The sequence below is a fragment of the Castor canadensis genome, chromosome 10 (genome assembly GCF_047511655.1).
Source record: "Castor canadensis chromosome 10, mCasCan1.hap1v2, whole genome shotgun sequence".
NCBI classification, from domain to species: Eukaryota; Metazoa; Chordata; class Mammalia; order Rodentia; family Castoridae; genus Castor; species Castor canadensis.
This window is the reverse complement of record NC_133395.1, coordinates 58,393,641-58,525,719: the sequence shown is the minus strand read 5'-3', so window position 1 is coordinate 58,525,719 and position 132,079 is coordinate 58,393,641. Positions and strand designations below refer to the sequence as shown.

Below are 132,079 nucleotides of genomic sequence, written 5' to 3'. Positions count from 1 at the left end.
CCATATTAACTAGGGTTAACTGTCTTTCTAGCAGTCAGAGCCTACCAGATTCTAGATGGTAATGGCCCAGCTGGTTTAAATGGGTCTCCATGGTTACATTCATGCTCTGGTTTCCATGGTTACATTCCACAGTCCCTCATGAGAGTTAGTTATATATTTGAAATTTAAAGGGATTTTGTTCTTTCTTGCCTGCCTACATAGAAATCTAGGGTTCAAAGATCTACGATGAAAGTTTCAGTGACCTCTTTGGGAAGAAAAGGAGAACATGGTAAATAATATTTGTGACAGTTGTAAGCTCTCTTGGAATGAGGGAGGGAGGACTCAATGCAGCATTGTTGCCAGTGGACTTATAACTCAATATTATGAGCCTAAGTATTTTGTTAGCTGAGAGGAGGAGGATATCATGGGCAAGGGGCAGTTGTGCTATTGTTTGGGTGTGTGGCTCCCGGGGAAAGGGGTGGGATGTCGTCCAGTTGTGGAGGGTAAATTCTTTCATATTAGATTCCTTCAGAGTGAGCTCATGTCCTTACCACCCAGTGCTGTGGTCTGCTTGCATGAATGTCTCCCACAATCCTCATTTCAGACCATCTTTCTTGGCTCACTCAGCTCAACCAGGCATCTGTTCCAAGGTACTGGCCCAGGTTGAGACTCTTAAGTTGGATCTGGCTGTTCTTGGCAAAGGGAACCATGTGGAATTCTAGTGCCTCCTTGTGGCAATTGTAACATTTCCAGTTCTGTTTCAGCTAAAAAAAAGAACTACTGATTATACTGCTAGAATTTAGGAGAAAAAAAATCTTTCTTCATTGATTTATCCATCCATCCCCATGTCCCTCCTGCCACAAACCTTATTGAGTATCTATTTTATTTCAGCCCTGGAAGTAATGCTAATATATATAAAGGATTCTGCCTTCACTCAATTCACTATTTGGGTCTAGGAAGGAGTGGGACAAAACAAGCAGACAGCTTATAATAGTCCCAGGTGCTACCAGGAGAATAACAATGGTGACACTTTCCCCCTAATCCAACCTGGTGGGTCCTGAAAAATCTAGAACAAAAGTGCACTCCAGACAAAACTCCACGGGTGGGTAGCTGACCCAAGCCATGCCTGCATCCTCCTGGCAATTATTATTATGACAGTATTTTTAGGAGGTGAGACTGTTTAATTTCAATTCACAGCTATAGCATTTATGTACTCTGGCCTAGGGACAGAGGGGAGTGCACCTCATGTGTCATGTCCCCAAGGAGGGCATGTTAGACAGATCCTTGAATCCTGAGCCCCATATCCAGGAGTCACGGTTCACTTGGAGAAGCTCAAGCCACCTGCTCCCTAGAAGGTGCTTTCTCTTCCTTCATTCCTGATTGCCCTAATTAGGACACCAAGTCCTTCCTTCTGGCCAGGTAGGCAGGTCTGTTGTTGAACCCCAGGAGAGTGCAATTCTTCTGCGACAGCTCCTTAGGTCTTTTACATCCAATTCTGGGATGCCCTTGAGGTCAGGCTCTGGAGGTGTTGACATACAGCAGACAACTGAAGGTCCAGCATGCAGCCCCCTAGGAGGGTGGGATGGGCAGTGTGTGGTGGTAGAGGTCCTGCTGGAGACTCCCCACTGTCAGCAGCTTCTCCAGGCACCCTGCCCTTCACCTGAACCTCTGGGTCCTGGAGCCACTGCCACAATGTACAATGTGGTGCACTGGCTGGACTGCGTGCACCAGGAGCTAGGCCCATTTGGGCTGTGGAGGACCACGGTGTCTTCATGGGAATTTCTATACAGAAATGGAAAGAAGGGCCAGTCTTCTTGGTGTGACGAAAGAACTAGATACAAAGCAATGGCCATGCTCTCTGCCAGGTGGAGAAGGTCAGCCTACAGGGAGTGAGACTGGTGGCACATTGCTCCCAGAGAGGAGATTTAGGACAGAGAGTTCCGAGGGCTGGTGACTGGTTCCAGTGGCTTCTGAAGGCCAGTTGTGTCGTCTTTCTTCTGGAATTCTGGCGTTCACTTCTTCCCTCCGGCTTCCTGTATGATCCAGGGTTGCTCTAGCATTCCCTCGTTCCCTCATTTTCTCATTTGAATTGACTTTCCATTTTCAGAATTTTTCTGATTTTTTTTTTTTTGTGTGGGACTGGGGTTTGAACTCAGGGACTAATGCTGCTGAAGCAAGAGCTCTATCACTTGAGCCAGACCTCCAGTCCATTTTGTTCTGGTTATTTTGGAGATGGAGGTCTTGTGAACTGTTTGCCCGGGCTGGACTCGAACCACGATCTTTCTGATCTTAGTCTCCCAAGTAGCTAGGATTATAAGTATGAGCCACCAGCACCTCACTAGTTTTTCTGATTTTTGTCAGCTATTCAAATGATAAGACGATTGAACTTTTTGTGTGTGATGTGATTTGTACTTACTCATTTGTCTTTTGACTATTTGTGCTATGTAATTTTTTCCTAAATTTAGGCCAGTTTATCGACATAGACAAATTTATTTTAGGGCTTCTAGATGTTATGTCATCCTTACAAAGTTCTTGCCCATTCTAAGATTACAAAAAAATTATCTTAAATTTATCTATGTGAAATTTTAAAAAGTCTCATTTTCCTCTGGAACTTCATTTTTTACATTTAAAAATATTTACTTTACCTTGAATTAATTTTGATCTACAGTGTGAGTCAGAGATTCAACTTATTTTCTGTCACATACCTACCCAGTATTCTCAACACCATTTATTCGAAATGCTATCTTTATATCTGTGTTTCTGAACTTTCCGTGACAGATAAGCTTTAGTTCCATCTTGACCTTGTCCTTGAAAGAAGGCTTATTGTTACTGTTCTTTTGTTCTTAAATGTGAGAATGCTTATACATGGAGGGAGAAGAGCAAGTAGTCTAGCTCAGGTGAGGAGGAGATAGGGTTGTGATCATTAATGACAGACCCAAAGAGCTAATCGGTGGGCCCCCTGAATAAGAAAGTATGTGCTCTGAATTTTTTGAGGTTTTTTTTTTTTTTCTCCCTGTGTAATGTGAGGTAGCTTCCCTTGGAGCCTAGAGACAGTAGTCCTATCTCCTGCTCTGTCAGTCCTTTCTTGGCCTCTCTTCTTTCCTAGCCAGCCTGGAATCTGTGTCAGTCCCTTCCATGCTCCCTCAATGGCATTCTGCTTCTCCTGCTACCCCAAGGTGGATTAGCGCTACAATTCACCTTGGCATGGTTGTGTCAATGAACATTTTACACCTGGGACCCTTAGCCTTGCCTTCTGGCCCTCAGTGTTTATTCCAAACTCTCAAGCCCCTAAGCCCTTACTCAGCAAACGACCTGAGATTCTCACCTGGGTAGAATATGGGTACTCCACCTGGTGTCTGTTGTTGAGATTCAGTGGGTTGGAAAAATGAAATTGTATATAAAAATTTTGGTAATGTGCTTTTTTGAGAGGAAAACGTCCACAGGTTTTTCTTCCTCAGATCCTCATGACTCCAAAAAGGTTAAAACCCTTCTATTCCCACAAATTGAGTATGCTAGGTTTGATCTCCCTTAATTTTCTGACCGTCTACCTAGAAACTTATCTATCCCAGGCATCATTCTCATTTTCTTTTTTTCTAGTTTTGGATGCTGGGTCCTCTTCCTGTTTGTTCAAGGCCAACTCCAGTCTTGTAGCTAATCTGCTTTCACTGATTTAGCCCGGCTGTCCCCTCCCCTATTCTTTCTTTTCAAACTGGTCTTTCTCACAGCAGCAACCATACTTCCCCCTCCAGCCCTTTGTACCCCTCTTTTTCTGTTTTTGTCCTCAGCTCATCTCCAGGCATCCCTGGTGCCTGTCCCCTGTGACCTCAGGCAATACCTGTGCATTTCTCGGTCCTGTGCTCACTGCATGGCACAATTACAGCCATTTCTGTGTACCTGTCTCCCCCACTAGATTGAGGTTAAAGATCATGTCTCATTTATTTTTTTATCCCCAGACCAGTGTCTTGCACATTGAGGAAGCTCAATAAATATTTGTAGACAGGAATTAATCAATTTAGTTGTTTTCTAGTTCTTCATTACATTTCTGTTTTTCATTGAGGTATAAAAACTTGTGCAGGAAACACTTTTTCAGAAACCCCATAGGTGTGTCCAAGTGTAGTACAGTTTTTTCCTTCCCCTTGATCTTCTCTTCTCTCTTCTATTACCCAATATTCTATCAGTTTTTGGCTTAGCTACATACCAAGTTGGTCTAAATGACTTGAACCATTTTCTGCATTAAAAGCGAGAATTCAAACTCATTCGCAAATGAGTATAATTTGTATTATTAACCCCTAAATTACCATTACTGCCCACTTTGGAGCTCAACTGCTTGTTAGGCAGCATAAACAAAGCCATTTGGGAATAGTTCCTTGTATAACGAAGCCTCCCATCTTTCATTGTCTTTGGAATGATAAATTTACAAGTTATCAATTTACAAATTGCAGTACTAAGGCTAGAAAAGTGCGGAGCACTTAGGAGGCCAGTAACCACGTGTCAGTTGTCCCGACACAATGAGGAGTAGCTGGGGTTGCTAATAGTAGGCCCCGTCTTGGGCTTGAAGGAGTGAGGTTGAATCTGGTTCTTACTTTGGCCCTCTCTCTAGGGCCTCCTTAGAAGGAGAAGTCATTTGACTTCTAACCAGAGACATGATTAATTGCCAAAGTCAGGCGGGCTTCCTTGCTATTGACTGGGTTGGAGCTGGCAATCCTTCATATTTTTTCATTTTCATTTTTTGTCTTTCTTATTGTTGAGGGAAAGGCTAAATAAATCACGTAGAATTGCACCGTGATTTATAAATTGCAGCTGAATGTGATGAATAATGGTGATGTCCTCATTTCTCATTTACCTTGTTTGTGGTAAATGTACTTCTTGATGTCAGAGGACTTAAGGGAAGTGAGTAATGAGGGGACAGGCAGGTATTTAGAAACAGTACCATCTTCCTGTACAGAACTTACCCTGGCCACATTGTCTCTAAAGCATGTCAGTGTGTACCTGCTCCCTCCCTGTCTCTCAAATAGATTCTCATAAATATGATGGAAGGGGGAGTCACAATGGCCAGCCACTAACGTTGGCAAACCTGAGGTGAACTGACAGGCGTGATACCTGTTCGGTAAGCAAAATTCTGGGATTTCCACTAGAACATTAGGCAAATTGTAGGTGAGATGGGATCAAAGAAAGCATCGGGTATTCTTGCCTCTGGAAGTGTGCTACTCTTGTTTTCAAAGATGGCACTTCCGCTTTCACTTAGGGAACTGCCCTGCCACATTCTTAGTCTATGTGGTTTAGACTAAGAATAACTTACCTGTTGGCCCCGTGGGTGGGGGATATGAACCAGCCTGGTGTTGTATATGATTGATGTAGGGGTGAACAAGGGGCCAAAGCTGATCCTTACAGCCAGTGAGCATCAGTTCTTGGACTTTGGTTAGAACTACTGGGAAAGAGCATCTTTATCTTTTTTTTTTTCTCCACTGGCTGGCTAATCTGGTAGGATGTCACTTTAGAGGTGCTTCTATCCATGTTTGTCATCACTTGGAAGGCCATCCAAGAAAGAAGACCACACAAAGGAAAGGAGGCTGAGGGCTAGAGACAAAGTCCTGATGACATATTTTGAACATCCAGATCCAGTTACACCTTAAGCCAGGGCTACCCTCTGGACTTTTCATTCTAGATAAGTGAATAGGACTGGAGGTGTGGCTCAAGCATTAGAGCGAAGTCCTGAGTTCAAACCCCAGTCCCACAAAAAAAAAAAAGTATTGGGGAAAATGTGCATATAGCAAGATGAGTGAATTATCTTTTTAAAAAATTAATTAATTAATTAATTAATGCTGGGGATCAAACCTGGGGCCTCACAAATGCTAGACAAATGCTTCACCACTAAGCTACAACCCCAGCCACTGATGCAGAGGTCTTAAGAAATGAGTGAAGCCGGGCACCAGTGGCTCACACCTGTAATTTAGCTGCTTAGGAGGTACAGACCAGGAGGATCAAGGTTTGAAGCCAGCCCAGGCAAACAGTTCCACAAGACCCTACCTCAAAAAAAATCCTTCACAAAAAAAAGGGGCTGGTGGAGTGGCTCAGGGTTTAGGCCCTGAGTTCAAGCCCCAGTAGCCTTCCCCCACAAAAAATGAGTGACTCATCTGCAGTGGGCCTATTATCCAGGAGGCTATAATAATAACAGCCTCTTTTTTTTGCTGAGCTTTGAACTAATTGCATAAATATATCATCTCATGTAATCCTCATAATGTTTTGTGAGGTCAATATCATTTCCCTCATGGAAAAGACAAAGAAATTACAGTTGCAATAGGTTAAGAAATTTTCTCAAGTTTATATAGCTAGTGGCAGAGTCCGGGTTTGAACCCAGGCTGCTGTGCCTAACATTTATGTTCTTAGTTTAGTTCACTCCCTTGTAGTGGCCAGGACTGTTAGATGCAAACCAGCTAAGCTACTCTGGTTAATTTAAGCAGCCCCAGAAGTTGTAGAAGCGGAGATATGTCCACTCACACTGCAGTGTGCCCATGGTGAGGCCCATGATCGCCAACACTCTACACTACTGCTGCGAGGCTCACAGACAAGACAGCTGGCACCCATGATGCTCGGGGCCAGATGCCAGAAGTGCTACTTCTGTTGCTATTGAAGACATGGGCACTTCTCCCCATGTCTTCTTCACGGCCACCAGAAGATAATTTTGGGAATGCCTACTTCTTTCCTCTTCTCCTATAGGAGTCCAACTCATGTAGGTACACATGATCGGTAGAACCCAGGCCATAGGCCTATGTTCTAACACCAAGAAGCCTGGGAGAATAATTTTTCTTCTTCTTTTTCTTCCTTTTCTTTCTCTTCCTCACCTCCTCCTCCTTTTGTTCTTTCCCCTTTGTTTCCGTCCCCCTCCTTTCCCTTTCCCTCCTCTCACTCTCTCCTCCTCCTCTCACTCTCCCCTCCTTCTCTTACAAATGTAGAAACAAGGGTTTCCAAGTTCAAAGCCAGCTTGGGCTACATAGAAAGATCACAAACAACAAAACAGTGTGTTGTGTGAATTAGGCATTACAGTATTATTCATCCACAGGTGAGCAAAAAGTACCTCCAGCCATTACCTAAGGAGACACAAATCATATTATACACACATGCAACTGCATTTCTTCTTTTGTACCCAGTTATAAAGAAGCAAGTTTCTTTTCCTCTCAGAGCTCTGACTATAATGAAGACAAAACAGTTTCATACTGTCTGTTTGGCCAACATCACCCATCCTAAGGAAACCAAATGGGAGTTCTATAAAGGACTGGGCAGTGGAGAAGGGACTTTGAAAATGAGCTTTGAAATGTTCCTTTTGAATATTCTATAATAGGTCCTTGAAATTTTTCTGGGTCTCAAAGCAAGAAAAACTTTGCTACTTTTAAACATTCTTTTATCTGTTGTCCTTCCTATGTCAGAATATGCAGAAACTGGTATTTAAAAGTAAACTCGTTTGTTTCTGGAGTTCTTTAGCTAAAATACCTTAGTTGCCAAAACACAGTTATGTAAGACTTCAAAGCTTGCTAGTAACATTAGTTAACTGCCCCCAAAGAAAATAGGCAAGGGGTAGTGTGTACCCTTTGGAGTGTATCTTCAGCATCCCATGCTCCCCATTTTCTACTCCTTGTCTTCTGAATGTTCTGCACTTTCTGGGTGCTCAGTCAGGGCTGCAAGTCAGCCAGGGGCCAGGACTTTTTTTTTTCAACTTAATTATTCCTAGAGGCTTCTCTATTTTAAAAGGTGCCTGGCAGCAGGCAAAATCTAATGATGTTTAAAGAATAAAGCCATTTAGGAATTAATTGAGTCAACAGAGGTGACAATGCACTCTTTCTAAGGCAAGTATACTTGGAACTGATAATAGCTATGAAATAACTAGGTATTTAGGCATATATAACACAGTAGAGTGGAACATATGACATGAGAAGGGATTGTTTGCAGGAACATATAAGTGTAGTGCCTCTCAAACTTGAGTTTATAAAGAACGACCTGGGATAAGTGTTAAAAAAAATGGAGATTCTCACAAATTTAAAGTACTTACAAACCTTGATATATATATATATATATATATATATATATATATATTCTTTTAAAGAGATTCTCAGACTCTTTAAGAGATTCTTCAGTAGAGGCAGGTATGGGAATCTGCATTTAATCAAGCTCCCCAGGCGAATATACTCAGATAGAGGTGGCTCAAGATTTATAAAATAAGCAACAGAATGATTATTGTATTTTTCAGCCCCTAAGGACAAAGATTCTGATATGTCTTGGAGGTCCAAAGATTAATTAATAAATTGATATCTGCTGGATTGATCTGGTGCTATTTAGTCCTTAAAAACTGTGTACAGCTCTCAATAATTAGGGCTGGGGGAATTTACAATAATTTCTGAAAAACCAGTATTCTTAATTTGCAGTTTTGGTGATAAAATGTAGGCTCAATGTCACTTCAATGTAAAAATCTTCTGATAACTGGGGACAGTTATTAGTGGAGTTTGATACAGGAAGTCTTTGGGGCAAGGCATAAGGTACGAATTTAGATGTATTTGGGAAATTCTGGGAGGCCAGTAGGGTAAACTATTGGTTGTCAGCGCCTTCTAGTCAGCTCCTCTGGGATGTTTATAACTTGGTTAAAAAGTGTTCTCACTGGGAGGCTTCTGTTGACCTTCCAGGGTTGGGCTTGATTTCCTTATATGGGTGGCTCAGTATCAATAGCAAGGCCTAATCCTGAGCCACTGTATGCTGCAAACACTGGTGCAGTTCTTAAACACCACAGGATTAATGCTTTAGGGCCTTTGCAATTGTGCTCTCTGTTCACATGGCTAGGTCATTTTCCATGCTTTAATTTTTAGCTTAAATGTCACACCTTCAGAGCCTTTTCCTATCACTCCCACCTAAACAGGATTCCTACCCTCAACTATGTATTCCAGCTTCTCACTACCTGTTTTCTTCCTAACATCTAGCACAATTTACACTTACTTGATCTTTTCTCCTCAGATCTTTCTTTGCTCTCTCTTAGAATATAAAACCATGTGTCCCAGAGTCTGCTTTCCTTACCTGTAGTGACCAGCAGAATCTCCTCTCAAGGTCCATGCCTATTTGGTTCACTGTTTTCTTGGCACCTAGTACATGCAGAAGCACTTAATACATGTTTACTGAATGAATGGACACACATACCAGTTCCTCAAGCAGTACTTACTATACGGAAATGATCTGAGAAACGAAGGACTCTCTCTTTATGGCCTGATACGTTCAGACTCCTGTTAAAAAAGTTAATGGAGGGGGTGGTAAGGGAGGGGGTGAGGGCAGGGGGAGAAATGACCCAAGCCTTGTATGCACATATGAATAATAAAACAATAATAAAAAAAAGTTAATGGAATGATTAACTTTTTTTGTGTGTGCGTGGGACCTGTTTGAACTCAGGGCTTCACACTTGCAAAGGAGGCACTCTACAGCTTGAGCCAAACTCCAATGATTAATTTTTATATTGCAGAACATCTCTTTTGATCATTCCAATATGGGAAGTGGAGAGACCAAGCAAAACAAAACCACTCGTAGTCAAACATTTCAGAAAAAACCCACCCTCTGTTATATATCCTGTGATATGAAGTTATAACTCAGTACCAGTCCCTCCTGTGCCACGATGTTCTTAAAAGCATTTCCAGTTTGTCTGTCCTGTGTTCCTAAGTAAATACGTAATGGGATAAAATTAGGTAAACAGGTAATACAGGTAATGGTACAATGAGCACCTGGCAAAGGAGTTGGGGGTGAAAGCCTCTTTTTTTCCCCTAAGATCCCACAATGATCTGGTTTGCCAGAATAAACCTGTACAGAATATTCTCTGCTTCAGAAAAGCTAATAACAGAAACCACAACTTTCCAGATATAGATGGAACTTTCTTTATACATAAAATTACACTCCAAGAATTCCTTTCTAAAGTCTTTTAATTGTAATGCTCAAAATGAAAAGCTTGAAAGGGCACAGATTTTTAATTTGTACATACCATTGCAACAATTTTTTTTTAGTGCTGGGGATTGAACGCAGGGTGCTAGGCATGCACTCTATCACTGAGCCACAGCTCCAACCCCCTTTAAACAAATTTTTAAGCTGAAAAACCCCCCAAAACAGAAAAACATCTTCTACAGTAGCATTAGTTTTGTAATTGGAGGCTTAAATCTCACAATGGCATTAAAGGAGAAGCAAAATAAAGTAATACTCTGAAATAGAAGACTTGACTAGTGATGTCACATGGGCACTATCTCTAGCCACTTCCCTCCACGTTGATTCTTCCTCTTAGGTATAACTTACTGGAGAACTTTTTCTAATAAGGGATGAGGACCTCTTATAAGTTTAATAGCTATCTCCCACAATTCTACAATTTCAGAATAATCTCAACATTATCTACCCTACATAAGAAACAAAAAGTACCATAATGCTTTTGAATAAAAAATTTAATAGCTATTAATAAATTCTGGAGTGTGTAAGGCTCAGTACCATGGGAATCTCAACCTTCCTTCTAGAAAAATCATTAATTCAAAGAATCATTAAATACCAAAGTAGTAAGTTAAATTGTCAAGTGGTGCTCCATCTAAACAAAATTAAAAACTCTTAGGAAGACTGTGACTTTTTTAAGAGCAGGGTCTAATTTCCTGTGTTTTGCCTAATATAAAGCCTTATTATGGGTATAGTCACCATCTCTTACTCTTCTCTCCTTCTTCTTTCCCCACCTGTTAAATCCAATAACCCTACCATTTACTTACCAGAATGTAGTTCCTGTTTGAAGCATCTAAATTACCTGAGATGACAACTTAGGGAGTTGGACAAAATCATATAAATTTCAGATCTGGTGAACTGAAATGTTACCTTAAATGGTAAAGAATGGCAAAGTTTCTGCTCCACTTTATGAATTTAGTGTTGATCTTTTCTTCTTCCTCATTTTTATATTTCAAAAGGTGGGGGCACAGTCTTAAAAAAAGCTTGCCAAGAAATGTAGGAAATTAAAAAGTTCTTAATAGAAAATGTCAACATATGGACAGCAGACTTGATTCAAGTAGGCCTTCTGCAGCTTTGCAGGGGGAGGGAATGAAATGAAGAACACCTTTCCATTTTGTGCACAGAAAATGCACATTGTCAATGTTGTACTAGGATTCTTCCCTTCATGGGGCTGAAAACCTCTGCAAGTGACCATTCTGTTAAAATTGTCCTCAGGGTGGCAGAAAAGAGCATTAGCTCCTGGGTGCCAGTGAGATAGTAACTCCTGCAAGTCTCAGGCAGAAAAGAGAGGCTTCTTCCTCTATTCAAGGTCACAGACTTGTTAAAGATCAAGGGATAAACAGTAAACAGATAATACAGAATCATTCTGATTCCTTTCAGAGATTGTAGACTGAACTCAGGGCTTCTGGCTTGTTAGGCAAGTGCTCTACCACTTGAGTCAAGTCCCCCTTCCCTTTTGCTTTTAGTTTTGGTGGCACTGGGGTTTGAACTCAGGGCCTCATCCTTGCTAGGCAAGGTGCTTTACTACTTGAGCCACCCTCCCAGCCCTTTTTTGTGTTGGGTATTTTTGAGCTACTCTTGTGAACTATTTGCCCGGGTTGGCCTCAAACTTCAATCCTGATCTCTGTCTCCCAAGTAGTTAGGATTATATTTGTGAACCAGCAGCGCCAGCCTGGCTAGTTTGTTTTTGAGGTAGGGCTTCAGGCGAACTTTTCCAAGCCTGGACTCTAACCTCCATACTCCTGTCTCTATTTCCCAAGTAGCCGGGATTATAGGCACGCACCATCACATCCTGACCTTGGAATGGATACTCTTGCATAAAGTTTTCTGTTCATAAACTATTACCCACAAAACGTGACATCTTTAGTTAAATGGTAACTCTGTCCAATTTTGTTCAGACAAGAAACTTTTTCAATTTACTTAGGAGAGTAATTCATGTTTTTAATAGCAACTCCCCTTTAGTAGGCTATTGCTAAATAGCTATTATAAAAATAATGTACTGCTACTACTATTAAAAGGAGAGAAATTTACACCATAATTTAAACAGTTTACAATTTTCATAAAGTTTACATAAACTGGCAATTAGGATCTTTCCATTAAACCTGTGCTTCATCAAAACTAGAACACAAAAACTAGTAGAACAAGTGAAATTAACCTGCAAGAAAACATAATTTATAGGATTTGCACTTAGGCTCTATTTAACTATTTAGAAGTTTCTGTATAATATTTTAAGAGGCAGTGCTTAAAGCATTACAACCACCCATGAGGGTGGTTGTCATTACAGACGTCCCTTTCCATTTGTGTATCCAGTGATTATTAGTTTAATTTTTTAAAAAAGTTTATCTGTGATTTTTAGAAAAGATCTGATTCCAATAAATTAGCTACAAACAGTTAAATAAATAAATGGGGAAAGTAAGATCATCCCAAAGCAGTGCTCTAGGGCTCAGTCAGTCTCCCAGATTCATACTGATAATAGTCCCTCAGATTGTCACACTAGACACCACTAGAAATGCTTATTATTAAAGTTGGAAAAATCAAAATACCTTTTCCTTACTGTGAGGTAACCCATTTCTGACTTATAAACAAACAAACCAACAACAAAAATCCTCTACACAGCAAATCAAAAGTCCCCAGTGGCAAAGCAAGTAAATTTGACAACTAACGCCCAAAACTCCATACCCTCTATTTTTAGGAAAATGTATATTCACTTGCTGCAGTTTGGAGGCAAAAACCAACCAAGTTCAAATTCGAGGACCAGATGCACTTCAGAGCAGGTTAGGTATTTTTGACAAAAAGGTCCAGACTGTGGTAGAGATTCAGTGGATAGCCCTGGCCAGATCTTTGAAGGAACATGTGAGACACCACAAAAGTAAGGGGTTAGAGTGTGTGTTGGGGAAGACTCTAAAATAATTATATGAAGAAGAGCCTATACGTTCTCAGAAGTCAAAGGCACATAAAAATGGTCTATTCTACATAAGAACCATTGATTTTGTTTTCAAATGACCTTAACGGACACACAGATCAAGGTGCATCTGTATGCTTTTTAAGATTATTCTCTAATCTTAAAACACCCATAACAAAGTATAAAGGTGGATGGACAGACAAAAGAATATTCTTCAGCTTTTCTTTGCACATTTTCATTGCACAGAGCAATTCCTCTGAGGTAATAATAAGGGAATTCAGTAAGCTGGAAAACATTTTTAACTTGTCGCCATCACAAATTCTTGTCAGTTTGAACTGTGGATGAAAGGGGTCATGAGTTCAACTACACTTACAGAGGGCCTTCCAAACCAATGAACATTTCCTAATTAGGATCTTATTTAACAAAAAGACTACCAGCAAATCTCCTTTCTTCATTCTTTAATAAAGCATGCATATTTACCTATGCTCCATTCCACAGTTGCATTGTCATTTCTCTGAAGTCGAACTTTGTTTTAGCATTTTTCACAGCAACACCCTGGTAGGTTATTATGAGGGCAAGGCTATTTTTCCAGTAAAGCACATTTTTTATTCTGTAAGGCTGACTTTTCAACAATCACAGTTTAATTACAAAAATGTAAGTTTTTAATCTACTTTACTGTAAAAGGAAATATATTTTGGCACATAATGATCACAAACAACAGAGCATTTAGAAAGGTTCAAATTGATCAGCATGAAAATGTACCTCACTGAGATATACTTACTTATAAAAACATATTGCCTTTGCCATGGGAAAACCTGGTGTTTAGTTCTCTAGATTTCTTTATTAGGGCATTTTTCTGAGCTTCATCAAATCGATTAACCTTGAGATCCTTATCACGATCAAATGGTATTCTCTCTTGAGGCTTATTTTTATCTTCAGCAGCCTTATTCTTTAATTTTTTATGATGAATGTCCATAAGAGATTCTGATCTTTTTGATTCCTGGAAAAAGTAGAAGAGCAGGAATAAAAACCTTAGCTTGTATAGATTATTGAGAAAACAAGATCATGAAACAGAATAATTAGGCAGCAACAGTGCACATTAAAAAGGGCTATTTACAAACCCCAAAAGGGTTTTCCAAACCAAGATATGGTTTCTATGAAGAAAATATATATCAGAGGCAAATTCAATTCAATTAAAATGAAGATATTTATTAACTACATGTCATGCATTAAAATATGAGTAAGAGAAAGGGAAAATAAATTCATTATGTTTAAGTACTAATAATTAAGAGTATAAACTAAGAACATGGGTGTGAAAGGAACAGCAATTACATTCTCACTTCATGGATGCACTGGTCTCTGAAGCGTAAACGGGTAGACAGAAGGGAAGACATTGATAGGTTAAAATAAACAAAAATGAAATAGAGAAATGAAGAGCAGAGAAGTAGCAAAATTCAAGGGTTGTACAGGAGATGGTGGCATGTTACAGAAGCAAAGAGAAATTTGTTCTATTTAGGTTCTTTACATTCTCTTTTTCCTTATTTCCCCCTTTCTTCTTAGCTAAGTGTTCACACTTTTGGATATATCTAGTAAGATAAGTTCTGAGGACAGGCAGAGCTTTTAATAAATAATAATAAATTAGGGATTCACTGTAGATTTCTGAGTAGATTAAGGGACAGGATATAATGTCCCAGTATTGAAGAATCAGGGAGGAGACAAAGGACTAGATAAAGGTAAAGCAGACCAACAGCCTTCAAAGTGGGGTATATGTATCTGGGGCTACATGGAGTGGATTCTGTAGGATATGAAAATGTGTGCAATTTTAAGATAATTAGCATGTGGTTCTCAACTTTTTCATGTAGCTTTTACTGACCTTTACTGCCCTCTAAAGCTTCTTGTCATGGTGCTTCTCCCTTCTTTATGGTCATAAAGAGACTATAGAATACTGTTTGGCACCTAACAGAGAAATCTGAAGTATTGGAATGAACCAAACTTCCTTTAATCAAAGATTGTTAAAGCCAGGAGGATTTTGTGTCCTTCTGTGTCATCAACATATTTCTCATGAGAATGTAGTGTCCTTTAGATATGGGTGTTTTGGCTCTTGCTGGAATATTCTGAATTTAGATATATTGAAAAGTGGGGCAATGGAAGAAAGGGGCAATGGAAGTTGTTTGCATAACAAATATATCTCTTCAAGGTCCTGACTACATTAAAGAATATACATGAGAGCAAAGAAGTGGAGAGAGCTCAGTGAATGCAAACAACAAGGCACGGTTGAGGTGGCAGCATCAATGGCAGCATCATATGTTATCCAGAGGACAACTGATGAAACTTATCTACCAACTTTAGAATTCAGAAGTTTCATAGGAATGATCACTAACACATTTATTTGAACAGAAAAAATGAAGTCAGACTTTCTCAAAGTTAAGTCTGACTTGGCTGATTAGAAAATAAGATATTACTGTCACTTAGATTATGTGGCAGACATTTCTAATAAACTGAATGCTCAATCTGGAGCTATAATGTGTTGGCAGAAAGTATAAAAGGCACTACATTAGTAAATATGTGTTTAAATTAGCACATTTCCATTTTTCCAGCCCTGCTCAATATGCTGAGTTAAACAAAGCACTTCCTTGTCATTTAATGATACTTTTAGAAACAAACTGATTTGCAAATCAAGCACTTCCCAATTATTTATTTTCAACAAAAAGGAGGTTAAAAAAATCAAATATAGTTAGAACAAAACAGGCTATCAGTAAATATAGGATGAAGAAATAGTCAGGAATTTAAGTCAAATTCAGAAAAATCTGGGCCCAATGACCATACTGAAATCCTCATACACTGCTGGTGGGAATGTAAGTTAGTACAACCACTATGGAAAACAGTTTGGAGGCTCCTCAAAAAACTAAAAATAGAACTGCCATATGATCCAGCAATACCACTCCTAGGGATATACCCTAAAGAATGTGAGTCAGGTTACAACAAAGGCACCTGCACATCCATGTTTATTGCAGCGTTATTTACAATAGCTAAGCTATGGAAACAGGAAGATGCCCCACTACTGATGAATGGATTAAGAAAACGTAGCATTTACATACAATGGAATTCTATATAGCCACAAAGAAGAATGAAATTTTGTCTTGCAGGTAAATAGATGGAACTGGAGAACATCATCTTAAGTGAAGTTAGCCAGGCTCAGAAGGCCTAAAGCTACAGGTTTCCTCTCATATGTGGAATACTGACCTAATACAAATGTGGCAATATTATGAAGACAGGTCACACTAAGGGGAGGTCACACACAAGAGAGGGTAAAAGAAGGAAACTAAGAAGGTGAATATGGTTGACGTACTCTCTATACAAGAATGAATATAGAATTTTTAAACCAGTTGAAACCACCACAGGAACAGGAGTAAGGTAAAATGAAGAAAAATAGAGGCAATGAACCAATTGGGGTTATAATACATATGTATGGAAATGTCACAACGAAACTCCCTGTGTAGCTACCTTTATTTTAAATAAGCAAAAATGTCATTTCTTTCTTTTTATTCTTTTTTTCTTTTATAAAAATGGAGAACAGAAGAGTGGAACAGATCCTGCTTGCGGGGAGGTAGGAGGTGGTGGGGAAAGGGTGTAGGAGGGTGAATACAGTGCAAATATTGTGTATACATGTACGTAAATGCACACCTATTGATACCTATTGAATGATACCTATTGAAAAGTATTCCAGGAATGGGGGGAGAGAGGAATAAAGGAGAATGGTGGAGCGGGTGAATTTAAATAAGATATATTTGATACATTGTATGAACTTTTATAAATGCCACAATGTACCCCCACCCAGCAAAATAAAAAAAAAAATGATCATCCTGAGCTTTCAACAATGTAGCTCTGCTGGGCGGTGGTGGCTCACACCTGCAATCCTAGCTACTCAGGAGGCAGAGATCAGGAGGATTGTGGTTCAAAACCAGCCTAGGAAAATAGTTTGTGAGATACTATCTTGAAAAACCTTCACAAAGATAGGACTGGTGGAGTGGCTCAAGGTAAAGGCCCTGAGTTCAAGCCCCAGTACCACAAGAAAAACAAAACAAAACAAAAAAACTATGTGGCTTAAATCTTATTTCCTAGCTGTAAAACAGCAGTATTTATACCAATAATTTTCAAATATTTGGGTGAGGAAGGTGTTAAGTGATTTTACAGTGTAAGGCACATAAGAATCAATCAATAAATGCTATGTTAAATGTACTGAGGATTTACTCTATGTAACCAACACAACATCTCTATAAATTAAATATTATTATTCCCATTATACAGATTTGGAAAGAATGAAAAAACAAATTAATGGGACCAAAGTGAAAAATAAAAAAAGAGATCCTCATGAGCTGACAGTTGAGAGATCATTAATAATTTTAGTAGATCAATATAAGGTTTAAGAAAATAAGTCAAATTGCTCAAAGAATTGAATGATATCACTGTAACAGACTATGTTCCATTCCTACTTACTTCTTTATGTAAACTTGGTTTCTTAACCCTTAGAACAATAAAAACAAACAAAACAACATAACAAACACAACTGATGCTGAAACCTTCTTCTAGCAGTAAGTAACATTCACCCAAGGACCAGGAACTAAGCAACAAAAAGTCTTTCATTAAGAGATTAAATTAAATTTATATTTAACTTTTTGTGCATAATAAAAATAAAATTACTTAACAAAATTTGCAACATACTCAATAATTATTTATCAAAATCTGCATTCACATTGTTTTGATCAACTGAAATTACAACTTAATCCAGAAGAAAAAAATGTGTTGACATTTAAACACTCAAAGGAAATTAAAAAAAAAGTGCTTTCCAATTTCAATTCCTGCACATATTTTTGTTGCAGAAATAAGATTTAACAATAGTCATAAAAGACTTTGAAGTATAAAAGTGAATTCCATTTCAGTAAGATTCTGTAGCAGAAGAGAAGCAAAATTATCAATTCAAGGAGGAAAAGGATGGAATAAAACTTCTAAGGAAGGAAGTACTCGTTCATATACATCTGTTAACAGATTATGCTAAATATGAAATTGCTACGTATAGAAAATGTCTGAGGTAAAGAGACAGTCACATGAAAGGAAAAGAAATGAGAAAATTAAAAATGAGAAGAGAACTAAAGAACAGTGTGGAAGGGGAGAGGCAGCACAAACAATGTATACACATGTAAGTAAATGTAAAAACGATAAAAGGAGAAAGAAAAAAACAAAGAACTAAAATACAGCAAAATAAGAGATCAGCTGGTGATGGTGGTCAATGTCTGTAATTACAATACTGAGAAGGCTGAGGCAGGAGGATCATGAGTTCATGGCCAGCCTGGACTACATAGCAAGATCCAGGCTGAGAAAAATAAGAGATTATATGCTTCGTTTCTTACTTACATTGTATGAGGATACTTGCTCAGCCAATCTCTTATCTCTTCCTGACAATATATATTCTTCATCCTTCTTAGTCAATGACTTCCTTGCTTCTTGTGTTTCCTGAAGAATGAACACAGAAAACACATTATTAAAGATAAAATAAAAAAAGAAGTACCATTATTTTTACTTAGGTTAAGTAACAACAGACTAAACTAAGTCAGGCTTATTGAATTCCTTCCAGTAAGAAATATTTATGTGCTTGATAAGGGATCAGTAAGTGGACCAGACCATGATTTTCCTGAAAATAAGAAAAACAAAACCAAACAAAATACCACTACCAATCAACTAACTGGAAGAAATCATCTACTTATCAAACTCAGGATAAGTTTTAACTAACAATGACAAGGTGTAGGGAAATGTGGCTTCTAAGGAAACCTATCATTATTATAAAAATATTATATTTTTATCATTAATATAAAAATATATTAGGAAAATAAATGAGGCTGGGGATGTGCCTAGCAAGCACTAAGCCCTAAATTCAAACCCAGTACCACAGAAAAATAAGCGGTGCATATGCTGGAAAAAAAGAAATAAAATTGTCTTTATTCGTAGATGATATGATGATCTACGTAGAAAATCCCTAAGAACTTACTGTAGAACTCCTGGAACTAATGAGCAAGTATAACAAAGATGCATGATGCAAGATCAATATACAAAATATATCAGCAATGAACAACTGGAATTTGAAACAAAATAAAACACAATTGTTTTTATAATAGCACACATGCAAAAATGAAGTACTTAGATAAACTTCCAATGAACTGTAATTGGAACAAATGCTATAATGATATTCTAGAGAATATACTCCCAAGGAATGAGGAAGGTTCACAGAAAAATGATAGAAAACCATTATTCTTAAGGCATATTTTTAGCTTTTTTTTTTGCTTAGGAAAAGCAAGGAGTCCCGCTTTCAATTTCTGCCTTAATAATGGACTAAATGTGCACTTAATAAAGTATATAAAAATAGGAATAGCTCATATCTCATTTTTTCATAAAAATTTTCCCAGAAAAAAGATGCTTTTATTTGTAAATACTAAGAGAAAAATAACATTTCATTAAAATGGAGAAAAAAACTTGACCCCTTTGATATTGAGGTATTAGATCTCATCAAGATTGGGAGGTGAGTACATAACAAACCTCAATCAATTAACTTAGGCAAAACATTTTCATTTCTTTCTAAAGAGTAATTGTTTCTTTTAGGCCATGTTGGCCAAGTGAATATGACAACATTAGAGATATGAGAGATGAATGTTGGGAAATCAAATATAAAAAAAAGTAAGATGAAGTAAGTACAGAAAACCTACCTACCTACTAACCTACAGTTAGTCACAAACTCCACACGGAATCAAAGACAAGGAATAGCTCTGGGTACTGTAGAGTTTGGATATAAGTCTGTGGCACTATAGGTTGTAATACAGCATTGCATAAAATTTTAAAAAATACCAGTAGTCTCTACTAAAAATACTGAACAAAACATTTCAGCACTGGAAAAAAGTGACAATTTCAAAAGAACTCAGTCATAGGGGTTAAACTCACTTAAGTTCAAACTGTAGTGCCTGGTTTCCACTTGCGCTATTTTTCTGTGATATTTTCCTCTGAGGAAGACTCCCAGCATATTGAGCTATAGGCTAGACATATTTTTACTCACCTACACTGGGAAACAGAAGGACTACATAAATAAATAAGGCTAAATAATAAAAACTCCAATATATCATTTTAAAAATCAGCTAAGATAGGCATTTCAACATTGCGGCTCACTCATACACCACAGCTTTTGTTTCTTCTGTCCTCATGTATATTGGTTCATCTCACCTTCCTACTACCATTTTCAGGTTTCCTTTAATCTTTGGGCCCAAAGAGAAATCATGACGCTGCCAGATGTACAGGCAGGGTGTTAAAACATGGAGATTTCAACGTACCGCCCACACTGCAAGAATGACACTTCTATCTCATTAACTAACTCTCCACCAAAATGAAAGCTTCTTAAAGAGCACTTTTATCTTTCTGTTACCTGCAACTCAGCATAATGCCTGGCAGAACAAGAATTCAATTCATAGTTACAGGAGGAAGATAGAAATCCTGAGAATTCTAGGTGGAACTGGGGCTTGAGCTCAGAGCTTCATGCTGGCAAAGCAGGCGATCTACTGCTTCAGTCATGCCTGCAGCCATTTTGCTCTGGTTATTTTGGAGATGGGGCCTCATGAACTGTTTGTCCAGCCTGGCCTTGACCCACAGTTCTCATCTCAGCCTCCACAGTAGCTAGGATTACAGGCATGAGCCACTGAAGCCTGGCAAGAAGATTTTTTTTAAGATATTTTAAAAGATATACTTTCATGCAGACAATATAATGTTGTATAAAACCCAGGGAATTTGGATTTAGGAAGGTTAAAAATGGAATTTGTGTTAATCGCTTACGTGCTCTGGTATGATCCCAGGAAAGGTTGCCTCATAGAGATTGGTTTCTCCCTGTATAAAATAAGTTCAAATAAGCATATGCCTCAGGGTTTTCTTAAGTTTTAAATGAGGCACTTCACTGGAAAACAATAAGCAAATGCGAAAGCATTCTTTCCTTATAACTGTCCTTCAGGAGAAAATCTATTTTTCCTTTGGAATCATAACTTCAAAAAGTAGTGCCCTTAAATAATTTTGCCTTGTATCTTTGGAGAATTGAACAAACATGACCCTAATACATGAGCAAACAAAACCTCTCACCTTAGCTTTCCTTTCCCTGTCAGCTGGAGTATCGGTCCAGATTGATCGATCTCCGGATTTGTCATCAGCTCTTCTCTTAAAAGTCCTTGGCCCAAGACCAAAATCTTTCATTTCTGGAGGAAGCTCAGTCATCCATGACTCTCTTGTAACTGGCTTAGATGAGTCCTTTAAGAGAAAAAAAAAGATAAAAAGAAAGTATATCTGTCTATCTATCATCTATCTATCCTGCACAATTGTTTCTCAATTGAGATTTTAAACTTAAAGACTTTAACAGAAAAGACAGATGTTTTTGTCAGATTCATTTGCCATATATGTTACAAGTACTTTTATCCAATTTGTTATTTTTTGGCTATCTTTTGCCATATAGAATATTTTTAGCACGCAAATTTACCAATCTTTTCCTCTATGATGTCTTGAGTATATAGCTCCTAAACGTACACACACACACACACACACACACACACACACAATTAATATATAAACATTATATGTTCACATTTATTTGTAAAACTTAAAATTTTAATCTATGGAGTTTATTTCTTAAAATATCTTTAAAACTTACATCATCTCCTTTGGTTAATTTTTCTTTCATTCTCTGGGCCCTTCTTTCAAACTCTGCTGCTACACTACAGTTGACTGGCCCCTTAGCAGGCATTGGTCCAACAGTATCCTCATCGTCACTGCTATCTGCTTCCTTTTAAAATAAGACATTACATTTAATCCAAAAGGAGAACACATGTTACAGAAAATGATCCTAAATTACTTAAATTTAACTGGAATGGATTAACCATAGACATAAAACAAAAAGGCAAACAGTGTATTGCTGACTCATCACTAAATAATGGGAGCTTTCCCCAGTGCAGAGTACAGAGATGACAAATACTCAGCATGGCATGTGGACTGTCCCACCTCTCTTCTTTTTCCCAAGTCATGGTAGACTTCCTTATTTTAACTCTGTTCCTGATGGACACAGATGTGAGCTTAGAATTCTTTTCAAGATAGTACTCTTGGTACTTATTACCAATTGGTCAGAGGTGACACATTTGAAACCAATTTTATTCCTGGTACATAAAAGGTGCTTTGGAATAAGATGCACATAAGCAGGGCAATCTTATCAGCCTTTATGAAACAGAAGTACTCTGCAATAACTCACAAAACACTGACCCAACTGAGCTAATTCAGTTCCAAAAGCACCTCATTTACCTCCCAAAATAGTGTTTAAAATTAAGTTGAGCTTGTTTTTATTAAGTCACTTTGGTGAGTCTGGGCTAGATGCTATATACTATAGGGCTTACAGGTTGTCCTTGTTCTCAGGAAAGTTTGTTAAGGTGAATAACATGCTTGTCCTTTAGCTCTGGCAGACAGTTTCCTCCTCTTATTTTTTTAAACTAGCAGGAACAGGTGTTCATTCATACTGTTTTCATTTTCCCTATTTACTACCCAATGGTAGCTTCTTATCTGTGGTATTTTTTTCCCCTAAACTCTACACCAATGCTATTTTTACAAATAATCAGACAATTATTTATTCTCTTATGCCTTACTCTTAACTACACACATACATTTAGTAAGTATGGACTTTGGCATAAAATGCCACATTGGATTCTTATGATAAAACTATGAAATGGTATCATTCCTGTTTTCTTTTTGAAGAAACCCAGGCTTAAATAAATATATTAAGAAAAGATAAATAACTTGTCTGCAGTATAAAACTAGTATCTAAGAATCAAATATTCCAAGACCAAAGGCAGCATTTTTGGACTTAAATTAAAGCAGCCCCTCTATTCTTCAATTCAATTGCTAGTAATTTGAGTGTTTATACCTTATTTTTACAACAGTAAACTTTTTGATTTCACAGACATTCTTAAACGTGTATTTGTAATTCCTTGCAGACATAAATACTTAGTGAAATAAAGTGACATATAAAAGATACAATGAACTTTTTAAACTACAAGAGACATGATGCCCATACAGTATTAGTATTTAAGATGGTGGGGTAAGCTAACAGTATTCATACTTCTATCTAATAAGAGATAGCTTTATGAAGATGTGATTTTAGCATGTCTTGGCAAGAATTTTTAGAAATAAATATTACTTATGGAGACATAAATAAATGCGGGAATGAAGAAACAAACAGAAAATTAGGTGTAATACAGAAACCACAATCTTAAGTCCAAATCCATTCTAGGTATGAAATCATTTTGGTGTCTGAATGAGTTATTTACCTTACTCAGAAATAAAACGGAGGTGATGGGGGGATTGATAACAGTGGGAGGGCAGAGGTGGTGGGAAAGGGGGTAGGAGGGTGTATATGGTACAAATACGTGTATACATGTATGTAAATGCAAAAATGATACCTGTTGAAACTATTCCAGGAGTGGGGGGGAGGGGGAATAAAGGAAGATGGGAGGGTATGAATCCAAGTATGATATATTTGGTACACTGTAAGAACTTTTGTAAATGCCATAATGTACTCTCACCCTGCAAAACAATGAATTAAAAAAAGAAATACAACAAAAATTATACACCCTTCTAGGTTATAGTTTGGACTGTAGAGTTAGACTCAGTTTAAGGCCCCATTTGCCACTGCAGGCCTTGTGACCTCATACATGTCCCTTATCGTTTCTAAGCTTTGGTTTTCATGTCCTTCAAATCAGGATGATAATAGCTCCTACCAATCACTGCTCTAGTGCAAAGAACCCTGCGTTTTGTTCATCCTCTTTGGAACTATGAAACTAGGACCTTCTCTAACCCCTGGGGGAAATTATCAATAATTCTAAACCATTCACTTTGGTCTCATTTTTATTGCCCATCTAACTAGCTTAGGCATGTATATCTGATAGGATTTTAGTCAAATAAATGTAAACAGGGGTCTACAGAAAACCTCCAGGAAAGGTTTTTCTCCTGCACAGGAGGTGAAAAGATTCATTTCCTTCCTGTGTATGGACATTGCCAACTGCTTGTGAATCTTAGGACTTTCACAGGCTTTTTGGAAAGATGAAAAGAGCCAAATAGTATAGTGCAGAAAGATGGAGCACTGGGTAATATAATTGGCTGTTAAATTAACCTGCCCTTAGTAAACTTACTTCTGGACCTCTTTTTGTATATGAAACACATTTTCCTTAATTTTAGAATACAGAATGTATACCACCAAGGAAATTACATAAACAACCCATTTGCTAAGTAAGTAGGTTAATGCAAAGTTCCATTTTAAGTTGAGTTGTGTAATCTGCAGCTCAGGGCATTCTAGCTGACAAACCACCTCCCAGGGCTGATTATATTATATTAAGTTTAGATGGTTGTGTTCATTGTAGCATCTAGCCAGTGGCAGGTGCTCAACAAATGTTAACCATTAGTATTATTGTGCATTTGATTTTTTTTTCTTTTCTTTTTGTGATACTGGGATTTGAACTCAGGGCCTCACCCTTTCTAGGCAGGCACTCTACCACTTACTTGAGCCACCCTGCCAGTCCTATTGTGTATTTTTAAATTTTGGGGTAAGTACTGTGAATGAGAGACTAGAGAAGCTCCTCTCTGATAAATAAAAACCTGAAAATCGAAAATATAAATATCTTTTGTGAAAGGTTTAAAGAGAAATTAAAACAAACAATTCAGACCCAAGAGTATCTTAAAGAGGTATAGTACCCTGCAATCCCTGCCCACTCCTAATGCTTACCTTTTAGTAAGAGAAGTTAGAGGATGTAGAATATGTGCCACCTAGGAAATTATATAAACTGCCAATTTACTACCTCAGTAGATTAGGAAAATAATCCAAGGGGCGAGTAAGGATGAGTAAGGGGGGGGAGGTAAACCTATAGCAAAGCATTAAGATGAAAATGATGAAAATCTGTGATCTTCACTCAGTTTCATTAGCTGCTAATATTTCACCACATTTATCTTTTTTTTTTTCCTACCTTCTCTATCGCCCTCCTCCCACCACCATGAGGAAGCCATCCAGCCAGGTAACACTTGCTTTTTTTCTGGACAGCACACTGCAGGACAAGGCCTTGGCCATAGCACACTTCCCTGTCCCTCTCCTAAGGACAGTAGGCTATATTTCTCTAGTGCTCTTCTTACAGACACAGCAGGATCTTGAGGCTGAGTTTTATGCAGGAGCTCAATTTAGTCTCTTCTTCCTGAGTGAGCTATAAGCTTAGGCTCTTGTTTCCAGCTCACATGCCGAGGAATTACTACTGGGTCTCTAAAACGACCGTGGTCCCCTACTGACTTGCTGTAAAAACTTGTGTTTTGGCTTTGAATTCTCCCAATGTTATTAGCACCTGTGGGTTTTCCTTTCTTGAGCTTAGCTGCAGCTCAGATGCATTCTAACTTTGTTGCTATTTTATTTCCTTCTAGTACTCCTGGTATGTAGCAGGAAGAGCTTCACCTGCATATGTCAGCTCAGTCTTCCATATGGCCAGAAGTCCTTCCTCTGGTAATTTATTCTTGCATTTAACACCCTTGTTAGAAAGGGTTCCTCGTATTTAGCCTGAATTCCTCAAAGTTACTCTGGTGAGATCAGTAGTGGAGGTAATAAGAATAATGACAATAATGACAATGGGAGCTATTTTACACACTGAATAGCCACTATTCTGATTTAATCCTTGCAACAACCCTATACAAGCAAATGTTAACAACCTGCATATTACTGATAATGAAGTAAGCTCACCTAGGTGTTAAAGCTTGGAATAGTTCTTGCCTACCTCCCTCACTTTCTTTTTTACCATTCTCTCCTCCTTTTCTCCACTCTAACCATACTGGACTTTTTTCTTTTTCTTCTTTTGGTGGTACTGAAATTTGAACTCAGGGCCTCACGTTTGTTAGGCAGGCATTCTGCAACTTGAGTCACTCCACCAGTCCTGTTTTGTGATGGGTGTTTTTGAGACAGGGACTTGTGAACTATTTGCCTGGTGTTGGCTTCATTCAAACCCTGATCCATCTGATCTCTGCCTCCTGGGTGGCTAGGATTACAGGTGTGAGCTGCCATCCTGGACTTCTTTAAAACTCACTTTCTTCCTGTCCACACTCTTATATGCATTCTTTGGAACAATGTTCCCTGCCTTTTTTGCTGAGTTTTCTCTCACTCATCAATCTTCATTCTAGGCATCTTCTTCAGATTAGTTTAGATTCCTGTCATGGTTTCATTTATAATATTCTCACCTTTTGAATAAGTTATAATGTTAGAAATTACTTAATGTACACATTTGCCATTACCTTGTAGGTTCAATGAGGACAAGGACTATGTCTAAATTTGTCACTCACTCAATGACTACTTCTGAATAGTACCAGGCGTTGGTGAGAAGACAAAAGTCTCTGTCCTCATGGAGCCACATCCTAGTGGAAAGATGTCAACAACAAACAAAAAGAAGCTGTAAAACTAATGTTATGTTTGGTGGTAATAAATAATACCATGGGGAAAATCAAAGGAGAGAGGGGCATAAAAGCAAAGGAAAGAGGGAGATTACTCCAGAGAAAAAGTATGAAGGGTAGTCAGCACACGCCTGTAATCCCAGAACCAGGAGGCTGAGGCAGTAGGATCAGGAGACTGAGGCCAGCCTGAGCTACTTAGGGAAGGTCTGTCTCAAAAAGCAAAACCAAAAACAATAATAATGCCTGGAAAGTCTTGGAGGTCAGCCATAAAGACATCTAGCAGGCCATACAGGGTAGACTTGGACAGCAGGTATAATGCTAAGAGGTAGGAATTGGCCTGATACATTTGAGGAAGAACAGTAAAGAGTCCAGAGTGGTTGCATCAAAGTAAAAGACAAAATCAGTGCTATGGATGCAGATTATACAGGGCTCTGTAAGGATTCTGGCTTTTCTAGAAGAGCAATTTGATGGTTTTGAGTGTTAGTGACATGAAGTGGGTTCGCTTCATGTGAACCTCAGTAGCTGCTGTGTTGAGAAGAGGCAGGAGAGGGACAAGGGTTAAACAAATAGGTGAAACATGAGGGTCACCTGGACCAGGATGGGTGCACGAGTGGTTAGATTCTGGATGTCTTCGGAAGGCAGGAACAATAGAATTTGTTGACAGATTTATTTTTGTGACTATATGCCTGACACATTCTCTAAAAACACTTGTTGAAAGAGTAAATATCTTTGAAGTTCATGATCTTCACTACTGCACTATATTTCCATTCAGCAACTTAAGTATAGCTAACTGAGTTCTCAGTTGAGGTGAGCAGGAGTCTCTTGACTATATGAATTCACTTATAGGAAAACACTGAGCATAATAGACTTGAGTATGTGATTTAAAGTCAGAAAAACTGGGTTTGAGCCATTGTTTTGATAGGTAAAAATTGTGTAAACTTGGGTGAGTTAGCCAGTATCTTTTGTCTTTCAAATTTTGAAGATACAGATAATATCTATTTTATGAGACTATTGAGAATGAGACCCACAGATGGGGAAAATACATTACAAATAATAAAATACAAATCTCAGCTATTGTTAAGAAGAAAAACAGCCTTCATTTTACTATAAAATCATTTGATACGTTATTTCATAAAAATCACTATCTACCAGTGCATGTGTTTTACACAGGTAACAGAGCTGGGTAGGAGAGACTTAATTTCGAGGTTAAAACCTGTTATAATCACAGTCAGAACCAAATTCTACTAAAGTAGAAACCAAAATCTACTAAAAAGCTCTTCAGTTTTCTCTCCTCTAGGTCAAATCACAATGATCCCTTAACTCTTCATCATGTTCTGTTATTTCTAACACTTTAAAGTCCCCTTCAAAGATAAGCAGCTTGAGTAGGCAATGTTTTGTTGATCTTGTTTTTTCTACCAGAACCTCAGAGTTAGAAATAGTTTTTGATTTCATCTACTTACGTTATGATCTTAAATTAGTCTGAATATAACTGAGTCTTAGGTTATATTTAAGTATAATCATTACAGGTACCCTTACAGTTCTGAGTTTGTTATATCTTTTTTAAATAAAAACTTTCCAAACCTTAGAGTTGAAATATGATGATACTTGTCCTGGGTCATCTCTGCTTTTGTCATTTTTCTGGGTAGATTTAATGAAACCAGGTGGCAATGCAGGACCTATTATAGGCCTGAAAAATAAAATGTACCTTATTATTCTCCCTGACTCTAAAAAACTGTTTTCAGAATAAAAGGTCACGAAAATAATAAAGCCAGATAATAACAAATGCTGAAAACAAGCATTTTATTTTTATTAGTATTACTTAATATTTTTCTACTAAGTGTCTTAAAAAACTAATTGTTTGCATTTTTACCTTTCTACTTGTTTGTCAACTAGCTACTAAATCAATAATTCTCAACCTTTGTGACAATGGTGAATGCTCACTTTTTTTTTGGTGGGGGCCGGTACAGGGGCTTGAACTCAGGGTCTTATGCTTACTAGGCAGGCATTCTACTGCTTGAGTCACTTCACCAGCCCTTTTCTGTACTGGGTATTTTTGACATAGGGTCTCATGAGCTGTTTGCTGGGGCTGACTTCCAACCATGATCCTCCTGATCTGCCTTCTGAGTAGCTAGGATTATAGGCATGAGCTACAGGTGCCTGTCTATGCTCACTTCTTGAAAAGAACTATACTAAGTAAAAATGATAATGTCTTTTTAAAGTCTTATGATGGATGTACTATAACTTGTGGAGTTCTTTTTCTATTTTGTGCTTGGCTTTTTTTCAGTTTGATGTTCACTGCCCACTGAAAAATGCCTTAAGAGCATCATAATCATAGTCAGAACTACTTAAGTAGAAACTGAATTATTCTAAGAAAATATCTAGCATGTGCATATGACAAATGTAAGTGATCATCCATGTGGCACAACAGCATACAAATCTGAATGCTGTGCTTACTAATGGTGATACAATAATGACATGCAAGTGTAGAAGAATGAACATAGCTCATCAAGACCCACAGACAGAGGAAAAGGTGTCACACTAACCACATTTCAGCCAGTGGGCCTGTCTCCTTGAAACAACCCTGGTCAGGGACACTCCATTTTGGGTAAAATTAATATCCAAAGTTAACACAAGCAGGAGTGACTGAGCTGGGTTAAGCCCATGCTCTTTTGAGCTACCCTACTGCTCCATTCTGAAGAGATTGTCATCAGTACAAAAGAGAATTGTCTGAATTCTGAACCTTACTATATGTAGGGAAATATAAAAGAGAAAGTATGTTTTCCATCTCTCTCATACTTCATACTTTTCCATTTCTTCATCCTTGCTTTTGAAGAAATTTCTTTTTTCTTTTTTTTTTTTTTTGGTGGTACTGGGGTTTGAACTCAGGGCCTCAGCCCTTGAGCCACTTCACCAGTGCCTCAACCCTTGCTTCTGTACCAGTGTTTTCCCCACAGCTGTCACTGGGCCAGTGTCACCTACCCAGGTGGCACTGAAGTTCTAAGCTGAATTTTCCAGGTGGTATTGCCAATTACAGCCTCAAAAATAGGTTTCCTGGCAGGAAGAATCAAAAAAGTCTGGGAGCTTATCCTCAACACTTAATAACCTCTTGTTTTCCCTCTTTGAGCATAACAATTTTGTATATGAAAGACAGGGAATTGGCCCTTTTTTGGCTCATTAGTATAAGGATTGGATGTTTATGCCACTGTGTGATATGTGCCTCTCTCAAACATTGTTATGATATGGGCACATTACTTGTCTGATGTGGAAAAAAAAAAAGTTTGGCATTGTCAGAAAGATCCAGTTTGCTATTATTTATAAGGTATAAGGAAGCACAGCCTGAGTTTTTTTCTGAGTACAATTTTTAGCAGTTACAAATGCAATTAGAGTTCAATTTTCTGACCTCAGGGGTTTTATGGAGATAAAATTTGTGGCACATAAAGCCTTAAAATATAGTAAATATAATATAACCACGGAATGCTATGCCTGTATAAGAGGTTTTTGGCTACAATGTATGTTACTAGCTATTTATTTCACACATAGGTTTTATTATTGCCAAAATGTGATTCTCAAGAAAGGAACTACTATAGATCTTCGGCAGTTGAGTACCTCTTATGCAAAATGTCTGGGACCAAAAGTGTTTCAAATTTCAGATTTTGGAATACTTACAATACACATAATGAGAAATTTTGAGGAGGGGACCCATGTCTAAACATAAGATTCACTTATGTTGCATATGCCCCTTATAAGACAGCTTTTTTGTAAAAAATACTTTTATACAATATTTTAAGTAATTTTGTGCATGGAACAAAGTTTGTGTGCACTGAGCCAGCAGACTTGTGGTACCATGCTGGCACTCAAAATTTTTGGATTTTGGAGCATTTTGCATTTCAGATTTCCAGGTTTGAGATGCTCCATCTGTAATGTGTTTTCTTAAAAGGAATGTTAATATTCCAGTGGTGAGCAGACCTTTTATGAAATGCCAGATCGTAAATTATAGGCTTTCAGGTTAGTTCAAGAAGAATTAATTTAGAAGGTAACACACATGTACAGGAAATCAATGCAAGTCAACTCCCTGTATAGCTATCCTTATCTCAACTAGCAAAAACCCTTGTTCCTTCCTATTATTGCTCATACTCTCTCTTCAACAAAATTAGAGATAAGGGCAAAATAGTTTCTGCCTGGTAGCAAGGGGGTAGGGGGGGAGAGGGAGGGGACAGGGGAGTAAGGGAGGTAGTAGGAGGAAGGGGGGAGAAATGACTCAAACATTGTATGCACTATATGAATAAAAGAAAAAATTAAAAATTAAAAATTAAAAAAAAATAAATAAATTAGAGGCTTTCAGAGCCACATTTGTGTCTCTGTGGCATATTTGTCTTTATTTTTCTAACTGCTCTTTAAAAATGTAAAAACTGGGCTGGAAGCGTGGCTCAGTGGTACAGCACCTGCTTAGCAAGCACAAAACCCTGAGTACTGAAAAAAAATTAAAAAATTAATTAATTAATTAATTAAAATGTAAACCTCATCCTTTGGGGACCATACAAAATAACTGCAGTAGACTGTCTACCCCTGCTATATCTAAAAGGACCAGAGTTACATAGAAATTAGGAGTTGCCAAATGTGATTATAAACTCTGAATATAAAACAAACAAGTATCTTTTCTACTTATTCTTGCATATTGATACAGTGCTATAAACTATAAACAATGTAGTAGGTAATTTTATATTGGATATTAAAAATTTTTACAGTGCTGAGAGGAAGACAGACTGTATACTTACTCTGGGCCAGGCACCACAGAAGACACACACACAACCTGCATATACACATACATACATGTGGATACATACATACATACATACGTACATGTGTGTGTGCGCGCGCGCACGCACGCATGCATAAAATTCAACCACAACAAGTCTGGGAAGTACATAGCATTATCCTAGTTTACAGATGACAAATCTGAGGTTCAGAGAAAGTTAGTCAAATTGTCTAATATGACATTGTAAGGATTTGTTTCCTCTCTCGATAAAAACAAAGAAAACACTGAATTAGAAGTCAGAACATCAGCATTCAAGCCACAGGTATACCACTTATTATTGTGCCACCTTATCATTTTAAAAAGGGAGAGAGGGTACTAATGTACCCAGCCTACCACAAAACACTTTTGTGAGTATCAAATAAGAGATGTGGAAGTTTTCTATAGTCTATAAAAGTGTATAGACTTTTATAGTTTATTGCAGAAAACTCTTTCATGAATTAATAAGACACTGGCTGAAACATTATGCATTGTCACCTGGGAGGAGAATCATCTGGCTTTTTAAATCCAGGAGGAAGGGCTGGTCCAAAAAATCCATCATCATCGTCATCCTGGCTTTTCCTCTGTTTTCTAAAAACACAGTAGTGTATCTTTATACATATATGCTCAATAATTTTCACAGAGAAATACTAATATTTAAAGGAAGCACTAACTTTAACTAGTTGTACAAACACTGAGACAATAAATTAACCTAGCCAAATTTTTAAAAATGGACATTACTATAGTTATTAATTAATCTTTTTCTGGAATTCATTGTTCTAAATAGAGCTTGGGGTTTTTTTTTTTGAGCAGTAAAATATCACCATTTTATATTTTATTTAGTATTGAACATACCACTAAATGAAATAGAATAGTCTTCTTAGATGTTTCTCAGTAAAATATGTAAGTTTAGTTTTTACTCTCACTTATGGAAGGGGTATAAGTTGTTCTTTCTGCCCCATAACTTTAAAATACAGTGGAAAAACCTCGCTACTCAATAATAAACAAAATTTCGACTTCTTATTTATATGATCCCTGGTGGGTAACTAGATTAGAAGGAAATCATTCATTTATCTAAACTAAACATGCACTGCATTTAAACTTTTAAAAAGAAATTCTTTGGTTTATTTAGAATATTTAGTTACCTCAATAATACCATAAGGAAAAAACTCCTATATAAGAATTCCATTGTGCTATAGATGTAGTTAGTGATAGAGCACTTCTCCAGCACACGCACACACACACACACACACACACACACACACACACACACACACAAGAATTTTATTGAAATTCTAATGTCTCTACAGTTCTACAGTCATCTACTACTAGAATAAACTCCTTTGTAAAGGTATAGTTCATGATGAAATGCCACATGAAATAACTTTTTCCTGTGCTGTAGAAATCCTTCACTAGCTATGTGCTCTAGCCAACTTGCACAAGTCTGAAGATTGGTTTATCGTATAATTTAAATGACTTACATTGCAGTTGGTCCACTGTCATCTTCAGATTCTTGATTTCCTTCTTCGGACAAAGAACTACTGTCCTCATCACTGTCTGATGAATATGAGCTACTGCTTTTATAATTAGGGGGCAGAGCTGGTCCTGCAGCTAAAGAAGATTTGTTGCATGTATCATTTCACTGAGCCCTCCTTGCTGATAGTTTTCACTTTCTTTTCTGAAATTCACAGCACTGCCTGTCTATCCCTTATCATAGACTTCCACCTCACACACTGCTGTTTTATATACAGTTTTCTTTTCCAACTCCAGGAAGCCAGATGTCTTGTCTTATACATCTCTTTAATGAGATTCACAGGATCTTTGTTAATATCCAAACTTAAATCTTAACAGTAACATAATTTCTCTGATAATATAAAGTTTCTGAATTGGTTAGTGCATCAGGCAAAACAGCTTCCTTTTTTCTTGTATATAGCATATGGTACACAATATTTACGTATAGTCAAAAAACAAACTTGCCACTCCATACTATATCAAAAATCAAAATAATTCATTCTGGTTTCTAAGAATCACCACTTTAAAAATGTTATCTTTACCACCATCATCATATTTCTCAGGGTGTCTTTTTTTTTTGAGCTGATTTTTCAAGCAAATCCAAGTTTTACTGCTTGTTGGTAGTGATACTGAGAAGAGAATGAGGATGCATTGTGACAGGGAGTGGGGAAGGGTCTTCTGAGCCCACTCACTTTTCTCAGATACTACTAATCAGTTGGCCTGGAGGAGGCCTGAAAAATGTGATTTTCAAAAAACTGTCCCAGGATATCATTCATTCAATATTAGTAATAACAGAAACTTCAAAAACAATAAGTAAGTGGCAATATGTCTTGAATTCTTACGTGCTATGTACTGTTTTAAGAGATTTACATTCATTAACTTATTAAATCCTGACAACAATTCTGTTAAGGCAGTATCATATGTATTTTTCTCTTCAGATGAGGAAACCAGGCACAGAGAGGTTAAGTAAGTTGTCCAATTTCACACTAAATAGTGGATCTAGAATGGGAACCCACAAGTTGATCTTGCCATGCAGCCCAGGCTGGCCTTGAACTGTGATCCTCCTGCCTCAGCCTCACAAATCTGGGATTACAGGCATGTAGCACCTCCCAGCTTGAGTAAATACTTCTAGAGAAACAAACATAAAAAGAAAGATCAGCCAGGCACTGGTGACTCATGCCTATAATCCTAGCTACTTGTGAGGCAGAGATCAGGAGGATCACAGTTCAAAGCCATCCTGGGCAAATAGTTTGAGACCCTATCTCAAAAAAAACTCAACACAAAATAGGGTTGGCAGAATGGCTCAAGTTATGGAGCACCTGCCTAGCAAGCATGAGGGAGGACCTGAGTTCAAACCATAGTACTGCCAAAAAAAAGAAAAGGAAAGAAAGAAGATCAATCGCTATAGCTAAAGTACAGCTACAAAAACAGGAAGAATATTTGGGAGAGTAAATTCAAAGACAGTGGTAAAGGAAGGCCTCTCTGAAAAGGCATTTGGATAGACTTAAAGATGAGATGGACAGTGGCCACGCAACAATCCAAAAGCAGAATGTTTTAGACAGAGGAAGAGCAGTGCAGAAGTCCTAGGGAGAGAACAAGCTTGGTGTGCTTGAGGGACAGCAAGGCCAGTATGACCAAAGCAAAGTAAGCAAAATGGAAAGATGAAGGTGGCTAGCATAAAGGGGCCAGACTGTATACTGTGAAGTCAGGTTCTTTGGCTTTGAATTCCAGCTCAGCCACTTCCTAGCTCTGTGACTTGGACAAGTTACCTAACCTTCCTATACTATACTCTTGCTTATAAAATGAAGTCAATAATAGTTTCAACCTCCCAGGACAGTGGAAAAGATCCTCTCAGCTAATACATGTAAAGCTCTTGTGTAGTGTCTGCCACATAGTAAATGTCAATAGAGGCTAGTTTAGGATATGAAACTTGAATCTTAATTATACAAGAAAGCCATTGGGAAGTTTCATATCAGGAGAGACATGACCTGAATTGCCAAAAAACAAAACAAAATACACACACACACATACACACACACACACAGACAAACCAACTTATAATACAAAAGTGGCACATTGTTATTTTGAATTTCAACAAAAAATTTGTAGATACATGTTTTTTTGGGATTTTGGGACCTTGTGCTTGTTAAGCAGGCATTTAACCACTTGAGCCATGCCCCCAGCCCTTTTTTGCTTTAGTTTTCAAACAACTAAATGTTTATACCTGGGCTGACCTGGACTGTGATCCTCCTATTTACCCTTCCCAGGTAGCTGAGATATTGGCACACACCACCACACCCAGCTTTTTATTGATTTAGAGGAGGTCTCACAAACTTTTTGCTCAGACTGGCCTCATGGAACCACAATCCTCCCAATCTCTACCTCCCAAGTAGCTAGGATTACAGCTATGCACCACTGTTCCTGGCTGATACTTGCTTTCTCTGTTATACAAGAGCATAACAAGAGTCATTTGAGTTTTGCCTAAAATATTTACTATCTGGTCCTTTACAGTAGAAGTAAAGTAGATCCTTTGACATGATTAAATCATGGAAATATAAGGAAGGAGCAATCCTCGCCTTAGCAGGTGGCAAGTAGAGATGCTAGAGAATGATTCCTAGAAAAAATGATGGTTGGGCTGGAGCCTAAAAAACAAGACAGCTGGGCAAAAGGAGTAGGGATTAAAGAAGAGTAATCCAGGCAGAAAGAGGAGTAGTTAGTGGAGGATAAAAAGTAGAATTTTCTTAAAAGATGGGAAAGATTTGAATATTTTGGTTAAATGCTAAGGGCATGGAGTCCTGATGATAAGGGAAGGGTTCAGAGTAAAGTGGAAGGAATAGCTTTGGAAGGACATGGTAAACCTCTTCCATTGTTACCAAAGAGACAACAGAAAGACATTTGGGAAAATTTTAGTTACAGTAACAGAAAACTGGGAAGTTCACTTATGACGGCATCTAATTTTTCAATAAAATAGAGGTAAGAGACATAAAGTTTAACCAAGAAAAAGTTTTAAAAGCCATGAGTGGTAATGGAGGAAGAGAGCTGAATGGTGAAACCTATGGGGATTACTGGGCAGTTAGAACGTAGTTAGGGAACAGATTATAATTTTTAGTATTGTAAGGTTTCTTTTAGCAGCATTTGGCAGCCAAGGCAGAGGTTCACAGAGATAATCGTTTGCAGTAATCTAGGACTATTTTTTTCTGGATGGGTTTATCACAATAGTCAACGAAAGAGGGCAGTTGAAAACAATGAATGGGCCCTACAGTCTAAGTGGAGGAGGAACAGAAGTAATAAAAAGGAGAACAAAAAAAGATAAAAGAGCATAGAAGGTTTGATGAGATTAAAAAACAAAAATAAAAGACAAATGAAACTGAGTGAATATGATGGGCATATAAGGGGTTCTTGCTGAGAATGAGATTGAATTTGGAGGTAGAACAGGGTCCAGTGTATGACTACATGTGTACCTGCTTTAGTGGAGGTGAAAGTCACTAAGATGAGGTACTAGAGTTAGTTATCAAAATAGCCAAGGCTCCACTTAGCTTTCCAAAGCAGCATCTAGGGTGTGTGTGGGTTGGTCTTAAAACATTTGTGCCCCATGCTGGGCACCAGTGGCTCACACCTGTAATTCTAGCTACTCAGGATGCAGAGATCAGAAGGATTGTAGTTCAAAGCCAGCCTGGGCAAATAGCTTAAGAGATCCTATCTTGAAAAAAACCTTCACAAAAGAGGGCTGGTGGAGTGGCTCAAGGTGTAGGTCCAAACCCCAGCACTGCAAAAAATAATAATAATAATGTGATCTCAGAAATTTCCCAGCAATTTCTAGAGTATGTATTTGAGTCTCAGACCTATGGGCTCCCTTCCTCCTTTGAACTGGTCACTCTTGTTAGTGATTTCTTTCTGGGTAGCTGAGTGTGAGGAACAAACAGTGATACCAGACCGGTATGTGGGTATGGAATCTCCACATGAAGGAAATTCTGAGGTGTGCCGTGTAGATGAACCTTGAGGATGTCATGCTAAGTGAAATAAGATAGTTACACCTGCCCCCGCCCCCATACTACTGCTTGATTTCATTTGGGGTAGTCAACGTCATAGAAAAGGAAAGTAGAATGATAATTGCCAGGGACTGGGGAGGGGAGGAGAAGGGAGAGTTTCTGTTTAATAAATACAGGTTTCAGTTTTGCAAGATGAAAAGCATTCAGGAGATGACAGAGGTTAATATGATAGATCTTATGTATATTTTACCAGAATAAGAAAGGAAAACTAGTCAGGCACTGGTGTGTCTGAAGTCTGTAATTCTAGCTAGTTGGGAGGCCGAGATAAGGAGGACTGCAGTTTGAGGACAGCCTGGGGAAACAGTTCATGAGACCCCCATTTCCAAATTAAGCAGAGGAAAAAGGACTGGAGGTTCGGCTCGAGCCATAGAATGCCTGCTTTCTAAGCATGAAGCCCTGAATTAAAACCCCAGTCCCACCAAAAAAGAAAGAAAAGAAAAGAAGGGAAAACTATATGCATGCATATACGGTCAACAGATTTACAAGGAAGATGACATTATAGTATGGTATAGTGGAGAAGGAATGGTTTGTTGAATAAATGGTGTCAGGCTAATTGGATACACTTATGGGGAAAAAAATCCCTATCTCACACCGTACACGAACATCAATTGCAGATGGAATGTGGAAGCAAGCATGTAACCTGAAACAATAATGCTTTATAATATAGTACAGTTTCATAACCCTGGTGTATGTAAAGATTCCTTAAATAGAATACAAAAATTCTACTATAAAAGAAAATAAGAATCAGAATACATTAAAATTAAAAGTTGTTGTTCATCAAAGCACACTTATGAGATTGAAAAGGCAACTACAGAATTAGGATATTTGCAATACATACAACTGAAAAATAACTTGTATCTAGACTAAATAAAGAACTCTACAAATCAATAAGAAAGTTCATTGGAAAAATGAGCCACAGACTTGAAAATAACCAAAAAACATGAAAAGCTGGTTAATTTCATTTCTCATTAGGAAAATACAAATTAAAACTACCAAGATATACTGCTTCAGAACCCTAGATTACCTGCGTTCAAGCCCCAGTACTATTATAAAAAAACCAAAACAAAACAAAAGCCCCCGTCAGATTAAAAATGCAGGAAAAAACTGGCTGGACAAGGTGGCTCATACCTGCAATCCCTGCTACCTGGGAGGAGATTGGAAGGATTGTGGTTTGAGGCCAGCCGGGGAAAAAAGTTAGTGAGACTCCATGTCAAACAACAAGCTGAGCATGGTGGCATATACCTGTAATCCCAGCTATGAGGGAGGCATAGGTAAGAGGATCATGGCCCAAGGCCAGCCCCAGGCAAAAATGTGAGACCCCACCTGAAAAATAACTAAAGCAAAAAAGGGCCAGGGCATGGCTTAAATGGTAGAGTGTCTACCTAGCACCGGCAAGGCCCTGACACACTGAATGCAAAATCCAGTACTGCTAAAAACAAATAAACAAACAACAACAACAAACCAACTATAAGGCTTGTAGGTCTATTAGGGAGATGTGGAACAACTAGAATTCTCTTGCACGCTGAGAAACTTTCATAAATTGAAAGTTTATGGGGGATCTACAATAAAACATGTACAATAATACATAGCAACACTTTTTGTAACAGTCAAAAATTGGAAACTTTTCAAATGTTCATAGCTGTATAAAATGGGTAAATAAGTTGCAGAACATTCACTCAATGGGATTTACTCACACTTTTCTTAAATTTTAGTTGAATGGACACTTCCTAGCTAAAATAAGAACAAGACTTATTTTTAATGTCTGTATCAGAAATGAGACCTGGAAGGAAACCTCAAGTATTAACTTGGCCTCTGGGCAGTCAAAGAAGGAAAATTAGATTCAGAAATGGTTGGGATATTCTTTGGTGTCAGTCTACAAATTAGAATTAACATTAAAGACAATAGATACATACAAAGGCATCTTGAAAAGCATTTGCTTGGTACATAGGAAATGCCCATATATGTTAAGATAGAGAAGCATAGTGAAATGTGGAGACTGATACACTGACAAATTATTCAGATACAGTGTATTAAATAAATGTAACTAAACGGGGAAACCCTGAGAGTAAAGAGGAAGGCATGACAATCTTTGGGAGACTTCAAGAAGATGACACTGAGATGACATTTAAGTTGAACCTCAAAGGATGGGTAGGAGTTTGTCAGGTACGTCTATGATCTGGGAATCTGCCTGGGCCTCGATATCACCATTTGTAACGTAGGGACTGTTGCTGGGAGGATGAAATGATCGAATGTGTACTGATGAATTAACCCAGCGTCCAGCTCGTATTTTAGCCTGTAATTTAGCGCCGAAACGATTATCAGGTCAAACTTCGGTTTCTGAGGAGCCTCCTTCCCACTGCTAGGACTGGGAAGGGGAGTTAGCTCGGGTCGGACTGCACTCACTCCCTACTCCTCCGCCCTTGAAGGCCCCAGACTTTTCCTCCAGGAACAGGGCCGAGCGGGCCTGGCTGGCAGGGCACAAGCCGCCGCTTACCGGGGCTCGGGTCCCGCTCCTCGTCGTCCGCTGTCCCGTGGGCCTTGAAGCCAGGCGGCAGCGCCGGCCCGATCAGGTCCCTCGCCATCCGCGGTGGCGACACCGGTCTCTCAAGCAAAACTATCCGCGCACGTCAAATCTATCCAAAAGGCAACCCGCCCTGCGCCGCGAATGCCGGAAGTTTTTCCGGCGCCTACTAATGACGTTACAGTCTGTGATTGGATGAGCCGTGTAATTCGCAGTAGCGGAAGTGACGGTTAAAGTCTCTTCCACACTCTCATGCTTTGCCAGGCTGCTTCGAGAGTGGCATGGCAGATCCGGCTGATGATTTCGTGGTTCCTACCGGGTGGCTCCCAGCCCCCGAACTAACTCCCGCGTTGGGGCCCCTAAGCGGCACCGCCCTACCGCGGGACAACTGGGCGCTCTGGGCAATGCCGCCGCCACCGCCACCTGCTTTGTCTTTGCCTCTCGCGGCTGGGTCAAAGCCTTCAGAGGTACAGCCACCCATGCAGGCCCAGTCTCTCTCCGGGGCGCCGCCCCCCTTCGATGCCCAGATTCTTCCTGGAGCGCAGCCCCCCTTCGATGCCCAATCCCCCCTTGATTCTCATCCTCAACTCAGCGGCCAGGCTTCTTGGAATTTACAGCCCTCGACATCTTGGTACTGGAGACAGTCTCCTGATTGTTTCCCTCCGCATCAGAAGTCCCACAACCCTCCAGGTAAGCCTCTGTTCCTCACGGTACCCTTTGACCTTTCTTTTCCTCATTTCTGCCTTTCCTTTCTGCATTTCTCCCTGCATTATTGGAGTCTGGTAGTTAATGCCTCAAAATATGTCGTTGTGGAGTGTTTCCCCAGCCTGTTCATTCAGCTTAGCTGTTATTTATTGAATTTCAACTATGCGTCAGGAGGTGTGAACAAAACACAAAAATCCTTATCTTTATAGGAGTTAATGTCTTCCTAATATGGGAAGACAGACAGTAAGCAAAATAAAACTGTGTATTAAGGGTTAATGAGTGCCAGATGTGGTGCTTCATGCCTGTAATCCCAGCACTCTGCAGACCGAGGCAGGAGGATCATGAGTACCAGGCTAGCCTGATCTACATAGCAAGACCCTGTGTTAAGAAACCCAAAAGAAAACAAGACAAAAAAAAAGAAGAAAGAATGAGTACTGCGTCTAGAGATAAAATAATGAAGAAGAATGCAGTTTTAAATGTCATCATCACTCATAAGGTGACATTTGAGTAAAGACCAGGGAGGTGAGAGATCAGAGCCATGCATACACCTGGATGAGAAGGGATAGAGGCAGAAGGAAGGGCAAGTGCAAAAACTTTGATGTAGAAACTATACATCAGAATGGAAGCCAGTGTGGCTAGAGAAATACTGATCCTGGGGTATAGTTGTAGAAGACTGGGGAAGAGAGCAGCCTTGGTAGTAAAGGGAAGTGACATGATTTGATTTATATTTTAGGAGGATTACTGTGGCTCCTGGTGGAAATTGAATGAAAGTTAGACCAGTTAGGAACCTGTTGCAGTTGCCCGATATTTATTGGGGACTTGGGCCAAGTGGAATATGTGGGGTGATGAGTAGTTAAATTCCAGATATGTTTTAAAGGTGGAGTCAAAATGACTTGCTTCAGGATAGGATGTAGGATATGAGAGAGAGAATAGCTTAAAGGCACTTAAATTTTTTTTGCCAAACAGCTAGGATAGAGTTGCTATTAACTGAGATAGGAAAGGATGTGGATGGAACGAATTTGGAAGACTTAGAGTTGAGTTTAGAATATGTTCATGTCAAGTAAAGACACTGAATAGGCTGTTAGCCATTAGTCTGTATTTCAGGGGAAATTTGTGGTTGGTGTTATAAATTTGGGTTCATGGATCATATTTTAAGACCCAAGAGTGTTCACCTAAAACTGTTATCCAGCTCTGTATAAGACCCAATTTATATTAAATTGAATCCAAAAAATCAGGATTTACTGTGTGCTGGATGCTAGGAATATGAATTTGACTCACATTCTGAGTTTGACTTGGGTTTGTAAGTATAAATCATAGTCTAGTGTGATTGGTGATAGAGACATATCAAAGGTGATTTAGAGTGCAGAGGAAATTGGGAAAAGCTTTGGAAGAAGTGCCTTGGGTGGTATGTAGGATTTGAGTTAGGATACTTTTTAGGTAGAGGCAAAGAGGTGAAGTTTCAGGTGATCTTTGGAGATTGCAGCATTCTGCTGAAGTATAGTATGTGGGAGGTGTGGAGGAAGGTAGGGGAAGAAAATAAACTGCACTCTAGGAAGTCTTTTGCAGATGCTGGCCCTGAGTTATGGCAGGATTACAGAATTAGTTTTGTGTATCGGTATGGGGGATCAGTTGGAAGAACGGGCTTAGGGACTGGAAGACAATCTGGGAGGCTGAGACAGTAATCTAGGTGGAAGATCAGGGTTTTTGAGTTGGGTTATGGTGATAAGAATGAAAGGATGCAGTGGGATTTACGATATATTTCACAAGGTTCTGTTTTCTTCCTGTGAAATTGATGCTGAAGGATCAGGATTAGGGGTTTTATTGGTGACATTTCTAATATTTGAAACAGCTGAAAGAGTTTCATCAGGTTAGATTGTCCATTCTTGTACTTAGACACTGAAAGCATCGATGGACATGTCTCAGCAGTATTTCATATTTGTTTGTTTGTTTATTTATTTATTGCTGGTACTGGGGTTTGAACTCAGGGCCTCACACTTGCAAGGCAGGTGCTCTACCCCTTGAGTCACTCCTACATTCCTGAATCAGTATTTTTTCATTTGAAAAGTTATTTGAGGGCTGGCAGAGTGGCTCAAGTGGTAGAGCTGTCTTCCTAGCAAGTGTGAGGCCCTGAGTTCAAATTCCATATCACCAAAAGAAAAAGAAAAATACTGTAATTAGTAATAATCTGGTAGTTTGCCAGTGTTTTTACTCAAATATCGTGATATGTGATAGTAAATAAAATTTCAAATAATTGTGCAGTTGCAAACTTTAACGGATGTCTTTTTGTTTTTTAGCTAAACAGTCTTATTTTCCACGAAAATATGATGCTAAATTCACTGACTTCAATTTCCCTCCTAATAGAAAACAGAAAAAAAAGGTATTTTTGAGATGTAGAGTGTGACACGTTGGTCCTTTTGTTCTTGTTTCTTTTTTGTTGTTTGTTCTGTCATAACTGTCTCCATGGTTTATATCCATTACTGAGCCAGTAAGCCAGTGGAACTTTGTTATAAAAGGATCTTAGCTATTGGTAAAAACCTCAAGCAAAATTGGTTTAAGAAGTAAATGGATAAATTGTAGAAAAATAAAACATTATTTCAATACAGAATCAGGAGTAAAATTGAGAATTATGATTACAAATAAATGTGTTATTAAACTTAGATAAGTTTAAAGAATTGCTAACAGATTGGCAGGTGAGGGATGGAACTTTGGGAGAAGAATAAAAGTCCCGTTTTTTTCTCATAAAGTGGAACACAAATCTTTGTTTTTCATAGTCTTTTTGCTTTTTAAAATAGAAGGAACTTTTAAGAACAGATATGTGTAGAAAAAAAGATAATTTAATATTAAATTTAATGTTTCTAATTGAAAATAGTTTGTATCTACTCATACTGTATGCATAAAATACTGTTTGAAACTCATTACTGTTCTATATTTGTTGTTTATCTTAATCCATGGCAGAGCCTCAATTTTTTTCAATAGTGGGTATTTGTCATTTTTTAATTTTTTGTGTTTGGTGATACTGGGATTTGAGCTCAGGACCTCACGCTTGCTAAGTGGGAGCTCTACCACTTGAGCTACTCCACTAGCCTTTGTATTTGTCATTTTTGTGGGAGTCTTTTTTTAAATTTTTTTAATGAGGAACGGCTCTTGATTATACTTCACAAACCTAATACTGCATTAAAACAGCCTTCCTTTATTCTAACATAGCTCACAGATAGGGTCTTTAAAATTAAGGTATATAAATAATACCATTAGTTTAGAATAAGTTGAGTGCTATATACAATATGAAATTAATATCCTCCATTTTAACATGAGTATATAGCTTATATGTACAATATTGTGCAAATGTAGTTTATTTATTAACAATCCTAGCATTAAAAAATTGGAGACCACTTCCTATGTAGTTTATAGTCTAGTTTAGTAATCTTTTTTTACTTTATGTTTAGGTGTGGAAATATCAAATTGTGAATCAAAGAACAACTAATCTTTATCTAAGTGATTCTTTTTGCCCCTTCTGTGATTTTTTAAAAGAAAATGTAAATATTTCATACATGAATAGTTCATATGTTTTTCCTAAAAGATGAGATAGTGTTTTTACCTTGAAAATTTATGTTTAGATCCTTTGGTGAGATGCTGTTTTTACCTTGAATATTTATGTTTACATCCTTTGGACATGTGCTGTATTAAATCTTAATTAGTTTGCCAACTTGAAATCTACAAATAGTTTGTATTAGCTTTATTTAGATTTGTTTTTTTAAAGTCATGGCTGGCTTTTGCTAAAAATAAAAGAATTATTCCTTAATTAGAAATATATTCAGAAGTTTCCCCCACATATGAGGAGTATGTGAAAAATCCAGTATGTGTTTCTAGAAGGATAGTTATATTTATTATTGCCCCAAAGATTTTTCATCAAAAGCCTAATGCCTCTTTGTTTTTGTTTGCAGAAAAGAAAGGAACCAGTTTTTCACATTTTTTGTGATACCTGTGATCGTGGTTTTAAAAATCAAGAAAAATATAACAAACATATGTCAGAACATACAAAAGTAGGTTTTCTTGCTTGACCTGAATTTGTATAGCATAATGGCTTTTTATTTGTGTTCTTGATAGAAATTTCAAGCTTGTTTCCCTTACAAGTTTATAATTTTCATAGAAATATTTGATGAGTTGACAAATGGGGATAGTGAACCTGAGGTTTGCAGTTTGAGAGTGGGGAGCCCCTGCTTTAGGGAGAGGTAAGATGGCAGCACAGAAGGAAGGTCTGGCAGCTCTTTGTATTTGGTCACAGGGCGGGACTTGCCCTCCTGTTGATCTCTCCACCTTTGTGAGTTCTTTCCCTTTAAGGCTTCCTTGATCATTTACCACACTAATTTGCCATAGCTCTTCACTCTCTAAGGATGATCCATATTTTAAGTACTTTAAATTTTTTAGCCATTTAGAATTTTTAAAAAGTTAAGAAAGAGAATAGCCAAGGCAATACTCAGTCAAAAGAACAATGCAGGAGGTATCACAATACCTGACTTCAAACTATATTACAAAGCAGTAGCAATAAAAACAGCATGGTACTGGCACAAAGACAGACATGAAGACCAGTGGAACAGAATAGAGGACCCAGATATGAAGCCACAAAACTATAACCAACTTGTCTTTGACAAAGGAGCTAAAAATATATGATAGAGAAATAGCAGCCTCTTCAACAAAAACTGCTGGGAAAACTGGTTAGCAGTCTGCAAAAAACTGAAACTAGATCCATGTATGTATATCACCCTGTACCAAGATTAACTCAAAATGGATCAAGGATCTTAATATCAGACCACAAACTCTAAAGTTGATACAGGAAAGCGTAGGAAATACTCTGGAATTAGTAGGTATAGGTAAGAACTTTCTCAACGAAACCCCAGCAGCACAGCAACTAAGAGATAGCATAGATAAATGGGACCTCATAAAACTAAAAAGCTTCTGTTCATCAAAAGAAATGGTCTCTAAACTGAAGAGAACACCCACAGAGTGGGAGAAAATATTTGCCAACTAGACATGAGACAAAGGACTGATAACCAGAATATATAGAGAACTTAAAAAACTAAATTCTCCCAAAACTAATGAACCAATAAAGAAATGGGCATGTGAACTAAACAGAACTTTCTCAAAAGAAGAAATTCAAATGGCCAGAAAACACATGAAAAAATGCTCACCATCTCTAGCAATAAAGGAAATGCAAATTAAAACCACACTAAGATTCCACCTCACCCCTGTTAGAATAGCCATCATCAGCAACACCACCAACAACAGGTGTTGGCGAGGATGCGGGGAAAAAGGAACCCTCTTACACTGTTGGTGGGAATGTAGACTAGTACAACCACTCTGGAAAAATATTTGGAGGCTACTTAAAAAGCTAGACATTGATCTACCATTTGATCCAGCAATACCACTCTTGGGGATATACCCAAAAGACTGTGACACAGGTTACTCCAGAGGCACCTGCACATCCATGTTTATTGCGGCACTATTCACGATAGCCAAGTTATGGAAACAGCCAAGATGCCCCACTACTGACGAATGGATTAAGGAAATGTGGTATCTATACACAATGGAATTTTATGCAGCCATGAAGAAGAACGAAATGTTATCATTCGCTGGTAAATGGATGGAATTGGAGAACATCATTCTGAGTGAGGTTAGCCTGGCCCAAAAGACCAAAAATCATATGTTCTCCCTCATATGTGGACATTAGATCAAGGGCAAACACAACAATGGGATTGGACTATGAGCACATGATAAAAGTGAGAGCACACAAGGGAGGGGTGAGGATAGGTAAGACACCTAAAAAACTAGCTAGCATTTGTTGTCCTTAACGCAGAGAAACTAAAGCAGATACCTTAAAAGCAACTGAGGCCAATAGGAAAAGGGGACCAGGAACTAGAGAAAAGGTGAGATCAAAAAGAATTAACCTAGAAGGCAACACACACGCACAGGAAATCAATGTGAGTCAATGCCCTGTATAGCTATCTTTATCTCAGCCAGCAAAAACCCTTGTTCCTTCCTATTATTGCTTATACTCTCTCTACAACAAAATTAGAGATAAGGGCAAAATAGTTTCTGCTGGGTATTGAGGGGTTGAGGGGGAGAGGGAGGGGGCGGGGGCAGGGGAGAGAAATGACCCAAGCCTTGTATGCACATATGAATAATAAAATTAAAAAAAAAAAGTTAAGAAAGAAAATCATTGGTCTCAAAAATTCTCTTTTCATGTATAGTAATGCCTCTCAAGTTTAGAATTTAAGAGCATTTTGCAACATTGACGAAGTCATGCTTTGACTCAAGTAGAGAAGTAAATAAGATGTGTGACTATACTATTTACATTGAGAATGCCATTCCTTTCTAAATAGAACTCTGTTTTGAAGTGATGTCTGTTTTGCTTTTAACATAAGAATGAAGTAATACTACCACACAGATGGGATAACTATGTAATATACCCAGATTGTATCTGTGTATGTATAGTAAAGTAAACTTAATGTGCAAAGCATTAAATTGTCTTTTTAAAAAAAACTCTTGCAGTGTCCTGAAGTGGATTGCTCTTTTAGTGCACATGAGAAGATTGTCCAGTTCCATTGGAGAAATGTAAGTTCTTGTTTTTAAATCCTTTGCCCGGGGAGCGGGAGGGGGTGGAGTGGGTGGTAAGGGAGAGGGTGGGGGCAGGGGGGAGAAATGAACCAATCCTTGTATGCACATATGAATAATAAAAGAAAAATGAAAAAAAAAAAAAAATAAATCCTTTGCCCTTTTTTATGTAGCCTAGTCATAAGTAACATTCTTGGATTAATTTGTACTTTGTAAGGAAGTTTTACATCTTTTGTTTAATTTTACCCTCATAAACAACAATGTAAAGTGAGTAAATTAGCTTCATTTAACAGGTTAAAAAAAAATTGTTCAGGGTCTTAGAACTAGACTTGAGCTAGACTTTTTTTTTTTTTTTTTTATCGTATTGGGGTTTGAACTCAGGGTATTGCCCTTGTTAGGCATTTTGCAACTTGAGCCATGCCCCAGCCCTTTTTTGCTTTAATTATTTTACAGATAGGGTCTCACATTTTTTGCCCAGGGCCAGCCTTGAGCTGTGATCCTCCTATTCTCTGCCTCCCTTATAGCTGGGATTGCAGTTGTATACCACAACACCATTCCTTCAGAACTGTACTTAAGTTTCTTGACTTCAACTTCTGTGGTGATTTTTATACTGCCATGCTACTTAAAATCTTATGTCTGCTCATTTCTTTATTTTTGGTTGATAAGTCACTCATTTCAGTATTTCATGTAAATTGAGAAAATAGGTTATACATCTACTGTAACCAAAATTATGTTACTCCTTTTTTCCCTGCCAGTAGCTTTACTCCAAATACATGGAAAATGATTCTTTCTTTTAAAGGAAAAGTTATATTATTATGGATGGATAAAACATGTTCACTTAGTTTTAAAATTGCTTCTGCTTATAAATTCAATGTTGGAGGTGAAGTCTCCCAGGTAGTCCAAAGTGTGCAGTATGTCCTGATGCTCAGCAGGCCTTTTCCCCTAGATGCATGCTCCTGGTATGAAGAAGATCAAGTTAGACACTCCAGAGGAGATCGCAAGATGGCGGGAAGAAAGAAGAAAGTGAGTAAAGCGCTTACAGCCAGTAACTTCCTCCTACTGTCACAAGGCTGGGAACTTAAATAATGACAGTCTGGCCCCAATGAGTAATGTGAAAAGGGAAATGTCTTTTATAACATTGCGAACATTTCACCTGGGATCACCAGTACTGCTTTTGTTCTTTAGAATCAGTACATAGTAACTTTGAGAATATTGTTACTTGATGGTTTAAAAATACAATTTTTATTCGAGTACATAAACTTGATTCCCTTACAATTTAGATACTAGGTATGGAATAAGGCTGTAAGATACATTATATGAGACTATTAGGAAAGTAGTTTTGAGGACTTACTAGGAATTCCCCACTTAACAAATGTTATCATAATGGGACTCTTTGATGTCACCTGTTAGGTGTTCAGTAAGGCAATAATGGGTGGGTAATTTTATTTAAAAGTATGCAATACTTTGTTGTGTTTATTTTACTTTTTCAAAACAAAATTGGGTGAATGGTAGCTGTATGCTAGATAGAACAAGATACATGCCTGCTCTTAGCTATTAAAAGAACAGGAAATCATTCCTATAATTAATGTTTGCAAAACTCAATCCTTACCATATGACTTGTGGTTTCCTGCTTATTAGGGAAGAGAATTTATTTGATGTAGAATATACTTATGAAAAAATCCAACTAGGACTATATTTTACTGTCTTCTGAGTTTCTTCATCCTGAAGCAGAAGACTAGGGCAGGACTGTTAAGAGTGATCGGGTACACATTTGAAGTGAAATACTGTTCTCCTAGAATTAAAAAAACAAGGAGAGACTGAGATAAAATTAAGGAAGTTATTCTTAAAGTTCAAGAAAGATACTTAAAACTGTTTTGACTAGCAGGTTATATTTGTATTTTGTTCAACTTAAATGTCTTCAGTTTAAGTCTAATTATATAGGTAGTAATGTGTCAGATGTATTGTGCTCTGAAAAAGTCATCTTTTTTTTTTTAAAGCTTTAGAGGTAATTTTGAGGGAAGCCAGCAGAAACAGAAAGATTCAGAAGCAACTGGAAACATAGAATTCAGTAAAAGTTAGGTAAATATCAGCTATTAGGGCTGGGGATGTAGCTCATTGTAGAGCACTTGCCTAGCATGCACAAGACACTGAGTTTAATCTTTAGAAACACACACATATACAAATCAGATATTAATACTATGTATACAGGAAAGAATTGGATGATGGTGGAGAGGAATTTAATTTTTAGCAAGCACAGTCAAGGCCAGTCAGCATGAACTTGGTGGATGTAACAATTTCAGGAATATCTTTGGCTAACAAATCAAGTAATCTAGGCTACCTGGAGTAGGCTATACTAGAATGCCTTTTCCTGTTTATCTCTCTGGTAAAATCTTATTTATCTTCTAGGGCCTGTTGTAATAGTAACCTGACTTGTTACTCTCACTCTTCGTTTCCGCTATTACAGTGCTACCAGAGTGCCAGTCTGTAACAAAAGGAGCTTGTACCAGAATGTAAATCTATATATTCCTTCCTTCAGTGAGAAAGTCTTGCTAAGAAAAAAATGTTGGATGAACTAAATATTGTGCTTAGTAATATAGTGGGTTTATACTCTGGTATAAGATTGTGTGGATCATCTGCCAATCTTACACCTGAGTATAAACTACCCTGAAGCATTGTTTACTACCTCTTCTGCAAATGTTAGCTTGATGATTCAACTTCCAGTAGCATTGGTCACATTATATTATAATTGGCCCTAGTCTTAGACATTTTTGGTTCTTCTGTATTTTGTACAGTACCTGGAATGTAGCATGTGGAGAATACATATTTGTTGATTGAATTACTGTTAAATGGTGTATAGTGTACGAAGAGTGAGCCTTGACAGTGATAAGGGTGCCTTAGGCAAGGTCAAACTAGAAGTTGAAGGAGTGGAAACCATGAAGTAATTTGACTTACTGAAGAATTTTGCTGCACTGGATATGAAGCTGTTAGCCTTCTCTAGGTGGCTTCTTCATAAGTTCAGTTTTGTTTCGTTTTTCCCTCATGACACCACTCCCCAAATATCTGGGGTTTCTTTCTTTTTTTTTTTGTTTGTTTTCATTTGCTTTGTTTTGCTTGTTTTTGTTTTTGTTCTTATGTGTTGGTTGTATCTTTTTCTTGCTGTTTTGCACAGATGAATAAGCAGATAAGAGTTAACTCTACTTCCTGTCTGATACTGAGTTTTGAAGAGCTGACAGTGATAGTAACGATTACATCCCTGCTAGATGGTATGGAAGTGGCCTAACTATTAAGGCACTAGTTTTATTCCCTGCTACTTACCTGATTTTGCTCAGTTGGAGGCTAGTGCAGTTCAGTGGTACTAACCCCTTTTCTAACGGTTTCTTTTGAGGTAAATGGCAATGGTTAATAGTAAGCAGTGACTATAAAGCAACTAAGAAGTTATGTAAGTAAACTAAATTCTTGTTGAATTTTTCAAATTTCAAGTTCACTTGAAACAATAAGAAAGGTTTGAAGTGACTTTTTGATCTCCCAACTTTGGTTCTTTTATCCCTAGTGATCGTATTAATTAACTCATCATTTAAATGGTGAAACATAGGACTACTGTTAAATTAATGGTAGCCAACTCCCATGACTATTCTGCTATGTAGCTGTTGTATTCTCCCATAGTCCTCTACTCTTCCTCTCAGCTTGTAAGAGGAAGAGGACCTCAACTGGTCTGGAAGGTTAGGGTTTTCCATGACAAAGGGAGGTGGAAATAAGGGGAGCCAGTAGTGGGCAGACAGAAATTGGCATGTTCAAGGAATTACTATTATAGGTAAGAGATTTAAGAAGGTGCCACTTGTGGGGATGAAGACAACTGGTGGATATAGAACATTTAGGAGATGAAAATGGGCAGTATTTGGTGACTGAGTGGTTATGAGGTTGAGAAAGAAAGAGGTTTTGAGGAGACTTCCAAGTTTCTGGTCTAAGCATCTCAGCAAAAGGTGGTGCTTATTACTGAGATAGGGTTTGGAGGTGCTGATTTTGGACAGTTGAGTATGAAGAGGTCCTGAGACATGTAGTAAGTATACTTGAAGATATTGAGTAGGTTTTGGGTCTCTGGTCACACTGGTTAGAGATACATTTTTTATTGAATTATGAAACAGTGAATGTAGAAGAGATTCTCACAGAGAGAGAGTATATTGAAAAGAGAAGGTAGCAGAGCATGAATTTTGAGCCTTTCCAACAATGAAAGGCCTAATAGTAAAAATCAACAAGACAGCTGAGTGGGAGCCAGAGAGGCAGAAGAAAGAGGATTATGACACGTCATGGAAGTCACTGAAAAAGGAGAATTTCAAGAAGGAAGATAACAATTAGTAGTGCAGATTGCTACTGAAAGGTCAAATGAAACAAGAACAAAAGTGACTGGTTTTGTGAAATATGTAGTGCCTCCTTGATGGGTATTCCAGATGACTACTACTTCGCCTTTCTTCTTGACTTTCCTGCCATCTGTCTGTACTGCTGTCTTCAATTCTAACAGCCAGCCCTAGTGATTCTTAACAAAGAGGGGTTGCTTTTGCCACTGATCCATGGCACATTAGATGCTGCAACAGAAATGTATGTATTTGAATTCATTCAACATCTTTTTACCTTTAGATTTTCGGTGTCCTTCACCTCTATGCAGTTTTAGCCACTTACTTTCATGGTCATTCATGAAAGTGATTATTTCCATATTTTTTACTTTAAGAAGTGTTTGTTCTCTGCCAGACTTATTTATCATATCTCACGTAGGCCTTTAGACCTTTTGACTTCCCAGTTTTGCTTCAGCTGTTAGAAAATCGTAATCTTTTTCATCTTTGAAGTTCTGCTCATTACTCTTAGCCCAATAGAAATCCTGCCACCTTTGGGGATGTTTTTTCTCATACCCCTAGAAGAGTGTATTGCATGTCTTTGAATATGGTATCCCTTCTCTGCCTCTTTAGTATAAATGTCCCTTTTCTCACTGGTGAGCTATTTTGCTTTTTTTAAAAAAATATTGAATAAATTGTAAGCATTAGACAGGTAAGGACATCTTTTACATTGTTGTTTTTATCCAGCGATACCATAGATATAAGGGATGCTTGTAAATGTTAATATATGTAAATGGCATTCAAGATTATTTTTATTATGGCTGTAATTCTATTTTGGAGGAATCTTGCAGACTCTTGTATTTGTAAACCATGTTTTGAATAGTAACTTGTTTTTAGAGAAGTTGGCAGAAATATGTTGATCTGATTAATGATTATGATTGGAAATCAGTAACATAACTAATAATACTTAAACTGCTGTGGTTTTGAACATCACATTCTCATCACACTGGACAGACCCCTGAGACAAACCAAATTGATCTGTTTGAAAGCATTGCTTCTAAAGTAATTTTTCCCTATGTGAATGTGAACTGTGCCCCCTTGTGGTTTTGTGCAACAGTGATTAGAAGAAATTTCTACTGGCTAGGGAAACTTGAGAATATTATTACTTGCAGATGAAGACTAGCTTAGGGAGCATGTGTTTATATGAAATTCTTTGGTAGAAAACTAGTTTGATTTTTAATGTTATCAAGAAATTTCAGCAGCCTTTGAATAAAGAAATTATGATCTCTTTGAGAAACTTCTTAACAAAACTTTAGCTTGAAAATCAGAGGTAAATGTTCAGGGAAACATTTTGCTATTTATGGCCAAGGTCACAAAACCAGACAGGAGTTAACTCAGGAGTCAAAGTCAGGAGAATCACCAGCCTGGGCAAAAGTTAACAAGACCCTATTTCAAATTGTAAAGCTTTCCACTAACAACTTGCCAAAAACAAAACAGAGCATGCGTCCCAAAAGATGAGTCTTTGTTAATTCCTGACCTGTAAGGTACAGATGCTGTAGACTTGGTATTACAGAAAATGAGTGGTCAAGTTGTTTCCAAAACCTTGCTTTTAGGAAGAGGAGCATGCCTTACAGCAGATTGGGAGTCCACTAAGTGGAGTAGTTTTGTAATACTTGTTTCAGCTGTCACTATGGCTCAGGAAATCTTTGTGTCCACAATGTATTCCAAATTCTAGCAGAGGCAGTCCTCTCTTTAATAATTCTACATCTTTTTGAAGTTCAGAAAGACTTTGAAACAAAAATAGTAGCATAGTTTGTGCTGAAGCGGTTGTGTTTCAGTGAGAGGAATTGTGTTTTATAGAAAATAAGCGTAGAAGAGTGAGTAAACGGGTAGTAAGTAATTAAGAGAATAGATGAAAGTCGAAGAGAGTAAGTGTGCCTAGAGTGGTGTGTGCTGAGATAGTGGCTGGCAGTTTTGCCCTTTGTGGGCTCTGTAGCTCTTAAGGGTCATCACTGGAGACTTAAGGTATAGTTAAGGGAGAAGTGAAAGGGGGGGAAGAGGAGAAAAAAGAAACAGCATTTGGTGTCAGGCCAGTTTCTCTTAGAATATAGAGGGAAGAAAAGTGGTTTTAGCAGATAAGAATTCAGAAAAACCAACTGTGAAAATGTTCTTTGACACAGTCTTTGTAACTTCTTAACATCTGTTCTCTGATAGAGATACTGACTGTCACATCTGTACATAATTGTGCAATCTAAGACATAATTTATTATTTCAAATATAGTTTAGTAACCTGAACTGTATACTTTACCAAAGCTCTTGACCTTCCTTTTTCCTATATCTTAGTTTTATGTTGGTTCTTTGGGGCTTCTTGATTGTTGTTTGTGTGTGCAAGTAGGTGTGGTATTTCTGCTTCCCGTTTTGTGGGGGACAGTTTCTAGTACCTTTCTTTTCTCTAGTTTTTAGCCTCTGGGTAATGTGTGAGTAAGATGGTATAAATTTGGCCGTGGATTTGATTAGTTTTGGTGCTGACAGATAGCCCTTTGGAAGGGCTATTAAAAGATTGCTTATTTTCAGGAACATGGTAATTTAATCTGCAGGAAGAGAAGGTTAGCTCTTTTAAAAGGCTTCCACCACAGCCATTTCCACAACATCTTCGATGTCTTATTTAGGGAATTTTCTTGTATCTAGCCTATAATCCACTTGCTATCGCAAATATGTAAATTCTTTACCATTGAAAAGCACATATTTCGCATCTCCCTACTTGTACATGGTACACTGTAGTCAGACTATATTGTCAAATACTAAATCATATTTTTAAACACATGGCCCACTGTGTTAAAGGTCTGTAATAGTCAGACCACAAATAGTGAAGAAACACAGTAGGAAAAACAAGTGAACTTGAGAGTTGTGAAGGGTGTTGAGTAGCCGTGAGTTCCATGCCTGGCCACTGTGGGGCCTGTGAAAATAAAATCATCACTGCTTTTCTCATTGTTTGCTTCTGCATATTCTGTCTTCAGCTTGAGAACAGCTCCATCCTTTCTGTAGGACTATTTTATTGTCACTTCTCATCCACTTTTAGAGGCTGTAAATAGTTCCTTTCATCTTTATTCAGAGGTTTTATTTTCACTCTTAATTATCTTTGAGTCTCTTCTGAATTCCTTCCAAGTTTTATTTTTCCTCAGCATTCCTTTTCAACAAAACTGATACAGTGCCCTGAGAATATCTGGTCTTTTTTTAATATCAGAAGATTTTACACTCATACAAGTGCTAGAGTCCAATTCATATGACCTTAGATTGTGTTTGCTTTTTAAAAATAGAGTCATATGTTGCTGACTGGCTGTCAGATTTTTATCTCGTATGACCTTGATGTTTTCCTCTCATGTTTATATATAGCTTATACCTTCGTCATCTTTTGTTTATAGAGGTTATTTTTCTTGGCTGAGCATATTGCTTTGCACTGTCCTTATTGAAATTCATTGCCTTTTTCCTGATTAGTTCATCACTTATCCTGTATCATTACCGTTCTTATCTTCCAGTTTGGGTAACCCATAGGCTTCATTCATATTCTGTGCTATTTTAAGTTGATAATGTAGATTTTTTTTTTTAAGAAGAAAGTGGAGAAGTGTCCTGGAAACAATGGTAGAATACAATTTGTTGATGTTTCTCAAATTTTCTCTGATGAGTGGCCAGTTTGAATCGTGAGAACTGTGTTCCCCTCCTTTCTTTTTTTTATACTATACGATCTATCACCCTCATCATCAGAGTTTAGGGCCTGCATCTCCATACAGCTGTGCCAGGAAACAAAGAAAGCAATTCATCTTGCACATTGCTGTCAGATGTAATCTTAATCACAAGCTTGTACATATCTCTTCCCCTTCATAACTTTGCAGCTTCCCATAACCTGCTGAGTTAAATACAAACTTTAGTATATTACCCAAGGCACATTTTGGAGTGAATCTCTCTTTCCAGCCTATAACTATATTATGTTTCATACAAAATTATTTCCTGAATATCTCTCATGTTTTGCGCTCTTCTTTTTACATCTGTTTAGAACACTGAAGCTTTCTCCTCTGCTGCTTGTTAACACCATTTAAGACCATTTCTCTCAAGCCCCTTTCTTTGTGGATTTTTCCCATTTGGGTATAATCTTTCTCTTCCACCCCACAAATCTTTGTACTCTTTTGCCTGTTTATTGTATTTTGTCCTAGTTACAGCTCTTTTTGTGGTTTTTCTGTCCTTTTTATTACACTATATTAAAATGACCATCTCTCATTTTGGGAACTTTGAGTGCATCTAGCATATTTTTGCAAAAGAAGTTGAACAAATTATTTCTTAAAATATTTGTGAGCATATGCCAGATAGACAAATTAGACCGGTTTGAGCACATTATGTGATATATTTGATTTAAATTCTAGCATAAGCTCCTTATTTAGTTGCAAACTGATAGCAAAATTTGTGGATCAGTAACTGGTCTACAATTTAAGTAGCCTTGTCATAGTCTACGTTTTCTCCTTCTTAAACACTAGAAGCAATTTAAATGATTTAATGTTATTAAACAAAATTTGCTAAATTTAGCAGTTGCTACATTGCTTGAAATTGTACTCTAAAAGCCTTTTAAAGTTGTTTTTTTTTCCTAAAAGCCCTTTTGTAATTAATTTTTTATTGTTTTCTAGAAATTATCCAACTCTGGCCAATATTGAAAGGAAAAAAAAGTTAAAACTTGAGAAGGAAAAGAGGGGAGAAGTACTGACAACAACACAGTATGGGTAAGTTCCTTAAATTGCTTTCATTTTCAATGCTCATTTTCACCAAGTATACTTACAAGTAATAAAAAGGAGCAAAACCCAAAATCTTAAAATCTCTACATCTTCACTTCTGAAGCCTTTGTTTTTGTAATTGTTTTACTTTTAAAAAATTCATTTATATCTTAAATATTACCCTGTAGTCATACGATTAAAAAAAAAAAAAAAATGTAGTGAACAAGTCCTTTCGGTCTTTGTCTCCCAACCAGTCTTCCAGACACAAGCATCCTCTGCACAGCATATAGAGGATAGATATACTTGTTTTTTTCCCTTCTTTTGTTGATATTCTTTTGCACCTTTTTTTTGTTGTTGTTATTGTTTGTTTTATTAGCATATTATAATTGTACTGAGGGAACATTGTTGTGACATTTACAAAAGTACTTACAATGTATCTTAGTTAGATTCAATTCACCCACTCCATCTTTCTCCTTTATCCCCAGCCCCTCCCAAGAACAGTTTCACCAGGTCTCATTGTTCCATTTTCATACATGAATATATAGTACTTCCATCATGTTCACCCTCCTACCCCTCTCCTTATGCCCGCCCTCCTCCCACTGGTACCAACCCCCGGGCAGACTTGTTTTACCTTCTTACCTTCCTGTCCTTCATTTTTTAAAAAATACCTTTTTGTTTGTTTATGATTGTACCTTGCTTTTTTTAGACATTTAACATTTTATTTGGAGATGCCTCATTTTGTAATATATAATAAACCTCTAAGGATGTTTAAGAAACACAGGGATGTCCAACAGTATTTTTGGTTTCTGTTTTAACCAATTTCCTGTTGACAGATATTTAAGTTCTTTGCCACTTACTAATAAAAAGTTATTGTTATGGCTCTTGTGCATAGTATATTTTACAGAAGTATTTCTGGGGATGTATTCCTACAAATGGATTTGCTGAGTCAAAAGAAATGTGTATTTGTAATGCTGACAAATGCTGCCAAATGTCTGTCATAGAAACTGCATGAGTTTGCTCTCAGCAGCAGTAGATGAGACGTTTTCCCTACTTTCACTTTCACTAAACTTTTTAGAATTTTTCCATTTTCTTTACTTTTTATTGACCTTGGAATATAATTAAGAGATACAAATCTTTAACGTACAATCTAATGAAGTTTACAAACATGTAACATGCACACACATACACACACCTACACATCCATGTGACCTCCACACAGTTTAATATACAGAATGCCTTAACCTCATAATGCTCTCTTATGCACTCTGCTGTTCAGTTCCTTCCCATAAAGGCAATCCCTTTTCTGACTTCTGTCTTCATAGATTTATTGCGCCTGTTCTTAGAATTACGTAAGTGAAATAATATAGTATGTATTCTTGGTTGTTGATTTCTGTGGCTCAGAATTATTTTGTGAGGACTAGCAGCATGGCTTAAGTGATAGTGTGCCTGCCTGGCAAGGGCAAGGTCCTGAGTTCAAACTCCAGTACTGAAAAAAAAAATTGTGAAATTTATCTGTGGTATATGTGTAATTGTGACATGTTTCATCCTTACTGCTATATGGAACTCAGTTGTGAGAATATTTCTCTGTTGATAGACATTTGGGTTCTTTCTAGTCTGGCTTATTATGAATAAAATTGTTATGAAGTTCTTTTACATGTCTTGTGGACATTAATACTGATTATCATTGATTATACACATAGGGTAGGTTACATGGTATCCATATGTTTAGCTTTAATACTTGTGGCCAGTTTGCCAAAAGTGGTTGAACCAATTTATCTTATCGTGTGGGTATTCTCTTGTGAAGTACCAGTTCAAGTCTTTTTTTTGGGTGGTATTGGGGTTTGAACTCAGGGCTTCACACCTGCTAGGCAGGTGCTCTACCACTTGAGCCACTTTTCAACCCTCTTCTGTGATGGGTGTTTTTGAGATAAGGTCTCATGAACTTTTTGCCTGGGGCTGGCTTCAAACCACAATTCTCCTGATCTCTGTCTCCAAGTAGCTAGGGTTATAAGTGTGAGCCTATAATCAGAAGCACCCGGCTTTTGATCAGTTTTTAATTGGAGTTGCTTTTCTTGATTGGTAGGCGTTATTTATCTCCATATGCATTTTTTTTTTTAGTGGATTGTATGTATTACAGTTACATCTCTCAATCTCTAGCTTGCCTGTTTACTTTAATGGGTGGCCTTTATTTTCATACAACAATAAGTAATTGCTCAGGCATTTGGGGTCAGCTGAGTAAAGAACATCTGATCTTGACAAGGCTCAGTCACAGCTGGGGGCTGGTTGGCTGATGGCTATCCTGCCTAGGCAGGTACAGTTTTGGTGCTCTTTATTCTTTTGTGCAGATCCATCTAATGCTGTTTTCCTTCTGTCTGTAGTACTTTAGTGCTTCTTGTAGAGAGGGTTTGTTGGAGATGGCATCTTTCAGCTTCGTGTGTCTGAAATGTCTTTATATTTTAACAGTGCTATAAAGATGTTATATCATTGTCTATATAAATACCTCTTTTCTTTTCTCTTTTTTGCAGTTCTGGGGTTTGAACTCAGGGCCTTCACCTTGGGCCACTCCACCAGCCCTGTTTTTGTGATGGCTTTTTTTTCGAGATAGGGTCTCTTGAACTATTTGTCTGGGCTGGCTTCAAACCAGGATCCTCCTGGGCAGCTAGGATTGCAGGCGTGAGCCACTGGTCCCTGGCTGAAATACCTCTTTCTCTGTTCTTGTTTTGTTTTTGTTTTTTTCCAGTACTGGGGATCAAATCTAGGAGCTGTGTATGTTAGACAAGTGCTCTACCGTTGAGCTACGTGCCAGCCCCCATTTAGATTTTCTCTGTCCCTGGTTTTGAGCACTTGGGTTATCATGTGCTTGGATAGTGTTCTGCATGTGTCTTGTACGTGGGGTTTATTGAGCTTCTTGGCTTATGATAGCTCTTATCAATTTGGAAAAACTTTGGCCATTACTTCTTCAAATATTTTTTCTCTACCTCCCTCTTTTTCAGAAATTGCAATTGCGTGGTAGGCTTCTTAAAATTATTCCATTATTTATTGATGCTTTTTCCACTTTGTAGATTTCTTTGCTTTTTTTGGCATCTCATTGTAGTTTCTTTTGTTACGCTTTCATGTTCATTAATATCTCCTGTACAGCCTTTACTAATCTTGTATGAGTATATTATGTCTCAATGCATATTTTACATTTTTAATCTCAGATGTTTACTTTCCTAGAAGTTTGATTTTAATGTTTTATTAATGTCTTCCATGTCTCTACTTAACTTTTTAAACATGTGAATGCAATTATATTAACTGATTTTAATTTTTCTCATTGGTCATGTTTTCCTGCTTTTTTTCATGCATGGTTATGTTTTATTAGATACTGGAAATTTTTACTTTGTTGGATACTGGATATTTTTGTATTCCTTTAAATGTTCTTGAAGATTCTTGTTTTGAGTTGTTTTGGTTTTTTTGATATACAGCTAAGTTACTTAGAAACAGTCTGATCCTTGTTGGATATCATGAATAGCCAGAGCAGAGTTTAATCTGGAGCTAACTACTTCTTGCTGAGGCAAGACATTTTTGAGTATTCTACCCAATGCCACTTGAATTATGAAATAAAAACAGATACTATTTATGACCCTATGTGAAGATTAATTTGATGCTATTACCTCTAATCCTTTGGGTGGTTCTTTCCTTAACCTTGAGTAGTTCCCTTGCATGTATTTTCTGATCAGACTTTTTCTAAATAGTTGGAGTCTCTCTCTAGCTTCTTCTGGTACCTTCTGCAAACTCTACACGTCTTATTTTCTGTTGACTCAGAGCTCAAGTTCCTCAACTAAGGGACTTTACCAGGTTCCATGTGGGTTGCCTCTTCTGTGGTCTGGAAATACTCAAGGTAGTAAGCCAGAGCAATTGTAGAGCCCCACTGTTCATTTATTTCCCTACTCTAAGCCATCATTGTTCTTGTTGCTTGATATCCTTTGTTGTAGGAACTGTTTCTGCATTTTGCCTAGTTTTGGGGTGGTTTCATATGGAAGGATAAATAAGGTTCCTGTTAATTTGGCCAAAGTAGAAGTTCTAAATTCAGTCTTTTTCTAAATAAAAGTTCTTAATTTTCATGAAGTCTGATTTATCAGTCTTTTATGGTCAGTGCTGTTTGTATTTTGCTTATGAAACCTTTGCCTATCCAAAGGTCTTGAAGCTACTTCACTGTATTTTCTTTAGATTTGTGCTTTACCTTTTCCATTTATGTTTAGAATTAATTATTGTATATAGCGTAGAAATTGAGGTCCTTAAATTATGAATTGCAGTTCATCAAGTACTAAATGTTATACACCATGCCACGAGTTACCAAAATTAACCTGAGATAGCAGTATCAGACTAAATAAATGTTAAAGCAAAACATATTAGAGATTAATAGAGATATTTCATAATGTTAAAAGGATGAATGCAACAAGAAGATGTAATAATCTTAAATCTATCTATCTAACAATATAATTATAAAAGAAAATATCTGACTGCCTCAAAGGAGATAAATGAACAAAGTTGAAGCTTTTACAGTTCTCTCTGTAGTTATTAAGAGATAGTCTGCAGTATTAGAGAAGATTTGAACACAACCAACTTAATCTAGAATATTACTGCACACTCAACAACTAAAAAGTACACATTTTATCAAAAAGATCACAAAAGAATGATACATATATATATATATGTTGGTAGTATTGGGGTTTGAACTTAGGACTTCACACTTGCTAGGCAAGTCCTCTACCACTTGAGCCACACCTCCAGCCCATAATTATCCATAAATCGTAAAGGTTTGAAATAATGTAAAACAATTTCATTCTGACCAAAGTGAAATTCAACCAGTAAACAGTTATAAGAAGACAGCTAGAATATACCTTAAATGCTTAGAAATTAAGCAGTATACTTAAAACAGAAATTACTAAGACATTTAAGAAATTAAAGATCAGAATTTCTTTGTTACGAAAACTAATTAAGAACCTTCCTACAAAAAAAATTTTAGGTCTTGATAGCTTTGCTATCAAATTCTTCCAAACATTTACAAAGCAAATACCCATCTTAGAAAAACTCAACATGTTGTTTTAAGAGTCTAATATATATTATCTTGTTATCAAAACCTCATGAGGACATTACAATAATAGAAAATAACAAACAGTGTGTCTGTGTGTGTGTGTGTGTGTGTGTGTGTGTGTGTGTGTGTGTGTGTTTCTTTTGTTTTTTTGAGATAGTCTCGCTGTGTACCCTGTGCTGGCCTTAAATTTTTGCTTCTCTTGCCTCAGCCTCCCCAGTGCTGAGATTATAGTCAGCAAATATCTTCTGATCAAAGAGACAAAAATTCTAAACAAAATGTTAGCCAATCAAATCTGGCAATATGGAAAAAAGACATACATTAAAACCAAATGAGGTTTATTTCAGGAGTTTGCTGTTTGAAAATAAAATGTTATTTATCACAGTAAAATAGTGAAGCAGTAAAATGATGTTAACTCTATGCATAAGGAAAGTAATCGATAAAGTTTAAAAACTCTTAAAGTCAGGAAATGAGTAATAGAAAAAAACTTTGTTTAATATGAGATATATACCAACACTCTGTAGTCAAATCATACTTACTGGTGAAATACTGATTACTTTACCCTGAGATTGGGAACAATATTATTACCATACTCCTAATCAAATTTAGCCTATAATAACATCGATAATTTTTAAGTCAATTATATTTCTATAAGCTATCAAAAAAGAGTGAAATTTTAAAAATTACCATTTATAATAGCATCACAAATACCTTGTAATAAATCTTAAAATATTTGCGAGACATTTAATGAAGTTTATAAAATATTGCTTAAAAAATTAGAGATGTAAGTAAATGAAGGGGTGTGACACGTCTGTGAACAGTATGGCAACGCAATCACATTCATTCTGCTGCAAATTGAACATAGTCGAAATCATAGCAAGGTTTTTTTATTTTGGGAGGGGACAGAACAGGGATGGGAGACTGCTAAGCTTTAAAAATATATGAAATGCAAATAATCTGTTTTTATTATTTTTACTGTTCCTGTGTTTCGGTGGTACTGGGATTTGAACTCAAGACTGCACTTGCTGTTCAGGCACTCCACCTCTTGACCCAAGCCCTCAGTCTAAGTGACTTTTTTTGGGGGGCAAAGGATGTAGAACATCTAAGAAAGCTTAATGAAGATAGTGTGATAATGGCCAGGAATAACTAGATAAGTAGAATAAAGTCCACAAACAGATCCACCAGTGAGCAGTCACCTGATTTATGATAAATGTGGCAATATAATTCAGAGGGAAAAGTACAGTGTTTTCAATAAGCTGGTCCTTTTAAATGTTTTGTGCCTATATTTAAAGTGTGTTGCCTGCCTTACTGTACTTTCTCAGTGAAGTCTTAATAATCACATCAGTTAGGTTCATTCTAACTTATTCTTTGTCAGTTAATACCTTAACTATGAGAATTCTAAAGCTAGCTGTGATCAGATGCTGTTAGGAGCAGTATGTAGGAAAGGTGTCTGTGAGTGGGAGCCCAAAGGAAGTGGCATCTCTTCATTATTCTCATGGGACCAGTGGGTCAGAGGCAGAAAATGTACCTACTTTGCCTCAAAGCAGGATGCTGTTGAGTTCTTAGGTTGGCATCTGTGGATGGGTATTACAGATTGGGCCATAATAATTTTTGCTTTCTTCAAAATTGTGTGTATACATTGCACAGCACACCCCATTTTCAGGGAGGTGAGAATGTACAGCTGAGAATGAATAACGTGGTATATTATGAGATGTTGTCCTTTTAAAGTTCTACTGTAGACTTCTCTGGCTTTGGGAACCACTGAATTTCTTTTATTTTGGTCTCTAATGTGCTAGACTATAGTTGATCAATTTAACTTCTAGGTTTCTTTTGCACTTAGTAGTCTTTTTCAAATTTTTTGTGAAAAAGCCAGTGTCTTTTATACTAAGAATTGCATTTTTTCTTACTCCAGCAAGATGAAGGGGATGTCCAGACACTCACAGATGGCAAAAATCAGAAGTCCTGGTAAACACCACAAATGGAAAAACAATGCTAGACAGAGCACTGTCATCTCATCAGTCAGTCACTTCTGTGATTCAAAGCCTAAAGGTCCACCTGAGGCAAATGCAGATCCTCTTGGCGCCTTGATAAACAGTGACTCTGGTAAGCAAAACAGGAAGATAACCTGTAGAAAAGTGCATAGACAGTGAGGCTGAAGTTGATTACCCATAACCTTGTTTGTGGAAAGTTTAATGGCAAATGAATATATGTAGAATGATGCTTGCATTTTTGTTTTTAAGAAGCGTATCTTGTGAAAAGCCTCATCTAAGAAGATCTTTTTTGAGTCTTGAGGGTGGTGCATAGAGAATGCGTAGGATGCTATGGGAGGAAGATTGTATTTGTTGAATAATTTCCAAAGCATGGTATAATATTGGGAGTTTTTTTAAGAGAGTTTTGAATTGCCATAGGTATAAATTGATTTGGTTTGAATTTTTTTCCCTTTACCTCCAAAGCAGTAATTCTATACAAGCTGGTATTATTTATGTACCTAGCACAAGCATAATCTCTTTGGACATATGGTATTAATTTATTGTATTTTTATATAATCTTCCTCAGAACAAAAAATATATATGTTTACTCCACCTTTTTAGCAGGGGATGGTACTGAGGTATGAACTCAGGGCCTTGTGTTTGGTAGGAAGGTACTCTACTACTTGAGCCATGCCCCTTTATATACATTTATAGTTTATCCTTTAATTCCATCTAGAACTTACAGGACAAGTGAGTTTGCCTACATGTCAAAAAATGAGAGCACCAAAATATTGCTATCACATACATATGCATTCAGTGTCTGAAACTCCATTTCCCCTTCAAAAAAAATGAAAATGTGTGTGTAAAATATTTGTAGTGCCTTCCCCTCCAGTAACATTGTAAAGCTTATCTCATTGCATATGCTGTCTGCTGCAGAAGAAAAAGGCTATTAGTGAATGGACTGATGTTATGGTGTAGGTTTGATTCTAGACTCTGTTCTGCTTAGATGGCAGTTGCCTCCATGATAATCATATGGGAAGTTACTGAACTTTCAGATAGCAAGAAATGGGGTGATAACTAATTCATGGATAATTTCGGATGGAAAAGGGTCTTGGCACAAGAAAATATTGAGCTAAGTATAAGATAAAGTTTAGTAGGAGTAGTAATGTAATAAATTACCTTAACATCAACTAACACTGTAAATGCACTTACTATACTCCAGGTGCTTTCTGTATGTTAGCTCTTTTCCTTATAACAGCCTTTTCTATAGGTGCAGCTACAGCTATCCCTTTAGAAATGAGGAATAGAGACCTAAGTAATTTACCTTAGCCATAGTGCTATCTGGTGGCAGAGCCAGGTTGTGAACTGATTAGTCTCAAAAATATTGTGAGAGTCTGGCATACTTGAGATGTTGGGAGAGAGTTTAGAAAAGACACTTTCTTATCCTTACAGAGAGCAAGTAGGAGGCAGATGATATTTTCACCCATTGCTGAGTTTAATTTTTTTTCCCTTCAAAAAAAATGTAAGAGAGAGGCTGGCAGAGTGGCTCAAGTGGTTAGAGCACCTGCCTAGCAAGTGTGAGGCCCTGAGTTCAAACCCCAGAGCTGGGAAAAAAAAAAAAAAAGCCCACACACTTCTTCAGATTTGCAATATGTGGCCTTGATGACCAAATGTCATCTATACCCCAAATATAAACTTCCTTGGTGTTGAAATACTTAAAACACAAATGTGTAGACTAGTGTTATAATCATAATGGTACTAATTTGAAAATTATGTAATTATTTACTTGGTGTAATTTTTTTTTTTTTTAGTGGTACTGGGATTTGAACTTCAGGCCTTGTGGTTGCTAGGCAAGCACTCTACACTTGAGCTATGCTCCCAGTCTTTTTCTTTCTTTTTTTTTTTTTTAATCATACTATTGTTATACTGGGGGTGGTACACTGTGATATTTACAACAGTGCTTACAATATATCTTAGTTGAATTCACCCCCTCCATCATTCTCCTTTATCCCTCTTTCCCCCATTCCTGGAATAGTTCCAACAGGTCTCATTTTTCCATTTTCATACATGAGTACATAGTATTTCAACCTCCTACACCCTTTCCTTATATCCTCCCCCCTTCCAGTGATACCAACCCCAGACAGGACCTGTTTCACCTTCCTGTCCTCCATTTTAAAAATAAAGACATTTTTGTTTTAGATAGCTATACAGAGAGTTTCATATGACATTTCCAGGTGTATATATATTGTAGTCCAAATTGGTTCATCCCCTCCATTTTTCTCCTTTCTACCTTAGTCCCCTTCTTATGGTGATTTCAACAGGCTTAAAAATTCTATATTCATTCTTGTACAGGAAATATATGACCCGTAGTCTCATTCTATACTTCTTTCTCCCTCTCCCCCTGTTCCTGTTGGTGCCCTCTTCTTAGCACTTCCTGGCTTTCATTTTTGTCCTTTGTTGTTTAGGTGTCTGTTCATTGGTTGGTGGGATTTTTGCCTTGGTTTGATTGTACCTGTACATGCTTAAGTCAGTGTAACCTCCCTCCATTACATTTCTTCACCCTTTTTCCCCATCTTGTGCTGTTTAACAGTTTCCATCATGTTTCTTCGTGCCCTGTTCCTGCACTGATGTGATGTACTCTGTTGTTACTCACTATCTTTCTTTCCTTCTCTTCCACCTCCCTTGGTCTCCTCTACCAGTTCCTCTTTTGGATACATGCTCTGTATATATTTCTGTGTATACATGCCGCCAGTCTTTTTGCTTTAGCTTATTTTTCAGATAAGGTAGTAGTATACTTTTGCCCAGTGCTGGCCTCATATGGCAGTCCTCCTCCTCTGCCTCCTGAGTAACTAGGATTACAGGAGTTTACCCCATACCCAGCTTGATTTTTGAGATAGGGCCTCACTAATTTTTTTGCCTGGGCTGGCCTTCAACCTCAATTCTCCTATCTCTACCTGCTGTATAGCTGGGATTACAAGCTTGCACCAACATTCTTATTCTTATTTGTGGTTTTTGAAGTGAGCATTTGAAGGACTTTCATATTGAATAGTATTTGTTGCTTTTGTTTTGTTAACTTAGTTTTGGTAGGTGTTTGATTCTATTTTTGTTTGTTTGCTTTTAGCAGTGCTGGGGTTAGCACCCAGGGCTTCTTGAATGCTAGGCAAGCACTGTTCTACTGAGCTTTCCCCGAGCCCGTTTCATTTTTTTTTTTTTTAAAGAATTGTTTCAGTATATGCCAGTCTGATAAAGCACCAACTAAAAGATGATTGAATCTCACATTCATATAAGCCTGTACCCGAGTCCTCAAAAGACACTTTAAACATGAGAAGCAGGGATTATGGGTAGCTCCTCTCATCCTCATTGGGATGGAAAGCATTCCATTGCATTCTCAGGAGCAGCTGAACGAGAACTCTCAAATTATGTAAATTATGTTTTGGTTTAAGTGTTGAAGCTGGTGCCAAGAATGGAACACACCTGTTTTGAAGGTTAGAGAAGGTTAGGGGTAAGGACATAAATCTTGAATGTAAAAATCATCCATGTAGGCTACATGTATATAATTTCATAAATTTTGTAAATTAAAATATGTTATAATTTCTAAGGAAGTCAAGCTGCTAAGAATCAAATTATGGTAGCTTAATTTTATAGGAAAGATGTCATTTAACTGGGCACAGTGGCTCATGCCTTAATCAAAGCTACTCTGGAGGTAGAGATCAGGAAGATTGTAGTTTAAGGACAACCCTGGCAAAAAGTTAACTAAACCCCATCTCAACCAATAAGCTGGGCACTGAGGTACATGCCTGAAATCCCAGTTGTGAGGGAGATATAAATAGTAGGTTCATGGTTCAGGCCAGCTCAGGCAAAAATTTACTATTCTAAAAATAAGTAAAGCAAAAAAGACTGGAAGCATGGCTCAAATAGTAGAGCACTAGTCTAATAAGTGCAAGGCCCTGAGTTCAAACCCCAGTACTGCTTCCCCTCCTCCACAAAAAGGGTGTCATTTAAATTCATGTCATCCTTTACCTTGGTTTCCTCTGGACTTTGACATTTTCAAATCAGTGTTTGACCACAGGTTCTTCACCTTTCATTCTAGGTGTAGCTACAGAAAGCCATATACCATTTTTTTCACAGGACCTAGATACCCTCACCATTTCCACTCTAATATATGTCTTCTACTTGGGTGGAAGCAGTTTGCCTTACCTTGGACCAGAGCCAGCCCTCTTTAAGGTCCAGTCTTTGAAGGTGTCAGTGCTGTGTCAGCACTGAGATAATATGGCCCAGGGCTCTTACATTGCAGTTGACACTTTTCAGCATGGAGCTCTCTCTAAGAGTAAAGTTCTCCCATTCCATACTGAGAACCCAATCCAGACATCAGCACTCACATTTTAGACAGGGCAGCAGTGGGCTCAGATCATGTTTGAACTATCATTGTCGGGACTCAGCTTCTCTATTGTGGCTGGTGGTTTGTGCATTCCTATGTAACTGTGCAGTAATTGGGAGATGACACTATTTTGAAGGGAACACTCTTCATTAGGAGTCTCCCAGTTATCACCTTTGAGTATGGTTTCTTGTCACTACACTTCTTTACTGGTGCTATCTTTTTTATTTCCTTATGTTTTCTTTTTACTAGCCCATTCAAGGCTTTGTTGTTTTAATCGCTTTTTGGTATTCATTAGTTAGGACTTAGTTTATTTTGTTGTTTAAATCTACCTAACAAGACTGGGCTGGGTGGTGCACACCTGTAAGTCAAAGCCTCCAGAGGCTGAGGCAGGAGCATTGTGAGTTTGAGGCCAGCCTTCGATACATAGTGAAATCCTGTCTTGAAACAACAAAAAAAAGTCCAAATATATATAAAGAAGTTCTGTGAATTTCCTTTAAACAATAAGCCTGTTTTCTGAACTAGAAAGAAAGCAACTGATCAGTAAAATAGCCTCAAATTTCTGAGAGTGGACTGCCTTATCGTGCACAAAACAAAGACAATCCAACTTGTTAGTCATTTGTTATAAATACAGATATCACTGTCGAGCATTGGACATTAGTCCATGCTAAGTTGGCTCTTTTGTTTAAAAGGTACATGTTAAAATCGGAAAATAACCTGACCTAGTGCATCAGCAACCATGAATACACATTGTAAAATGTCTTCCTTGATTGCTTTATGGTGCTGGGAATTGAACTCAGGTCCTCCAGCATGCGAGGCAGGTGCTCTACCACTGAGCCATGCCCCAGTCCTAAATGTCTCCCTTGAGAGTTAAAGACTGTGAAGCAAAGTTACCATTTGGGGGGATGGCTTTTCAATATATAGCATTTTCTCGTTTTTAGCCATGCTGGTGATTGAACCTAGGGCCTTGTGCGTGCTAGGCAAATACTCTACCATTGAGCCACATTCCCAACCCTTAACATTTTCTTTAGCAGACTTAAAAATTAAGATGCCAGAGAGTATAATTGTATTGCTCCTAAAGGCAGTATCAAGTAGTTGGGTTGGTGCTATGTAAAGAAATAAATTGTAGAAAGAAACTGGGTGAGAAGGTGGTGTGTAGTGTTAGAGAGGACATGGAACTCCCTAGTTCCATGTTCTGCCCTCTAGTTGCTCCCAAATGTCCAGCTCTCTGGAAGTTCTCCCATGTCTGTCTTTATCAATTTTCATGCTGGTTCCATTGTATAGGCATGATTGCCTAAATCATAGGCCACTGGCAATCAACTTAACCTTCACCCCTCTTCCCTCCCTGGAAGTTGTGAGGTGAGGCAGAAAGACCCAACCCCCTAATGTAGTGCTGGTCTTTCCAGTGACCAGTCCCCATTTTGAAGCCACTTAGAGGCTGCTGGCCCAGGGCTGTCCTGAAAGCAGAGACAGATTTTTTTGAAATCCCAGAATTTCTCTGAATTACAGTGCCAAGCAAGCAAAATACAGAATCTCATAAATCCGTTTTGAAATGAAAGTAGGAAAAAAGAAAAATGTCCCAAGAAAAGGAGAAAATAATAAAGAAGAAAAGACTAAGGACTTACAAGACCTAAATGCAGTGCAGTATGATGGATTGGATCCTGAAACAGAAAAAAAGGCCATTAGTGGAAAAACTGATGAAGTTCCATTACAGTCTTGGTTAGGCACTAAGGCAATGTTAGGCAGTGTTGATTTGCTGGCTATGTCAAATGTACACTCATTGCTGCGGGAAGGGTATGTGGCATCACTCTGCTATCTTCATAAATCCAAAATTGTTTCAAAATAGAAAGTTAAAAGCAAAAGAAAGAATGAAAAAGACTGTAGGCCAGTTAAAGCCTTGTCCTATTCTTCTCGAAGTGAATTATGAGGAGCACTGGTCTCCAGGGGTACTCCTTTTGTTTTTCTTTTCTGTTTTCTCATCATTAAAGTAAGAGAAAATATGAGAGAAAACTATAAAACACAAGATAAGACAACAACCTACTTTTTTTAACTTATGAAGATGGCCACTGGTCACATTTTTTTGTGTGTGTATGTGTATCCTTTCATTGTTTTCCCTATGTATGTGGGTGTGATTTTTTTTTAAATAATAATCATATTATTTAAGAAAGCATTCTTTGGATACATGCAGATCTATGTTTCTATCCCATCTCTACCTCTTACTAGCTCTCTGATTCTGTGCTGATTAACCTTTTTGAACTTACTCATGCAACAATTGTTCTTCAAACATTTGTGGAGCCCTTGTGTACTATTCTAGGCTTGGATATGTATTCTTTGAACAAGGCAAAACCCTTTCTGTCCTGTAGCTGCTATTCTGATGGGGCTGATAGAGTAAACATTCACCATATGTTCTCAGAAACACAAGAAAGTTGTGTTGGTAAGTGTAATGAGTAATGGTAGTTGGGCAGGAAAATGGTGTTCTGAAAAGGAGGTTTGCTTTTCTCTGTGATCAGTAAAGGCATCTCTGAAGGTGATATGAAGAAGACATCTGAGTGAGGTAAGTTTATACGTCAGTGGATACCAGTCCTGGCATAGTGAGCCATCAAGCACAAACTAATGGTCAGGGAACAATTGAGTTGGAGTGATGCTAGCCAGGAAGAAAGTGGTAGGGTTTATTGTCAGTCAAGGGGAGGGTCAGATCAAAGTTGGGACCCACCTTTTTGGCCAAGAGAGGTCTTGAGATTTTCCTCTTGAGGGGGAGCAGGTAAGCAATGTGATCTGATTTACATTTTTGGATGAAGAAGAGACCGTAGAGAGAGGTGGGCTAGATCCTACCATGGATTTCTTTTAGGAAGTTGTTGGAACTGCTCAACAAGAAATGTTCCTTTGGACTGAGGTTGTTGTGGAAATAGGACTATGATTCTGGATATATTTTCAACTAGAGTTGATGGCAGTCATTGACTGATTAGATAAGATAGGAGAGAAAGCAAAAAGTCATGGATGACTGCCAGGTTTCTGCCTAACTCTTTAGAAGAAAGAGTTGACATTTATTGAGATGGAGAATACTGGAAAGCATGTTCCAAGTACAATCAAGTGTTTGCTTTTAGACATTTGAGATATCTGACATCAAAGAGAAGTTGAGTCACCACTTAGAATTATTCTGGAACTAAGGGGAAAATTGAAGGTTAGAAGTGTAAATTTGTGACTAACCAGCATACAAATAATATTTTAAGATTTTAGATAACATGAGATCATCAAGGGAAGGAGAGGCATAGAGAAAAAGAGGTCTCAGAATTGAAGAGGAGGAAGCAGCATAATTTTTGCATTAGGTCAGTGGTGAGAGTTTAGTAGAGAGATGGAAAACAGGCATGAGAAGGGGTTCTGGAAGTTGTTTTAAGAAGCAGAACATGATTCTGTACTATCATTTGTGTTACTGAGTCATGTAAGATCAGAACCAAAAACTGGTCTTCAGATTTGGCAACACAAGGACCCAGGTGAACCTGTTAGAAAAGTTTCACTGGTGTGGTAGGCCTGAAAGACAGATGGAATAGATTCTGGAGTGGGTCAGACAGCTAGAGGAAATTCCAGATCCAGACAATTTCCATGGTGAATTTTATAAATCAGCTTTTTGGAGTTTTTCTATAAAAAGGAAAAAAGAAATGGAGCTGTAGCTGGAAAAGATATTATTGACATAAAATGTATTTGTTTTGATAGAGTGGCTTTATTTTAAGAAGACTTTATATAAAGTCTGTAGGAGGCATTCTAGCTTACGAGTTGGGCCAGAAGTGTTAGTGTATGCCTGTAACCCCAGCACTCTGGAGGTTGAGGCAGGAGGATCTCGAGATCAAGGCCAGCCTGGGCTACATAGTGAGTTCAAGGCTTGCCTAGGCTACATAGTGAAAACCTATGTCAAAGAACAAAACAGAATTTAAAAAGTGAAAATTGTGAGATACCTCATACAGATTAAATGTGATCATACTTTTAAAGAGCATAACATTCAGCTGTCATTTTTGGTACTTTTTGTTACGTGTTCTGAGGATTAAACCTAGGGCCATGTATATGCTAGACAGATGCTCTGCTACTGTGCATTTGTCCCCAGCCACTACCTTTCTTTCAGTCTTGGAAGGAAATGCTATTGTTTGGTCTTTGATCATTCAAACAATGGATGAACACTGTGGTAGATTTCTGATTAATCCACTCATAATTTACATATATAAACTGTGTATTTTCCTTTCCCTTCATTAATGTAGGGAAGTGATTTTTTAAAAAAAAGTCTAGATTAAAAGTGACAAGGAACAGTTTTAGGGGGTCCACATGGTGCGGAGGAGAGAGGATGTCTTCATCCCACAGGAGGTGCAGAGCCAACAGTGACATAGAAGGATACTTCCATTTCCTAGTGGCATGCTTTGGTTTCCTCCAGACTGTCTGGTTGATGAACATTAAATGCTCAGTCTTGAAAGGTTTCGTATTGGCTGTGGGTTGAGTTGGTTCATTATAGACAAGTTACTTACTGTCTTCACTCAGGCTTTATTTTTCTGGGTTGTCTAGAATAGAGTTAATATATTTTTAGAGCTGCCAAAAATAAATGTAATAGGTGGTGTCCTGCGGCTACCGTGAAACTTGCTGGACTCTGATCAAACACTTTACCTTTGGCAGCTTTTTTAGTACTTGCTAAATTCTCATGGTTGGCTTGTTGACTTAAATTCTTAGAAGCGCTAAGTAATAAAAACTTCAGAGAAGATTCATTTCAGTAAAATTTTTTGACTAAGCCCATAGAATGGTATAAATATTATTTGGATCCTGAAAACCAGTCTTAAAACAATGAAAGGGTGATATTTTTACAGGTTATTCTTCCAAGTTAATGATCCTGATCCAGTAAAGTTAAATAAATTTTTGGCTTTCCAACTACCTGTAAATTAACAGCAAAGACTGTAATTAAGTTAATTTAGGGAAGGCCCAAATTCCATAACCTGTGAAGCGTGGTAAGTTAACTGAGCTGTGTATAGTTTCCATTTGTTCCTCTGTCCCCCCTTGAGCAAATAGCTTCCTTGTTTAAGATTTAAACCAAAGTGAAATTTTTCAGACCTCTTGGAGTTAGATTTTTGGGAAGATTAAGGAAATGAGAAATTACTTTCTTTTTACTAACAGATGAGGGAGTGAAAGTCAGTCAGCTTTCTTTTTAATAATGGAAGATGTTGAGTCTTTGTTCTTTCCCATTCTGTTTTAGAGTCTGATAAGGAGGAGAAATCACAACAGTCTGTCATCCCTAAGGAGGTGACGCCAGCCTTGTGTTCACTAATGAGCAGCTATGGCAGTCTTTCAGGGTCAGAAAGTGAGCCAGAAGGTAAGTCATGGCTTCTGCTGGCATAACAAGGTATGTTTTATTTTGTGACTTTTTTGCCATTGGTTCATGCTGTGCATGAATAACATCCAGGATGCATATTCTTTATTTGATCTTCAAATTCCTTTTTTGTTTGATTGAGAAATAAAGTTAGCATGGGATAAAGGAAAATTGGAATGGTAGAGAAATGTGTTCTTACTCTGGGAGAAAAAGACAAAAATAATGAAAGAATAGGAAGGAAAAGAGGAAATGTACACAATGGAATTGAATAAAATTGTAAAATAAATAGCAAAAAGAAAGTTAATTTATTCTCTTCTTTCAAGGAGCCTTGTCATAACATGTTTATAGCACTTTTGGAGGTAGAAAGAGGTCCTTTATGACGAGAGGGCGATGAAATAAATTTAAATGTTTATAGGGCATTGCTGTATATAGAGCACGTTTACATAAATTATCTCACTTGGAACACAGTAGTCCTATAATTGTGGTGCAGTAACCTGGGTATTTTAAAGGGTAGAAAAAAATAGAATCCTCTCAAGAGTCTTTCTGAGAAGTCAGAGATGTTCAGGAGACATATCTTACCTTCCAAAATGCTGTCTCAAATGAAAGTGTGTGGGCCCTTCTTGTGAAGTTTATTATGATGAGCCAGTTTAATCTATTATGGCATCTCTTTGGGGGGGCCACATACGAGAGTTGCAAATAGACTGTTGATCTGATGCTGCATGAGAAGTTTTAATTCAAGATTTATATCAGTAATTTAGCATATGTTTAGTGAATAAACCTGTGTCCTCATATTGCCGAGACCTGGATCTGCATGGTTATTTTATTTAGACTTTTCTAACCGTGGGAGAATTCATGAATGTGTGTCTCAGGAGGAGGTGTGTAATCAAAGTAGGAGCTGTACTAAGGACAAGGGTACAGTCTAAAAGTGTTGATGTAGAACCAAAGGAAAATTTGAAGGTGATTGGATTAAGATAGCAGCTCCTTTAGTGTTGGCTAGGCTAGAAATAACTGATGTTTATATTGTTGGAGAATGTTGAGTAAGGAAGAGTTGGGCTTTAACATGAAATACAATGTTTATATATCTGTCTGTAACATGGGAGTTTTTTCCTTTTATCAATCGGCTGTGGCTTATTCTGGTAGCTTATGAAAAGCTACTTGAGTTTTGAAATATAAACTACTTTGGCTTTATCAGAATATTCTTTAATAGATGGTACCCTTCTTTAATTTTAAGAAAAACAGTATTTATTTCTTACTCTTATTTCCAATATACTGATATGAAGATAGAGTTATTCTTTAAAAACATATTACATTTCCCACCTATCAGTTGTATTTATAACAGATGATAAGGAAGAAAACTATTACCAGATTACTGAATCCCATAAAAATAAGGTGAACGAATGCTTCTTTTCCTTAAGATGAAACATTTAATACTTTTATACTTGTCTTCATTTTGAGATTGCCACCATTTTTAAATTAGAAGGGATCTCTGAGATCTCGCGCCTTCCTTTTATAGGGTGTTAAGCTCAGAAAGGGTAAGTTTGCTATGCTAGTATGAGGCAGAGCTGATGTAAAATCTGGGTTTAGGGGCTTAAAAGTCTAAAGAAGCCAGTTATATTGCCTTCCCTATATCCTTTCTCTGTGTGGTACTTGCTGTCTTCTGAACATAATGTATAGCCTTTTATTTTTATAGGTAGCATAGGATATTTAATAAAACATATGAAAAGGTAGCAGAGGATATTATTTAATAAAATATATATTTGATTTTGTATAAATTCACTTCGACTCATTTAAAATTCTTTGCTTTAAGAAAGTCTGTACTTCACATTCCTAAGTCTTAAGATTTATTTTATATAGTTTGAATTCGGCTTTCTTAAGCCATCCAGTCTCTAGCAAATCTGTAGCTTTCAGTGTTAATTGTGGGTTCTAGGATGGGATAGACAAGGAAACGGTCCCTCCAGCAATGCTGAAGAAAAAGAAGAGATTATGATCAGCTCTGGGTTTGTCTAAGAACTATTAATAATACATGTAAAGAAAATTTCAATGAGAAGTATTTCCAAATGGGTTGGTGTGCTATCATTCCTGCATTTTTACAGCTCATGAAAACTGTATTTCTTCTGGTTCAGCTATGATGGGGAGACCTCCAAACTGAGAACTAATTCCAAATGTCACAAACTGAAGAGTTATTTCAGTTTGAAAGAACTGAATGTCTATATTTAAAATTTATTCGAATTGGTGAGCATTACATTAATATACGTTAATTAGCTAGGAAATGTTATAAACCTCAAGAAAGAGAAAAATATAAATGGTCCCACTTCCTCATTTCTTAGCAGAAAATTGACAAAATAAGCTTTGTTCATTTGACTTTTGTGTTCCTGGTTTGAAAGGAAAAGGAATAGTAGAGTGTGGTGCCTTGGTTTTTGTGTTTGCCTTTAACTATTGTTTCCATAGTTTTGAAATCAAGAAACCCCTTAAAGGATTCTTAGCTCTATTCTTTCATAATTGCATTTCTCTTTTTTTTTCTTTTCTCCTCATCACTTTGAAGAAATATCATCACTAGTGTTATCATAGCAAATTCTCACACAGTTCTTACTCTGTACCAGCACTGTTTTATGTGCCTTACTCATTCATTTATTATCACAGAAGAGGTTTTTTTTGTTTTTGGAGGTACCAGGGTTTGAACTTGGAGCCTCACACTTGGTAGGTAAGGCAGGTAAGTGTCCTACCACTTGAGCCACTCCACCAGCCCCACTTACTCATTTATTGCAACAATCTCCTGAGGTAAGTACCACTGTCTCCACTGTGAGGAAATTTAAACAGAGATAAGTAGAATGCCTCGAGGCTATACAGCTACTGATTCATGGTAAACAAACGGGTAGAATAACCATTTGGGAGGAAGAGATCATAGCTTAAAACTTGTAAAGCCTGGTGCTTTTAGCTTATGCCTATAATCCTAGCCCCTCAGGAGGCAAGAGATTGGGGAGCTGGGCTCTGGTAGCTCATGCCTGTAATCCTGGCTACTCAGAAGGCAGAGATCAGGAGGATTGATGTTTGAAGCCAACACAGACAAATAGTTCCCAAGACCTTATTTCGGAAAAAATCTATCACAATAAAAGGTCTGGCAGAGTGGTTCAAGGTGTAAGCCCTGAGTTCAAACCTCAATACCACCAAAAAAAAAAAGAGAGAGAGAGATTGTGGAGATTGCTATTCCAGGTCAGCCTGGGCAAAATGTTTGCAAGACCTCATCTTAATACAGCTAGGTGTGTTGGCATGTACCTGTTATCCCAGCCACACAGGAAGCATAAACAGGAAGGTAATGGTCTAGGCCAGCCCAGGCATAAACGGGAGAACCCTATTCAACAAATAAGTAAAGCAAAAAGGGTTGGGGTGTGGCTTAACTTGTAGAGCACCTGTCTAGCATTTGCAAGGTCCTTAGTTTAAGGCCTGGTACTGCAAACACACACACACACACACACACACACACACACACACACACAGTGAATTTTTTACTGTTCAGATGGCTTTTCTCACTTAGACTAATAATGTAATGAAATACATAGAATGATTTTCAATTGTCAAATGAACCTGTATTTCCTGAGGTAAAATCTGCTTGGTTATAGTGTATTACCTTTAAGGGATTTTGCATCCATGCTCACAAGGATGCTAGCCTGTGATACTCTTTATTACAATGAATTTGACATGAGTTTGGATCTGTTTCCTCTTCCTCTTTTAAGGTTTTGTATAGTATTTCTACCTTTTTTTTTTTCTTGTTTGTGTAACAGTGAAGCCATCTGAACCTAACATTTTCTTGTTAGGGAGGTTTTTAATTGTGAATTAATTTCTTTTTTCTTTTTGACAGTACTAGGGTTTGAAGTCAAGCTTCATATTGCAAGGCAGGCACTGTACCACTAGAGCCACTCCACCAACCCTGTTTTTGTGTTGGGTGCTTTTGAGATAGGGTCTCATGAACTATTTGCCTGGGCTGGCATGAATTAAATATGCTTGATAGGTATAAAACTAAACAGATTGTCTGTTTCTTCTAAATTGAAATTTATTGGCATGTAGTTGATTATAATATTCATTGTGATATTATAGTAGTTTCTCTTTTATCTCTGTTATTCATTGATTTTCCCCCTCTTCTCTTTTTCCTAAGAACCAGCTTCTGGCTTGATTTTTCTCTATGATTTGTCATGAATTTTCATACAAATTCATTGATTTTCACTTTGTTATTTCCTCTCTTATTATCTACCTCATTACTGGCAAAGCTTAGATAAGTATTTTTTTTTTCCTGGCGGTACTGGGGCTTGAACTCAGGGCTTGAACCACTCCACCAGCCCTTTTTTTTTTTGTGATGGGTTTTTTCAAGATAGGGTCTCTGGAAGAACTATTTGCCCGGGCTGGCTTTGAACTGTGATTCTCCTGATCTCTGCCTCCTGAGTAGCTAGAATTAACAGGTGTGAGCCACCAGGGCCCAGCAGATAATTGATTTTATAGACTTTTCATTTCTTCCATTTGAATACTAACCAGGCCTGACCCTGCTTAGCTTCTGAGATCGGATGAGATCAGGATGTTCAGGGTGTAACAGACTTTTCATTTCTAATAGAAGTATTCAAAGCTATAAATTTGCCTTCATGTACTGCTTGATCATTCTACAGGTTTGACACATTATAATTTTTATTTATCCCAAAAATATTTACTAATTTTTCTTGTCATTTGTTACTTAATATGTAGATTATTCTGAAGATGTAGGGGGAAAAATCAGACTTGGTTTCTTCTGTATGCTTATTTAGTAATCAACACAGAAGACTTCTGTGACCAAATGTGAGGGGGATTTTACCTGCACACCAATCAAGCAATCAGTTCTTCAGCAGACACCAACTGAATTTCCTCTAATTCAGTTCTATTCTCACACTTACGTACCTTGAGGTAGTATCAGATCCCACAGGTTGAGGGCTCAATCCCCAAGTCTTTCCTCCTCCCCAGTGCCAGGTGTGGTTTTGACTGGCTAGCTGTAGATCAGTGTTCCTGCAGACTCACTCCTTGCATTTGATTAATTTGCTAAAGCAGCTACATGGCTCGAGGCAACACTAACTTATACTTACTGGATTATTATAAAGAATACCAGTGGACACTAGGTAAAGAGATCAATAGGGCAGAGAATAGGGGAAGGAGCACAGAGCTGCCATCCTCTCTGGTTTGCCACCCTCCAGGAATATCCTTATGTTTGACTATACAAATGTTCTCTGAGCTCTGTCCTTTTGTGTTTTCCTGGAGGTTCCATTACATAAGCATGACTGATGAAATTATTGACCATTGGTGATCACCTTAACCTTCAGCTCATCTCTCCTCTCTACAAGTTGAGGGATAGAACTGAAGGACCCAACCCTATAATTCTGCCTTTGGTTTCTAGTAAAACCACCCCCACCAAAAAAAAAAAAAAAAAAAAAAATCCTGAAGCTACCTAGGGACTGCCATCCATTAGTCAACTCACTAGTGTACCAAAAGACAATTACCACTTTGAAGATTTCAGGAATTTTAGGAGTTGTATAACAGGAAACAAGAAGAAGCCCAAAGCCCAAATACATATATATTTTGCAATATTATAGTTATTTAGAAATACGTTGTTTAGTTTCCAGATTTTCAGGGTTTTCTATCTAGCTTCCCATTGATGATTTTAGTTTAATTCTGTTATGGTCACAGAATGTAACCCTGTGCTTTCATTTTTATGGCCCAACACAAGGTCAGTGTTCATGTAAACTTGAGAATATGTATTAGGTTGAGTATTTCTGTCAAATTTGAGTTGTTAGTGGTTTTCAGGTCTTCTGAATTCCTACTCATTTTCTGTCTGATTGTTCTTCAATTACTAAAGGTGGAATGCTTGAGTCATCAGCCATAAGAATGTGTTTGTTATTTCTCCTTTTAGTTCCATGAGTTTTTGCTGCTTGTGTTTATTGAAAATCAACTTTAAGTGTTACTGTTTTAAAGGTAGCTTTGTTTTTGCTTTTCATCCTCTCTGGTAGTGGGATTGTGCCACCATGCCCAGTTTGTTTTGCATTCTTGCTGCATTGAGCCCTGTACATTATAAACTGTGTCTCTTTGCTGTTTGTCCCTGGTACTTCTTCTGAAGGTTTTTGGTTTTTGGTTTTTTTTAATTCCAGCTTTCTTGTGGTTGGCATATGTAAGGTATCTTCTTCCAACCTTTTGCTTTTTTTGAGGTACTGGAGATTGAATTCAAAATCTCATGCTTGCTAGGCAAGTGCTCTACCACTTAAACCATGCCACCAGTCCTTTTGCTTTTAGTTTGTTTTTCAGATAGAGTTTCATGCTAACTTTGCCCTGGTCAGCCTCAAGCCATGATCCTCTTACTTCTGTCTCCCCAAGAACTGGGATTACTGGTGAGCACCATTACACCCCAGCCTCACCCTTTTAATTTATGGCTTTATACAGACAACCCTCACTTTGAGTGGTTCCTTAGTGACGGAGCTTTGATCTAGTTCTCCAGTACTCATCATTCCTTTGTACAGATCCAAGTTTCCATCTGGTATTACTTCCTTCATAGAGATCACATTCTGTATCTCTTTGTGATAGCCTACAACATTCTTGACAGTTGAAGAAAATTTGAAGAAAAAAAAGAAAAGGAGTGCATTGTAAATGCCTTGCAAAATCTTTTATCTAAGTTATTAAGTAGTCAGTATTATGACTGGGTGGATCATTGTGAAGTTAATTCTGTTTTTTGCTTTTTATTTTTGTGTTTGTTTTGCATCATACTTAGAAACTCCCATCAAGACTGAAGCAGACGCTCTGGCAGAAAATCAGGTTCTTCACAGCACTATTGCTCAGACTGCAAGGCAAGATGTGAAAGCAACTGTTAGAAATTTCTCAGGAGCCAAGTGTGAAAACCGGAAGAATGGCTTCAAAAAGACTAACTCCAAGAGGAAAAAAGATTATCACAATTATCACACATTATTTGAACCAAGAACACACCATCCATATCTCTTGGAAATGGTAAGTAATTTTTCTCTGCACTGTAATGTTTGTGTCTTGCATCACGAGGTAGGACCTCTAGGATTTGTTGTGATGCTCGTGGTGGTTAGAAGATTCATATGGTCCTTGAAGATTTGTCTGTGAGGTATCTTAACTCTAAACCTACATTTGGCATAGTGCTAGTGTTCAGTAAATGTAGAATAATTACAGTTTTCAAACTTCTTAAAATCAAGGAATATAGGTTTCACTGGTTGGTAAGGAAATATGTATTGAGGTTAAAGTTTTCATTGAAAGCACAGTTGCATACATTGTCAGGCTGAAGGAAAAAAAAAAAAAACAAAATAAAACAAGCTGTTTGAGGTAGCTCTTGCCTGTAATCCTAGCTACTTCCAAGGCCGGGATCAGGAGGATCACAGTTTGAGGCCAGCCTAGGAAGAGTTTGTGAAACCCCATCTCAAAATAACCAGAGCAAAAATGGCTGGAGGTGTGACTCAAGTAGTGGAGCATCTGCTTTGCAAGTACAAAGCCCTGAGTTCAGACCCCAGTCCCACCAAAAGAAAAACAAACAAATTCCTATTGAAAACCACAAAGTAATGGAAAGAAAAGACCCAAGGTTTTCTGACAGTTCTTGTTTCCTGTCTTTGAGAACTGTCTTTGCCTTTTCTCTTTCTATACCTTTATTTATTTGTATTTATTTTATGCATTGTTGACTTTCTCAGTAGCATATGTACTCAAAAATGTGATGACTTTCTTCTAATTGTAAACATGAAGCAATGTGCCTTCTGTTTCTAAGTAATAGAATGAAGCTGTTCAAAGATAGACTTTCATGTCTAAGAGTAATAGAAATATTCCACATTTTTTAGTGGAGTTGAAAAACAATTGACAGTCTGTGAAAAGTTTCTTTTTAACTTCTTAGATAAGTGCTTATGTTGTAGTCAGAGTGTTCTATGATTTTACCTCAAGGTGTTACATGCATACACAGTTGGTTATTATTAAAATGGATCTGAAATATACTCTGTTTTGTAAATATCATTGGTATATATTTAAATTGCATTTTAAAATTAAATAACTTTCCATTGAAGGTCATGGAGTTATGTTTCTGAACTATATTAATGACATAGGAAAATAAATTGAAAAGAAAATAAATTCTGTTTTGGCAAATAACATGTTCCTTGGTTATGTACCAATAACTTAGATTTCTTTTAGTTATAAACACAAAAATGGAAGTTATAAAAGAAAAGGGATGTCAAGAATTTTTTACTGCTAGTTTCATTGTTACTATATTTAACATACCTACTTACCAATTTGTATTCTGTTTTTAGATTTGGATTTGAGGGAATTCCTTCTCACTATTACTATTAATTTATTTTTATAAGAGATGGGATCTCACTGTGTTGCCCAGGTTGACACCTGGGGTCAGGTGTTAGGTGAGCATCACCAACCACTCTGTCCAGCTGAGGGAGTGACATGATTTTTGTAGTAAAGAATCACAGACTTTTAAGTCTGTTTTCTTGTCTTTTGCTAAATATTCCTAGAGAGGAGTATAGATGTGAACATTTGTGCTGTTAAGAAACTAGATAGTCTTGGGGTAAGTTAAAAGGAAAAGGAAGGAGGGCCTGGCGTGCGACGTGGCTCAAGCAGTAGCGTGCCTGCCTAGCAAGCTCAAGACCCTGAGTTCCAAACCCCAGTAGTGTCCCCCGCCAAAAAAAAAATTTAAAAGAGGAAAAGAAAATGTTTTTGCATTGTATCTTAACAAAATAATCAGTAAATATACTACACATCTCTTATTGTTCTGTGTTCTTTATATATCAGATGAACATACAATATTTTAGATTGTGGGCTTTTTTGGATTTATTTATTTTCAACCAGCTAATTCTCTTTTTTTTGTATGTTTTGCTTGGTTTTTTTTAGCTTCTAGCTCCAGACATTCGACATGAAAGAAATGTGATTTTGCAGTGTGTCCGGTACATCATCAAAAAAGACTTTTTTGAACTTGATACTAATTCTGCAAAAACTAAAGATGTATAGGTGTCTTATGTTTCAGCATACATAACTGAAGCATATAAAATAGTATCATTCTCAAGCAATGGAGGAAAACCAAAACCTTTTATTTTTTTTTCCCCCAAAACTGGACTAGTACTTAAATTGTAAGCCTCATAGATACTATGTTGGGTTTTCACATCTCTCCTTTGATTCTATGCAAATAAATATAAGCTGATTTTTTTTTTTAAGACTGTGTCTGTATTACTGGGATTGTAAACAGCATTTGCTGGGAGAATTTTTCTTTTTATTTATGTTTATTTGTACATATTCTCATTAAGGACTAGTTAAGAACTGAAGATACTGGTTTAGTAGCAAAGAAGAAAGCTTTTTAAATGCTTAACTCAGCTAAGTAAAATTAGGCAGAGAAGTACATACTGTTTTTAATGCAGAGCAGGAAGAGTTGTTCAGCAAGAGAAGAATATTTTAAAACAAGCCACATGAAATTTATACAATCAGGAAGTCTTAAAATTAAAAATTTCCTTATTTATACCAAATCCATTTATGTAGCTTAAATATTAGATGTTTGAAATATTAATATAGATAGGTCTCTATGTTTAGATTTAATTGAATTTTTTTTTAAAAGTATGGTTCAGAATCAGACTTTTTTTTCCATGAGAAAATACTTTGTATAGTACTTGATGGAATTCAACTCATTTCTTACAGCAGAGAGAGTAGTTGCCAGATGATGTGAATAAGCACCTCAGTTTTAAGGTTTAATTAAAATTTGTCCTATGAAGGTAGTGATTGACCCTTTAAAACTTTTTAAAGTAATGAAAACTCTGAGATCTTCTTGTTTCCTGTTATGGCAGGGAACTTAGCCCTATGCTGTAGCATTGTGCTAGCTACACTTACCATTGTGCCCTTTTGACTTAGTTAAAGGGGACTAGGGTTTTAAAAATTAGGGTGCTATTATAGTTGAAAAATTAATTTCATGTGACATTGTGGTTATTGAGGTTTGTGAATCCTGTAAAAAGGTGAGAAAACTGAAATCAGCTCTCAGGAAAGCTTCTCTGAGTTAGTCTCTCCAGAATCCTGTAACACCAGTGACATCCTGAGATTAAGATTCATGTTTGGACACTTGTTTCCTAAGCTTGTAACCATGCTACAAATCTTTTTACTTTTTGTGGCTTTTTATAAAAGTATTTCATTTTAGAAATTTTCAAACATACAAAAATATACAAAGTAATGTAATAATACTCCTCTTCCCAGTCAACAAGTAGCTTCAAAACTTTTATCTGTGGCTAATCTTGCTTTTTTTTAAATACAGCTCAGGCATTCCTCCCTGACTACCCAACTGTGCCAGAGATATTGAAGCAAATGCCCAAGCATCACACTATTTTCTTTCTCATATATTTCATATATCTCTAGAAGATAAGGACTTAGCTTCACATCTCCAGCACTTGAGAAGCTGAGGCAGGAGGGTCACAAGCTCAGTGCCAGCCTGGGCTACTTTGTGAGATCATATCTAAAAAAACCCCAAAGGTTAAATAAATGAATAAAAAGCACTATACATTTAAGAATTTGTTATTCTTTTTTTGGGGTAGGAGGTACTAGTGCTTGAACTTAGGGCCTTATGCTTGCTGGACAGGCACTCTACCACTTGAACCACTCTACCAACCCTTTCTTGTGTTGGGTATTTTTGAGATAGAATCTCATGACCTGTTTGCCCTGGCTGGCTTTGAACCATGATCCTCCTAATCTCTGCCTCTTGAGTAGCTAGTATTACAGGCGTGAGCCACTGGTGTCTGGCAAGCAGTACTTTTTTTTTTTTGCAATACTAGGATTTGAACTCGGGGCCTCACAATTGCTAGGCAGGTGTTCTTCCACTTGAGCCACTCCACCAGCCCCTAGGAATTTGCAATTCTTAGTACCATCAACTATCCAAAGAAGTTCAGTTCTTAGAACTTTTTTAAATAACGTAGTTGAGATCATCCTTCAGTATTTTATTTTGTACCTTCTTTTGTATATCATAAGAGCTGTATGAGGCTGGGGGCTATAGCGCAGGTGGTAGTGTGCCTGCCTAGCAAGCTCTAGGCCTTGAGTTCAAAGCCCCAGTACTGTCCTCCCAACCAAAAGAAAAAAAAGCCTTATTACTCATTCATTTCATTTCATTTACTAATATTATTGCCTCTCTCCCATTAAAAAATAGACATTAAATTCTGATACAGCAATGAGAGGCTGGGTAGCATATTCTGATTTAAATGTGATAGCGGTGGTGCCAAGTTCTGGACTTTACCTCACCAGCTGCAGCTGAGTCCAGCAAGTTTTGGGTGGGAGAGGAGGGGAGGAAAAACCAGGCTCATGGAGCTGAGGGAAGGGGTCAGGGCAGTTTTTCTTGTGATGTTCTTTGACACCCCCTCCCCAGCCCTACTTTTTGGGGTTTTTTGGCGGTACTGGGATTTGAGTTCAGGCTCTACCACTTGAGCCACTCCACTAACCTTTTTTTGTGTTGGGTATTTTTGAAGTAAGGTCTTGCAAACTGCCTGGGATGGCCTTGAGCCATTATCTTCCTGATCTCTACCTTCTGAGTAGCTAGGATTATATGCATGAGCCACTACCAGTGTCCAGCTGAAATTAGCCTTTGATTTTTACCATGTTCTTCCCTTTGTTCCTGATAGACAGAATGGTGACTGAGAAGTGGAGCCACGGAAATGGCAGAAGTACCTGCTTCAGGAGGCAGCCTTTCTTGAGCAATCCTCTTTAGCCTAGCTGGAGACTTCTTGTGGGAGTGGAACAGGGAGCTAGCAATTATTGCTTCTGCAAAATTGCAGAGAGAGGAGGAAATTGGCAAGTGTGAATAAATGACATAATAAAGAAGATGGATATTCACAATGTCAGGGAACCTTGGAAAAAGGCCTCAAATTGAAATTCTGTTTATAGCTGTTGCCATAGACTGTGCCCCGCAGGCAATGTGCCCTTTATATCAACTGCAGCTAACATTTGGTGCATTTTCTGGGTCTTCTCATAATGAGAGGAGCAAGTATCTCTCACTGACTTCCATCCCCAATCAACTCAAATCAGTGTTTGTGCATATACAGGACAATAACATTGTCACTTGGCTTTTGTCGGCTTAGGAGTGCCTACCGTTGCCCGGGTCACAATACAGTGCAGTTTAGCATCTGTGTTTTTCTGATTATTTTTTGTTTTTATTTAGTTTTTAAGGCTACACTACAGGCTTTATATTTTATATGCACTTTATCAGTTTTCCATGACTGTACTTTTAGATGATTCAATCTGGTACACCATGTTGCACTTAGTTTTTCCCTTTAGTTTCTTTTTAGTTTAGGATTTTTTTTTTTAATGACAAAAGTAATCTGCTCATTGTAAAAACTCAAATAATCCAGTGGTATAGAAAATAAAAAGTGAAATTTGTTCTGCTCTCTATCATGTTCCCTTCCCATCATACTTTCCAGAAACACTGTTCTTAACAGTTTGGTATATGTTTCCAGACTTTTTAAATATGTGTATATATTCGTAGGTATCTAAACACACATGTATAAATTTTGTATTTACATCATAGATATTGCCTTGCAATTTTTTCACTTGACAATATGTCATGAATATGTAAGCATGTGTACATAAATGTGCATTTATGCATGCATATATGTATATGCTTTTACTTTTTAAATCATTCCCTGTGGAGAAATCTGTTTCTGTATTAATGTTTCCATGTTAAGGATACTGCAGTGAACAGTGCTGAATGCCCACTCTGTCTATGTGTGTACCTATCTGTAGGAATCTTAGGATCAAAAGCTGGGTGGCCTCTCAAAGGCCATATCAAATTACACTCTTACTAAAAATGTATTTAAGAGCTGGGGTTGTAGCTCAAGTACTAGAACATCTGCCTAGCAAGTGTGAGACCCTGAGTTCAAACTCCGGTACCACAAAAGGAGAAGAAAATAGTTGCCTTTTCCACTTTTTTAATCTTGTTCTTTTGAATGTATAGCAAAGTTTTCTGAAGTCTACATGATTGTGATGTAACAGCTAATGGAAGATATCCTTATCTTGTGTTCTCTAGAATTTTCTAAAGTGGTAGATTGGGAATGTATATATGTGAGTTTTTAGAGATTAACTCAGTACTTTAACTGCACTTTTCCCAGCTGTTATCCTTGCTATGGTCTTGGTCATGTCTGTGACTATTGTCACAATTGTTACTTGTAATCACAATGATTTGCAAAACTAAAATAATGCCACTAATATTTTCTGCATTGGAAAGTAGAATTTTCTTTGAAAATGCTATGTTAATATGTAAATGGGTTTACTGTATTTTAAGTGAATTTTTACATTTAATTTTTAAATTTCTAATGCTTTTTTAGCCTTGAAAGGTATTAGCCTACATAAACAAAATCTTCTAGAAATCCTTAATAATTTTTAAGAGTGTGAAGGAGTTCCTAAAACCAAAACATTTGAGAAACTGTGCACTAGAGTTGCGGCTAATAAACCCTTCTGATCTTTTTGACTGATTTATGGGCCCAGACTCTGTAGAAGTAGTTGTTAACTTGTACAATATTGATAAAGTGCAAATATCTGGTAGAGTGATATGTTGTTTTTCTTTTCTTAATAATTTTTTTTATGGTTGTGCTAGGGGTACATACATCATACTTGAATTCACCCCCTCCATCATTCTCTTTATTCCCCCTCCCTCCCGTTCCTGGAATAGTTTCAACAGGTCTCAGTTTTCCATTTACTAATAGTATATATATTTGTGATGGGAGGGAGACTGGGCTTGAACTCAGGGCTTCAGACTCTACCACTTGAGCCACTCTACCAGCCTGGTATTTTTCTCTGGTAGAAAAGCGGTTACAGTTTTTAGCATTGTAGGATATTAGCCACTTTAACATCTAATTTTCTAATGCACCCTTTGGTGCATCCTTGTTTTGTTTTGTTTTTCCATCTGAGAGGTTCTTTGGGGGTTTTGTTTTGTTTTGTTTTTGTATGAGCCACTCTACCATCTTGCTAGTATTTTAACTTTTGGTGAGATCAGATCTATTTCTGTTTCTTTTTTATGGCTTTGCCACATATATTCTTTTTTTTATTTGAGAACTAATCTATTCATTCATTTATTCATCAGATTTATATTGGGCTCTACTTGATGTCAGACACTTAATTTTTACCAAAAGTTGTATATTTTTTATTGTTGTGCTGGGGGTACATTGTGACATTTAACAAAAGTTCTTAACAACATATCAAATATACCATACTTGAATTCATCCCCTTTATCGTTCTTTATCTACCCTTCTCCCTCTCCTAATACTCTCTAGCAATATTACATTTCAGCCTTTATTTTGCAGATGGTATGAGATGGGAATATTTTACTTTTTTAATTCTCTTTTTATGTAACCATAGAAGAGGGCCTCAGGCATTTTTTTCTCTAATCTCTTATTTTTACAGGTAAAATGGTTTATTTTGATAATGCCTTCTAGGTTTTCACTCTGCAGAAGGATTTGTTTTTGTTTCTTTGAAAATGTTGATACCATACCACAGGAAACAACCCATTATTATTATGCAGTTTTATAGTTAGTAATTTCTTCTTGATATTCTTAGGAGCAAAGTAATTTAATCAAGGCTACCTTTTCTTCTGTCCTAAGCTGTTTTCCATTTTCTTAAAATAACTAAAATTGTTTGTTTATTTTATTAGAGTGGTAGCAACAACCATTTCCCAAATTCAGATATTACACAGTCCAAGATTACTGGCCCTAACCACTAAATTGTCTGAAGACATCCTAACCAATAAAGTGGGTTTTTTTTTTTAATGTTAAAATGACTACTCATTTTTTTTTCTTCTTTTTGGATCTGTGATCTTATATCCTGAAAGAAGTATGTGAAATTTTCTAATCTTACTTAAGAACTTAAATTATAAGAGACCAGTTAATGTTATTTGTAGATAAGCTGCATAAATTCCAGAATATGGGTAAAACCTAACATCAAATTCCTGAAAATTCTGTTGCATGCAGATAAATCTCGGATAATACCTATTTTTTGAGCTCTGGAAAGGTTTTTTTGTTGTTATTTTTAAACATTGTCTTAATTCCTCTAGTATGTTTATTTAAAATAATAATGACTCACTAATATAAAAAAATCTATTTCCTTTCAGAAATAGGAAAAAAAATCCAAATTGCTTTTCCTTTTGATGTTTTTACTTGGGAATGTTTTCAAAGAACAGATTTTTAGGTTGGAACTAAAATAATAAGACTTAAATTCGATAAGCAAATTAAGTATCATACAGTTTGTAGTGATGTGATGATATGAGAACTGTGAAACAAGGAGATATTTGTCAATAAATGTCAAAATGGGGAGTCCCTGAAAAATACTGTTTAAAAATCAAAGAGCTAATTCACAATAGCCAAGCTGTGGAAACAACCAAGATGTGGAAACAACCAAGATGCCCCACTACTGATGAATGGATCAAGAAAATGTGGTATTTATACACAATGGAATTTTACTCAGCCATGAAGAAGAATGAAATCTTATCATTTGCAGGTAAATGGGTGGAACTGAAGAACATGATTCTGAGCGAGGTTAGCAAGACTCAGAAGACCAAAAATCGTATGTTCTCCCTCATATGCGGACTTTAGATCTAGGGCAAATACAGCAATGTTGTTGGACTTGGGTTACATGACAAGGGGAGAACATATACGGGAGGTAAGGAGTTAGATTGAAAACCCAAAACATGAAAGCATTTGATGTCCCCATTCCAGAGAAGTTAATACAGAAACCTTAAAGTGACAGAGGTCAACACCAGAAGGGGATCGGGAACCAGTATAAAGATCAGTTAGAGATGAATCAACCTGGGTTGTAACACATTTGCACATGAAAGCAATGCTAGGAATCTCTGTATAGCTGTCCTTATCTCAACTAGGAAAAACACTTTGTCTTCCTTATTATTGCTTATTTCTACTCTTCAGCAGAACTAGAGAAAAGCACAGAACAAGTTCTGACTGGAAGGGAGGGGAGAAGGTGGGGGCAGGGGCAGGAAGGAGAAATAACCCAAACAATGTATGCACATGTGAATAAATGAATAAAAAAAATTTTTTTAAAGAGCTAAAAAGATGGAAGCTATCAAATTATGCACTGAATCTAATTTGTTGAACCTGAGGTACTCACTGCTCTCCATTACCTGACAATGACAAATGGCATTTGGAAATAAATTGCTTACCATGCCAGACACTAGACTACTTTGATGTAGACATGTGATTCCAAAACCGGCTGATCATCTAAATTTGGGTTGTCACATCCTACCCTGAGATTCTGATTTTTATAGATTTCGAAGTTGACCGGTGAATATTTTAACACGCTTCCCAGATGATTTGGGTGACTAGACAGGTTGGGGAATCACTGGTGTAGGCCTTTGTGTGTACATAGAAGCCCATATAGGGCAAGGTTACTGGTCCCCACCTCCCAGGTTTCCAATTCAGAGGTTTTGAGTGGGGTGAAAATGTGCATGTCTAGTAAGTTTCCAGGAGATGCTGACCCAGTGACCACACTGAGTCACTCTGACAGACCATCCCTGAAATTTCTGGGCATGCTTAACAAAGAAACAGCAAACTTAATTCCGCCTGTGATAACGACTTGTTTTTGTGGCTCAAGCGTTTGCTTTTTTTTTTTCCTGTACTCAGGGCTTTGCATCTGCTAGGCAAGTGCTCCACCTCTTCACCCATGCACCCAGTCCTTCCTTTCTTTGCTTCTCAAATTTTTGCTTGGCCAGCCTGGAACCATGATCCTCCTGTCTCTGCCTCCTGAGAAGCTAGAATTATGGTCATGCTTCACTATGCCTGCTCCCAAAATCAACATGACTTTGGTCATGTTCTACTTTGTGCTGTTTTACCCCCTTTGGAGCAAGCTTTAGTTAATTGACAGACCTCTGTCATGGTGGGCATCTTGCGGGGTATGAAGATGGTGTTTGCTGACTAGGAAGTTGGTAGTGTACTAGAAGTAGCCCAGGAGTTGTACATTTAGATTGAAACCCCAGTTATTTGTTGTGATCTTGGTCAGGTCACCTACATCTTTCTGAGCTCCAGACATGCTTTTTCCTGCCAGGAGGCATTTGCGCTTCCCTTTCCTGTATTGTCTTGCTGCTTGCTTAAGCCTGAGTCTTTGGTCAATCATTGCTTTTTCAGGAAGACATTCCTGACCTTCCTAAGTGGGTCAGGTCCTGCTCCTATGACACACAGTTCTATTAGTCAGTTTTCCATTACTATAATGAAACAGCTGAGGCTGGGTCACTTACAAAGGTGTTATTTAATACACAGTTTTAGAGATTCAAGGGCATGGCGCTGGCTTTGGCTCAGCTCTGGTGAGGATTCCAGATTCAGAGACATAGTGGCACTAGATAAGAAAGGGGGAACTCAGGTCCAAAGACTCAACTACTCTAGGTCCTATAGCTAGACCTCTGGTGTTGAAACATCAGCAACTGAATTACCCAATGAATTATACTGGCTCTACGTCCATCTTTTTGGCGGCACTGGTGTTTGAACTCGGGCTCATACTTGCTGAGCAGGCTCTCTACCACTTGAGCCACTGTGCCAGTGTTGGGTATTTTTGAGATAGGGTCTTAACAAACTGTTTGCCCAGGCTGTCTTTGACCTAAGATCCTCCTGATCTCTGCCTCCTGAGTAGCTAGGATTACAGGTGTGAGCCACCAGTGCCCAGCTGTTCTATGGGCTTTACATACAAGTGCTAAATTCTGGACCATCTTTTCAAAGATGTTTGTGTAGCAAGCAGTCTTGAAAAAGAGAGAGAGTGGCTTTTTCTGGAACAGGGCAGGTATGCTTAGTGCTCATTATAAAAGATCCAGGTTCTCCAAAATCAGGGGTCCTCCTCCTGTAACTTAGCTTGCTCCATGTGCAGGTATCACCTAGCCCTCTTCACAGTTTCATGTGAAAATGGACTGAAGAACCAGTGCAAATATTAGCACTGGGAAAAAGTCCTTTGTCTCTGACCCAGGAGTTTTGTATCTTTTTAAAAAATTGTAGTTATAATCATCATTAAGTCACTGAGGATTGAACTTGTTCTTATAAGGCAAGTGCTCTACGAAGTGGTAGAGCACAACCCCAGTCTTTTTGCCCAGGCTGGCTTTGGACTGTGATCCTCCTACCTCTGCCTCCTGAGTAGCTGGGTGCTCAGGTGTATACCACCGTGTTGTGCTTGTTTTCACCCAGGCTGCCCTCAAACTACAATCCTCCTATTTCTGCCTTCCAAGAAGCTGGTATTAGAAGTGTGAGTCACCACATGTGGCTTCTAGCTTCTATGAAACTGGCAGAATACCTTGTGGTTATGCTGGCCCATACGTCTTATTCCTTAATGATAATGTCATGAGGGACAAATTTGCCTTTGTTATTCTCCAGCATAGTCAGTTGCCGAGCCTAGCAAATTGAGGACCAGTCCTTGAAGCATGAATTAATAGAGATAAAGAACTTCTGGAAGATAACAAGCACCTGTATTCTTACAGAATTATTGATATGAAACCAGACCTAAAGATCTCTATTAGACTTGGGCTGTTGAGTACAGTTAAGAGACACAAACCACAAGTAACAGAGACTTTTTTTTTTGAGACAGGGTCTCACTATGTAGTGCAGGCTGGCCTCAAACTTTCCACCCTCCTGCCTCATCCTCTCAAGTGCTAGGATTACAGGCATATGCTACTATACCTGGCTTAACAGAGAGCCTTATATAAAGAATTGTTAGCCAGGTATTAGGAAAGAGAAAAATCAAACACCTTCTAGAACACCTCAATCTTGGAATTATCCACCATGAAAACTTGATGTGGCCTGAGATTTTGTCCAATACTCTAGTATTAGCACTGTAATTAAAGTCCCTTCAATTAGACTCACAGATGGGACACTAGGTGTCACAGAGGTAGGATTGATAGGGAAAGCAGTCCTCTCTAGGACTGGAGGAACAAAAGTAAGAGGCTAGGAGTTTTGCAAATAGGAGCTTGGAGCATGGTTCTGCAGGCTGGGACCCAGAGCCCTGGGCTGTGGAGGTCTTGCGTGGCTGGCCTGGCTCCTCGGGACCATGAAGGGGCGTATGATGAGGGCATGCTGGCCGGTTAGTGCTGGAGTCTCATCAGGCAGAGGGGGGAGAAATGTGAGAAGGCTGGTTCTGGAAGTAGGAAAAACTGGAAGCAACTGTTGCTGCTAGGGTGAGCTGTGGCCATCAGTCACCCAGCAGCATCCCAGTCTTTCTCCAGTGCCCCCTACTGGCATAGACTAGAGTCCAGCCTCAGCATCACTGAGGATACAGATAACCAGCATAATAAGATTTTTTAAAGCCTGTTAGATAGTGGAAAGAAAGAATGATTTGTGACCTGGGAGGCAGGTAGGCAGTTGCCTGAAAGGTCTCCAGCATTAACTTGAACTTAGTATCTTTCTTTTGGGTCAGGGAGGGTTGTAGCACGGATAGCTAACTGGCTTGGAAATTCTGTTACTGCTCAGCACCATGGGTTATCACCTGGCCTATTTTTCAGGATACACTGGACAGAAGGAAACAGCATAGGGTCATGATCTAGGGACAGAGGCTCATTGGCAGTTTTATTAGATTGTGTGCAATGTTACGGGCTTGCTATAGAACTTCTGCTGTGTCTGTCCCACACCCTGACAGTGGCTGATTATCTTTTAAAAGATAAAACACTACAGATATTTGATTATATCTCACCCACAATTTGTGACCCACATGACTTCAGTATGTCAGCTGATTTGTAAGTTTTAAAGCATGATGCAAACGGGAAATAGTATTTATTATTTGTATTCCCCTGTCTCTTGGTGGAGTTCCAGGGAGGTGATGGGTTTTGTATTCAAGAGAGGATCTCAGAGAGGAGAAAAGAGCTCAGAACTTATAAAATTAACAGAGTAGTTTTATATTCTTAAGACTTGGTATTCGCCAATAATGATCCTCCTGATCATTCTTTTTGATTCCTGATTTTGGGCCCAGATAAATTGGACAAAAATTTCAACAGAACACACTAGTCTGTATAATATTACCATTCAAAAGGAACTGGCTTCTACCATATAAGTACTTGAAAGAGTTATAATGGGCAGTTTTCTTAAAATCTGTTTTCATTGGATGGGACTTAATTATGGTGCTATTACTGGAATACTGGACAAAAGCTTGGCTGACATCAGACTTTCATGGTAGATATTTACAAGATTTGAGATGTTCTAGAAGTTGATTGAGATCAGGTATTTTTGCTATTATATTTATTACGTTATTGTCATCAGGGGATATTGTTATTTTAGCCTTTGTTATCCTTACCCAGGTTATTTTGTACTGATTGTGGATGTGGAAGGCCTATTTCATTCTTATTGCTATGTGGCTTTTGGCTTAGTACCTATTATAAGTGAAAATTTAGCTAAATCGATATCTGGATTAAGAAAAACCAAACACTATACAGTTGTGCCTCAGCATCTGAGGGGGACTGGTTTCGGGACTCCATGAATACCCAAACCTGGAGATGCTTAAGACCCTTACATAAAAAGGTGTAGTATGTGCATAGAACCTCTCCACATCATTCTGTACACTTTAAATATCTCCAGAATACTTAAAGTAGCTAATAAAATGAATGTTATGCAGATAGTCATGTTGTATTGTTTAGGGAATAATGACTAAAACAAAAAAGTATGCATGTTCAATACAGACACAATTTTTTTTTCTGAATATTTTTTGATTCATGGTTGAATCCACAGATGCAGAACTCACTGACATGGAAGTCTTATTGTTTATGTGTGTGCACATACATATTTTTATATTATATTTACCACTTTTTTTTTTAATAGCAACAGAAAACATTGTTACGACTTCAGTCTGAACTATCACCCAAACCTAATGTATTAAAGGCCTGATTGCCAGCTGATAGGCCTTTGGGCAGTGATTGGATCATGAGGGCTCTGACTTCATCAATGGATTCATCCTTCAGTGGGTTCATAATCCCATGGTGTTTGGGGGAAGTGCTGGAAGCTAGGAGGTGGGGCCTGGCTGGAAGAAGTAGGTCACTGAGGGGAGGGGGGAATCTTTGCAGGGTGTTTCTTGCCCTGGCCCCTTCTGCTTTCTCTGCTTCCCAGCTTCTCCTCTGTCACATGCGCCCATGCTTCACCACAGGTCATTGCAATGGAGCCCGCTGACCATGGACTGAAACCTCTGAAACCAAGAGCCAAAATAAGACCTTCTTAAACTGTCAGTCCTAGGTATTTGTCATAGTGACAGAAATGCAAATGCAGAAACAGACTAAGATGGTGGATTATCTGAAATTCTTCTGACTAGTCAGCTGGAATTGCTCTTGGTGTTGCTGAATCGTAGCTTGCTCATCCATTATCCAGAACTATTTACTAAATTTCTATATGTGGCACTATCCTCAACAGTCTTGGAAAGTGGGCATAGTCACTGTTATTTAAATTAATACCAGGAGTTGGGTAGCATACTTGCAAGTGAATGAACAACATGTGAACTGTAAAGCAAAGGGGAACTGGAGTATTTGGGGTGCTGTCATAGAGACTGCATGGAGGTGATTTCAAAGTGGCTTTAAATGTGAAGGAGAGCTCTTGCTCAGATGGGCCAGGTAGAAAAAAATGAAGGTCTGAGGGGTGATGAAGTGAGGGACCCGCGCTGGGAAATGGAAAGGGATTGAGGAGAAGCTGGCTATGTGCTAACCACATTGGGAATGAGAGACTGAGTATTCAAATGGACAGTGGCACAGAAATGTAACTCTGACCCACGACCTGCAGCTTACTGCCCAGGAAGCCAGCTTGCTATAAGTCAGACTACTAGCTCTAGTAACAATCCAGGAAGCCAAACTGCCATGTCTATAATAGCCCCAACTGGCCAGGACTTGATTAATAACTGAGTTTCCCTATAACTGAGTTTCCCTAAGTGTCATCCCTGCTTCCACTTAGGACTGTTGGGTCTGGAGAGCTAAGGCCGATGAGTTTCCCATCCCCCCTGGAGAGCACTGTGATTCCTGTATCCTGAGGAGTTAGAGGTCTGCATTCCTGCACCCTGAGAGGGAGTTGTAAACTGCATTCCTGCATCCTAAAGAAGAGATACAGGGTCTGATAGATCTGCCACAGGGCTGATGAGCAAAATGCTCTCAAGATTGTTTCCCCTTCCCCAATAAAGGTGCTAACTATACCAGTTCACCTGAGAAAGCCCTTGAAATGCACGGCCAATGAGAAGCCTCCCCCCAACCCAGAGTTAAAACGTCCATAAAACCCCCAGCCTTCACCTGAGCAGAGAGCTACTTGCTTCCAGGCTCCACTACTCTTCTCTAGCTGTAGCCTTTCCTTTCTCTCTAATAAATCCTACTTTATACACCAGCTTTGGCTCATCGCTCAGCTGCCTCACGAGCCAGTGCTCTGGCCTGTGACGGCAAGGACCCTCGACCCCAGCCTGCAACACCTCACACTGGCACATAACAGGACCAACCAGAGAAAGCCAACACATACCCCAAACCAATCTCATAGGACATCCCCTTCTAAGGTGCCCTCTGTCAGATACCCCTGCCACAGCCCCCAACTGGGCAAGCCTGAAACCTTCCCTGCTTTGCCCTCTAGCACTGCCCACTCCTCTGATGCATTTGAGTCCCAAACACAAGTGACGGTGGCTGACTCCTTGCCATAGCAAGCTCCAAATCAAGTCTTTTCCTTTCTCGTGTGGCTCAGCTTCTCTGATTTCCACAGGAATATTCCTGCTGCTGGTTCTGACCTACCAGCTGTACAGCTTCCTCCCTTGCATTTCTGCTTCTTTAACAAGTGGTGTTTGTTCCTGGCCTGGCATTTAACCCAGGAAAATAGTGGGGAAAGGAGGATTGACAGCACTAGGAACTGCTTCTTACGTAGAGTGGAAAGAGTACTGGCTCTGATAGAATAGGCGATGGGGGAGAACACCGTTCTGAGGTAGTCTGAGAGGCTTCTGATTTTAAAGGATTGCTAAAACAATATTCAGCTCTTCTGGGACTAACAACTTATCCTGTATTCATTCATACATCCCAGTCCCTTTACTATCCCAAGAATGGCTCCAAAGTAGGATATTATTATTCAGTAGTTTCTAGTGGTGGGAAGTGTCTGTCAGCTGCTGGTAAGTTACCTAGTGCTCTAGTGATTGCCCCCCTGAAATCACATTTGCTTAAAGGTTCAAAACAATTCCTACTTTGCCTCCTCCCTAACTTGACAAGTTTAACGGTGGTATAAAGGAATTCATTATATACTGATTTTAAGGGGAAGTCCAATTTTCTTTGAATTTTGTTTTTACACCTTATTATGTGCATTGCTTAAAGTCCTGACCTGCAGATATTTGGTCAAAACTGCTCTTCTGTTCTTGGGAAGCAGTAAGTTAGTTGGTGACACAGGTTCTGTGGATAGCAGAAGGTCAGTCAGTATCACTATCTGACTGATAAGAAATCCAGACATCACATGTCTGACACACTGTGGTTGTGGAATACTCTGGTTATAGCATGGGCTGATCAAGTAGGAATTAAGGTCCTGACCCACAAAGCCCGAGCTCCTTGCATGCGTTGCATTGCATGCGGCCTCCTGGGTGCCCACCTTCATTCTTCCTTCTCTAGGAGCCTCCAGTTTCACCAGGCTGGGCTGGGCCCCCCTTCCCCACTCCCCTCTCCATGACGCCTTCATTCCTCACATTGCTGCGGTTCCTCACAACACCTACCCACTCGCTCCTCACTGTCAAAAGCCCAGGTCCAGCCCTACCTCCCTTTTGACATGTCTGCAATTGTCCTTACAAGAAGTGACCCTTCACCGCTTAATTCTTCAGTGGTCATTGTCTGTATCACTTAGAGTACCCTTGAACACAGTCACCTGTTGAACAAATACTTATTTAACTAATATTTATTGAATGTCTACTAAATTTCACATTTGCTCAAGGCAGGGAATACAGCCATGAAACAACATAAACTGTGTGTACTCTGGTAGAGAAGACAGACAAGTAAGATAAATGTGTAAAACACACAGTATGTCAAGTATTGGTGTGGATGAGAAAACCTACAGCAGTTTACTGAAATTCTAGTTACTGCACAGATAAGTATCGTGAGAAGATAATTTCTAAAGGATCTGAAGAAGGTGGGGAGCAAATGTGAAGACCCATCCCTTAGTCTGGAAACCCTTTCCTCCTTAGCAAGTGGCAAGGCCCTGAGGTGGAGGTGCGTCTAGAGGATTTGAAGAATGATAAGGAGAGTAGTGTGGCTGGAGCCAAGGTCAGGAGGAAAATGGGGATAATGACCGGGAGGGGCTGGTTGTCCTGTAGGGTCTTTTGAAGCCCGGGCAAGACGTTGGTTTTATCTGATGATATGAGAAGCCATTGAAGGGTTTTGAGGAGAGAAGCAACATGTTCTTTGTTTTAGAATTTCCCTTTGTCAGCAGTGCTGAGAATAAGCTTCAGGGTGAGGGAGCTGGTGGGCAGAAGTAGGAGTTAGACTCTTTTTTTTTTGAGATAGGGTCTCACTATGTAACCCAGGCTGGCCTTGAACTCATGATCGTCCTCTTCAGCCTCCAAGTGCTTGGATTACAGGTAAGACCTGGCTCAGGTGGCTTGAACAAAGCAATATTAAGAAGTGATGAAATCCTGGGTATATCTCCATGATAAAGCAAGGATTAGATGTAAGGTAAGAGAGAGAGAGAGCAAGAGAGAGAGAGAGAGAGAATGTTATCAAGGGTGGAGCAACTGGGAGAATGGAGCCGCCATTATCGAGAATGGGGAAGACTGCAGGAGCCAGTTTGATGGAAGAGGGTAGGGGGTGGGTTCTCAGGAGCTGAGTTCTAAAACATGGAATTTTGAAATGCTGCTTAATAGGTTGTAGCTTTGGAAGGACAGAATGTTTAGTGCCTTGTGAACCTTTGGGCCTGGTTTGTTGACTGCATGAGCCAATCAGTCAGCAATAGTGACGTTCTTTCCAAGAGCAAATGAGATTACTATTTCTAGCCTCAGTTGAGAGGGAAACTATTTTTTGAACAATCATGATGGAGGTGATAATTCTGAAAATGAGTAGACAAGGAAGAAGGGACTAGGGGCAGATACTTTCTGTGCCAATGTCAGCATCAATGAAAATCTCATTTTCACTGGATTAAGAAGAACCCGTAACAGTTTATTCTTTCTGGAAGATGTCATCAGCCTTCAGAATGTATGTGTTATTGTTAATGAAGCTGTTATCTTTATCAATGACAGTCCCCTATTTTATGAAAAGTGTTCACAGTACTAGAGTGGACTTAGGAAGATATAAACAGCCAATGCAGTGGTATATACTTGTAATCTCAGCACTCAGGAAGCTGAAAGGATGGATGGAGAATTCAAGGCCAGCCTGATACCCTGTCTAATGAGAGAGAGAGAGATTGAAAGAGATTAAGAGTTCAGACTCCAGAGCAAAATGTCTGGATTTGAATCCTACATCTATGACTTATTAATTATCTTTTGAGCAAGATAACCACTCTTTTTTTTTGTGGTACTGGGATTTGAACTCAGGGCCTTCAGCTTGAGTCACTCCACCAGCCCTATTTAAAATAGAGTCCCGCAAACTACTTGCTGGGGCTAGCTTTGAACTGCATTCCTCCTGATCTCTGCCTCCTGAATAGCTAGGATTACAGGTGTGAGCCATTGGTGCTCGGCTAAATTAAAATCACTTTTTTTTTTTTTTTTGACAGGACTGGGGTTTGAACTCAGGGCCTCACACATGCTATACAGACACTCTACCACTTGAGCCATTTCACTAGCCCAACATAACCATTTTGTGTTTCAGTTGCTGCTTATTTATTTCTTATTTACGTATATAACAATTTTTTTTTGCATTATGGGATCAAACCCAGGACCCACTTGCTAGGCAAGAGCTCTACCACTGAGTTAAACTCTTGGCTGTGTTGCAGTTTTCTCTCTATCATTAGGTCATTCTGAGAATTATTAAAATGTTCAGAATTGCCTAGCATATAGCGAATCTTGATTTCGCTGTATCAAGCATTGTCAAATGTATACTGGTGCCATAAGAAACATTGGACTTGACATAATCTGATTGTGACTACACTGATGATAACTGAGATTGATTATCTCACAGGAAAGAATAATAATGAGCTCAGAAAACCCATTCAACTCAGAGTTACTGGTAGACAGTGCAGAAATGAGTCAGTTGTTTTAGCCTCTCATACAAGATCCAAATTGATCTCCTAGCTAGCATGTAAGGGGCAAAACAAAGTAATTAAGGGCCTCAGAGGGTCATAACTTCAGTATTTGAGCAATTGTAACATGGGACATGAGTTTTCAAGATGCCAGGCCATGGGATACCTGCAGTTACCATTCCCAAATATGATCCTCAAAAAAAAAAACCCAAAAACAGAAAACAGGAAAAGCATCTCACTCCAAATCTGAGCCCTGGAAAGAGCAAAGAGATGGAGGTGAGTATGATGGTCTAGCACAATGACTGATGAAGAGAAAGTATGGGGAAATGGAGTATGTGGGAGGGATATTAGGAGACCACCATGTGGTTTCTGGCTGTATGTTGTATTTATTCAAATATTAAAATCATGGCCCTCTGAGACTCTCGCTTAGTTTGCTTTGCTGAGTAGGTGCTATGTGGAAACCAAGACTATTCCTCTGAGGTCGATTAGTGAACAAATAAATGCATCAAGTGATCAAGTACTCAAACTGAGAACTGATAATATAACAAGATACCATGCTGGGAGATATTTTTACCTAGACGAGGAAAGTGACTTTTCCATCCCCAAAGAAGTGAAGATAGTTGCAGAGCTCGATTCATTACGTAATCATGTCTGCTAACCACTAAGCCAGAAGCCAGGGTGCAACAGAGTGAGAGCGCCAGACTCTTAAAAACATACTTTTCATCATACAAAATAAGACATCCATTGATCATATTCATCCCCTCTATTAGTCTTTCTTACCCCTTTTCCCCACACTCACCTCTTTTTAAAACTTTCTTACAGAAGTTTTTTTAATGGGTGAGAGAGCCAGACCTGCCGTCAGGGAGCGTTTGGTCTACCATAGAGAGGGAAGCCCACAGGATGAGTACCTGGCCAGCGCGTGGGGTTCAAGGATGCTCACCCTGAATCATGGGACACATAGAAGTCATTAGATTGGGGACAGAGGCGAGGAGCAGAGTTATATGATCTAAATAAGCTCCTGAGGAAGCTCTGTCATCCCCATGGCCTTTTGAGATCAGACCTAATTTTAGAAACTGAGCCTGGTTTTAGGTCATGAAGATGAACTCACCCCCTGGTCACCAGCAGGTGCTGTTACCCACAGAGCTCTGAGGTTAGCTCTGTGCTCTAGCTGAGAGTCTGTGCTGACCACAGCTCTTCTTGGCAGAGCGGAGTTTAACTGGTGTCCATTTTTGATGCCCTTATAAAGGATGACTCTTGGGCCCACTGAAAAGGAAACCATCCTTATACCTAAACGGCTGGCAAACAAAACAGTCCTCAATCACACCCTGTATCACATTGGCTAATGTAGATGTCTGGCAAGTACAGTATGTTTGGGGCTTTTTCCAGTATCAAATGGTGGGTAAAATGGGAGAGTGGCCCAGAGAGAACCAGCCTTATATGCATGGGAACAGGAATCACTGTTCCTTGTGTCAACAAAAAGGCTTTTTTTTGTATGTGCGGAGCTAAAGAAATGGTCTGGCTAAACTTCAAAAATTTGTGGACTTTTTTTTCTCCTTCTCCCAGGAACATTTTGTTCATGTTGGTGGTTTAAAGGAGGCAGCTTTCACACAGAAGTACAGCAGGAAGTATTTAAGTTAGATAAAGAAAAGGACTGCTTGGCAGAAATGATCAATTGCAAGACCAGGTTCTCAGAGGGATTATGGAATCTGATTTTTATTCATAGATCTGCTATTAGATAATTTAACTAAGAAGGTGGCAAGACCTAAGCCTCCACACCTGTGCTTTGGAATTCAGAGGAAAACGGGAGTGCCTAGTGACTGGGAGGATATAAGGTGGTTTCATGGGGCTGAGCTGACCTTGGAGTTTGGGTCAGAAGTGAAAAGAGGAGCCTGACAGAGGGACAGGGGAGGCAGAGGAGGGGGACAAACTGAAATGTGGCATCTCTGCAGGTAGGGATGGGAGGTAGTATTAGCAGGCTAGGTTAGGGCCTAGTATGCAATGCTGGGAGGGCTTGGCCAGAGAATTTAGATTTTACTCAACAATCAGAAGCCATTTTTATTTTTTAGGCTTGTCAGCAGGAAAGGACAATGATGGAAATGAATCAGAGATTCTAGGCTTTTAGAGACTGAAGGAAACTCAGCTTTGTAGTTTGGTGTTTCTCAGAATCTAATGGCTTCAGAATCATGTTTATGGACAATTCTCATTAAAATTCAGATTCCCAGGCCTTGCTCCCCAAGGTCTTATTTGGAAGTTCCAGTGGGTGGGGCTGGGAATGAATTAACAAACTCACTGGTCTGAGGCTGGACACTTCTGGCCTCCCTGCCAGGCCTGAGGGACCCACCAAGCACACTGAGAAACCCTCAGCCTTAAAACAAGTACAGGCCCAGAGAAAGCAGGAAGGTGACTGCAGTGGAGAGGGAACTTCTGTCCTCCAGATTTTCTCCTTCCCTTTCTCCACTCCAATCTTGGAGGCCCTGATGCCCCCAAGGCAGGAAACCCAAAGAAAGAAATGAAAAGTGAGTCATGGCTGGTGTAGTGAATATTTAACCAGCACACCAGTTTTTAAACCAGTTTGCTGGCTCTCCACTGAAAAAAACCTGCTCTGCCTTGTAGGTTTTGCCCATTTCCCTGGTGTAAATACACTCAAGCCTGGCTGTCTTAGGCTACCAATTTGATGTCACAGAACACAGGAAAATAAGCCCACAATGGTCTCTTATGAGCCAGCAAACCATTGCTTCTAGCCTGAAATCAAGCTTAAGTTTGGGGTGAGGGTGGGAGAGCTATCTAGAATGAAGGTTGAGTTGTTGAATAATGTATTGTCTCAATGTGTTTTATTACTTAAAGTGACCATAAAGCATCCTGGTGTTCAAGTTTCCATTCCGTCATCAAGGAGAAAATAGAATAAATTTCAGATTAGGGAGAGTGAGACAAAAGTGAACTTGCACTTGGGTTATAGCCTAAGGATGGCGCCCATCAATGTATGGGCTACACTGAGAAATTTCATCCTTAAAACTAACACAAGGTACTCTCAAATAAGAATAATTATAACATAGGAACAAAAAAATTGAAAAGTAAACATGAAACCTCTGGGCCCCCAAATTGAGAAGCATGGAGGCAGGGTGTAGATGATGAGATTGGTTTGGGAGAGGATTCTTTGGAGTTTCAAAGCAGATGGCTTCAAAAGCAACGCAGCTGTTTCACTGATTAAAAAACTTACAAATGAAAGCGTGGAAAGAGAGAAGAAGAAGCACCTGAACTATGTGTAAGCCCGACCGCAGCGGCATCCCGCCAGGGACAAATGGGCGATCACGGGCTGCCATCTGACGCTCATAGTAGGTTTGCAGTCAGTACTTCTAGGTTCTTCTTCAGGGCCATTTTCACTTTTAATTACGGAGCTGCACCCCTGGTAATGAGGGCCAGGCAGAACAGCTTGTTTCGGGCTCCTTTTCTCCTCCTCATGATGGAAGCCCTAGGGGCCTCAGTCAGAGGGACCTCCAAGTCTCCCGCAGGGGGGCCAGGAGGGACCTGGGCTTTTAAATGTGCACACAACCGAGCAGCTCAAGCCACAGGGAGGACGCGGGCCGCAGCTCCCCCACACCGGCCATCCTAGGAACCCACTCTTTGTGCGGCCCTAATCCAACACCGAGGCTTTATGCTAAAGCACGGCGTGCAGCCTCCAGCCGAGAAGGGCTTTAGAAACCACACCGCATTTCCGTCCGCTGGCCGGGAATGCTCGCGGCCAGCCGAACCCCGCCCCCAGCCGTTGGGTCAACAGAACCCGGAAACGTTCCAGGCAGTCCGCGTTCCCACTTCCGTTCCTTCGGGGAAAAGATCAACTTTCTGGGGACCGGGTGGTGCCGGTCCCAGCCGTGATCCTCTCTCTATGCGAAGAGGAGAGGCACGGACGCCGGGTCAACGCGTGCTGGGCTCAGGCACCGATGGGATTCAAGGGACTGCGGCCGGCCCGGTTCGGTCTCTGCAGCGAGCTCGCTTCTTCGGGAGCCTCGAACCTTCACACACCGGTCTTTTTTGTGATCTGCAGGCGTTCTACATAGGCATTATGAACCGTGGCCCATCCATTCCAGGGTCACGTCGGTCTCGACATGGTACCTAAGGTACAAGATTGCTTGAGATCCCAAAAAAGCGCGAGTGGGTAGACAGAAAAAGACTCACGGGCCCTTTAAGAGAAGGACCCAAGCGCTAGGCACAGTGAACCAAGAGTACGCGCAGGCGCAGAGGAGATGTCACCCCGGCGGTGGGCGGGGCTACGTAGGATAGGGCGAGCCTTGGTAAAACACTCAATTTGCCTAAGCTCGGCCCTTTGCCTGTCGTCTCCCACATGGTCTAGCGGTTAGGATTCCTGGTTTTCACCCAGGCGGCCCGGGTTCGACTCCCGGTGTGGGAACGCCAAGCTTTTGTGTTTAAAAGTAAAGCTAGGCTAGTCTGACAAAGACGTGTTTTTAGAAAAAATTAAAATTACAATCTAAACCCTACCCAGAGCAGAGCGGAATTGCAGGCAGTCAGTCTGGTTATGTTTAACCAACCCGGTACCTTTGAAATAAGGGCTTGCAGACTGGTGAAGGGATGGCGGAGCTGAGTGATCGCGCTAGGTTATGAGCAAATAAGCAAAAAGCTCATTCTGGGGTTTATTTATTTACTTATTTATTTTGGGGGTTTGAACTCTGGGCACTAAACTCAGGGTTTAGTTTGCAAAGCACGCGCTCTAACACTTGAGCAGCAGCTCCAGTCCTTGCTTTTGTTTGTCCAAAAAAAAAAGGAAAAAGAAAGAAATGATACAATTTCAGGACATTATAGGACAAAGACAATCCGCGATTCAAAAAGGTCACAGCTGTTTAGGGAGAGAAAAAGTAAAAGAAGAAAATTGGGTTATTACAACATTGAGGAGCAAGGTGCTGGCAAAAAATTTTAAAATCCTGGCATATTTAACATACTGTTGAAAACAAAACTTCCAGTATTCATGATGTATGTCCGCCTAGAATTAGAAGTGGCAGTATTCTGTGTGACCACTTTCCAGATGTGTCGCTCAAATAAGTGCATCCTGGGCTCCATCACTTTCTCAAACACCTGCGAGTAGGAAGAACAGCGCCGCTAGCAGAGGCCCGCTAGCCTTGAACTCTTTGGGGCTTCTGCAGTTTGTTCCCAGACTACCATTAACACTGAAAAATGTCTGTGAAAATAACTTTGAAGTTTGCTCTTTTTAAAGTCCTTTCAGAGTTTAAAGGACACAAATGTCATCTTTCATGAGAAAAATATTAGACAAATATATGTTAATTCAAAATTCCTAACAAAGAACTTAGAGGAGAAATTGAAGAATCAGCAGGTAATTGAACCAAATAGGGCAGAATTAGAAAACAAAATCCTAACAATAAAAGGTAATATTTATTAAGCATTTATTATGACGGAGGCTAAATAAACCTTTTGCAATGTAGTCCTTATTTTATTATTAGGTAATATTACTTCTGTAACAGTCAGGGACCCTGTAGGAGACTAAGGACACATCTGTAGCAAAGGGTTTAATAAGATTTTCAAAAGTTTCTGGAGTGTAGGAAAGCGAGGGGTGCAATCCTCAAGCTCCTCGGCCTAAATGGGCAGCGGCAGCTATGGTAGCTGAGAGCAAGAGCTGCCAGCAGGGACTATGTAGTTTTTGTTTAAAAACTGGCTTTTGATGGCAGCTTTCAGCTGTCAGATCACCATTCTATTAATCATGCATTTTCATACATTTTTGGTCTTCTGGATTTGCCAGAACTTTCTCTAGCTGCTTGTAAAGTGTGAGGAACTCAGAGTAGTGATGGCGTTTCTCAAAGTACTTACTACGATGAAGGGCTTTACCTCGGAGGGGAGCTGGTTATTAAGTTCTACTTGAGTGTTTAATGGCCTTACATTTTTGCAGATCTTTTTGTAATAATTTTCATTAATCATCCTCAGAATCAGACTTTTTTTTTTTTTTTTTTGTGGTACTGGGGTTTGAACCTCAGGGTCTACGCCTTGAGCCATTCCACCAGCCCTTTTTGTGAGGGGTTTTTTTGAGATAGGATCTAGCCAACTCTTTGCCCCGACTGGCTTCAAAATGTGAACCTCCTGATCTCTGCCTCCTTAGTACCTAGGATTACAGGTGTGAGCACCAGTGCCTGGCCAGAATCAGTCTTTAGATCCGTAGACTTTTTGAGTTGAAAAGGTTCTTTGCATTCTTTAGCCCCTTATTTTACCTCTAAACGGTCTGTTCTGCCATTTTATCCCTCTGAGTCTCTAGTGTCATTGCTAGAACAAAATTTAAAAAAGAGCTCAGTTTTGGAGGCTGAAAGTTCAAGACACAGCACCCTCATTGTCTGACCTCAGGTGAGCACCTAATAGCCTTCTTGCCAGCAGAGTCCCCAGGCAAGGCAGGCCATCACACGGCAAGAGACAGAGAGGACACGTGTGTCCCTCCTGGGCTCTCTCCTTCTTCATATAAAGCCACCTGTCTTCAATCATGGGGCCTTACCCCGATGACCTTATCTAACCCGAATCCCCTCCCAAGGCCCCACCTCTAAACAGTGTGGTTGGATTAAGTTTCCTTCTTAATATCGCACAACGGAATTAAATCACAGTTGCACCCTTGGGGAACACACTCAAACCACAGCACACTGTAGCCACACAAAACTGAATCCTGCATAGTTGAGTGCAGAGAAGATGAATCTTAAACTCTTTTGTATCTGCTTTGGGTCAGTGTTCACTGTATAGCTACCTGGACACAGTAGTACTCTTTCTGTTTGAAAATTTTTTTTAATTCCTCCTATAAGCATTTTTAGAGTGAACTGAATTTATTTGGGGCATTTGAACTAAGAATATTTCTCAATGCATTGCTGTTTTGGCAAACAGTCATGAACTGAGAGATTCTGCATGAAGTCTGCTTGCTTCCCCTCAACACGTGGACTTATGGTCAGTTAGATTTGTATGTATTTTCCCTCAGAGTATATCTAATGTTGTATGCAAACATCCTAAATAATTGTAATATTAGAACTTTATATTAACACAGGAAAGGGAAGGCAAACATGAATCTGCTCACCCACATTATAAATCTGACTAGCTTGGAAAAACACTGAATACTTGGAAAATCACTGGGACAAATAATCAAAAAATCAATTTACAAACACCTCGCAGACCACAGGGTACTGGGTAATCATCCCACATTACTTTGTGAAAATCAAAGCTTATCAGGTGAATCTAATTAAGAAAATATAGGTAAGACTACTGTTTGGCAAGGACACATTCAAAATGTGGGAGGGGGCTTAGTGCCACACATGTGGGTGACTTAAACTCAGTGTGCACAAGAGGGACTTCATCTTCCTTCCAAGTCTCCTCTGCTCTAGTCCCTACTTTCTAAAGTATCATCCAGGCTTGGTGCAAGATAATTCACCTCTCTGTTTCTCAGTTTCCTTAATTCTAAAATGTGGGAAATAATAGGACCTATGTCACAGGATTGTGAAAACACAACAAGGTGATACAAAGTGCTTGGTCCAGTCGAAGGCCAGGGAACACTGGTTGTCACCACCATAGTCATCATCATCGTGGTTTACTTCCTTTCTCCTTTCCTATCACTCCTCCAGTCACAGCAATAAAGCTTGTCATTGCTACCTCTTCAATGGCACTCACCTGTCTACTCCCCAGCCATTTTTCTGGTTCAGAATGGACTCTTGCAAGAGGTACTACACAGCCTTCCCCGACCCCATCTCAACCATCTTTTTTATCTCGCATTCTGCTCCTTGTCACAGCACAGAACTGATAAGCTGTCCCCTGCTCTGTCAGGCCTTTGGCCTGCCGAGTGCTTCAAGCCTACCTTTTTCTCCCCTTTCCCTCCATGCTAATGAAATTACTCCAGATTCTGGTTAATTTCACACTGCTTCCTGTATCTGGCCTTTGTTCAATTTTTCCTCTCCTGGAAAAATTATGTCCTTTCTCTAAATGGTTGTATCTTGCTCATCCTTTAAGACTAGATTTAAACATCATATCCTTCATGAGGCTTCCCTCACCTCTCCTGATGGCGATCTCTGATTCACCATTAGCATCTTGGGTATCTCTTTTTTTTTGCAGTATTGGGGCTTGAACTCAGGGCCTTCACCTTGAGTCACTCTACCACCCCATTTTTTTGTGAAGGGTCTTGCAAACTCTTTGCCCAGGGGTTGGCTTCGAACTGTGATCCTCCTGATTTCTGCCTCCTGAGTAGCTAGGATTATAGGCATGAGCCACTGGCACTGGTATCTCTTCTTCATGCTTGTCCCTTTCTAAGGTTAGGTCTTAGCTTAGAAGTCATTTCCTCCTCAGGCTTCTCTGGCCCTGGCCAGTGGGTGGGATGCTGTGCTCTGCACTGTTCCTGCTCATGGCCTTCACCTCACCACGCTACACTTGACTGTATGTTTCAAGGAAAGATTCAATGAACATATGTCAAGGGAATATGTGAGGAGTTTATTGATGGGAATGCCTTAAGTTCCAGGTTAGAGAAAGCCAATGGAACTAGTTTGGGCCCAAGATAAAAATCACTGGTTTATATAACCAAACTATGGGAAGTGGTGTGACTAGTCTTGAGGACAACCAGAGCCAGTGTTCCCCCTCTCTATCTCTCTGTGGATCAGATTTATTCTCACCCATGATGGACTGACTTCTAGATGGCAAGGGACTGAGGAAATGCCAGCTCATCCTCACAGTCTCCCCTCCAGATGGGAAGGTCTTCATTTTCTCAGTTTCTGTTGGGAAGAAAGTACTGGAAAGGAAGGTGGCCTCACTGGACCTTGTGTTCTCCCTAGTGTTGATTCATTCTGGGTATAATGATTGGCAACTCCCAATAGAACCACAGGGTGGAGGGGAAGGAGGAGTTGGGAATTAAAAGTAAATCAGAGAAAATAAAATGGTGGTGATTGAGTATATTCATAAGGTTACACTAAAAATCTCTGAATTGTAAGACTGGATTTCATGGTAGGTGAACTATATCTGAATAACAAATAATTTAGAAAAATTAAGCTGTAGACAAAATTGTGCTGTCATGATGTGTTTTTATGTTCTTTACGTTGGGGCTCTTTGTTTATTCAGCTAATTCTTACAGTGTACCTGTTATGTGTGGGTGCTGGTCTAGATTAACATCTCAATGTGGCAGGGATTGCATGCACAAAAATACAGAGATAGGGCAAGTTTGGATTTCATTCTAAATATGGTGGGAAGCCTCTGGAAGTGTAAGTGTATAGAAAGTTCCAGCTCAGGATGAGAATCCCTGGACTCCAGGGTCCTTAGCATCTTGTGGCTGGTCCTCTGCTGTGGTTAACACAGGCCATTTTCTGGTGGGAAGATGAGACTGTTTTAATAGGGCTCAAGAAGCATTCCAGCTGGGCACTGGTGGCTCATGCCTATAATCCTAGCTACTCAGGAGGCAGAGATCAGGATTGCAGTTCGAAGTCAGCCGGGGCAAATAGTTCCAGAGACTCTATCTGGAAAAAACCTTCACAAAAAAGGGCTGGTGGAGTGGCTCAAGGTGTAGGCCCTGAGTTCAAACCCCACTACTGCAAAACAAACAAAATTCCATAACCTCCTTTTCAAAGTTTAGCAAATCTGTTGTAAAATTAAGTTTTTCTTGTGGACTAACCTGGATCCTGTTACACTCTGCTGTATACTTGTTTACCCAAAGTTAGTCAAACTACAAAGTGTGAAGACACAATCACCCAAGACTGTCTTCACTTCTGACACCAAATGCAATCTTGGGAGATTTCTAAAACCACCCTCCAGTTTGATGATGTTTCAGAATTCACTGAAAGCTGTTATTCTCATAGTTATGGTTTATTACAGGGAAAGAACAGAGATTGAAATCAGCTAAAGGGAGACGTATAGGAAAGAGTCTAGGAGGGTTTCCAACACAAAAATTCTGTGGTTCTCTCTTCCTGTGGAACTAGAACATGTGACCTCCAGATATTATGTGACTTGTAATGCTTGGGATATTGCCAGCGATAGACGCTTACTTGAGTTTGCTGTCTGTAGTTTTTTATTGGTATCTCACTATGTAGGCCAGATTGATTGTTCATGTGATTGAACTCAGTCTCCAAGCTGACTGACACCATGTGACCCAAACCCCCACCCCAAGCCATATGGTTGATCTTTCTGGAATGGCCAACTCCTGCTCTAAGAACATTGGGTATGGTAAGCCCTACCTTAGGACAGAGTGTTACCAGCCCCTGCCCTAAACAAAGATGCAAACGTCCTTCGAGATATGACCTAGATTACCTCCCAGAAAGCCAGAGCAAAGGCCAGACCTCTCTGTGGGCAAGATCACGTTCTTTATTTCCCCCCCATTTCTTCTAGTGTCCTTCTTAATGGACACAGAGGAGAGAGAATTGGTGATGGTCACAGCTGTTTGCTGAAGGCGAGTGCTCAGGGCAGCAGCTCCAGGAAAGCCTTAGATATGCTGGCTGTGGCGTCACTTTCATCTTTGCTCTAGACTTTCAAGGGGATGTCCCAAAAAAGAGCGTAGATGAGGGGCTGGAAAGAATAGTAGGTCTTATCTGAGGCCTGCACCATGAGCCTGGCTGTCACAATGTATTCTGAATCTTAAAATGAAAAAGTGGATCTTGGGGCAGGGTGGGCGTGAGAGAGTGGGGTTGCTGCTGGGAATCTCTGCTTCAGAACTAACTGCAGGTTAGCTGAGCAACGATGCTTGTGTTAGGATTTCCACTGGGAGAGTAAAAGCAAAATCATGGGATTGGAATGCTGCTGCATGTAGCAAATGGCGGTAGTGGGGGGTCTGTCAGGATTTTGTCTGGGTCTTGCAGCATTTGACAGCAGACCTGGGGAGCTCGCCTTGTGGTTGACCTCCTGGTGCCCATCTATAGCCAGCCCCGTTGCATTACCTTCTGCCTTCATTTTCATTACATACAAGTCGGGCAAGTCTATTTGGCAAAGGCAGTGAGCTCAGCATTCATTTCTGGCCTCTGAATGCCTCTCCACGCAGTGCCATTTCCCCTTCTCAGCTCTAATAAGGAGACCTGGGGATGGAGGTGGAACAAGGCAGGAGATTTTGCAAGCAGCAAATGTTCATTGAATCCATGGCAGGAGCAGTGAACTTGACAGTTATCAAAAGCTGGAGTAATTTTCCATAACCTGTGCTCATTGATGTCCTGATTGGGGTTAATGGATTCAGGGAGGTGGAGAGCATGATGCACTGAGGGAAGTGAGGGAGGAATAATCAGAATTTGGCAACAGCTCAGTGGTGGGGCGTGAAGGGAAGGGATGATTTGTTGACAAGCCCACGATGATAAGCATCCCCAGAGAGACAGAGAAGTGGGGCAAAGAGAATGAGATTTGTCTCCTCTGACAAATTTGAGGCACTGTTGGTAGGTTATCTAAATGGAGTAACTAAGAGGACAGGAAATACAGGTTGGAGCACCTGTGAAAGCAGACACCTGCCGGGCAGTTGTAATGGCTAGGCACATAGGAGGCACAGGTGTTTTCTGATTGAACAGTGCTGACTGTGGCAAGCAGTGGGTAGGTGGAGAGGGACTGAGTGTGTGCCCTGGCCAGTGTGATAGTTGTATTGTGTATCTGGCCTTCTGGGGGCAGAGACAACTCTTATATAGTGACCTCTGGACCTGCAGTGGCAGAGATCTTAGAGAAGCAAATATGTGCCTCACAGCTTGAATGAAGGACCTGTATTTCCATCATGTTCATCATAGATTTAATTTTTATGATGATTGTTTTCAGATAGAAAAGTGTCTTTAAAACTTATTTACTTACTCATCGTGGTGCAAGGGATTGAGTCCAGGACCTTCTGCATGCTAGGCAGGTGCTCTACCACTGGGTTACATCTCCAGCCCCAGGAAAGTGTCTGGAAGAATGTGTGAGCTTTAAAACTTGGTACAAACCTGCTCTATGAGCCAGTAGGGGCTTTGGGCTTCTTGATAGGCTTTTTTTTTTTTTTAAATAAATCTTGATCGAAAAATTTCCAGCCCTTTCTGATCTTGCTATAATATGTGAGGAATCTGTCTAAGACCTTGACTCCCCAAAGACCTGTGATAATTTTGTCAACTGGCTACTTTGATGCTGGTACAGATTCTTGCGTATTCTGTGCGTGACCATAGAACGCACTGGGAGGATGAACTGGTATAAGTTTCATCACACCAAGAGCCACAAACATGTTTCTTGTTTTCATCTGGTAATTCTACTTCTAGAATCTATATTTTTGATATGAAGGGCAGAGATACAAATTTGTGAACAAGGATTTTTTTCCTTGCAGTATCATTTTAATTAAAATATTCAAAATGATAAAAGGAGCTGCAACAGGAGGGTGAATGAACAAATGATGCGTCTATTTGACTAAAGACCTATGGCTAAGATTATTTAATGACCCAGAAAAAAACAAGATCCTAAGTCCCTATGTACAGTTAGAGTCCAGGGTGACTTTATCAGTATTATCTACTGATGTAGTTATATAAGTAAATATATGCACACAATAAAAACAGGAAGAAAATACTCCAAAATGTCAACAATGGCCATTTCCAGATGGTAGAAGTACAAGTGCTATAATTTTCCTTCCATTATACTCATTTTAATTTTACAACTTTGGGGAAATGAATATATAATTGTGTTTGTAATCATGTTTTAGTACAATTATCTGGGGACAAATTTTTCAATTGAATACATGAGAGACGAATTGTTCAATTGATCCAACTGCTCAATGGAATAGTCAAGTCTGGAGCTTAGAAAGAGCTCTTGGGCTGCTAGCCCAGTCGTCCCTTTGGAAAGAGAGTTCATCAGAGAAAATGCTAGAAGGGGAAGAACTCTGGTCCAAAGGGTTTTTAAACCCCAATCACATGGAAATCTTTCAATTTGGAAAGATTCCAGTTGCCTAGGTAGGGGAGGCAGTGCTGTGGAAGATGGTTCAATGTCTGAACCCCCAGGGTTTCCCAGTGAAGGAAAAAGCTCTTAGGTTATGGAAAGCCACTACCAACGGGAGGAAGAAGGGGCAAAATTAGATGCTCCAATTTCAGCCATTTGAGTTTTTAATGTACTTTCTGTGTTTGGCTTCTACATACATATTTATTTGAACTTGGAGAAAGTTCCAGCAGTTATTTTGAAAATCCAGCTGAAGAAAGGAAAAGGGGATGGAAATAGGAAGAGGGGAGAAAGAAAAGAATGATGTTTTCTATTGGTCTCCTGCACACACACACACACACACACGCACACACTTTTACATACTTTTTTTTTTTTTTAGGGTAAAGAAACTGGGATTTGGAGAAAATAGAGAATTTCTCCCAAGGTCACACATTGACAAAATCATCCCAAGTATGTGTCAAAGCTGAAGCTGCTCCTAGTGCAATCTGATCCCCTCCCCCCATTTATTTCTCTATAACTCTATTATCTGTTTTCCTATCATTACAGTTAGTAATAACGGTGACACAAAGGAAAGTAACATGGCCTTTACCAAGAAATTGGGAATATCTGGGGCCTGCTAGTGTCCCCATAGACTCCAAGTTCAAGTAGTCACTGTGAATGCAGCTTCGGGCCAGATTCATTCCAAATTCTCAGCAAAGCTCCATGCTGAACGTTGGACTTGTTTCTTGTTGTCAGTGCCTGAGGTGCTCTTGTGTAGATCCTGGTGCTTGGGGATGATTAGAGTGCTCCATTTTTTTTTTAACCACTACCCAGAGAGAACTTCGTAGAATTGCTAGGAAATGGAGCCAGCTCTCTGCATACAGGGAATTTTCCACAGTGTCCTTGCCAGAAAGGGAGTGTGAGCTCAGGTTACCAGGCCAAATGAAAAGGATTTGCCCAGGACTCCATTCAAAGCCCTGTGCTGGGCAACCACTCACAATGAGGACCAGCTTTTGTGCTTAAAAAAAGCCTAGTGAAAGTAGCCAAGGATCTCTGACCAGGCCTGCTGGCTTTAAGTTTTTTTCAGCTGCTTGGGAATTTTGCCGGAGAAGTTGGGTTTAGCTAGAAAGTCCAAAGTAGACAGAGTCAGGGAAGTTAACAATGCCCTGAGTGCCATGCTTTCTGCTTGGCGTCTTGTCATTGAGCTCATTTTACTCAAGCCAGTGGCTTATGGCCCAAGAAGAAGCTGGAGAATGAATTAAGACATGAACTTAGAAAAGAATCTTGCATTGTCTGCACACTTGATCCCTAAGGCATCCCCAAGGCTTACTGAAATTGTTTCACCCACTTTAGGCTGAAGTAGAGAAAGGAACAGAGGGCTGACTGTCTATACTGGAATCCACTGGCCATGCCAGAGGCATGTGTCTACACCTGGGCATTGAAAACCGAACAACCAAGGAAATATAACTGCTTCCTCTTATTGCCAATGGGGCCATGGAACTCTGGTTTCTCTTCTAGGCCCTCTGCATCCTTCACCCCTATTCTACTCCCAAGCCAATCACCCCCATCCATCAGCAATCTAACTTTACCTTTGGCCATGAGTTTGATTATTTTGGCCAATTTTTTTGCAGTCAGTATATTGACTCTACAGAGTTGATAGGCTCCTTATTTTTATCACTTTCATGGAAAATGTTCTTTATTTTTTATTTCAAAATAATCAAGAAGTGGCAAAATACTTAAGCTTTAATAGTAATTTACCCCAGAGAAGAGCTGTGGACTTGCTGTGTCCTTTCTTGCAGGTCTGTTTGCCTTATAGGAGATGTAATTTGAGAATAAGAGGAGTCGAATTATATAGGAGACTAGGCAATTATGAACTTGTGGGGTTTTGTTTCCTTGGGAGCAGAATGATTACACCCATTTAAGTTTATATTTATATCTTGTCCTCAAGATCATGTTTAAAAGGTAAAGAGTTCTCTTTTAATATCCAAGCTTTTCTTCTATTTTTATTATTGCTGAGCCAATAAGGAATGCATTTCATTTTCCCTTTTTATTATTTTATTTGTCTTATCTGACACTGGTCTCTTTTCAGCATGTGAAAGTATCAATTATTTCTTCCAACCCTTAAAAAAGAACATGAATTGTTATGATTCTTTATATAGAAATTTATTTTTATAAATCTTCCCAGGGCCTTCCACACCTAACTAAGAAGAGACAGAATAAAACTCCACCTTACAAGATAAACACAATAAGAACAACAAATCGCTTTGACTTTTGTTTGCAAAAGAACAGTAAGAAAAGACAGAAGCCTGGACACTACCCTGCTGAAAAGGATCACATGGAATATAGGTTATGCACTCAAGGGTCTTCAAAATTTAGAGAGAGCATCTTGTGAATGTCACCTACAACTAAAATGGCATTTCCTGTGCCAGGACCAGCACATACAGGTTTTGTTTTGGGCTGAGAAGTTGGACCACTCACCTTCTCCTGGATGGGGGAAGGATATGGTGTGTAAATGGCCTGGAGCCTTGTCCCTTCACAAAGTCCAACAGAAGGATAAGTCTCTGAGACTTCCTTGTGACTGGTGGAAGCTGAGAGTACATGCTAGGTCCTTTCCCACCACTCAGACTCTCAAGCTGACAAACTAAAGGTTTGTCCCTGGATATCGCTACTAAAACTAGAAGTCCAAACATCCTATTAATTAACCAGAAATTGTTTTCATATAGGCAGTAAAAGGAAACTGAAAACATTATTTCCAAATAGATTGCACCATGTAAATTTGACCAAATAGGAGTTCTGCATATCACAATGAGTTTTTCCTGCCTGGGTGTCAGAAAGCTGGGAGGTGGTTGGTGTGCACAGCCCTTGAGTCAGGTTTGTGAGTTGGTCAGGTTTTTTATTGGCTCATAGAAAAGACTGATGGAATGAGGCACACTGGTTCAAGAAAGGGAGACAGGGGGAATCACTAAACACTTGGACGTGAACTCTAGCGGGGTCTGCTCTTGCCATCTGTGCCTCCCAGGTCTGAGGGCCTATCTCTGGAGCCAGGACTGCTTCAGAGGGCAGCTGCCCTGAGCGGGAGCTAGGCAGAGAAAGGCCCAGAGCCCAAAGGCTCCAGGGGGTCCCTGCATGACTTATCCTAGTCTAGCCTCCTTTTTAGTGTGGCCTACCATTTGGGAGCAAGTGGCATAACCCTCACCCCCAGGGCTGTGAAAAAACGGCTTCTGTTGCCTTTCTGTGGCTCTGATTATAGATGCTGGACCTGGAGGATGAGGACAGCCTGGAGTCCAGCCCGAGCTGCGAGTCAGAATGTACAGGAGAGCGTTCAAGATCTTAGTCATCAGTCAACAGAGTGATTATGCTCTGTGTCTGGATGTGTCTCTCTCTTCTACAGGGCAGCCTGTGGTTGCCATGGATATGGCTTTGTCTTTAGAGGCCTATAACCAAAGAGGAGTTAAGTAAATCCTGATGGGTCAACATTTCCATAAAACCAAAAAAAGAAAAAAAGAAAAAAAAGGCACACTTTCTTAAAGGACTCCAAGGATATCCTTAAATAGTTCCAAAATAATTACCAAAACAACAACAAAAACCTCAGGCTTTTATTGTTAGAGACTAGGGGACACATTTGAAAGAACTGCTCAGAATTAGAAAGATGAGGTTTATGAATGGCTCTGATTGCAGCAAGTGAAAATGATGGCATCCCCCGTTGAGTGGTTTGGACAATATAACGTTACATTTTTTTCCTCTTGCCATACTTATTTTTTTAAAAATGCTTCTTGATTTGCCATTGGTAAGATGGGTCCTATTGCAGCACATAAACGAACCTGTGTTCCAAACAAACAATAGTTGTTTCTGTCTGACACAGGGGATTCGGTGACATTTGGTAATGACTATGGAAGATGGGTAGATTGAATTAAGAAGGCTAAAAGAAGGGAACAAAGAAAGAAAAAAGACTTGGTCCAGCACTGTAAGCAAACTGCTCCTGTGTCTTTGTTTGAAGACACACACACTCTCCAGGACTCCTCGTAAGTCACTCCAAAGAAAGGTAACATTGCTTGTTAGAGCAAAGGTCTGAGAGCTGGGGATGTGACCATAGTTCCGCCTTGCTTGGGATCTTTGCTTAAGGGTGGCACCTTTTCTTTTTTAACAGGATGCTCTTTGGGGATGTTTCCTTTCTGTTTCCAAGGATCACATAGCCTTGGCAGAGAAGATTCTGGGGTGTGCTGGGCCCCAGTTTGTTTTCCCACAGCCTGGAAGGGGCTACTTCCAAAGTGCTTGTGTGGCCAGCACCATGAGGGAGGCTGCCCCTCCCCTGCCTCAATACCCTAGCCTTTTATCATGCATCCCTCTTGCTTCCAGTTCACTGTCACTGGCAGCAAGGCACTTCCAATGAAGCAGTTACATCCTGACTGCAGTTATCCAGCGAACCCTTTTACTAAAGTGGAAAAGTGATACTAATTTCCTTTACATGTGCTTGAGTTTTCACGTGTTTGTACTTAAACACCAATTAGTCCTCAGCCTCAAGCCTTCTCCTCCATCCCCGCCTATGTGTCACCTGGCAACCACTGGAACTTCCCAAGTAGAGGATTATGACGCTCTTGATCTAACTTCAAGAGCTCTGATGCAAAAGCCCTCTGCGCAGTTAGGAATAGAGTGGGTGGTGACGTCATTGACCCCTTGCACCGAGATCATTGAACGAAGAGAAGTTCATGCTTGCTCCACGTCTGGTGGGTCCAGGGAACAATGCGTGGCCTCTTAGACCAGGTGTAAATCCACTTCATTTGCCACAGCCTGAAGCACACTGCCTGGGAAGCTGAGGTCATGTTCCAGGGTGAAGACAGCAAGCAGAGACATGACAGCCAGTGAAGAAGAGCTGAGCAAAAACTATTGGTTTGATGAGGCCTGCTTCAGTGTGGCCTGCTTAGAAAACTTTGGTGTGTGAAGATGAATGTCTAGATCAATAGCTGTGGAGACTGTACCACTGTATCAAGTCATCAAAGGGAATGCTGGTGCCCGTGGCTCCTAGATAGCTCCTCCAGGCCCACCACCAAAGGGGACAGGCTCAGGGCCCATCTGAGCTTTGCTTGGCCCCAGCCTGAGAGAGACAACTTTGGTCTGGAACTTACTGGTTTTCCAAATTACTAAAATGTAGAAAGGGAGTATCTGAGTTTTGAGTTTGAGGATGACTCTGACAGGTCCCAGGAAGGTGACGGAAGCTTTAAATGATACTTTGTGTATTACAGAGACTCACAACAGGGAAGAAAGGGAGAAGTAAGTAGTTAAAGGAAGCAGTATGGCAGGGAGGGAAGCCATTATAGCTCAGACTTTAAATGAACATAAAAAGTGGAAGGAGGAGCAGATAATGAAGGGTGTCACAAAAGAAGAGCAGGAATCTGTATATTAGTGTCAGGAAAAACTGAAGTCCAGAGTCTGCTCAGACTTGGGAAACAGCAGCTGACACGAGAATAATATCTATAGTTTGCAAAGCATTTTCATGTAAATGACTGCATTGATCCTCACGATCACCCTGGGAGTGGGGACAGGAGTTATTATCCTTGGAGTGTGTGGGGACATGTCACAGGCAAAGCTGGGATTTGAGCCCAGATCATCTCGGGCCAAGTGCTGGGCTCCTCCCACCACCCCACATCATGTTTTGGGTGACCTCGTTCAAGCGTACGTTTGGACTGGAGTAAGGAAGGTGAGGTGAAGCTGTGTTCATTACTGTGGGCAGTGATAGAAAGCAAAACTAGTTTCCAGTTTTTCTTCAGCGTTCGTTAGGAAGTAAGACAATCTTCAAAGGACAGAGCAGATTTCCTAGGGCGGGTAGAGCGTTAAGAAGAGTTGAGCTCTGCAGGCCCAGGACTGGACAGTGTGGACGGATGGCTGTTTCCAAAGGGACCTGATTTATCCTCCACAGCACTGATCACCCCAGAAGTGACTTGCTCAGCAGCTGTGTTCCCCACTAGCCTCCAGCTTCTTGGGGGGACCACTGTCTTGTTCATCAGGCTGTCTCCACGACAGCACAGGTAACAAACCTGTCACTGACCAAGGACCTGCCAGCAGTAACTGCTGTGAAGTGATGGAGAATGGACGGTAAGTCCCAGAGACAGGGAGACATTATGACTTCCAAAAATAGAGAAAAGGAAGATTCTAGAATCTACACAGCAATTGCCCGACATTAGTCTCTGAGGTATTTGTGTTCATGTCAGAGGAAACTCTGAAGTCCAAAGACAAAAAATGAGTCCTGTGTGCCCAGCTCATCCATACCAGAGACCTGACTGGAACCTCTGGAGCTCAAAGCTAGAACTGGGCCTTCTGGGCTGTGATGTCATAAATGCAGGAAAAGGGGGATTCAAGGCCACAGTCATCCCTGCGTTCAGGATGAGTTGCCTCATTAAGTATTCAGGCTTAGTAAAAGGAAGTTTTACACTTGTGTGCGCTAGCAGGGTGTATTTTAGAGAAGCTGGAGGAAGATGCATTTAACGTCGAGGCTTAGCAGACTGTCAGCTGTCAGTACTTATCGTCGTGATCCAAAAACACTGCAGGCTTTCTGAAGGACGTCAAGATTAATGGGGGGATTCACACATGAGCCCAGCTGTCCAGAAGTTTCTGAAGTTCCTCTCTTCTTGTTGGGAAGAATACTAGCTAAAGTTAGGCCTCTCATTTCCTCTCTTCCTCACCTTTCAAAACTGCATGTGTGGATTTTTTTCGGGCTACAAGGAGCATCAACTGAACCCATCTCATTTACTTCACTATAGCCATAAGTGTCTTCTGTTTGCCCCTCGACATACCAAGGGCTTCCACCCCAGGGCCTCGGCATCTGCTGCCCTCTTCCCCATATCATCATTCTCAGGAGCCGCCTTGTGTTATTTGAGCCGGTCAATGTCTCTTGGGAGAGGCCTCCCTGCCCCACTGTGTTTTCTTCATAATAAGCTCATTGAAGTTTGAAATGGCTTAATTTTCTGCTTTCTGTTCTTCCTCCCCTTTTCCTCCTTTCTTTCTTCTGTTCCTTGTCTGTCTCCCTCCGCAAATGGAGCCTCCGCAGCCTCGTGTTCAAGGATTGTATCCTCCATGACCAGGAGAGTACCTGAGCAGGTGGTGAACATCCAGTGCATGGAGAAGTTCACTGACCTCACCTGATTTTTTAAAATTTGTTTACGTAGTACTAGGGTTTGAACTTGGGTCTGACTTCAGCACTTGCTAGGCAGGTGCTCTACTTCTTGAGCCACTCCACCACCCTCCCACTTGCTTTCTTGGCTATTTCCATTTAGGTGACTTAGGGATATTATGATCATCTATTTTCAACAGCTTGTGAAAGGGAGGTGGAGGTAAGCGGAGGCCACTTGAAAGCACTTTGATATCAGCAAAGAGTATTAATGTCTAAGGGTCTCTAATAACTTGAAAACAATCCACAGTGACAAGCTCAGATCACACATTCTCAAGGACCTCTAAGGCTGGGCTGAAGGAGACCTCAGGAAAAAAAAATGGGGTGAGTTCTAGTGAGGAATGTAAAAAGCATTGCTGGCAGGAGATAGCCTGCTCAGGGCCTCTCAAAATATCCACTGTTCAGATTATATTGTGCCTCTGATCACTGCGCACGGGCAAGGTCAAGACTAGAGTCAGAGAAGGCCAAGGACAGGTCAATGAAGAGAAGCTTGGGTGGCAGAGGATGCTGAGGGAAATACATTCTGCTGATTTTATTGAGCAATGTGGGAACACCCCTTCTTTGAACACCTCAGTTTGGCAAAATGGAGACAGTGCTAATGACTTTCTTAGTATGAAAAAGGTAGGAAAGCATGGAATCTTCTTGACTCCTCACAGGACTGTGTGATGTTTGCCCACTTGCCTTCTATCTTACCATTCTGCTGTGTTTGAACATTAGCCTCATTTTCATGTTGGGCACTACCATGTCCACATTTAAACCTGAAGAGGAAAAAGGAGAAGGCACTCATCTTTCAGTGCACCATTGGGAAGTTGCACATATATCTTCTGTTTACATCCATTGTCCAGAACTTTGTGTTACAACCATACCTAACAGCAAAGGAGCTGGGGAGATTTTTTTGTTATTTGTTTTGTCTTGTTTTTTGCATACTAGTGTTTGAACTCAGGACCTCACCCTTGCCAGTCAAGCACTCTACTGCTTGAGCTGGCACCACCAGTCTGAGAGATGGTCTTTAATTAGGTGGATATCCCAAGTGAGAATTCTACAAAGCATGGAAAAAGAAGAAACAGGATATCAAGAGACAGCCTCTATACCTCAGATGACTGGAGGAAATTATGGACGAATCTAAGCAAGTTAAATGAAAGTGCTCCTTCACACCTGTCCAGGGGAGCAAAATCCAGTGGCAGTGATGAGGCTGTCTGCCAGGTCTCTGCAGAACAAGAGCTGGATAGATTTTGATAGGTAGACCAATGGAGATTGGTTCCTAGAAAAAGTGTAAAGGCTCAGTGTTTAAATAAATGAGGTATATTGGTGATATAAAGTAGTAGAAGGGTATCAATTTTCAAATCTTCCTGCCAGGTAGATTAATCAATCAGAATTCTGCTTCCTGTTCCCACCATCAACCACTTAGAATTATCTCCAAAGCAGGCCTGCGGTGGAGTATAAATCTAGGAATCCTGGAATGGAAGCTCTGTAGATATTAAATTTATGGCAGACACTTATTCATCCAGTGCATAATTACTAGATGTCATGCAGTAAATAGTGCTATTCTAGGGGGTGGGGCAGCTTTGCCATTGGAAATGAGAGATGTACCCTTGGAGTTAAGTAAGAAAACACCTACCTGTGAGTTAGGGTACTCATTCAGTAATTTGACAAATACTTATTGAACCCTTATTTTGAGTTATTGTACAGGGGCTGGGACAAAAAGTTAGGCAGGAAGGAAGGTTAGCATAGGGATAGACAGCATACTCTATGGCGGCAGGTATTATGAAGGAACCAGAGTGACAAAAACTTGGGCAAGAAAAGAGATCATGAGGCCTTTCTAAGGTAATGACATTTAAGTCAGTCACATGAGGATCTCGGGGAAAAAGCTGGAATGGTGAAGAGAACCATGTGGCTAGAGCTTACTGAGTGAGGGAGGAGAGATTGCTCCCAAAGAGCTTCTAGAAGGAGGTGGAGCTTGGGCTGGTCCCTGAGGGACAAGTAAAGCTTGAGGTTGAGAGATGGGGCTGGAAGGGAACGTTTTCAAGTAGAGTGAACTGTGGAGACGTTGAGCAGTGTGTGTGCAGGCCTAGGGTGGTGGGTAGGATGGTTTGCGTTGGGAAGCAGAAGAAAGAAGCCTGGAAAAGGAAGCTTAGGGAAAGTTCTAGAAAGTTTGAGAGGACAAAGAGCTCAAATTCTCAAAGATAGTATGCAGCCATTTGAGCAGGGGAGAAACACGATCAAAGTATGATTTAGAAGAGTTTTCTATGTGCTAGCTCAGAGCTTCTTGACCTTGGCACTATTCATGTTTGGGCTGGAGAATTCTTTGTTGTGAAGGACTGTCCTGAGCCCTGTAGGATGTTGAGCAGCTCACGTCTCCTCATGTGACACGCACTCAGTCGTGATGACTAAAAATGTCTCCAGACATTGCCCAACGGTCCCTTGGTGAGAACCAGTGGGTTTTTTGTTTTAGTTTATTTTGTGATTTTTGTCTTTTAAACACAGGATTTTGGACCTGAAGTAGCTTGTGAACGGACTTTTGCCTCCTTCCACTAGGATTGTGTGGACATAGGAACTGGAAGTTTCTTTTAAGTATGAGGAAGGAAGCCTTAATTCTAGTGACTGGATATTATTGGATCCCAGCTTAAGAGAAAGCTGTACAAAGTTTACACAAATGAGCTCCATCTTGCTCTGAAATGAGGCATTGAGAACCCAAGGGATTCTCCTCCACTCTTTAGCTCCTTGATGTTTCTCCATCTTCATAGCATACCCTCTTCTGCCCAGGTGAGGAAGTACCTAAGTGGGGGGAGTGCAGAAGGAAGGAACCTTTCTTCACTGAGGAAATGTGGGTACCGGGCTGAGAACAAGGTTAAGGAGGATTGTTTTTAAGAAATTTTTAAGTTCCCTAAATTGGTTTTGTGAAAACCTTAAGAACAAACAACCCTCCCGCTAATAAAACACCTGAAATATGTCATTGAATTGCTTCTCTTCTCTCTCTGATGACACTTGAAAGTTATAGAAGAGAATATGAAGAAATCCAGAAAAAATGTTTTAAAAATCGATTTATCTTCCTATATCTTTTAAATTATGGACTGGGAGCTGGTAGCTCATGCCTGTAATCCCTAGCTACTCAGGAGGCAGAGATTAGGAGGATCACAGTTCGAAGCCAGCCTGGGCAAATAGTTCATGAGACCCTATCTTGAAAAAAATCCATCACAAAAAAAAGGGCTGGTGGAGTGGCTCCAGGTGAAGGTCCTGAGTTCAAGCCCCAGTACTGCAAAAAAAAAAAAAAAAAAAAATTATGGACTGGGTTAAATGGCATGTCCTCACTCCCCCCCATTCTCCCCCCCACTAAAATTCATGTTCACTTGGAGCCTCAGATTTGGAAATAGGGTCTTTACAGGTTCACATGAGACCATATGGATTAAAGTGGGCCTTATACCTGATGACTGCTGTCCTTAAAAGAAGAGGCAAGTACATACAGAAGCAGAGACGTGCCAGAAGACAGCCATGTAAAGGTGCCGGTTTTGGACGAGCCAAAAGACATCAAGGATTGCTAGGATCTGCCCAAAGCTAAGAGGCAGGGAAAGGTCCTCCTCTTAGGGGCTTCTGAGGGAGCTACCTCCTTGATTTGGGACTTCTACCTTCCACAACTGTGACAGAATAATTTTCTGTTGCTTTAGGTCAGCTAGGTTGTAGTAATTTGTAGTAATTGCAGCCTGAAGAAACAAATACAAACGGTAATTTTATAATTACTTTTAGGTTTTTTATGAACACTTGGATTTACTATTTCCCACTTGGAAGCCCTGCTTTTCAGAGCTGGTGTTAACTTCTAGCAAAAGGCTGCCTTTGCTCTGCTTCTCCATCACCAACTGGACTTTAAACACAACCCCTTAAAACTCAGATTTCAAGCTCCAAAGAACCACAACCAAGAGCTCTGTGTGAGGAGCAGGTTTCCTACTGAAAGCCCTCACAAGGCAATCATGCTGACACACAGCAAGAAAGTCAGGCAGCTCTCTGGGGTGGGTGGTGGTGAGTAATGGCTCCCCCATTTCTAAATAAAGGATAGTGATTTTGTCTTAGATGTCACAATGCAAAAATAAAAGGGCAAGGGGGAGACTTGGTTAGATCCCAGAGAAGAATACTGGGACTGAATGGATAATGGGGGTGGGAGTAAGAGGGAGAGGGCGGGGGTTGGGAGGACCAAGGTAATGGAACAGGAGAGGGAGGGGGAAGGGAGGAGAGAAAGAAGATAGACAGCTGAATCCTTTCAAGAGGACATGGAAATGACCTTAATTTACCATCCGAAAAAACAAGAATGATTATGCAACATTTTTAATGACAGTGTTGCTGTCACTCACCCTAATAATAGTAATTATGTCTATTATGCAGATATAGTGGTGGAGGTGCTGTCCTGTGAGCCATGTCCTCGGGGTGGGTGGGGGGAGGACTAACAGGGAAGCTTGGGAGATGTGGAAGTTCCCATTTATGATCCTACAAATATACAGGTTCATATAAAATAAGCTCCTCAAATTAATTCAAAGAGGTAGACATTTTCTCCTTCCTAAAGCCTTGTCCTTGCTCTGTCTGTTAATTTTTTTTGCTATTAGAGAGGGTTAGACATTTGCCTGGCTTGATCTTTAGCCAAAATAAATGATTTGCACAAATGATTTTGGAGAGGAAAGAAGTGAATGCATTACTTATCAAAGAACAACTCAGAAATTCATCTGAATTTTAGGTGAGGGATGGGGAGATGGGTGGGAGGGTGGAGCAAATGATTTCCAGGGCAGCCAAAGACAACACTGCCTGGTCTTGGTGTTGGAAACTTCCACCTCATTCAAAAAAAAAAAAAAAAAATTATTCAGCACCTACTGGTCAGGCATGGGTCCAGGGAGATAGAGGTAATTTTCAAAGGGGGCTTGCTATTTAGTAGGAAGACTGATGATTAAAACATTCATTCATTCGTTCATCAAGTAGTTATTGAGTCTCTTCCATGTGCCAAAGACTATTCTCTTTTTAATATTGAACATGATAGCAAAGTTTACTAGGAAAGGAGTACACTTTCAGAAGACTGAAAGCAGGTCGTCTACAGAATGAGAACAACCCAAGGACTGTTCTTGACATTTAGGTGACAGTGAAAAATAAAGCACATGAAGACTCACACTCTGAATAAAATAGAGGAGAAATGGATGGAGTGGATGGAGGATGCTTTTGCTTGGAGGAGTCAGTGTAGCTTTCTCAGCTCATAAAGCTTATTGCTGACTATTCTTTTAACTGTGACTTGAAAGTTTTTGCAAACTTTATATGTGACAATCATTGTCAATGTTGTGCTTTCCAATAACCCAGAAGTGATCTGGCACAGGAAACACAGTATCTCAACAAAAGACGGTGTCAAATGATGGCTTTGTTATCCATCTTCTTAGCTGACACGCTGCTGCTCTACAAACTCGTGCCCCCTCGAAGTTTCCACTCCTTTCAGCAGTGTCCCCCCCAACCCATGACCCCTGAGTCCAAGCCCTCTCCAAGTCCATCTCCACCTGTTGGCAACCTGGAGCCATCTGACATGCCTCAGCACTGTCCTCTCTCCACCACTTGGGGCCAATAGTCAACACGACCAGGGTGATAGCTTGTCCTTACCCAGCTTAGCCAACGTGTTTGTCAGGACTTGAGATGCCCAGGGGGGAACTGGTTTTCAGTGCCATATTCCCACATGGAGTCTGTGGACAGGGAGCAAGAAGGGAAGTGACGTGGCACATATTGGGGACAGAAGGTGTAAGACACCTTTTCCTGGCTATTCCCTAGGGGTTTGCTTCTTGAGCTCTCCAGCCATCTTTACCATGAGGCTCAGCTGAGTTCCAGTTCCAAAGATGTGAGGATCCCTTAGAGACATTCTCTGAAGACTCAAGGCAGCAAAACAGCTCGGCAGCAGCTGCGCTAGGGAGAGGCAGAACGAGTGCACTTCCTCTATACGCTCCTTCGGGCCCTCAGAGATACTTGGACGTTTGCAGGGGGACAGGTGGCTCTGTCACCTCCACAAAGTGCTCCTCCCATCTCCCTTCTGCATGCAGGGTCCAGAAGGCTAGAGCTTGGCCTGGTTGTGTGGGAGCTACAGTGCCTGACCCCACTTCTGCTAAATGAAACATGCTCACCTAATACGCGGTGGCAGACCGCTGTGCCATGGCTATACCCAAAACGAGGAGAGAAGGAACTTCTGAGCCAGGCTCTGTTTACATGGTTCCTTGTCAGGGCCTCCCTTCTCACCCCACCTCCTGTGCCCTGTCCAGATCCCTGTCAACCCTGCAATGTAGACATCGAGAGCCATCACTAATTCACTAGGTGTCCTCCTTCAGCGGGGCATGCATTTTTAATTAACATTTATATCAAGACTCAGGTGACATAGCCCTGCCCCCTTTTGTGTCCTCATGGAACACAGTTGAAGTCAGCTGTGAACTGTTTTTCCAGCCACCTCCCTATGAAGCAGCCCTTACAGTTTTTTTGAAAACTATTGTGACAATTGCAAAGCCTTTTTAAATGGTCATGGAATTAATTCTGGACTTAGTGCCAATCATCAAATTGCTAAGAATCCTTGTAGATTAGTAAGTCCAGTCCCCCAGTTTTATAGTTGGTAAAATGAAGTTCAGAGATGGGCCCAAATGAAAATCCAGGTCTTCTGAGTTTCAGGCATGTGCTCCCAATGCCTCGAAAATGATTAATTGAAACCCTACAATTCTAAATCAATGCACAAAGCAAATATCTGAAACGACCCGATCTCCAAGAAAAAAATAGCAAAGCATCTGAGTGTGAGCAATTGTCACAATTATTGTTATTAGTTTCCTTTGTTATTTTTCCCCTAAAGAGATAAAAGGATTAAACTCTCAAATCAGACTCCACAGAGTACAGCTGGAAGGAAGAATGAGCAAAAATATTAAATAAGATTTCAAAAGAAAGGAGAACCCAGAAAAGAAATCGTAAGTCATGGGAGCTTGGGTGGGGAAATCCACCAGAAGTAGAAAAGCTCCAGTGTAGATTGCCCTGGAGGATGATGCACACCAATTTCAATCTCAGCTTCCACATTCATCAGTTGTGATTTTGGGGCAGCTACTTAATTCCTGATCTCTTCAGTTTCTACCTTTATGAAATGAAGGCAACACCTGTATGTGCTGATGTGATGTCCGAGAAAGAGCACATGACCTGGGGGTGATCTCTGCATTCAGGAGACATTGAGATTACATTAAACTTGAATTACAGGAGAGATGCTGGTGCCACTGAGGCCAGGCCCTAGCAAGGTTTTGAGCAGGACAGGGAGAGCTCTGGTTTTGCCAGAAACCCAGTTCTCCTGCCCAGGACAGCTATGCAAGCCTGGGGCTGCAGAGGACCCGGATGGGCCCATCAACTTGGGTTTTACCTTCTTGGTTAGTGTTTAGAACCCTTCTTTTTCTGTTCTACTTTCTGCGATGGTGATTTTCAACTGGTGGATGGTTGTTTTCCCAGGGGATATTTGGCCATGTCTGGAGACATTTTTGGTTTGGATACTGGTCTTAGAGGTTAGCATCTAGTGGTAGAGACCAAGGTTACTAAACATCCTACAATTCACAGGACTGACCTCCTCCAACCTAGAATTATTCAGTCCCACATGTCAATAGGGCAAGGGTAAGATACCCTATTTCACATCAAACTGTGGTTTCATACTTCTAGACTAGCAGTCAGACTCACATCGTGGATACAAGGCCGAGCTTCCCAGAAGGTAGGAGAAAGATCTCTGATTTCCTGGCTTTTGTCCTTGTTTGTATTTTGTGATAATGTTTGCTGTTGTTTTTTGAGACAGGGTCTCACTATTTAGTTCAGGCTGTCCTCAAACTTTTATGACCCTCCTGCCTCAGCCTCCTGAGTGCTGGGATTACAGTGTGCACCACTATTCCACATTTTTAATTTAATTTTAATGTCACTATGTGACATTTTTAAGCTTTTGTTACAAAGTGTGGGTCCCAGGCCAGGCTGCTGATTTGTCCTTTGTCATTGACATCTCTAGTTTTTTGTCTACCCAGCTTCATTTCCCTCCTCCTTCTGGTAGTATATCCTGGCTTTCCTTGAGAATATAGTCCTTTGGTGTGGGTAGAGGTGACCTCAGGGTGGGGACTGACTGACTCACTGTACTACCAGTTCTTGATGGCAGGTTCAGCAGTGGGCATGTAGAGCCAGTAGAGATGCCATGCTGTGATTTCAGTGCACCTTTGGGAGAGAGAATCTCTCTTTTCTCCAGGTGCACCAAGAGAGAGACAGACTCACACGTCTTCACGTATGCAAGCAGGTGTCTTGCCACCATGACAGGGAGAACCATGGTGATATGGGGACCTTCAGAGGAAGAGGGATGAGGTTGAGTGAGCCCAGCGACATCATTCATGCCTTGTACCCAGACAGGCCCATACTTTTTACTTGTTTGAGCCAATACCTCCTTCCTTTTTCTCTCTCTCTTTTTTTTTTTAATTCCTATGTGCATACAATGTTTGGGTCATTTCTCCCCCTTCCTCCACACCCTCCCTTACCCCCTGCCCCCTCGATACCTGGCAGAAACTATTTTGCTCTTATCTCTAATTTTGTTGTAGAGAGAGTATAAGCAATAATAGGAAGGAACAAGGGTTTTTGCTGGTTGAGATAAGGATAGCTATACAGGGAGTTGACTCACATTGATTTCCTGTGCATGTGTGTTACCTTCTAGGTTAATTCTTCTTGAACTAACCTTTTCTCTAGTTCCTGGTCCCCTTCTCCTATTGGCCTCAGTTGCTTTTGAGGTATCTGCTTTAGTTTCTCTGCATTGAGGGCAACAAATGCTAGCTAATTTTTTAGGTGTCTTACCTATCCTCACCCCTCCCTTGTGTGCTCTTGCTTTATCTTGTGATCAAAGTCCAATCCCCTTGTTGTGTTTGTCCTTGATCTAATGTCCACATATGAGGGAGAACATATGATTTTTGGTCTTTTGGGCCAGGCTAACCTCATACAGAATGATGTTCTCCAATTCCATCCATTTACCAGCGAATGATAACATTTTGTTTTCCTTCATGGCTGCATAAAATTCCATTGTGTATAAATACCACATTTTCTTGATCCATTCGTCAGTGGTGGGGCATCTTGGCTGTTTCCATAACTTGGCTATTGTGAATAGTGCCACAATAAACATGGGTGTGCAGGTGCCTCTGGAGTAACCTGTGTCACAGTCTTTTGGGTATATCCCCAAGAGTGGTATTGCTGGATCAAATGGTAGATCAATGTTTAGCTTTTTAAGTAGCCTCCAAATTTTTTTCCAGAGTGGTTGTACTAGTCTACATTCCCACCAACAGTGTAAGAGGGTTCCTTTTCCCCTGCATCCTCACCAACACCTGTTGTTGGTGGTGTTGCTAATGATGGCTATTCTAACAGGGGTGAGGTGGAATCTTAGTGTGGTTTTAATTTGCATTTCCTTTATTGCTAGAAATGGTGAGCATTTTTTCATGTGTTTTTTTGGCCATTTGAATTTCTTCTTTTGAGAAAGTTCTGTTTAGTTCACTTGCCCATTTCTTTATTGGTTAATTAATTTTGGGAGAATTTAGTTTTTTAAGTTCCCTATATATTCTGGTTATCAGTCCTTTGTCTGATGTGTAGCTGGCAAATATTTTCTCCCACTCTGTGGGTGTTCTCTTTGGTTTAGAGACCATTTCTTTTGTTGAGCAGAAGCTTTTTAGTTTTATGAGGTCCCATTTATCTATGCTATCTCTTAGTTGCTGTGCTGCTGGGGTTCCATTGAGAAAGTTCTTACCTATACCTACTAATTCCAGAGTATTTCCTACTCTTTCCTGTATCAACTTTAGAGTTTGTGGTCTGATATTAAGATCCTTGATCCATTTTGAGTTAATATTGGTATAGGGTGATAAACATGGGTCTAGTTTCAGTTTTTTGCTTTTCTCCATCGTATATTTTTAGCACCTTCATCAAAGACAAGTTGGTTATAGTTGTGTGGCTTCATATCTGGGTCCTCTATTCTGTTCCACTGGTCTTTATGTCTGTTTTTGTGCCAGTACCATGCTGTTTTTATTGTTATTGCTTTGTAATATAGTTTGAAGTTGAGTATCGTGATATCTCCAGCATTGTTCTTTTGACTGAGTATTGCCTTGGTTATTCGTGGCCTCTTGTTTTTCCATGTAAATTTCACTGTAGATTTTTCAATCTTTTTCATGAATGTCAGTGGAATTTTGATGGGAATTGCATTAAACATGTAGATTACTTTTGGGAGTATAGCCATTTTTACTATGTTGATTCTACCAATCCATGAGCATGGGAGATCTCTCCACTTTCTATAGTCTTTCTCAGTTTCTTTCTTCAGAAGTTTATAGTTTTCCTTGTAAACGTCATTCACATCTTTTGTTAGGTTTACACCTAGGCATTTGATTTTTTTTGAGGCTATTGTAAATGGAATCGTTTTCATATATTCTTTCTCAGTTTGTTCATTATTAGTATATAGAAATGCTAATGATTTTTCTATGTTGATTTTATATCCTGCTACCTTGCTATAGCTATTGATGGTGTCTAGGAGCTTCTGAGTAGTCTTTTTGGTCTTTAAGGTATAGGATCATGTCATCTGCAAATAAGGATATTTTGACAGTTTCTTTACCTATTTGTATTCCTTTTATTCCTTCTTCTTGCCTAATTGCTCTGGCTAGGAATTCCAGTACTATGTTGAATAGGAGTGGAGATAGTGGGCATCCTTGTCTGGTTCCTGATTTTAGAGGGAATGGTTTTAATTTTTCTCCGTTAAGTATAATGCTGGCTGTAGGTTTGTCATATATAGCTTTTATAATGTTGAGGAACTTTCCTTCTATTCCTAGTTTTCTTAGGGCTTTTATCATGAAATGATGTTGGATCTTATCAAAGGCTTTTTCTGCATCTATTGAGATGATCAAGTGATTTTTGTCTTTGTCTCTCTGTCTTTTTTAAAATAAGCAAACCGTAATTGTTTTAATTAAGTTCAATTAAGTTCCTGTCACTTGTAACTTAAAGACTTTTGATTAAGACAAAGTAGGAGACTAAACACACAAGCTTGGTGGGATCAATAGCCATCCAAGAGCCCTTTTGAAACCTGAGGGTTTTCATACAATGACATCCACTGTGGAGGACAACTTGCACTTTTTCATTTTTAATTTTGGGTGCCCAACCTTGGAACCTCTTTCCTACAAGAGTAATGGGACTAGAATTGCTTTGAAAGAAGTTATATACCTCTTCCTGAGAAGCAAGGCTTGGGTAATTAGTCCCAGTATGGCCAATCAAGTCCTCTGGCCAGGGCTTAGAATCTGGAACAATGGGGTAGGGCATAGGGGCGCACATCTGTAATCATTCTACTCGGGAGGGTAGTGAGTTCAAGGCCAACCTGGGCTAAATTGTGAGATGAGAGAGAAACAGACAAAAAGAGAGAGAGAATCCAGAACAAGAGAGGAAGAGAGGCAAGGAAGCATTGGGGGGTATTTTTTCTGAGAGCAGCAACAATGGAGTCCAGGCATCATGGTGACTATGGTGACATCAGTGGTATTCAGTTCCAGCACTGGCTCTGGTGACTAGTCAGTGCCCAGTGTCCTGCAGTATCTACAAGGATGATCTCTCCTAGTGGCTCTTGTGGCATAATTTTGGGTCATGAGTCCAGCTGCCTAACTTCCTCTCATCCTACTTGGTTTCCTAAAGTTGCTTCTTCTGGCTTCCCCTGAATTGTATGACTTTTCAATAGCCTTTCAAAAAATCACTTTCTGTTTGAATTAGCTGCTCACTTCCTGTTGTGAGAACCACAAAAAGGCCCAGTGAGAGATGGTCAATATATTACCTGCGTCAACCTCTACTGCTGCATGACATGCTTAAAGCAATAGCTAGTTGTCATTGTTCAAAAGTTTGGTGACTTCAGGAGTATATACTTTTCCTTCTTTCTCAGATCCTGGCTGGAGGTAAATGTTCCAAGTTGGCAGGTGGATCTGCTCTACACAGTCACTCAAGGATTTAGGTGTCCTCATTTCACTTTACCATCCCTTCAGTCGGGGGTGGCCCTCACCCACATAGTTCAAGCTCAATTACCTCCACATTGATTCTAGCCAGCAGGGAAGGACAAGGGTGCAAAGGGGACACACCCATGCTCTTGAGGTGTGGGCCAGAAGTAGTACATGTAGCCACTTCTCATATTCCAGTGCTAATGACAAGGGGGCTGAGTGATGTGGAGGGGGAATGGGTATTCGTGACATTGGCATTTTCTTCTATAATTTGGAAGGAATGGACCAAATGGTGGAAATTTGAAACTCAGTGGTAGGTGAGGAAAAAACTTATTTTTTGACAATGGAAGAAATTCAGTCTTTCCATTTTTAATACCTAATAACGATATAGTCAAAAGGTATAAATGTAAAACCAGCAGTGGGGAGACTTGGTACTGCATGTATACAAATTAGGGAAATTGGCATATTCTAATTTTCTTTTTCTCTTGGCTTTAATTTCCTTATCTGTAAAATAGGGATTATTATGAAGTGATCAGGGTTATCATTGTAAGGATGCAATGAGATAAGCTGTGTGCCCAGAACAGCCTCTGGTACATATTTTTATGGTTAATGACACTACAATTTCCTTATAGGATACTGCTAGAACACGTATGGAAAGTTTATTCTTCTGCTACTTACTTGCTCTTGGGAAAGCCGCTTAACTTCCCTAGGTCTTTGGAGCTTTGTCTGTAGAAGAGAAGATAACTTTTCTCTGCCATTTGTGGTTTCCATACTAGTCTATGGAATTTTTCTCTATCTTATTTCGTATTCCAAATATCTCATTTCATTCTTAGCTCACTCATAGGACATTTTGGTTCTGTCACTCACAATCTATAAAAACAGGGTGATTTGCTTAACCTTTTTAAGTTGGCTCTTCTGTTTAGTGAATTATGAATATTTCTTCCTTTGAAGAGTTGTACAAACATCAATTAGGATCACATATGTGAAAAAGTTCTCAGCAAGGTGTTTGGCTCTTAGAAAAGACTTAAGAGATATGTGGCATTCTTCCATTATTATTACTAAATGTGAGAATCAAAGGAATTTTCTATTTTGTGCCTTCCCTCAAAACACATTTCCAGAAATACTCACACAGAAACAGGATCGCTCCTCTCCTCCTTCTGTTTATTCCTCGACTAGAGTGATGATCCTTTGTTTGTGACATCAGACTTAGTTGCCACTGGAGAGGATTGTAATGTCACAAAAAGATTTGATCTTTAGGTGAGATGTAAACAGGAGCAAGTGATCACTTTAAAGTTGCTGGGTTTTTTGTTGTGTTTTGGGTTTTTTTTGTATTTATTAATGATATTGATCCTCATTCCGCCATTCTAAAGTGAGTCTCAAAGAAAGACAGTGGTTTGCAGGTTTTGCAAAGAAAGAATTTAAGATCGATTCTGGCTGGAGTACCGCACAAATATTACGCCATACTGAATGCTGATTAGAAGCATTAATATATGGAAGTTATAGAAATAGTAGATGAGTGCAGTGCAGTGGTAATCAGCA

The 132,079-nt window shown here is 39.4% G+C and overlaps 2 protein-coding genes and 2 non-coding genes across 6 annotated transcripts; 3 read left to right on the top strand and 1 right to left on the bottom strand.

Annotated features, from left to right (window-relative positions):
• Window positions 1–13,317: 13,317 nt before the first annotated feature.
• Window positions 13,318–39,441, bottom strand: Gpalpp1 (GPALPP motifs containing 1). Of its 2 annotated transcripts, XM_020183389.2 has the most exons (9): window positions 39,252–39,441; window positions 32,678–32,807; window positions 31,695–31,787; window positions 27,986–28,091; window positions 21,600–21,731; window positions 21,038–21,202; window positions 20,741–20,791; window positions 18,287–18,385; window positions 13,318–13,874 (listed from the first exon to the last, which is right to left on the bottom strand). In XM_020183389.2, the coding sequence occupies exons 1-9, from the start codon at window positions 39,337–39,339 to the stop codon at window positions 13,656–13,658; spliced, it is 1,083 nt and encodes a 360-aa protein (XP_020038978.1). In that variant the 5' UTR covers window positions 39,340–39,441; the 3' UTR covers window positions 13,318–13,655. The 2 variants fall into 2 exon arrangements, with proteins under 2 accessions (XP_020038978.1, XP_020038979.1); XM_020183390.2 differs by lacking the exon at window positions 20,741–20,791.
• On the top strand, window positions 29,563–29,666 carry LOC141413260 (small nucleolar RNA U13). Its single transcript, XR_012438055.1, has one exon. It is a non-coding gene; the product is annotated as a small nucleolar RNA U13 (small nucleolar RNA).
• A 72-nt stretch (window positions 39,442–39,513) lies between the features above and the next one.
• Window positions 39,514–90,326, top strand: Nufip1 (nuclear FMR1 interacting protein 1). Of its 2 annotated transcripts, none has more exons than XM_074043354.1 (10): window positions 39,514–39,968; window positions 42,278–42,360; window positions 43,925–44,023; window positions 46,530–46,592; window positions 47,539–47,615; window positions 55,591–55,683; window positions 62,661–62,851; window positions 72,318–72,434; window positions 79,201–79,433; window positions 84,074–90,326. In XM_074043354.1, the coding sequence occupies exons 1-10, from the start codon at window positions 39,560–39,562 to the stop codon at window positions 84,083–84,085; spliced, it is 1,377 nt and encodes a 458-aa protein (XP_073899455.1). In that variant the 5' UTR covers window positions 39,514–39,559; the 3' UTR covers window positions 84,086–90,326. The 2 variants fall into 2 exon arrangements, with proteins under 2 accessions (XP_073899455.1, XP_020038977.2); XM_020183388.2 differs by lacking the exon at window positions 84,074–90,326 and adding an exon at window positions 81,324–81,643.
• Window positions 90,327–102,890: 12,564 nt separating this feature from the next.
• Trnae-uuc (transfer RNA glutamic acid (anticodon UUC)) lies at window positions 102,891–102,962 on the top strand. Its single transcript has one exon. It is a non-coding gene; the product is annotated as a tRNA-Glu (tRNA).
• The last annotated feature ends 29,117 nt before the right edge of the window (window positions 102,963–132,079 follow it).

Coding starts and splice junctions, on each gene's coding strand:
- Gpalpp1 (XM_020183389.2), bottom strand. CDS start 39,339: ATGGCGAGGGACCTGATCGGGCCGGCGCTGCCGCCTGGCTTCAAGGCC. Junction 21,732..27,985: donor CATCATATTTCAACTCTAAG/GTTTGGAAAGTT, acceptor TTATTTTAAAAG/GAAGCAGATAGCAGTGACGA. Junction 18,386..20,740: donor CTGGGATCATACCAGAGCAC/GTAAGCGATTAA, acceptor TTCATTCTTCAG/GAAACACAAGAAGCAAGGAA.
- Nufip1 (XM_020183388.2), top strand. CDS start 39,560: ATGGCAGATCCGGCTGATGATTTCGTGGTTCCTACCGGGTGGCTCCCA. Junction 42,361..43,924: donor ATAGAAAACAGAAAAAAAAG/GTATTTTTGAGA, acceptor TTTTGTTTGCAG/AAAAGAAAGGAACCAGTTTT. Junction 62,852..72,317: donor CTTGATAAACAGTGACTCTG/GTAAGCAAAACA, acceptor ATTCTGTTTTAG/AGTCTGATAAGGAGGAGAAA.